Below are 127,500 nucleotides of genomic sequence, written 5' to 3'. Positions count from 1 at the left end.
ATCAGGCTGGTCCTTAAATTCACTTCTCCCCCCCCCCCCCTCTCCACACTTCTCCATCATCATCATCATCCCTCCAGGGGTAACGTGGGCTTGTCAGCCGTGTGCGCCTACAACATGACGGCGGTGGAAGAAGTCTTCTCCAAGGGGAAGTACATGCAGAAGGCCACAGTGGAGCAGTCCCACACCAAGTGGGTCCGGTTCAACGGCATCACCCCGTCTCCACGTCCTGGAGCAGTAAGTCCTCTGCACACCGCTCCAATAACTAGGACCGGGCTCAGTTTGGTGTGAATGTGCAAATACCATGAATATGATTTATATTTATAATACAGACGTAAAATAAAATCAATGCAAGGGGGAAAACCGATCTGTTTATTCCACTTCTTGCTTTAGTCTTTTAGTCTGTGGAAAATCTTTACAAGAATGAATTATTCAATGTCTTCCTTCCTCCTCCTCCAGTGTATTAACAACCTCATGCGGCGGCAGAACATCAGCAGCTCCCTCAACCTGCCAGACAAGACCCTCCAGTTCGTGAAGGACCACCCCCTGCTGGAGGACCCCGTCCTGCCCATCGGCAACGGGCCGCGCCTCATCACCAAAGACGTCAACTACACTCAGATCGTTGTGGAGAGGGTCCGTGCACTGGACAGGAACATCTATGACGTCATCTTCACTGGAACGGGTACGAACACATCAGTTATCAATACACACTCTTATATCGGTTATCAATACACACTCTGATATCAGTTATCAATACACACTCTTATATCAGTTATCAATGCACACTCTTATATCAGTTATCAATACACACTCTTATATCAGTTATCAATGCACACTCTTATATCGGTTATCAATACACACTCTGATATCAGTTATCAATACACACTCTTATATCAGTTATCAATGCACACTCTTATATCGGTTATCAATACACACTCTTATATCAGTTATCAATACACACTCTTATATCAGTTATCAATAATACACACTCTTATATCGGTTATCAATACACACTTATATCAGTTATCAATACACACTCTTATATCAGTTATCAATACACACTCTTATATCAGTTATCAATACACACTCTTATATCAGTTATCAATACACACTCTTATATCGGTTATCAATACACACTCTTATATCAGTTATCAATACACACTCTTATATCGGTTATCAATACACACTCTTATATCGGTTATCAATACACACTCTTATATCAGTTATCAATGCACACTCTTATATCGGTTATCAATACACACTCTTATATCGGTTATCAATACACACTTATATCAGTTATCAATACACACTCTTATATCAGTTATCAATACACACTCTTATATCAGTTATCAATACACACTCTTATATCAGTTATCAATACACACTCTTATATCGGTTATCAATACACACTCATATCAGTTATCAATACACACTCTTATATCGGTTATCAATACACACTCTTATATCGGTTATCAATACACACTCTTATATCAGTTATCAATGCACACTCTTATATCGGTTATCAATACACACTCTTATATCGGTTATCAATACACACTCTTATATCAGTTATCAATACACACTCTTATATCAGTTATCAATACACACTCTTATATCGGTTATCAATACACACTCTTATATCGGTTATCAATACACACTCTTATATCGGTTATCAATACACACTCTTATATCAGTTATCAATACACACTCTTATATCAGTTATCAATACACACTCTTATATCAGTTATCAATACACACTCTTATATCAGTTATCAATACACACTCTTATATCAGTTAACAATACACACTCTTATATCAGTTAACAATACACACTCTTATATCAGTTATCAATACACACTCTTATATCAGTTATCAATACACACACTCATATCGGTTATCAATACACACTCTTATATCAGTTAACAATACACACTCTTATATCGGTTATCAATACACACTCTTATATCAGTTATCAATACACACTCTTATATCGGTTATCAATGCACACTCTTATATCGGTTATCAATACACACTCTTATATCAGTTATCAATACACACTCTTATATCAGTTATCAATACTCTGATCAACCAGCTGATCTGAGTCACTCGGTGTGTAACTGATGTGTTTCCTTGTGTTTTCTGTTTGTCATTCATTATTCATCTATACCATTAAATAGCTCTGCGTTAAGAACAAAGCCTCCTGCATCACAACGATTATGTGATGGTTTTTCAGGAAGTAGACAATATATAAGAGGATTGTAAGTATTCGATTATTCCATGTAAATCACAATTCCACTCAAAGGAGGGGCCAAACAAAACACAGGTTATGTTTAAAGGTTTCAGACTTTGAAAAGTGCACTTTTTAAAAGCCTTGGCTCAACACCAAAAGTTAAATGAGATAAATCTGTATTCATCCCTAGGAAGGGAGATAATGTCGTTGCAGCAGTCGTGCATAATGCAGACAATGTACAGAGCTAAAGCAAAGTCACTGCAGACTGTGTACAAAGTTTATTTTCAACACATGAGTGTAAATATGATTTGAGATGTTTGTAAGTTTACGGTACAAAAGGCTAAAAAAGGGATTAAAAGAAGATGTATTTCTGTTGTACGGGTCCAATTATGGAATAATGTTGAAATGGATGTAAGAATGGTGAACTCCTTTTTGGTTTTCAAGGGAATTATTTATAAAACAATTCTTGAGTTATAAATGTAATTAAAAACGTATTAATATGGAAGATGTATGTGGTAGTATATATAAATATATTTTGTTTTTTATTTGGTTTATTGTTTTGTTTTTTTGTTTTTATTTACTTCTTTATTTTATATTAATTCTCTGATTTATTTAGATTTTAATTTAGGATAGGAATTTATAAGCATTTTTTGCTTCTACCTATACCTTTTCAGTCTTTCTCTTTTGTATATTATATAGGATAATATTGTATTGTATTTGATTTGATTGACTGAATAAAATACAAACAAACAAACAAACATATGAATATAGAAAGTACAATAAATATATAATAAGAGGAGTATAAAAAACTAAATTATGAATGTAATAAACGATAGAAACTGTCCCCAAAAAGATCACAAACGAGCCTGCAGGAGAGCAGGAGACGCGCCGAGTGAGAGCCGAGGTTCTGTTTACCGCGCCAATAACGGCCGAGCACAGCTGGAGAACAGTCTGGAAACGAGGAAGCACACCAGTCTGAATATCTGATGCCAGAGTCAGAATCAGTCGGCACATCCTTTAGTGTAAATGCTTCTGCCTCAGCTGAATGATTTACATGTGACCGTTCTCATCTTCAGATAAGGGCATCCTGCACAAGTCGGTGGTGTACGGAGGAGAAGTGCACATCGTGGAGGAGATCCAGCTCCTCAAGAACTCCGAGTCCATCAAGAACCTGCTGCTGTCCCCGGAGGTCCGTGGCGACGCGTTCAAATCCACCGCGTGTCTCTCAGTACCACCTTTGCAGGGAGACATTTGTGAAGTGCTTTCTCGATGTTTGTGTAGTTTAGGGTTCATACGTGTTGAGTTTAGTTTATGAAGGATCCCCATTCGTCTCCACCGGAGTGGAGACTATTCTTCCTGGGGTCCAGGCAAAAAACATTACAATACAAATACATAAAATGCAGTACAGCATGATCAATTATCACAAAAACACTTAGACTTAGAAAACAACATTTACATTAAAAGTAAAATAATAATATCTAAAATAATAACCTAATCTACTATAATTTCCTTTCTGATTATTGCTGCCGTAAGTTTCCTTTTGAAATGATATTTATGTGTGAGCATGTGAAAGTAGCGCTGAAGCTCTGAGTGCATTTCTTTAGTCGTGACCGACCTCGTGCGTCCTCAGACACGGTCCCTGTACGCCGGTTCTGACTCGGCCGTGGTCCAGTCGCCCACGGCCTTCTGCGGCCGGTATCTGTCCTGCTTTGGCTGCGTCCTGGCTCGGGACCCGTACTGTGCCTGGGACCCTCACGCTGCCGCCTGCCTCAATATCTTCGATGCTCCCAGCCAAAGGCTCAGGTAATCCTCTCTTCTCTAGACGCACGCGTTATTGCACCAGATAAGGAAAGCAGCCAAGAGGCGTCTTCACTGAACCTCTATCCAGAGTCACCATCTCAGGCCCAATAGTTCTTTCTTTTCAGAGATTGTGCATATTCAATTCAATTCAGTTCTCAATTCAGTTTATTTCTAAAGCCCAATTTCACAAATTACAAATTTGTCTCGGAGTGCTTTACAATCTGAACACATAGACATCCCTGACCTTTGACCTTACATCGGATCAGGAACAACTCCCAAATAACCCTTCAGGGGGAAAAAAGGGAAGAAACCTTCAGGAGAGAACAGAGGAGGATCCCTCTCCAGGATGGACAGGACAATAGATGTCATGTGACTATATGAACAATAGATGTCATGTGACCAGAAGGACAGATTAGAGTTAAAACACATTCAATGAATATGACAGTGTATGAATAGTTGGTAGTTGGCATATTCCACGATGGAGACCTCCACGATCCATCAGATGGAGGTAGAGAGGAGTGGGCGGAGTCTCAACAGTGGGCGGAGTCTCAACAGGGCATATGTTAGATTGCTGTGAAAATAATGGTTGTTTGTTTTTCCAGGAAGCTAATCCAGAGCCTGAGTGGTGACGCCGACCAGTGCCCCGCAGGTAGGGTGCAACATGCTCACGTACGACAAAGTGGAAATCAAATGAAGCCACATTGTGTGACCACTGGACCCAGAAGTCACGACTTTCTTGTTTCCGTCTCTCAGATGTCAGTCTGTCTCTGAAGGACTACCGGCGTGTGTCCGTGAAACCGGGCAGCTCCGCCGAGCTGCCGTGCCTGGGCCACTCCAACCTGGCGCAGGTGATGTGGAAAGCCAACGGCTCCGCCCTCACCGAGGCGTCTCGCTTCCACCTGGTGGGCGAGAACCGCCTCCTCATCTACAGCGTGGCGCCGGAGGACCAGGGTCACTACGAGTGCTGGTCCGTGGAATGGGCCCCGGCGGCCGGGAAGAACTTCAGCCGCCTGCTGGCCGGATACGTCCTCACGCTGGACGTCCCGCAGGCGGGCCACGCCCCCGCCGGCCGGGAGGCGGCGAGCACTGGCGCAGCTGAAGGGAACGGTAAGACGGCGGCGGCCCTCGACCCGCCCGGCGCCACGACCCGGTTCACCCCCCCGCCCCACTCCTCACTAACACCGCCGCCCGGCAGCACCGTCTCGGTCCAGCGGCTTCCCCCGAGCTCCGACGCCCCGCGCCCCGACGGCCGGGACCCGGCGGCCGAGTATCTGCAGCACAACAACGGCGCCGCCCTCCTCTTCCTCTTCCTCCTGTTCTTCCTCCTCTTTCTGGCCGGGCTGGCCTACAACTGCTACATGCGGTACCTCCCGGCGCCCTGCCTGCGGCTGCGAGCGGCGCTGCTGGGCGGCCACAAGAGCGCCCAGCGGCCCGAGTACCGGGCCTGCGAGGCGGGGCCGGCGGAGTCGCCCGCCACCGATAAGATCCACATGGCGGAGCCGCCCGCGCAGAACGGCGGCCGCGCCGCGCAGAACGTCCGGGCACTGCGCGACACCGGGTACGAGACGGAGCCGGAGTGCGGCAACGGCCAGAACCCGTCCGGCCCGTCCGGAGGCGACAGCCCGTCCCAGGAGAAACCCTTCGACGTGGACTGCGAGTCTCAGCCCATCCAGTTCGCCGACGCCGACGAGCCGTAATGCTAGCCGCCGGCGCTTCTCTCGGCACGGCTCGCCGCTCTCTGGAAGTCCGTTCCGGGTTCAGAATCACACGACGTCTCATCATCACGAGGTGTCCGGCATCCCGTGAGACGCGCCTCCCGTCGGGTCTCGGGTTTCTGCCGGTCGCGTGCAGACCGCATTCACAGGAGCTGCACGCCCGCCGAGATTAGTGCAGCAAGAAAAGCTACTTCTTAAATTCCAAATTGGAAACATTGTTTACCAAATTGGTAAGTTGCCGGGATGGTTTTCCAAATTGGAGTTTTTTTGTTCAGTCTGGGTGGGGATAGTCTCTTGAAGCTTTTGCATCTTTTTTCTAGGCTCACGGGTCTCTGCTTCAACATTAGAGTCACTTCTCAGGGAAGATTCGCTCGGCACGTTAGAGCCCATCTTTGGGGGGGGGGGGGGGGGGGGGGGCTCACTCGGTGAAGTGAACCAATGTCGGGTTTGAAGGTCGAGGAAAAAAAGAAGAAGAAGAAGAAAAAAAAACTACGTGGACGACTTGCATGATAGGATAACGCTTGAAGAAATGAAAACCACTGTGTCGTGTCGAGTCGTCTGTGACGGACGACGTCGAGTTTCCGTATTTAATTTAATTTCCTTCCTGTGAAGCCGACGTTCCTCCGCGGCGGCCCGGTGGATTAACCTCTGCTCGTCATTCCCCCCGGTGGTCTGTCAATAACATAAATATGTCCGACACGACGGGATGCTTCATCATGTCAAACATCAGTTTATACAAACAAATATTTTTGTATTATTATTTTTCGTTACGCCTTCAGTTTTAGAAACATTGTTCAGATAATTATGATTTAAGACGAGTCGTATCTGTGGTCATAACATTGTGTCTATTGTGTACGTAGTTGTGATCATTCTCATTTTATATTTTATTTATTACAGCAAGTTTCTTCTTCTTCCAAACCCCAGAGCGTCGTGTTGCATGCCGCCCTCCTTCATCCTGCTGTCCTCACCGCTCTCTTCTCCCATCGCTCCCTCACAGTCTCCTCTCCTGTCGACACTTCATCCTCCCTGTCCTCTGGAAGTAGCACTCCTTCTGCCCTCCCTTCCTCCTCCTCTTCCTCCTCTTCGTCCACCTCCACCAAGCCCCACATTGTGGAGGCCCGGGAGGCAGAGGTGAGACTGTTGCCTCCCCTGCTGAAGGACCAGGCCTGGGGGGTTCATGCCCAGGAGGCCTTCCTGCTCCTCTGCCTGGCGTTGGGTGAGTGGTGACGTTGACCCGGACTGGAAACCCACTCCTCTCACTTTTTAACACTCCTCATTTCACTCTTTCTCTTTTTCTTCCTGCACGTTGCATGTTACCATTTCCCAAACATAAACTCACCGTGTGTGTGTGTGTGTGTGTGTGTGTGTGTGTGTGTGTTTTTGGATCTGTTTCTAACGAGCCTGTCCTTTGCTTCAAGGCGTAGTGGAGAACGTGCTCCTCTCCAATTTAGGTGTCTGGTGAGATGCCTGAGTGAATGTAAAAAAAAAAGACAAAATACAAAATTAAACTGTCAACCTCTCAGTGGTCTGTTTGTCCCACGATTCTCAATAATATGTGAATGAAAGGTAGAGTTTTGTTTATAGTATTATGTCACAACAATCTGACATAAAATCTGTAAAATTCAGAAAAGATAGTTGTTTTTTTAATCCACGGTGTTATAGGAGACTTTAATATCTCAGTAGTTTATCTGGAATATTTCTCTGCCTGTAAACAAGTGTAAATATAGTTGTGTGTGTATATATAGAAAAATACCATCTGAAGATGTACATACATTTAGGGGACGTTTTGGGACTATTTCTCATGATAGGGAAACTAAATAAATCTTGTCAAATGTTTTCAACACTGACTTGCTTTATTACATTTTTGATGAAAGTAATCATTCTTAAAATAACAAATGTGGTCTCATTACTGACAATAAGCTGCAGAAAAGTTACCATCCTGTTGCATATACTGAAAATATAAAACTCAAAAATATCAGTGATTCAGTTCTATGAATTCTGTGTAAATTATATCCAGCTCTGGCAAATCTGGCTTTATCAGTTCAAGATGCACTGAATACAAGTCATGATAAGAGATCAGGGAAACTTTTACACTGTGTGCGTCCGTGTGTGCATATATATATATTTATTTATATATATATTTATTTATAATATATATATATATATTATATATAATATTATATATATAATATTATGTAATATATATATATTATATATGATATACAATATTATATATATATATATAATATATATGATTTCATTCACACCTATAAACTTGACAGTTTATAGCCACAAATGAACCTACCAAAGGCATTTCCTCCCGTACAGTGTGGCGTGTCAGTGCCTCGACCGTTGGGGGGGGGGGGGGGGGGGAGGATCAAAATGAAGTCCTATGTGTCCCTCAGGTCCCAGTGATGTGCACATTCACTGGCTAATGAATGGACACAGCCTGGACACCCCCATAATGGAGTCCCGCCGGCCGGTGGGCCAGAGGGAGGTTCTCGTGAGCAGCTGGCTCCGAGAGGGGCCGCTGGTCAAGGACGCCCGGTACCAATGTGTCGCTGAGGCCAGCGCGGGAAACGACATGTCCGAGGTGGACCTGCGCCTCACTATCGGAGGTATCTGGACCTGAAGCTTGTGTGGCTGTGAGAATGTCCAGTGTGTCGACCTTTTAATAAGTATTTACAGCATTCAGACCGCTTACATGTGAGCTGCATTGAGAGTAATCCATGCAGAGAGGCGATGGAGTGCCTGGGATTGGCGTCAGCAATGCCACCGTTTCCATAAAAGACGTTGTTAATATTTGACAGATGAGGAGAGCGTTCCATCCAGGGATTTGAGCCAGTGGAGAGGTGCTCTCACCGAGCACCAGCAACTGCTCAAGAGATGGGAGGAGGCCTGGGTAGGTGTGTGTGGTCATGTGACGGCCCTGATGGGTCCTGTGGTCGTCCCGGTTGCAGCATGTGGACCGGCTGAAATCCGCCCTGCATGTTTAGCTTTAGCCGGGTAGTTTGAGCTCTGCTATTTTTTTTTTTTTTCAGCACTGAGAAAAGTGCAAAGTCCAGATTTATTGGGGCAAAGAATTAGGAACACAAAGCTAAAGCCAGCTCATTGATATACCATGAAATAAAAATTATACTTTTCTTTTTCTTGAAAGAGGCTTTTGTCAGAGTTTGAAAAAACGGCAGCGCACTTATTTTACAATTACGAGCCATTCCTGCATTTTATTTTGGGGTTAACTACTTTCAGCCATCACATTTAACTTCATTATATTTTAACACATGATTTCACAACCCCACTCTGCTAATTGTGTTCGCTGTAACAAAACACTTTGTTCCCAAAGGGTTCTTTAAAATATACATGCACACATCTTGTGACATTTGTACCAAACTTACCGAATTTCTCATTTAGATGCAAGTCATTAAATCTATTCCTAGCACTGCGTCTCCATTATTACCGTCGCATTGAAAATGCGGAAGGTTATGTTTTGATCGCCGTGTATTTATTTATTTATTTGTATGCGTGTTACTCTCATAACACAAAAAGTATTAAACCGAATCGCATGAGATTCGGTGGGATGATTGGTTATTATCCGGGGACCATTTGATTAGATTTTGGGATTGATCGGGTCAAGGTCAAGGCCATGAAAAGGTCAAAATCTTCTTTTTACCAATTTGTATCCAATTGGCATGCAACTAATGCCAAAATGTTCGTAATTCAATGCCCATTCTTGTGATATGCGAAGGTATGCGCTCTACCGAGTGCCCGTTCTAGTTAAGGGAATGTTTCATAGCTGTAATGAAGTTTCCAAACAGTGAACTTTAAACTGAATTGAATGACTGATGGAACTGGAGCGGTGGTCGGTAACTCAGAGGCCCACAGCCAGGCGTAATGAACACCTGTTCACATCTGGACAATGTTGTACATCCTCCTCCTCCTCCTCTTCCTCCTGTACAACGGTGTGTTTCCCTCCACAGGAAAGCTGTGACGGCCACTGAGCTCTGCGGAGACGTCCCGAGCTTCACTTGTGCCGGCTGACCGCGGTCCTGGCCCGGCCCGGGTGGACCACGCCTCGGACCACGCCGTGTCGCCTCCTACGGAGGAGTTTGATGGAGCATTCCTGCACCGGCCTGCAGCGGGGGTGGGGGGCGGGGCGACGAGTCCAAAGCCGACGAGTAGACGAAGGCCGTCGGGCCGAGGATGCGCGTGCTGCCTTTTCACCGAATACGACATTTATTTCTCTTTTGTGTTGATACGCGTGAGCATCCTGAACGCGCTGCTCGTTTCCACCTGATGCAGGTGAAGCTGCGCGGTCCTTCACGACCACGTGTTTGACATTTCCACTTGAGGTTCTACTGTGTGTTGTGTTTCCTTCCAGAGAGTCAAAGACGTGTGATGCAGGAATGGAGACGTTTCTTTACACAGGGTAAGGCTCTTTTAACCTCCTGTTACATTTGGGGTCAACTTGACCCCATTCAATGTTAACAGGTCTCAAATATTTATGATTGACATGTTTTTTGCTTCATATTTCATGACTTTTTCGAATTCACACAAAGTTGTTTTGGGTCATATTGAGGTCACTATAACATGCACTTTCATAATCTTCAACAAACTTCAGGGCCCAAACATATAGCTATACTATAGCTGTAGTAGTGTGAAAACCACTGATGGTTCACACATGATTTCTGGTCACATGACATCTATTGTTCATATCGTCACATGACATCTATTGTTCTGTCCATCCTGGAGAGGGATCCTCCTCTTGCTCTCCTGAAGGTTTCATCCCTTTTTTCCCCTGAAGGGTTATTTGTGAGTTTTCCTGCTCCGATGTGAGGTCAAAGGTCAAAGGTCAGGGATGTCTATGTGTTCAGATTGTAAAGCACTGAGCCTAATTTGTGAAATTGGGCGATACAAATAAACTGAATTGAATGATGTGGGGGAGGGGAAATATGGTTCCCATGAAGATATGGATAGTTCACATAACATGGGCAACATGTACAAACATGTACTTTTTTTATTTAAAGGACTATTTAGTTAGTCAACAAACACATAAAGTCGCCTCCCTGCCACCTAAACTTGGGAACTTATTTGAATTATAATAATGTTCTGGAGTCAAATTGACCTCGAGGGTCGATGTTGGTACATGTGAAGGTAACCGGAGGGTTGAAGCACAGCATCTCTGACGTGTGACAGGAGGCTCTCATCAGATGACGAGCATCCAGAAGGCCGTCCTTCACGTTGGTTCTTACAGTTTGTACCTTACTGCAGTTGTTGTTCACAATAAAAATGACTTCCCGTTGCTGACATTGATTTGAACAACATTGCATCACGTTTGACTGAAGCTTGTTCACACACTTCCTATATGACCGATTACATCTTCATAGACATGATTCATGTTTATAAACGAGTTATAACTCCTGCGGGATGGACTGGAGTGGCACGGTGTGCACGTCAGCCTCTTCCTCTTCTTCTGAATTATTAACCGACCGACCGCCGTGCACTTCTCCACGGAAGCCAGTTGTGACATCTCATACGGTTAGAATAAAACCCTTAACTGAAAACACATTTTCTCTCGACATGTCGGTTGGAGATCTTCCCTGATGTTTATACCTCACTGATTTATAAGCAAAAAGGCATTTAATATTGTTTTATTGATAAACTAGGGATGATCAGAAAAATGTTTCGCCCTTAAAAGTTTGGTACAAGACACGTGATGTATAACAACAACAACAATTGAGAAATAAATGTTGGTCGGCAAAGGTTTCTGTAGCTCTGTGACGCTTTTCTATTGGTCATGGCGCTGTGGAGCGCAACTGGAGTCATAGCGCCCTCCTGTGGCCGAGTAAAGAAGCACAGGCAAAACAGGAAGACAACATCCTGTTAATTATAAGCATGGTCTGATGCTAGTTACCTTCGCATTGAAAATGCGGAAGGTTATGTTTTGATCGCCGTGTATTTATTTATTTGTATGCGTGTTATTCTCATAACAAAAAAAGTTTTAAACCGAATCGCATAAAATTTGGTGGGATGATTGGTTATTATCCGGAGACCATTTGATTAGATTTTGGGATCTATGGGGTCAAAGGTCAAGGTCATGGAAAGGTCAAAACCTTCTTTTTACCATAGCACGGTCAATTTCTATCCAATTGGAATGCAACTAATGCCAAAATGTTCATAATTCAATGCCCAATCTTGTGATATGCGAAGGTATGCGCTCTACCGAGTGCCCGTTCTAGTTTAAAGATGTCTCTAATCTCTCCACAATAACGGTAACAAAAGCCAGTTCTCACAAAAAAAGCAGCTCGAGCGTTTTTTGAAGTTACTAATCTTCAAACATGTTAATTCTGACGTGAACTGACACGACTTCCTACTGAATGTATGAAATCATTATTGTGAACCTGGAACTAAAGAAAACTCTTAACATCAAACCCAGAACAGAAATATAAAATATTGTGAAGATTATTTAGTTGACAATTAAACCGACTGGGTCCAAGATCTTATTATTTAAAAGTATTAAAAGTACTAAACTCACGTGAGGAATCCTCAGGATGCGTGACAGAGAGATCACGTGAGTGCTTGTGACATTTCCAGTGGGGTCAGAGGTCAGAGCAGCAGGGACCTCAGTCAGCTGCTGAAACCTTTCCTCACGGACACATGAGAATCTGCTCTTTCCAATTTTGCTCACTTCTCTTCTTTCAGTAACTTTTCCACTTTTCCCAGTTCATACTCCTTCTTCCATTCTTTCTTTTTTTCTCGCCAAGAATACTAAAGAACATTATGAAAGTAGTTACTAAGTGAAAAGCACGATAGCTCATTTGTTCAATGTGGAAAAACCGTAGCCGCAAAAAAAGATAAAATGGGGTGATTTAACTGGTCGGAAATGAGGCTTACATTAATGACGAATTCTTGTTGCTGTGTCTTATGCAGAAAAACTATAACAATGTTTATGGACAGAATGACCATTAAGTTCTCGTTCACAAATAAAGTGTTATTTAAGTTTCTAGCCTCTATCAGTGGCAACCGAGGGATGCGTTGGATAGCTTTAAAGACTTGTTCCAGGGATTGGAGACTGTTCATCATTTAAATATACTGCTTATCCTCATGCTGAGGTCTGCAGCCACTAAACAGCAGTAAATATACAGTAAATATATAATATATATACAGGACTGTCTCAGAAAATTAGAATATTGTGATAAAGTTCTTTATTTTCTGTAATGCAATTAAAAAAACAAAAATGTCATGCATTCTGGATTCATTACAAATCAACTGAAATATTGCAAGCCTTTTATTTTTTTAAATATTGCTGATTATGGCTTACAGCTTAAGAAAACTCTAAAATCCTATCTCATAACATTTTAATATTTCCTCAGACCAAGTAAAAAAAAGATTTATAACAGCTGAGTGTTTGTCAAGGCTCAGGAAACCCTTGCAGGTGTTTCGAGTTAATTAGACAATTCAAGTGATTTGTTTAATACCCTACTAGTATACTTTTTCATGATATTCTAATATTTAGAGATAGGATATTTGAGTTTTCTTAAGCTGTAAGCCATAATCAGCAATATTAAAAGAATAAAAGGCTTGCAATATTTCAGTTGATTTGTAATGAATCCAGAATGCATGACATTTTTGTTTTTTAAATTGCATTACAGAAAATAAAGAACTTCATCACAATATTCTAATTTTCTGAGACAGTCCTGTATATATACAGAAAATATATATACTAAATATACAGCCACTGCAGTAGACCGCTGGAGATCCTGGCAAACTCTGCACTTTACTTTGTTTTCCCCCTGTATATTTAGTATTTAGGATTTAGTTTTGTGTTTTATATTTATTTTCATTGACGCTCTGATTTAAGGTTTAAGGTTTAAGGTTTAAGGTTTTTTATTTGCCATCTGTGCCTAGACCAGCAGTCCAGACACATCGGAATTATTTTTGCAGGGTTCTCCGAGTCAAGAGGTACAAAACAACACACTATAATAACAGTAACAGTAACAATAATAGAAATATGAAACATATCTCAAAAAAAAACACCGTACAAACAACACTGTACATAGTGTGGTAATGTGTATGTATGCAATATTTACAGTATAAACAGTAATAAGTATGTAAGTAGGCTAGTGCTGTACCTGGCTTGTAAAAGGAAAGAAGGAGGGGACAGTGATATGGGGATATTGCACATGTTCAGATGTTGGGGGAAGGTTGTGTGGGGCTATTGCACTGATTGTAGTGTTGCACATTTTTCACAGTTTCAAGGAGTGCCTCTTTCTCAGTAGCTGTGTTGTGCCATCAGTCTGACTGTGGCAGGGAAGAAGCTGTTGAAGAAGCGTGTCCTGTGGGTGACGATGCTGTCCGCTCTGCTGTGTCTCAGGTTGTACGTGCAGTGTTTGTGTCTGAGCAGAGAGTGAGCTGGATGAAGTGAGTCTCCAATGATTCCCTCTGCTCTTTTCCGGCAGCGCTGCACATACATAGAGTCCATGGACGGAAGTTGTGTCCCTGTGATCCTCTCCGCGGTCCTTATGACTCTTTGCAGAGCCTTCCTCTCTGCCTGTGTGGTGTTTCCATACCACACAGTGATGCCTCGGTGAGGATGCTCTCGATCAGTCCTCTATAGGCCTGGGTGAGAGGCGATGGTTCAGACCAGCTTTCCTGAGCATCCTGATGAAATAAAGCCTTTTCTGGGCCTTTTCACTGTGGCTGTGGTGTGAGGAGTCCAGCTCAGGTCAGATGTCACCTGCATTCCCAGGAATCTGTACCGTCAGCCCTCTCCACCTCAGTCCCTTTGATGATGAGAGGCTGTAGAGGGGGAGGGTTCTTCCTGAAGTCCAGTATTATTTCCTTGGTCTTGTTTGTGTTGAGGATGAGGTCGTTCTCCTCTCCATAGACCAGGATGTTGTTCACCAGGGTCCTGTAGCCCGACTCATCCCGCTCCCTTGATGAGCCCCAGGACGGTGGTGTCATCGGCGTATTTGATGAGGATGGTGTTGTCCTGGGTGGAGGTGCAGTCATGGGTGTACAGGGTGAATAGTTTGGGGCTCAGGCAGCAGCCCTGTGGGGATCCTGTGCTGACTGTGAGCTCGGTGGACACCCGTCCTCCCATTTTCACCACCTGGGGTCTTTCTGTCAGAAAGTCCAGAATCCAGTTGCAGGTTGGAGTTGGGACGCCGAGGTCTGTCAGCTTCTTGATTAGTTTTCCGGCGGATGGTATTAAAGGCAGAACTATAGTCCAGGAAAAGCATTCTGGCATATGTTCTGCGGCTTTCCAGGTGTTGCAGAGTGTGGTGTAGAGCTATTGCTACCGCGCCATCCACTGATCGGTTGGGGCGGTATGCAAACTGGAGGGGGTCGACATTGTCCGGGACCGTGTGGTTGATGTGGGCGAGGACCAGTTTTTCTAGGCACTTCATGGCGACTGGTGTGAGTGCCACTGGCCTGAAGTCATTTAAGGTGGGTGTGTCTGGTTTTTTGGGGACTGGTATGATGATGGAGGATTTAAAGATACGGGGAACTACAGCCTGAGATAGTGACAGGTTAAAGATGTCAGCATACACTCCGGCTAGTTGTTCCCCACAGACCTTTAGGACTTTGGGGGGAACTCCATCAGGTCCCACAGCCTTGTAGGGGTTTACCCTCTTCAGGGCCTTCAGGACCTGTGTGAGTCACCTGAAAGGCAAAGTCCATGGGGTCACAGGGGGCTTTTGAGGGTGTGTCCGTATTCAGCCTGTCGAACCTGGCATAAAAGTAGTTGAGGCTGTCTGGAAGGGTGGGATCACGGGGGTCTGTGGTTGTTGTGGTTTTCTTGTAGTTAGTGACAGACTGGATCCCCTGCCACATCCTGCGCGTGTTGTGGTTGAGATAGTAGCCTTCAAGTTTTTCAAGTTTTTCCACCGCTGCTGTGATTTTTGAAATTTCCCCACTGTGGGACAAATAAAGGAATATCATATCACAACTAGAACGGGCACTCGGTAGAGCGCATACCTTCGCATATCACAAGATTGGGCATTGAATTATGAACATGTTGGCATTAGTTGCATGCCAATTGGATACAAATTGGAAAAAATAAGATTATGACCTTTCCATGACCTTGACCTTTGACCCGATCAATCCCAAAATCTAATCAAATGGTCCCCGGATAATAACCAATCATCGCACCAAATTTCATGCGATTCGGTTTAAAACTTTCTTTGTTATGCGAGTAACACGCATACAAATAAATAAATGAATAAATAAATAAATACACGGCGATTAAAACATAACCTTCCGCATTTTCAATGCAAAGGTAATAAGAGTCGTCCAGGTATTGACAAGGTGGCTCAGTCATTCTGGAAAATGAGGTTCAGATGGCCCTAAATAAAATATCTAATTCTGAATATATTGTCCAGGACAAATGCATGAGATGCTGTAATTATGTACGTCACCTTTTAACTTGACAATATGCGATTAAGTCTATTGTCATCTGCACCAGATGCGAATGTCTTTTCGTGAATGTTACGTCTCCTCAAACATTACAATTTAAATCATGAAGCTCTTCATTGCTGTCGGTGAATAATGGATTTTTTGATCAAAACAAAAAAGGCTGGTTTTACCAGCTTGTGTCCGCCCTTCCTGTAACATTGGTTATTTTGCTTCGAGCTAGTCTGAAAATAACTCTCGCTTTTTTGAATGTTTTCGGTATAGTAACCTGGCAACAGTCGTGGAGACGTGTCTGCTGCCTCCCACTGGATGCTCTTTCCCCCTGGCTCCTCTTTCCCATTCACTCTTAATGTATGTCTGATTGCAATGAAAATTGGATCAGAACATTAAGTTATTAATCACCGGAAACAGTTATTCTCACACATATTACATCTGGGTAATTATCAGGACGAGTTGTATACATTTTGTGAATGTTCTACGTCGATATGAATCCTGTCGGTCGAGCAGCAGCGGATGTTGTCGATATTCTCGCCTTTTCTTTTCATCCGAGCCGCTCCTGTTTCTCTCCACAGTGGCAGGGAGGCGGCGGGGGGCTTCAGCCATGTCTCCATCGTAATGTGGAGCAGGCGAGCCGTGCATCCGCACCCCTTTCAGGGGTATTAACAGGACTGCAGGACATATACAACACCCGCCTCACCCGCAAAGCGACCTCGATTGTGAGGGACCCCTGCCACCCCTCACACGGTCTCTTCAGCCTCCTGCCCTCTGGGAGGAGATACCGGAGCCTCCGGGCTCACACCGCCAGGCTGTCCAACAGCTTCATCCACCAGGCGGTCAGGAAGCTGAACTCTCTCCCCATCCTCCCACTCCGTCCTCTCTCAGACTCACATGTCTGAATGCTGCTAGCACAATTTATGTTGTCTATATGTTTACATGTTTCTTACTATTTTTGCACTTTATGTTGTCTATGCACTTTATGTTGTCTATATGTTCACAAGTTTTTTACTATTTTTGCACTCTATGTTGTCTATATGTTGCACAATTCACTTTATGTTGGACAGAAGAGAAACGCAATTTCGATCTTCTGTATGTTTGCACATATGGAAAATTGACAAATAAAACTGACTTTGACTTTGACTTTGACTGTTCATTTAGATCATAGTGGGGGAGGATCATACAGTTTTAGGTTTATCATGCTTATGAATAACCGTGTTTTCAAATGATGATAAACTAAGACTGACCTGCAGCTCGTAGCTCTCCTGCAAAGGGGCGATGCAACAATGCTAACGTGCTGATGTTTTGCAGTTATAATTTGTACCCATTTAATTTATCTGCTTATTACCCCGAAATATAAAGTAAAGCTGAGGCGAATGTCGTTGGTTTTGAAGGCATTCCTCATTGTTTTTGTAAGTATTTGGTCATAAACTAAACATCTGAAACATTTAATAGGATTCCTTCTAGTTATTGTCGAGATATTTAAAAGACACAGTGGTTGACCTGCTGGTGGCGCTAGACCAAAGTCAGTAGGATTCAACCTGACCTCTCCATGAGTCCCCCCCCCCCCCCTTACTCTTAAGTGAACTACATTGTCAAATAATTATTCCTACATTTCAGATGACTTCTTATATCGAGTCAGGGATTATCGATTGTATCTCGCTGATAATCATTAACTCCATATGTGAGGTTATGTGGCAGGATCAATGGAAACTACTTGACAGAATTAATAGTTGCTCTAATTAATTTGTTGGGCATTGCAATATTAAAAAAATGTATTGTGGAAATAAGGGTTAGAGTTAGGATTAGGATTAGGGTTACGGTTAGTGGGTTAGTGTTAGGGGGTTAGGGTCAGGGTTAGAGGGTTAGGTTTAGAGGGTTAGGGTCAGGGTTAGAGGGTTAGGATTAGAGGGTCAGGGTTAGAGGGATAGGGTTAGAGGGTTAAGGTCAGGGTTAGAGGGTTAGGATTAGAGGGTTAGGGTCAGGGTTAGAGGGATAGGGTTAGGGTTAGAGGGTTAGGGTCAGGGTTAGAGGGATAGGGTTAGGATTAGAGGGTTAGGGTCAGGGTTAGAGGGTTAGGGTCAGGGTTAGAGGGTCAGGGTTAGAGGGTTAAGGTTAGAGGGTTAGAGGGTCAGGGTTAGAGGGTTAGGATTAGAGGGTTAGGGTCAGGATTAGAGGGTTAGGATTAGAGGGTTAGGGTCAGGGTTAGAGGGTTAGGGTCAGGGTTAGAGGATTAGAGGGTCAGGGTTAGAGGGTCAGGGTTAGAGGGTTGGGGTTAGAGGGTTGGGGTCAGGGTTAGAGGGTCAGGGTTAGAGGGTCAGGGTTAGAGGATATTTGTTCGTTTTTTCTTCGTCCCCGTAGTGGCGGACCGAAGTAATGCACGGGCACAAGAGCTGCGAATTATCCAGGAGTTCCGGGTCCCAAAAACAATCCATTCCGAGGAATCTAGAGGGCCTCATTCAGGCCAAATGGCGTTATCGTTCCCAACCTCTGTATCCATTCTCTCTCGGCTCTCAACCTCTGGGGCCCGGACCAGCCCATCCGGGACTCCAGACCCGAGATCTCCAGGTTTTCCCTCCCATGATCCCAAAAGTGGGTATACAGGGCCTGGGATCTCCGGTTTATTGCATACAAATGTTGGTTGAGACGGAGATGGAGTGAATTCTTTGTCTGGCCAACATATATTTTTTTACAAACCGCACAGCGAATGGCGTATACCAGATTCGCCGACTCTAAGTGAAAGAGTTGGCGAATCGGGGCCCCGAGACCCGCATGTGGGTTGAACAAGCATTTAGCAATCCGGAAGTGGGGGTTCCTGGTCGCTGGTCTTCCACTCTGGAGTGAGGCATTGACCAAAAGGTCCTTCAGATTCGTATTCCTACGGAACGCCATGATTGTTTTAAAATTTTTTAGTGGCTCAATGGCCTGACAAAGCCCCTGAAAATGCCCTCGTATAACCCTGCCCATGCTCAACGAGGCTGGTGTGAACGTTGTCACGAAGGGGACCAGGGAGGGATCCGATTGCGCTCCACCAGGTGGTCGGCCCAGTCCCTCTAGGCTCTGAACTTCCGTCCTGATGGAGCGCAAGAAGGTCCTGCTGTATCCCCTTGTCCTCAGTACTCTGAAGAGGATCTTGGTGGCCGTCTGCACATCCTCGATCCTCGTGCAGATTCTACTGAATCTCAGCAACTGGGACTTCACTATACCTCTGTAGGTGTGCCTCGGGTGATAACTTGTCTTGTGGAGCAGGGCGTGGGTATCCGTGGGTTTGAAAAATACCCTGGTGGCCAAGCCTTCCCTTCCCGGGTCCGTACCTTCCATAAATACTTTAAAAACCTCAGTATCTAAAAATTCAATTTGCTCTGGCTGCAGGTTGTCCTTTAACGAGATACCCGGATGATGCTCGTTCAGGATCCGGACAAACTGGCGAAACTCTGTCGCCGAGTGAGTCCAGACTCCGAACACATCATCCAGGTATCTCAGATAGACAAGTGGTTTCTTGGGGCAACCGGGCAGCACCGTAAGCTCCCAATTGGCCATATAGATGTTGGCGTAAGAGGGAGCAAACCTCTTGCCCATCGCAGTGCCATGTATTTGTAAATAAATCTTGGAGTCAAACTCAAAATCGTTACAGGTGACTCCCAACTCCAGAAGAGTCAGCAACGCCTCATCTGGTCTGGTAGGGTCCGGATTGGCCTCAAAAGCCCGTCTCACAGCCCGGAGTCCGAGGCCTGTTTCTATGTTGGTGTATAGTGCGTCCACATCCAGGGAGAAGAGCAGAGCATCGGCAGGTAAGTGTACATTTTTGATCTTACTAATAAAATCATACGTATCCTTCAGGTAACTCGGATGTTGGGTGGACAAGGGGTTCAGGTAGTGCTCCAGGTACTCCGCAATTTGGTAGGACTCGCTCCCACAATCCGAGACTATAGGGCGACCGGGGGGGATCTGATGTGGGATGGTCCACGTCCCCGGATCCTTGTGTATTTTGGGGAGGAGATAAAACCTACGGACCCGTGGGGAGTCCGAACCCGACAGATACGCCCTCTGTTTGGCCGAGATATATTTGGTGTTGTACAAATTTCTGACCACCTCTCTAATCTTAGCTTGTGTCTCGAGCTGTATCGATTTTGGCAGAGGGACGTAGTGACGGGTATTCTGGAGTTGCCTCAGTGCCTCTGTAGAATACTGGGCCTTGTCCTGGATCACCACCTTGGACCCCTTGTCCGCTGGTTTTAGGACCAGGTCCGAGTTACCCCTGAACCCCGCCAACGCCCCGCGTTCACCCGCCGTCAAGTTGTCCACACCCATCCCCCTCCTCGGGATCCTCCCCAAGGCCCGGAGGTTCCCCTCTATTGCCTCCTTCACTGGGCCCGCCAACCGGTCCCAATTGGGTTCCCAGTTGGAGGGCTCAGTGAACAGCCGCGACCCAGAGCCCCCAGAGAAGCCAAAGCAATTGAGTAGCTTTAGCCTCCGATGATAATTGGAGACATCCCGTCTGAGCTCAGCCGAGTCCGATCCCCGTGGAGTCGGGATAAAAAAGAGTCCCTTCTCCAGCAAAGTAAGCTCGGGACCGGAGAGAGTGTATGTCAGGGACAAGTTAAGGTCTTGAAATGTCACCTCTGGAAGAATTCTTCTTGACATAGAATCCGCGTAGGTCGTGTTAAATGCCTGCATTGTGGTCGTTGGTGCCTGTAGTTGCAGAAACCTGCCTCAGAACCTGCTGGCTGGGCACTTGTTGGTCCCACTTCAGTGTCTTGTAGAAGTCGGGTGCAGTGCGGAGCGGCATAGTGTGGTGGTTCGCATTTTATAAAAGTGTTGGGTCACAGACTTTTATTATAAGTCTCTTAAAAATATCAACAAAAACATAACAAACATTAGCATACAGGATGTCATTCTAATAATGAAATCAAATAGGATGCTAATTATATATTTAAAAAAGACAAATATTGCCCTTATACATCTACCAGATTTGTCAATTCAAAATACATTTATCGTTCTAGTACATTTGTACTATCTGCCCTCTACATATAAACAATACATTGTTAATTAAATGTGTAGGTGGTAACTGGTAATTGTTCACATGAATGTGGAAAAAAAGCTGTTAATTGTGACAATCAAAATAACGGGGGTGGCCTTTTTCGTTCAAACGTCTTTTTTCTTGCTATTGTTCAGTTTTCTTTCATTGTTAACAGAACACTGGCCTATTGAATCATGCTAAAAACGCATATCTGATGATGTACATAACATCTTCAAAGGGCAGTCATGAGAAAAGGAAATGCACACCTGCGTCTGGAATGGTCTCTTCCACTATTCTGCTCGCCTCCCCTGAATGAGTCACCCAGCCTGCTCCTCATTGGATAAGACCATCCCATCCCAAGGGATTGCCTTGCAGAGGCAGAAAGGCCTCGCTTCCATTCACAGAAACATTGGTATGCCAGCCGGCTATTTCATTCACATAAAAGACTAAATATTGCATGCTTCTTGTCCTCTGCTCTCCTCCTCTGTCTCTTCGCCTCCTCTTTTGATCCGCGGGCTCCTTTTCTTCCATCTTCTGTGTTTGCCTGGAGAGAAGGCGAGAAGGCAGACGTGCTTTCTTTTTTTCCCTTTTTTTTTCTTTCTATATTTGCCAGGCAGGAAAGAGAGATGTTGGGAGGGACTGCAGTGCGAAATCTGCAGCCGAGTGAGAGCGGAAGCTGCTTGTGAATGAGTGTCGGTGTTCGGGCTTCGCTCGATGCTCCTGAGGACGTTTGACATGAATGGTGTCTGGCTGCTGCTTCCCGCGACCAGGGAGACAAAGATGCTTCGCTGCTGCCGGTTTCAAGGAGACTCGTGGGTCTTTTTTCTCTGTTCTCCGTTTGCTCGTTTCATTCACTCATCTGCCTGAGAAACATGTCGTTCGCAGTGTGTTTTTTTCCAGTTGTGTCATTCATGTAATTCAACCTGGACCAATTGCCTGGTATTTCAGACGAGCTGCGAGATTGAATCTGCTTCCTTGTTGTGACATTTTTTGTATTCCTTTGTTGCAGAAAGCTGAATCAGTGCTTCACATTAGATGGTTTAAAAACTAATTTAATGGGGGAAAAAATGCTTTGTTCATTTTTGCATTAATGCTTGATTATTAATATTTTGGGCAGAAACAATACATATTTTAAGAAGTAATGGTTTTTTGAAAGTACATAACTGAGGAGTGATGTCTGCCCATATTCTACAGCTATTATAAATGAACATGGACATTATATTAATGATGTTGCGTATTTCCGGTCACGCTAACATTTTACTGTATTGTTGCTTGCAGTGACTTACGGTATAAATATCTATTTTCCATTAATATTGCAAAAATGAAATCTTTATGAAACATTTAAATAGAGACAGATAAGACAAATCTCTTATATTTTGTTAAAATATTCTTGCAGGATTGTGGCAACCATTTAAATGGATGCTAGTTTTCATGAGTAATTCAATTTCTGGAAAACGTTTATTGTGTGCATCATCCTTTTATTTAAACTTTTATCAGTTTATTTTAATCGGATATTGAATGCGTATAAACTTGAATTCAAGCCGATCGCTCTCAATGATGATGTTGCTGAGTTAATAAATCACGCTTCCTCTCATTCTTAATTTCCTTTTCTCAGGAAGACAAATGAGAAGGAAAGAATTAAAGAGAATACATATCAGGCTGGGGAATAAAAAAATTGATTGATTCTAGTGTGCTGTAAGTGGGAGGTTTTCTTTCCCTCCGACAGGAAGTGATTTGCAGTGTTCAGCAAGCCTTTTGTTGAGAAGGTTTCCTCTGATCAGTGAGTCATGCTTTAGCTCTGAGCCGGCAGGCAGCAGTCAGCGCAGAGTGTTTGCTCTTCCTTCGCAGTATCCGTGATCATCGACAACATCGACCTTTCTCTGTTATACTTTTGGGATTTTTGAGGCTGGAAATCAGCAGCAGCATCACCGCTGGAAACCAAACCAGCTGCACCACAACACCAGCAGTCTGGTAGAGACCTTTTTCCTCCCCATCCTCTCCTCCCTCAATGCTGTGTTTTCATGGATTGTGTCTGTCTATTTCTATCTGACGGATTGGATTGCAGCTCTGGATTTGACTGAGAGTAGATTGGACTTTGGCGACAGCAGCAGCAGCTCAACACGACCGCCACTGTCACCTCAATAGAGAGAATTACAGTCAGGTGGCCTGTGATTGCCGAAAGGCGTTTGCTGCTGCGATGTTCCAGGAGAGGGTAATCAGCGCGGCTCAGCCACGTCTGCCAGCACACTTGTGAAAGAGGCCGGCTGTGCGTGTCGGTTGGTGGAGAGAGGGGCGAGCGCGAGAGAGAGAAGGGTATGCTTCACCGTACCAAATACAACCGCTTCAGGAACGAGTCCGTGACATCCGTCGATGAGCTTCTCCACGGCCTGTCCATGAACCCCAAGGTCTCGGCCCCCCCGCAGTCCGCAGCCGACACGTCTTACACCCCGCCGACTGAGCTCCAGCCCTCCGCCGCCGCCGCCGCCGCTTCCAGCACCCCCACCGGCCACGGCTCCGACCACCCGGACGATGGAGGCACCACCCTCTGTACCCTCATCAACAAGGTGTCCGGCCTGAAATTCAGCAACTCGGGCAGCCTGCTGGGCATCAAGGGCCTGCCCTCGGCCGTCAAGGACCTGGCCGCGTCGAAGCTGCAGGGGGGCGGGGGCTCGGGCCCCGGCGCGGCGCCGGCAGCAGCCTCCGGTGCGGGCGGCTCTCTGTGCGGCTCGGCCTCTCACTCGACCCCCGAGCCGGCCGCCGGCACGAGCAAGAAGAGCAGGCCGGACGAGCCGCCGCCCGGCGGAGAGGACTGCAGTCCAGGTGGAGGTGGAGGACCGGAGACCAAACCCTCCAGAGGATGGCGACACTCCAGCGAGAAGATCTCCGGTCCAGGGGTGACATACATCGTGAAGGTTGGTCATCTCGTTTTTTGCATTTTTGTCCTCGCCTTCTTTTCCATTCTGTCTTTTCTTTCAATGACTCGAGCTCCGCCACATGCAAGGGGGTTTATCGTCTTATGAGAGATGAGGTTTTATTGGCACGGAGCGACGTGCCCTTGAGTGGGCGTCTGTAGGTTGGCTTCACCAGAAGGTGCAGCAGCAGCATCCACAAAGTAGACGCTGAATAATTCAGTCAACACAGAGGGTGAACGTTGGGGGAAAGTGTGATGGCAAAACAAGAACAGCGTCATTCTGAGAAGACTGCACACATTTAAATTCATACAGTTCGTCTTATATACGCGGAGCCACGGCGTTATGCTTTTGTAACCGTGGTGACGTGTTATTCTGTACATTGTGCATCCCTCTGAGCTCTGTGGCTGCAGACAGTGAGATGGTGGGACTGGAGAATCACGCACCACGCGGTGCGTCTCTCACGTTGTTGTTTCTCCGCCGTCACGCATCTTTACAAGCGGCGCACAAGTTGGCGCACAAGCACGAGAGCTGTGGATGTCATCATGCCGGCAGTGAGTCACGAGCACGAGGAGCGGCGATGCCGAGCCCTGCAGGCTCTTCAAGGTGGAAAGTGAATGAGAACACGGAACAAACCATTTTCACTGAAACAATAACTTGGCAGTAGAATGTGCATCTTTTAAAAAAAAAATATTAACGCTGCACGGAAAAGAAAAAGTAGAATGTGGTTTCGAAGAGCTGGATGAGCGAACTGGAGAGGATTGCTCGGTGAGGTGTGATATTCCAAAATCAGGGTTCACAGTGTGCTCTCCGTCACATGACTCCGACCACGACTCGCCCGAACCGAGCCGGCGGTGTCTGTGACCGGTGGGACATTCCATTCCCTGCATGAGTCTGGGGTCATTTTCTCGATTTTACAAAAAAAATTAAATCCACCTTTAACCCTCCTGTTACCTTCGGGTCAATTTGACCCCATTCAATGTTTAACCCTCCTGTTACCTTTATATTTACTGACATATTTTACCCTCGGGGTCAATTTGACCCCAGCAATTAAAACCTCCAGAGAATTATTAGAAATAATATTGTTTCCCAAGTTTAAGTGTGAGGTACTTTATGTTTGTTTGTTGATACCTAAATTAGCCCTTTAAATATACATAAAAAGTTGATATTTCTTATATGTTTGACACAGTGAAAAACAGCCTGGGGTCAAATTGACCCCAAAGAACACCGACATTAAACATTGAATGGGGTCAAATTGACCCTAAAGGTAACAGGAGGGTTAAAAGGCTTTTGCATATAACACATAGGCTACCCATGTGTTATACATCAAAAATTCCAGAACAATCTCAGCTCTCTATATAATGAGGCACAATTGTCCTCAGGTACAAGTGGGGAAAAAAAAGTATGGCCCTAAAGCTGAAAATGCAAATTCGATTTTTAAAAATTCTTCATATCTCTTCTGAAAACACACTTTTACTCATGTGGACCAACTGTTTTGGTGTTTGAAATTGGTTTACCAAAAGGTCATAGGTTCACAAAAGCAGTGAAATATCTGAATACAATGCTGGATACATGTAAATAAATGTCAAAAACCAAAATCGGCGGCGCTGATTCGCCCAGACGATGCCGCTGGAAGCATCCACACCGGGAGGGGGGCGGGGCCGGTCGCTGGCCCCCTGCGGTCGGAGGTCCTGTGCGTATTGAGTTCCTCGTGGTGTTTTTGCTCACAGCACTTTTAATTAGCGTCATGCGGTCACTCGTCACGCACCATTACTCTAAAGGGACATTGATTGGCAGTGGTCACTCTATGCTAACGATGGTCTGTCAGCAAAAACAAGAAGCTGGAAATAATAACGCCCTTCTTCTTTTTGCTTGCGTTTCTTTGTATATTGTAATTATTTATTTCACGTGTGTTACTTGTCCTTATTCTGTGCATTTTTTAAAAATTACAACATGTATTAATACTCATTCGCCTTTAGCCTGGCGGTGTCTCTGGATAAGTGCTTTGTCCTCCTGACCCGACGTATCCGGTTTCGACTGCACACAACTGATAGTTTAATTCAGCAACTGTGCACATTATGGACCAAATACACGTTGTGTTACATCTTTTCACCTGAGTGCAACTTCATGATAAGCGAGACACTTTAAAAATGAATACATGAGCATAACATTAAAACTCCAGTATGCAAAACCTCTTGCCTAATATAAATGCCTATGTTGCAGGTTGTTGTTTGTTATAAAGACTGAGCATGTTAAAGGACCAGTATTGTTAACTGGGATCAGCGATGGCCTCTTCAAAGCTGGCTAAACATTGATATTCATAAATAATTAGTATTTGTTTGTTGAAGAGCATGAGAGAAACACATCTTCACGTCGTGCTCAGAACGTCTCTAACGATGTTAGAATGGTGAGATGTTGATGGCCGGAGAGTCGGGGCGTCTGTGGACACACAGATTATGAATGTGATAACGATAGAAACTCGTCAGCAGTAAATGTTCTCGGTGTTCGTCAGAGGAGGTGTTGGAGGGTGACGAAGTGGCTGGAAGGTGGAGTCATGGGATGGGAGGACGACCGTCACCTCATGTGACATATGAACACCCTGATGCACTTTCAAAAGCACTTTGCATGAACTTTGTGTCATTCTTTGCCTTTGGGCCTTTGCTGCCACATGGAATACAGGTTTAAGTCAATTTAGGAAGATTGGATGAAAGGATCATAAATGAAGTCGTAAATTAATATCCAGTCACACCCCTTATAGCCATTCATTACATTACATTACATGTCATTTAGCAGACGCTTTTATCCAAAGCGACTTACAATAAGTGCATTTCAACCTAGAGTACAAACTAAGAACAACAAGAATACAGGAAGTAACATTTCCTCAACATAGTCGAACTACAAAAGTACCATAAGTAAGTGCTATCTAAGTGCCACTGAAGTGCTAATCTGTGTTTTAATCCAGATATAGTCGGAAAAGGTGTGTTTTCAGTCTCCGACGGAAGATGTAGAGACTTTCTGCTGTCCTGATGTCAGTGGGGAGCTCGTTCCACCACTGAGGAGCCAGGACAGCAAACAGTCTGGATGTAGAGTGATTAGCTCGAGGTGCAGGAGTCACAAGTCGATTGGCTGTTGCCGAGCGGAGCGAACGTGTCGGGGTGTACGGTGTGACCATATCCCGGATGTAGACGGGGCCCGATCCGTCTAGAGCACGGTACGCCAGGACCAGTGTTTTGAAGCGGATGCGAGCAGCCACCGGTAACCAGTGGAGAGAGCGGAGGAGCGGAGTGGTGTGGGTGAATTTCGGGAGGCTGAAGACCAGTCGAGCTGCTGCATTCTGGATGAGCTGCAGGGGTCGGATGGCCTTAGCAGGTAGACCAGCCAGGAGGGAGTTGCAGTAGTCGAGGCGTGAAATGACCAGAGCCTGGATCAGAACCTGCGCCGCCTTCTGAGTAAGAAGAGGACGTATTCTCCTGATGTTGTGCAGCATGTACCTACAGGAACGTCGTCGCAGCGATGTTGGCCGTCAGGAGAGTTGACTGTCGAGTGTCACCCCGAGGTTCCTGGCAGTCCGGGTAGGGGCCAACACAGAGCTGTTGAAGGTGATAGTCAGGTCGTGGGTGGGGAGCCTTTCCTGGAAGGAATAGTAGCTCAGTCTTGTCAGGGTTGATCTTCAGGTGGTGAGCAGACATCCACTGAGAGATGTCAGTCAGACAGGCAGAGATTCGTGCCGCCACCTGTGTTTCGGACGGTGGAAACGAGAAGATCAGTTGGGTGTCATCAGCATAGCTATGGTAGGAGAAGCCATGCGACGAATGACAGAGCCGAGAGAATTTGTGTACAGAGAGAAGAGGAGGGACCCAGGACGGAGCCTTGAGGAACCCCAGTAGTGAGAGGACAAGGATCAGACACAGATCCTCTCCAAGTTACCCGGTAGGTGCGGTCTTTAAGGTAGGAAGAGAAAGAGCGAGTGCAGTGCCTGAGATCCCCAGGTCCTGAAGAGAAGAGATCAGGATCTGGTGGTTCACGGTGTCAAATGCTGCAGAAAGGTCGAGAAGGATAAGGACAGAGGAGAGAGGCTGCTCTAGCAGTGTGAAGCTGCTCAGAGACAGCAAGGAGGGCCGTCTCTGTCGAGTGGCCGGCCTTGAATCCAGACTGGTGAGGGTCAAGAAGGTTGTTACTGTGGAGATAGGAGGACACTTGGCTCAAGATAGCTCGCTCCAGAGTTTTGGAGAGAAAAGGAAGAAGAGAGACCGGTCTGTAGTTGCTGACTTCAGACGGGTCGAGCGTGGGTTTCTTCAGGAGAGGGTTGACTCTCGCCTCCTTCAGAGAGTTAGGGAAACAGCCAGTTGAGAGGGAGCTGTTAATAAGATGGGTGAGGAAGGTCAGAAGGTCAGGAGCAATAGCCTGGAGAATGGGAGACGGACGGGGTCAAGCGCGCAGGTGGTCGGTCGGGCGGAGGTCACCAAGCTAAGAACTTGATTGGGAGACAAGGGGGTGAAAGAGGAAAGAGGGGATGAAGAAGTTAGTGTTGGTGAGGTGATAGAAGATGGATTTGTAAAGGAGGAGCGTATGTCGTCTATCTTGTTTGTAAAGTAGTCGACAAAGTGGCTCGGCAAAAGGATGGAAGGAGGAGAGGACAGGGGGGATCAAGGAGGTTGGAAAAGATAGAGAAGAGTTTTTTGGAGTTAGAGAAGGAAGACTGAATTTTGGTCAGGTAGAACGAGCTTTTGGCTGCAGAGATAGAGGAAGAGAAGGAGGAGAGGAGAGATTGATAGAAGAGCAAGTCTTCCGCTTGATTCGATTTGCGCCATTTTCTTTCCGCCGCTCGCAGGGTGGCTCTCTCGGCGCGCACCGAGTCCGACAACCACGGAGCCGGAGAGGATTTCCGAACCGGTCGTGTCTTAAAAGGACAAAGAGAATCAAGAGATGAAGACAGGGAAGAGAGGAGAGTGTCTGCGGCAGAGTTAGGATGCATGAGTGAGAAGCAGTCAGTTGAGGGGAGAGCAGATAGGACAGAGGAGGCCAGAGAGGAGGGGCAGAGGGTGCGAATGTTGCGGCGTACAGGTGCAGAGTCTGTAGATATGGGTGGGTTGTCAGTACCAGAGAGCGAGAGAGAGTAAGAGATGAAGAAGTGGTCAGAGACATGGAGAGGAGTCACAGTGAGGTTAGAGGTAGAGCAGTTTCTTGTGAAAATGTAGTCAAGGTGGTTGCCGGCTTTGTGAGTAGGAGGGGAGGGACTGAGTGAGAGGTTAAAGGAAGACAGTAAGAGTAAGAGATCACATGACTTCTCTGTCTGGATGTTAAAGTCACCCAGAAGGATGAGCGGGGGGCCGTGTTCCGAAGTTCGATAGGAGGACGTCTAGCTCGTCCAAGAAATCTCCCAAAGAACCAGGGGACGGTAGAGAACAACAATGTGAAGTTGAACCGGATGAGTAACGGTCACCGCATGAAACTCAAAAGTCAGTGGGATAAAGAGTGGAAGCGGGTAGGGACAGAAACACCATGTGGGTGAGATGAGTAAACCTGTACCTCCACCCGACCAGAGGGTCTGGGTGTGTGGCTAAAGGAGAAGGCAGAGGAGAGAGCAGCCGGGTAGACGTGTTGTCTGCTGTGATCCAGGTCTCAGTGAGAGCCAGGAAGTCAAGCGACTGCTCCACAGCAAAGCCAGAGATGAAGTCGGCCTTGCGGTTGGCTGACTGACAGTTCCAGAGGCCTCCTGTGACCAGGTGCTGGGTGTGAGTAGACGGGTAGGAAGGATAACAGAGGAGGGTTCCGGTACATGAATGAGCGAGTCCTATAGTAACTACAGTAGAGATACGCACAGGTATGGAAAAGACACACATATTAAAAAATGGGAAATACTCAGCCACCCCGAAGACTCCAACGGAAGACTCCTATGTCTTTGTCCTCCGAGTCTCGACTCCAACGGAAGACTCCTATGTCTTTGTCCTCCGAGTCTCGACTCCAACGGAAGACTCCTATGTCTTTGTCCTCCAGTCTCGACTCCAACGGAAGACTCCTATGTCTTTGTCCTCCCGAGTCTCGACTCCAACGGAAGACTCCTATGTCTTTGTCCTCCGAGTCTCGACTCCAACGGAAGACTCCTATGTCTTTGTCCTCCGAGTCTCGACTCCAACGGAAGACTCCTATGTCTTTGTCCTCCGAGTCTCGACTCCAACGGAAGACTCCTATGTCTTTGTCCTCCGAGTCTCGACTCCAACGGAAGACTCCTATGTCTTTGTCCTCCGAGTCCTCCGAGTCTCGACTCCAACGGAAGACTCCTATGTCTTTGTCCTCCGAGTCTCGACTCCAACGGAAGACTCCTATGTCTTTGTCCTCCGAGTCTTCGTCCGATGAGTCACGCTGACGCTAGAGCTGACGCGAAAAACCCCACCCGGTTATGAGCCCAAGTTAGTGCCAATTACCTCCAGCCGCGTTGACACCGCCCCTTGGCTTTTGGTATTCAAATGACACTCAATAGAAACCAGGTGACGATCGCTCGTCCAATCAGTGAAGATTCAGGTGTTGGAACACAGGACACACCTCTCTACCAAAACAACTCCTTAAAACAGGACAGACTAACAATCTAGCAGCTTTAGACAACAAATACAACAGTAACTTTAGCAGATAAAACTAGTTTAAAGAAGATACTTAGCAGGATCCAAGTAGTCAGTAGTCTCGCCTCACAGGTAGAAAATGCACTCATGAGATTGGTGTAATGTTTATGACTTGTGTTCGTGACGCTGTGATGTCAATGTGGCTCTTTAGTGCAGGAAACATTCCATGTTTCTTTTTCTGCCGTTGAATTGGCGGTATTTGGTTTTCCAAGTCACCGTGTGGAGTTTCATTAAAATAAAACTAATCAAAATGCATTGTGTGTGATCGTTAGTCCTACAAATCATGTACCTTGCTCATAAAACATCGTAAAAGTCCCTCCCCTCTGGTAGGAGGCTGCAGTCCATCAGGACAAAGACCTCCATCTTCTTCTTCTTCTTCTTCTTCTTCTTCTTCTTCTTCTTCTTCTTCTTCCTGGAGGCCTCCTCCACACACATGTCACTTTAACATGCACTTTAACTTAAACACACACGTCTCTTGAAACACACACCTAAACACTTTAACGTTATTTGTTTATCTTTATCTTATTTGTTTATCTTTATTTATCTTATCTTATACTTAAGTTAATACACACTTTGCACTGTCGCATTGATTGTTGTTTGTCATGTCAAATGTTGCACCTTTCGGCAAAAAAAATCCTCGTTTGTGTAAACATTCCTGGCAATAAACGGATTCTGATTCTGAAAAAAGGGATTCTATTCCAAAGAACAATTTGAATCCTTCATAGTTTACATCACTGTCTGCTAGTTTGCGTCCTGCTCCTTCTCGAGTATCTTTGGTGCCTCACTGCCAACGACAGGCAACAGGAAGCTGTGCACACCTTTGGGCAGGTGTGTCCTGCACGAGATGCAACGACGCTTATGGAGCTGCTCCACAGCGCCCCCAGTGGTCAATAACAACCAGTACCGTGAATCGGTTGAGTCACATTTGATCCTTTCTGGATTGAGTGCCTCATTTGTAGATATTGAGTTAATGTTGTTGTGATGTTGTATCAAGTGAAGGACTGCGGGTATTTGGATTATATGAGTTCAGATGTTGTGCTTGTTGTTATGTGCTTGTTTTAATTGTTACTTTTTCTTTCTTTCTTCTTTCCAGTATCTGGGCTGTATAGAAGTCCTTCGGTCGATGAGATCCTTGGATTTCACCACAAGATCACAAATTACTAGGTAAGGCCACACTTTTATATTCTGACTTTTCATGATTCACTTGATTTCAAAAGAAAGTAAAACAAATCCCATTAAATCGTTTATTATGCCATTACAGGCCGATTATTGTTGATACTTAAACCTAACACACATACGTCTGGTGTGTAGTTGTTCAAATATATATTATATATTTATATTTATATAATATAATTGGTAACTATCTACAATTATTTATTATATTTATTTATGATATAAAAGGTTTTATTTTAATTTCCAAGTGACACTTTTTATTTTCTTCTTTAGATTTACTTAAAAAACACACATATTTCGACCTAGAAATCACTCAGAATTGTTTTTGTGATGTTTTTTACCAGAATAAAATAAAATCATAAAACCCTAGATATACTAATACAATATATTATTTTTGCTCACATCTGTTTTTAACTTATCGACTAAACTCTAAACCTACTTTATAAGAATAGGACATTATAGGTGTGCCATGTTGTGAATGAACTTAGTGAATACTATTTTAGTCATTACTAATTATGCTCCTGGATGTGTGTCGGTTTATAACGTGTGTACTAAGCAGATACACAATGATTTTAGTGATTAAGAGATCACAGTAGATGAACACAATAGCTGAATTTATTTTTAGCAAAACTTTTATCTACTGTGCTTTCAGTATAAGTCGCTCAGTGAGAATCTGTCATGTGACCAAATGTTTAAGTGGTACAAATTAATTACATTTAGTATTAAAAACTACTCTAAATAAACCACTGCTCTCGGTCGTTCTTTCGCAGATATAAACTTATAATTACGAGCAGAACATTAGTTCTCAGTATGAATACGGTTCAATCTGCCATAATAAAAAGTATTTTAATATTTGATGTATCTTGAGCAGGGGCCACGTCAGCATCATGGCCGCCCTCTTAAAGGGCCGGAAACACTTTAAGCTCCTCGAACATCTTGTTAAATAACTCTCTTTGCTTTTGATTATTGTTTATTTGAGTGTAGATGTATTGCACATAAGAAAATGTCTCTAATATTACAACATACATCCATTTTATTTGAAACCTTCAAAATAAAAGCACGGGAAATGTTTCTTTCATTTCTTTAAGAAAAGGTGATCACGTGTCTTTCAAGCCGTCAGGGGCCACATGAAATGATGCCGCGGGCCGGATTTGGCCTGCGGGCCTTGTGTTTGACACCTGTGCTCTAGAGCATATTTCTATATTTGTGTTTCTGTTTGCCTCTCATACATAGAGAGACAGACAAACACACAGAACATTGTACGTCTCATGATATTGCTATTATTAGATTTTGCCTTCCTGAAAGCACCTTTACTGTCGTGGAGATTTAGAAAGAATACGGAAATGAACGTTTCATGAAAGTCATGAAACCAAATTCACTTCCTTTTAGGGGGGATTTGATTTGACTGCATCAAAGCAGCTCTATTTTTAGCAACGATTGAATCCATATTTTGTTGTATTTTACATGAAAATGATAAAACGGTTCACTTCCCATCCGTCGCGCCGTACACCAGAGACAGTTGCATGGCTTTGAGAGGTGCTCTGCGTTTGTAATATTCCTCACGGCACCATATGAAATACTCTTCACTGGATATTGACTCTTGACTCGGGTCTCTTGTGGAGTTCAGCCTCACTATAAATACAATTATTTCTCTTTTAGGTAAATGTATTCATTTACAGATTTACAGCCATTTTCCATTTATCAATTATCAACTCGCATCTTCTCATTTAATGGACAATAAACCAAAATAATCCAAACAGATGACAGCAACATGTCATGTGTTCGCGACATTAAAACAATAAAGCAATGCTTTTATTAAATAAAAGAACAAGGCAGTGAATGGCAAGCACAACAATATATAATAACTTACATTTACTCTATATTTATTTTTATAATTATTAAACAGTCGCTTAATTAACAAACCACACTAATAATAGCCATAATAATAAGTGATATTATTATTATAAAAAATACAAACACATTAATTATTCAATTATCACATTACAATTAGAAACCACTAAAAGGAAGAAAAAAAACCCATCTCATGTATCTTAAATAAAATCTCCATTTAAATTGGCTAAAACCAGCTGGACTTTGTGATGATTGCTAATTCGCTAACTTTGGCTTTATCTACACAATAAAATTGTTCTTGGCAAAGTAGTAATTGTATTAAAACAACAACAACAACACATAACAGTCATTCTGTGGCTGTTTATGGTCACCATCTTGGCTTCCCCCTCCTCTCGTCCTCCCTCTAGGGAAGCCGTCAGCCTGGTGTGTGAGGCTGTTCCAGGGACCAAAGGAGCTCTGCGGAAGAGAAAGGTACATGGAGGGAGGGAGGAGGGAGGAGGGAGGGAGGAGGGAGGGAACACGGCAGAAGTGATGCCCACACCGAGAGAGCTGAGAAAATGAATGTTAGTGAAAGGTACAGTGGAGAGGAGAGAAAAGAGGAAACAGCATTATATATTCATTTACCCGTCCAACATCTATATATAGCATCGCCTCTGTAAGTTTCTCTCATCCTTCCTTCGTGCAAAAAGAGGGAGAAAATGGAGACAGATGGAAAGAGGAAGAAATGATGAGAGAGAAATAGATTGTACTTAGAGGAGAGAGAGCGAGAGAGCGAGGTATGGGACTGCATGTGCGTGGGCGTAGCTCCGGCCCACGATGCATTGCACACAGTGCTTAGTGACTCATGGAGTGCACAATGTCTGTGATCAGGAGGCTGAGCCGAGTGTGAGTGTGTGTGTGTGTGTGTGTGTGCGCGGTGTGTGTCTGCGCTGTGTGTCTTGATGTGGGGTGTGAAATGAACCATTACTCTATTCTCTAGAGCTTGTTCAAATGTCAGAGGAGAGTCTCCAACACGGCGAGGACCGGTTTCCCTCTCAGAATCGACGTGGCCGGAAGACGCCGTGGCGTCGCTGCGGGGCGGATCACGTGACATCGGCTTCACGCCGGCCGCTTCTCACGGGGTTCACGTCGTTTTAATCTGGCGCCTTTGGCTCGTCTCTTAATCCAAAAATCACCACTAGCAGCGGTGTTGGATATCTAAAACTATTATGAGGTGAAATGTGCATTGCCCATGCTGTAATAAATAAAAATATTGAACAATAATGTTTCCTCTGGATAGAATTGTTAGTGGTGAAATGATCAAACTTATTTAAAAAAATTGTTTGACATTTTATAAGTCCTTTTGACTTCACGTCTCATCGGGTCATCCCGACATTCATCCACTGCAGACACAGTCAGGGTTACGTGTTTTGCTCAAGGACTCATCGACTAGGGATTGAACCGCCGATCCCCTCGATTGGCAGACGGACCCGCTGACCTCTGACCTCTGACCTCTGACCTCTGACCCAGTCACAGTGTTTCCCCCAGTCTCCATTCTTCATGCTTAACTCCACCGGCCTGCTGGCCACAGCTTCATATTCACGGAGCGACACTTTGATCTGAACTCTCAGCATAAAGCAAGGAACACTTGTTGAATCTTTCCTTTCTGACATGTGTGAAAAACACATCTTTAGACTATATCTGGATTAAAACACAGATTAGCACTTCAGTGGCTCTTAAATTGCTCTTATTGTGGTACTTTTGTAGTTCGACTATGTTGAGGAAATGTTACTTCCTGTATTCTTGTTGATCTCAGTTTGTACTCCAGGTTGATGCACTTATTGTAAGTCGCTTTGGATAAAAGCGTCTGCTAAATGACATGTGATGTCATATAATGGATACCGTGTAAGTGATGAAGAAGTGACTTTGTTGTCTCGCTCGTCTTCCTCTGCTCCTCTCAGCCACCTTCAAAAGCTCTGTCCAGTATCTTGGGGAAGAGCAACCTGCAGTTTACTGGCATGTCCATCAACCTGAATATCTCCACCAGTAGCCTCAACCTGATGACGCCCGACTGCAAACAGGTCAGTGTGCCCCCTTCTGGAAACATCCCCTGAGCCACGAGATACTCAACAGATGCTGCTGCGCTGGATTCAGGAAGAGATACTGAAGCGCCGTTGTGTTGGGGGGTCTGCACGAACCTCCTAGCAACCGTATATCCTCTGTGTGTGTGTGGGGGAGGGGTCACACAGGGTCAAGAATGAGAAGGCCATGAGTTGCGTTTGAAAGCTAAGCACGGCGACCTTGTGGATTACGATATTTACCACACGAGCGTCTCCAAGGTCAAGATTAGAATGAATCTCCAAAGCAAAAAAAAGAAAGAAATATAAGAAGCCATTAGTTTCTATATTCAGAATGATGCAATGGCAGACGTGTTTTTAAGCGGAAGCTGGAGTGTTTGAAAAAAATAGAATTAAGGATGTTTGTTCAAGGAGGTTTATGTAATACAAGAACAGTTAGAGAAGGAAGACGAGCACACGGCCTCTCCAGAGGAGGTTGGCAACCTGACTTTAACCCTCCTGTGACCTTTGGGGTCAATTTGACCCCATTCAATGTTTAACGTCTCTAAAAAAATGATTGACATCATTTTTTTTGCTTCATATTTCATGACTTTTCCTAATTTATTGGGGACAACTGGGAAAACATCAAATTCACATGATGATATGTTTTAAATGTCCAGGACACATCATCGGTGTTCTTCAGGGTCAATTTGACCCCAGGCTGTTTTTCACTGTGTAAAACATATAAGAAATAGAACGGGCACTCGGTAGAGCGCATACCTTCGCATATCACAAGATTGGGCATTGAATTATGAACATTTTGGCATTAGTTACATGCCAATTGGACAAAAATGTATCGTGCTATGGTAAAAAAAGAGTTTGACCTTTCCTTGACCTTTGACCCGATTGATCCCAAAATCTAATCAAATGGTCCCCGGATAATAACCAATCATCCCACCAAATTTCATGCGATTCAAGAACATTTTGACCTGTTCATGACCTTTGACCTTGACCTTTGACCCGATCGATCCCAAAATCTAATCAACTGGTCCCCGGATAATAAACAATCATCCCACCAAATTTCATGCGATTCAGTTCAATACTTTTTGAGTTCTGCGAAAGATTTTGACCTGTTCATGACCTTTGACCTTTGACCCGATCGATCGCAAAATCTCATCAACTGGTCCCCGGATAATAAACAATCATCCCACCAAATTTCATGCGATTCGGTTCAATACTTTTTGAGTTTTGCGAATAACACGCATACAAATAAATAAATAAATAAATACACGGCGATCAAAACATTACCTTCCGCATTTTCAATGCGAAGGTAAATATCAACTTTATTAGTTATTTAAAGGTCTATTTAGGTCGTCAACAAACAAACATAAAGTACCTGACACTTAAACTTGGGAAACAATATTAATTCTAATAATTTTCTGGAGGTTTTAATTGCTGGGGTCAAAAAGGGTAAAAGAGGTGAGTCCATGTGAAGGTAACAGGAGGGTTAAAGAAATACATTCTAGAGATACTAGTTGTTGATGTGGTGGTGTCAGTGGTCAGTGTGCTTTGCTTTCCACGCTTGTGTCTTTCTTGATACTGCCAGCAGATGGTGCCAAATTAGAAAATAATACATATACTTAATAATCCTACACATGTCAGACGCCGGAATAACATTTCAGATATCTTGAGAATCAGTTCCTTATATTAGAGTCACAGCTGCATTCAGACTAAACAAGTGCCGACCTGCTCGTCTGACCCCTGGATACTTCCAATATGCTCAGATAGCAGGCAGTTATCTCATTTAATTATTGGGGAAAGGCAAAGAAATGAACACGATTCTGATATAAATGTTACACCATGTGTGCAGAATGCATGCGTGTGCATTTCTATGCCTGTGTGTATAAAGAGGTTTTTAAAAACTCACCTGTGCTGCGTAAATGTTTACAGATCATAGCGAACCATCACATGCAGTCCATCTCCTTCGCGTCAGGGGGAGACCCTGTAAGTATCTTCATGGCCCGTGTCATATTACATCTTGTGATAACTCAAAACTACTTCATAACAAAAATATTTTATAACCAGAAACCCAAAAGATAAAAGTTGGCTATAATGCGTCTTTTTTGTGTGGTTTCTTTTTAGGACACCACCGATTATGTTGCCTATGTAGCAAAGGACCCGGTGAACAGGAGAGGTAGGTGTGCTCATGTTATATGATCGACTGTAGAGCGCCTCACGCACCATGCTGACTCCAGTGTGTTGGCCCCGCCCTCCTCAGCATGTCACATCCTGGAGTGTTCTGACGGGCTGGCCCAGGAAGTCATCAGCACCATCGGCCAGGCCTTCGACCTCCGCTTCCAGCAGTACCTGCAGTGTCCACTGGGAAAACTGACCTCCACACATGACAGGTGGGACACCCGCAACATGTACATATTCAATGACACACACACACACACATTTGCAGCTTTGAGTTCCATGATCAAACCACGTTTTTTCCCTCCAGGGTATTAAACATGGAGGAGTTGCCATGGACGGAGGAAGAGGAGGAGTCAGCAGAACATCCGTACTACAACAACATCCCGGGCAAGATGCCCCCCCCTGGAGGCTTTATAGACACCCGGCTGACCAATCACAATGCAGCGCCTGACGGGTCCCAGGTACAACCCAGCTTCTGTGGATTCATTTGTTTGTTTTGTTTGTGTATTTTATTGAGTCAATCAAATCAAATACAATATTATTACCTTCGCATTGAAAATGCGGACGGTTATGTTTTGATAAGTCAAAAAGTATTAAACCGAATCGCATGAAATTTGGTGGGATGATTGGTTATTATCCGGGGACCATTTGATTAGATTTTGGGATCGATCAGGTCAAAGGTCAAGGTCATGAAAAGGTCAAAACCTTCTTTTTACCATAGCGCGGTCAATTTTTATCCAATTAGCATGCAACTAATGCCAAAATGTTCATAATTCAATGCCCAATGTTGTGATATGCGAAAGTATGCGCTCTACCGAGTGCCCGTTCTAGTTCTATATAATATACAAAAGAGAAAGACTGAAAAGGTATAGGTAGAAGCAAAAAATGCTTATAATTTCCTATCCTAAAGGAACTTGAGCAGAGTAACTTTAGTAGGTGGAGGAGTCTCAATCTCAATAACGATGAATGTTTGAATGAATGTTTTTAATGAACTGTCTGCCTGTGTGTCCGTGTGTCGTCAGACGGGCCCATCTTCAGTAGATCAGACATATTACCAAGGGCGGCACTGTGGGGAAAACTGGGGAGATGAAAGAAAGTCTACATTCATACAACAGGGTGAGAAAAACCAACAAGTTTCCCACTACTGGAATACGTGAGACGCGTTGCATCATCTCAACCCTCTGGCTGTGACCGTTCCTCCAACATGTCGACCGTAGGATCGTTTGACATCAACAGCCTCCCCGAGAGTAAAGGTCCGGCACCGAAAACAGGAGAGCTGCCCGCGTATGTGAACACTCAGCAGATCGACGCCCAGGTGCTGGCGGCGCTGCAGGCCGAGGCGGACCATGTGACCAAGGGCATGGCAGCCAGAGAGAGCCCCCAGAAGGACCTGTTTGACATGAGTGAGTCTCGGTTTCTTCACGCGGGTCCGTGCCGCGGGATGACGTCCTCGTCAGAGTCGGTAATGATAGAGGACTCGTGGCCTTTTGTTTCTCGGTGACGTCAGCGTGGCGTTAATAACACCATATCAGTGTTAATGTCAGGGCTGTATTGTCTCCTGCTTTCAACTTGCACCTTCGCTTTGCTATTATTATACATAAAAGACTTGTTTCATAAAGTTGTGTTTAACTATGTATGAAGAGTTTCTGTATGAAGACTGAGTGCAGGAATCATCATCCACCTGCTGTAGTTTATATATATATATATATATATATATATATTGCGCAATACAATGAAAAATTAAGTTATTTGATTTGTAAAGTTAAGAATAAGTAATTTATTGCAGTACTTTTAATTAGGTTATTAAAAAAATAACATACATTTTCATTGCATTGCGCAATATATATATATATTTATATATATTTATATCTTGCGCAATACAATGAAAAATTAAGTTATTTGATTTGTAAAGTTATTGAATAAGTAATTTATTGCAGTACTTTTAATTGGGTTATTAAAAAAATAACTTAAATCTTCATTGTATTGCGCAATATATATATAGATATAAATATATATTTATATCTATATATATATTTATATATTGCGCAATACAATGAAAAATTAAGTTATTTGATTTGTAAAGTTATTGAATAAGTAATTTATTGCAGTACTTTTAATTGGGTTATTAAAAAAAAAACTTAAATCTTCATTGTATTGCGCAATATATATATTTATATATAAATATATATTTATATCTATATATATATTTATATATTGTGCAAAACAATGACAAATTAAGTTACCCAACACCACAGCAGGGGTTTTACTCTCTTTATTCCATCTGGTAGAGAAGTAGAAGGTTTATTTAATGGGATGCAGTTCCTTAAAAAACAATGTTGGAGCGGAAAATGAAATCCTTTATGTTCATATATCCATATTTAGTGACGACCGGTCGACTTCTTCTCTGCCTTTTTCTCGTGTGTTACCGCCACCTGTTGATCAATGAAATAGTGTGAACAGAAATAGATGTGGAATAGATTATCCAATCACCACAGCACCAATAATCCAGTTAGAAATTAAGACAAACTAAGCACTGATAATAATAATAATAATAACTTTATTTATATAGCACCTTTAAAAACAATGTTTAAAAGTGCTCCACAGAGAGTCAAAGCAAAACAAGTGGAATAGCAAGAAAACAATATTACATTTAAAAGTATATATTAAAATTCAAATTAAAACTGATGACCTTGTGTTTCAGACATCTTCATGTTTTTAACTAAAACACATCTTTAGACTATATCTGGATTAAAACACAGATTATCACTCCAGTGGCTCTTAAATAGCTCTTATTATGGTACTTTAGTAGTTCGACTATGTTGAGGAAATGTTACTTTCTGTATTCTTGTTGTTCTGAGTTTGTACTCTAGGTTGATGCACTTATTGTAAGTCTCTGTGGATAAAAGCGTCTGCTAAATGACGTGTGATGTCATGTAAAATGTAATATTTCAGTAGCTGACCTCCTGGATTAGCGCCGTTCATAGACAGCCGAAGGATGTCGAGTGAAACCTTCCTCTGTTAATCCCTTCCTCTGCCCTCGACGACCCCAGAGCCCTTCGAGGACGCCATTCAGCGCCGGTCCCACCCGCCGCCCCAGGGCCCGGCCCCGCCCCCGGTCTCCGGCCTCCACAAGGCGGCGTCCGTGGACAGCTCCAGCCCTCTTCTTCTGGTGCGCTCGGTGGCCCTCCGGGCGCAGGAGGAGCTGGAGGGCCGGACGTGGTACCACGGCAAGATGAGCCGCCGGGACGCCGAGCAGCTGCTGAGGGAAGACGGGGACTTCCTGGTTCGTAAGAGCACCACCAACCCGGGGTCCTACGTCCTGACGGGCATGCACAACGGACTCGCCAAACACCTGCTGCTGGTGGACCCCGAAGGCACGGTAAGACGGGGTCAAAGGTCGCCTCGGGTCAGGGAGATGTACTGTCGAGGGAACGAGAGAAAGAGAAACTCAACGTTGGTGCAATGAGGCCATAACTGACGTTTAACATCTGTCTCTTCTTCAAAAGGTACGGACAAAAGATCACATATTTGACAGCATTAGCCATCTTATCGGCCATCACCGTGACAACAGTCTCCCGATTGTGTCAGCTGGGAGTGAACTGTGTCTCCTTCAGCCTGTTGGAAGGAAACAATGATGCCTTCACTGCCCGGTGGGAAATGGGAAGCTCTGAACAGTCCTTCCCACCGTCCTGAAACGCGAAGAGGAGATACTCGGAGGCTCTTCGCGCCGACGGCCCGCGGTTATTTACTGGAGAAACCGGAAGATACGAGATTTGTTAAAGATGAAAAAAAAACACAAATATTTATAGAAGTGTTATTATTTTGTTGCGATGACTGAAATGCTGTATTTTTGAGAAGACAGAGGTGCATTTGGACATAATATCTTAATTTGGTGTTTTAAAAGATTTGAAAAAATAAAGACAATTGTTCTTCTAGTTTAGATGAAGTGCAAAACAAACCTCAAAGAGGAGTTGACAAGAGTATTTTAGAATACACATCTGAAATTTTAGTTTTGTCTGTCAAGCACAACCACATTTCTACAGGAACCGTTGGCGAGGAGGTCGAGGAAACTACAACAAATACCGTTTGTAGTTAATCACTTCCGAGGGGATCTCTTTTAATCCCACCACGAATGTGACGGCTCTCTCAGAGTCACGATATGAAATCTGCTGTTATTGGGGAAACTAAATGTGTTTTGCTTTGCAGTTTCACAAAGTGTCGGGGGGGAAACACACATCCTTCATCGTGCTGTCGACGGCTTTAAAGAAACCTTTTTTACCGAGTATTTCCTCGCGTCACTGCAGTCGCATGACTTCAAATCAACCGTTCTCGTGGACATTGTTCGTCGACCTTGATGCCCCTTTATTTGGAAGAGGTGCTCGTGTTTGCTCACACTGTAACATATATTTATGCTTTTTAACCAGTGGTTATTTCCGAATTGTTCGTTTTCTCTAGATTCTTCTTTACGGTGTGTAGTAAATGATTAGTTGTGGGGCTTGAGTCATGCAAATGGTTATTCTCACATTCCTTATTAGCATTTTATGCTTCTTCTTTTATTTTCATTTTTTAAAAACTTTTAAGTTATGATTCGAGCGATCACAAATGAATAGCACAATCAGAAAGTCCGATCGGTCCGGTCGTCTGCGTCAGTTGTACCACGATGAACTATCAATGTGTTGAGTTGTGATTAACACTTTTTTACTTAAGATCAATTAGACAAACAGTGTGCACCTGATGTACAGAATGTCATGTTTAATATTGGATCACCTTCACTTATCGATGTTAAACAAAAGTATATGTTTTTCTCCGCGTGCTGATTTCTCGTGGCAACACGACTGCGTTGCCACTAGGTGTCCTCACAGGAACACGTGCTTACTCCTGCCAGCACCACTCCCTTCACTTCTCTTGTGTTTGTACTTATGAGGAGCAAAGGAAGCGGGCTTTGTGTTACTTTAAGTATGGTACACAGGGGAATACACGACAACGGGTCAGAGTTCATTTGCTTTTTGCAGTCCACTGTACACACTCATTCCTCAGAGCAGTTTACTGTCACCAGTGTTCTACTTTGTTTGTAGAGTTGGAATCAGAACATTTGAAATGGCTGATAGAAATAGACATACTTTTGAAACGCTCTCCTCCTGACCGTCGTCGGGACTCTGATGGATACCAAATGAATGGGGCATTGTATTCGATATGCACCGGACCACTTCGACTGAACCCACATCAGCATGTGTTCAATGGGTTTGACAAGACAGATGCAATGTAATATAACGTGCCTGTATTTTGCTGCAAGAGGGTACAGTTCATGCATCTCACAACAACACATGTTTTAGCGAGGATTTGGGATCGTCATGGAAACGTCCACCACCAGCTTCGTTTTGGTTTCAGCCGACGAGACTTTCCTTGATTCCTCGTGTCCCTTTGAGCACGAGGCGAGGTGTGAAGAAAAGGGCACGGAGAATCGTTAAGTTCGCTTTATGAACCGTAATTCACCGTTTACTTTTAGTCCGATTATTTGTGATATGATTTGATCAAATCGCATATCTTGGGAGAAGATGTGCTAAATAAATTTTAAAAACACAACGCTAATCTCAAGAATGCTGTTGAGATTAGTCTTTACTTCTGAAGAGCAAATTTATAGAATCACCTGGGCAAAATGTGCAAAGTTTAAACACACACACACATATATATACATATATATATAGTTATATATATATATATATATATATATATGTATATATTTATATATATATATGTAAATATATATGTATATATTTATATATATGTATATATTTATATTTATGTATATATATATATTATATATGTATATATTTATATTTATATATATATATATATATAACTGGATCAACTCCATACTTGAATCCCTCTGATAACGAGATGATTCGCTGTGTGGCATGAAGAAATGATACAACCAAACATGCTGGGACACAAAGAGAACACGGCTTCTTTCTAGATTTCTGTTGATGAAATGTGCCTTTTATTTGTACAAATGGTATTCTTCTTTCTCTTTTCTTTCTCTCTTTAAAGTGCAAAAGCTGATCTTCGATGGGGCATGCCTGTTCACTAGAGGTTGTGTTTTGCCCTGCTGCGTGTTGCTGCTTGAGACCGTTTTCTCTCTCTATCCCTCCCTCCCTCCCTCCCTCTCTACTATATATTATAAATGTATCATTTCCAGATTCTCAATACAAATCTTTGTCGCAGGAAATCACAAAGAAATTCACTATTTTGGAACAGGTATAGTTACAAAAAAGAGGCGAAAAAAAGGAAATAAAAACAAAAAAGTCCAAATGATGTTTACAGATTTACTCTTTTGGTTCTATGGGTTTATCACTATTCTGTACGACTGTTGGCAATAAAACTGTGAATGTGTAGAATCTCAGTTGTTGCATTTGCTGGAATAATCAATATTTCATATATTTAAGTCAGTGTCATCACAGTTATTAAACAAAGTTTTCTCACTGACTTATCGAGATATTTTGCCACGCAGATGTTTTTTAAGAATATGATGTTTTTGGCGTTGAAACGAAAAAACAAGATATAAACAATTATTGTTCTGGATAATCCACAGAACACACGGTCCCACGTTTGAATTGAGATTCATTTTCTAAAAAACAGTTCTCGGACAGGTTTTTTGGGGCATTATTAACCTGGATGCTGTGTCAGGAAAAAATATATTGCTGTTGAATATCTTGAAGTTATATTTCAAAGCTGTGAGTAACACAAACAAAAATCCTTTCACCTTTATTATCCTGATGCAGCTGCAGAAACCCCATGGACACCTCTAAACCTGGACATGCACTGACATACCTGCACGGCCAGATACCACGACAACACCAGCGAGACAATAACACATATTTGTTTGTAATTTGTGCCAATGGAGTTATTTTCTCAAAGGAATGAGGAAGACACATCAAGGACATAACTGCACTACTGGAAACATGAGGTTTATTGTTTGAAGCTAATATGTGTGTATCACAGAGATAGCTGCTTCCTATTCACATGCTGCATCCACAGGCCTCCTCCTCCAGCGCACCGGCCTCACGCGTCGACAGTTCATTGTGTTCACTTCTGTAAGTCTGATAACACACAACAACTTCCTAAAATGAGGATTGAAGAGATTCCGTACTTATCATGCAGCATGTTATGAGAATATCACGTCACATATTAACTGCTGTTATTAACCAGCAGATGGAGCCCCGGCATCACTTCAATCTGCTGATGTTGAACAAACAGCATCCATTAACCCTCCTGTTACCTTAGGGTCAATTTGACCCCATTCAATGTGTAATGTTGGTGTTCCTTGGGGTCAATTTCATATTTCATGACTTTTCCTAATTTTTTGGGGACAACTGGGAACACATATTCTTCTTTGGGGTCAATTTGACCCCATTCAATGTGTCATGTCGGTGTTCCTTGGGGTCAATTTCATATTTCATGACTTTTCCTAATTTTTTGGGGACAACTGTGAATACATATTCTTCTTTGGGGTCAATTTGACCCCAGGCTGTTTTTCACTGTCAAACATATAAGAAATATCAACTTTTTATATATATTTAAAGGGCTATTTAGGTAGTCAACAAACAAACATAAAGTACCTCACACTTAAACTTGGGAAACAATATTAATTCTAATAATTTTCTGGAGGTTTTAATTGCTGGGGTCAAATTGACCCCGAGGGTAAAAGATGTCAGTAAATATAAAGGTAACAGGAGGGTTCAACATTGAATGGGGTCAAGTTGACCCAAAGGTAACAGGAGGGTTAAGGATGGTGAATATGGATGTTCTTTCATCATGAATAATATAATTCATCTCTTTACATATCATATACATTGTATAATGCAGCTGTCACTACAGCAATTGCACGGAGTAAATACATCATTACAGAAGGGACTGCATAGAATAATAAATAACTTCCATTGTTTGTTATAACAGTAATAGTGTCTACATTCTTCATTACATTATTTTGCAGAACTATAATTGCACTTTAATTCATGACAGGTGATTTTTTGGGGTCTTTTCCTATATTGTCATCGTCACAACCACAGAGGTACGTATTCTTCTGTGAAGGTGGAGCGCACCGTCACTCTGCATGATGTCCTCCAGACGACCTCTGTAGCTTTGTGACGATGCATTTATCTCCTGGAATACAACTCTGCTTCACACGATTGATCTTCTTGTCTTTACCCTTCGATTCATTCGCAGGTACGCGCACAGTGATGACATACACTACCGTTCAAAAGTTTGGGGTCACTTAGAAATGTCTTTATTTCTCAAAGAAAAGCACTGTTTTTTCAATAAAGATAACATTAATCAAAAATACACACTATACATTGTTAATGTGGTAAATGACGATTCTAGGTGGAAACGTCTGGTTTCTAATGAAATATCTCCAGAGGTGTATAGAGGCCCATTTCCATCAACTATCACTCCAGTGTTCTAATGGTACATTGTGTTTGCTCATCGCCTTAGAAGACTAATATCTGATTAGAAAACCCTTGTGCAATTATGCTAGCACAGCTGAAAACAGTTATGCTGGTGATATAAGCGATACAACTGGCCTTCCTTTGAGCTTGAAGTTTGAAGAACAAAATTAATACTTCAAATATTAATCATTATTTCTAACCTTGTCAATGTCTTGACTATATTTTCTATTCAATTTTCAATTCATTTGATAAATAAAAGTGAGTTTTCATGGAAGACCCAAAATTGTCTGGATGACCCCAAACTTTTGAACGGTAGTGTACGTCCTTCACTAAGAGGTGATATCGATTGTGTCGTCGAACATACTGGCCTAATATATGGATCCGTCCAACGGCCGGATCCATATATTAGGCCAGTATGTTCGACGACACAATCGATATCACCTCTTAGTGAAGGACGTATCTCATTGTAATCCGCTTCCAGACTTCAGGTGATGCAGATAAATCAATAACAAGCGGAGGAACCGCTGCCCTGCAGCCAAGAAATCCTTCATCCTGAATCACAACTTAAGCGCCCGTGAGCTCCCCGCCAGGACCGGCCTCAACTTCCTGCCGTTCAGTCCTTCCCGTCACTCTCCCCGACGGCTCGGCCCGCCCCTCCCGCCACCACCGAGACCTCGCCGTGCGCCGTGTCCGTCTCCGTCTCCCGCCCTTTCTCCGGCTCCGCCCGCCCGCCGCCCCCCCGCTGGTTCTGGTCGGGGTTGTTCTGGCTGCTCCACGACTTGCTCCGGCTGGGCTCCAGGGGCCGCTTGTTGCCGCCGCCGCCGCCCTTTGCCGCCGCCGCCCCCGACAGGCAGACGCCGCACACCAGGCCCAGGAAGGCGCCTCTCATCTCGCGGCTGGCCAGCGTGTAGATGACCGGGTTCATGGCCGAGTTGAGCACCGCCACGCCGATGAACCAGTCCGCCTTGTACAGGATGGGGCAGCGCTGCTCGCAGGCCACGTCCACCAGGAGCAGGATGAAGAGGGGCGTCCAGCAGGTGATGAAGACTCCGACCACGATGATGACGGTGCGCAGGAGGGACATCGCATGCTCGGAGTTTCTGTTCTTGCTCACTTTCTGGCTGCTGGACTTCACCAGGATGTAGATGCGGGCGTAAAGGACCGATATGGCCAGGAGCAGAACCATGAACACCGTGATGCAAAAAGCCACGTATGTCTTGGTGTAGAGAGGGAGGATCGTGGAGCAGTCGGGGAGGTTGTCCAGGCAGTTCCAGCCCAGAATAGGCAAAGCCCCGAGAGATACAGCAATCAGCCAGCAGGTCCCGATCAGCAGGAACACGCGGTAGTTCTTATTGGCATCGTAAGGCCTCATCTTGATCATCGTCAGGTGTCGCTCGATCGCAATCGCCAGGAGGCTGAAGATGGAGGCGCCGAGTGCCACGAACATGCTCCCCTCTCGGACGAACCAGAGCGCGGGGGACAGCTGCAGCGTCTTCTCGCCCGACAGCAGCAGGTTGACCAGGTAGGCGACTCCGGCCAGCATGTCGCACAGCGCCAGGTTTCCGATGAAGAAGTACATGCGGTTGTGGAACTTGTGGTTCCTCCAGATGGCCACCAGCACGGTGAGGTTCTCCAGCACGATGAAGCCGCAGATGATGAGGAACACGACGGTCTTGGGGTCCGCGGCGCCGGAGCTCGTGCCGACGGTCGCGCGGTGGTCCAGCTTGCCCGTGTAGTTGTAGTGGAGGTATATCTGAGGGTTGATCATCTTCAAAGCTCCGGCTGCTGACACTGGATGTCAGAAGTGAGCGAGGGAGTCCAGTGTCAGCAGATCCACAGCGTTGGACTGCAGCGGGGGAGGTGAGGGGGGTCAGAAAGCAGCCAGTTGTATGGTTCAAAGATATTCTATGTATCCGACTAGTCAGTAAACATCTGATCAAAGTTAACAGAATAATCACGTTCTCTTTCTTTTACGTTGGTTTATTTAATAAAGGGCAGTGCACATTCATAAAAGCATTTCTGTAAATGTGCCAGGGTTATAGCCAAGAGGCTGTTTTTCATCGGAGGCAGATGTCATAAAACAAACCTAAAAACACAAGATTACGTATAAAGTACGGACAAAGCGAACAACAGAAGGGAGAACTGTGTTAAAATTGAGAGAATAAAAACATCCATGTCAGAAACACAGAACATAGAGGCAGAGTAAATGAAATATAACAGCAGACAGCCAAACAACAACAAGACATGCATGCAGGTCGAGTGAATAGTCGACCAGCAAAGTCGAGACATACAGAGACCTGACAACAGACAGACAACAACAACAACAACAGACAGAGGGGAGGTCCAACAAGGACAGGTAGGAGCCGTTACGGTCTCGTGCTGACGGACCTGGGGACTATACACCATTTGTTTGAGTTTTAAATGAATTGCATGTTTGGAAATCTCTGATGATCCTGGAATGGAGTTCCAGTCTCTTGCGGCTCCAGAGACGTCAGACTCAGTGAAAACTCTTTTCCTCAGAGGGACAGTTCAATCCCCTCTGCTGCAGCTCTCGTGTCCCGTTTGAGAGGAGGAGAGGTCAAGCATGCATAATGTTGGACATCTTCATTTCCCGTGGAAAGAGGTCTCAGAACACTTTGACAAGCATGCAGCCTAAACCTTAACACACATGATGCTGTTTGTTTATCTGTAATCTTGGACCATTTCCCAAACTGCCATAAGGACTCATTTAAAAACACAAAGTCCTCTCCATCTCTTCTGTCTGGACAGTACACATTGTATACACACTCTGTAGGCATCACGCATACTCCTTTAAAGACAGACTCCACTCACCGGGGGATGCTCGCGGTCACGGTTCAGTTGAAAGTGAAACGCGCACCGAGAGACGCGCGCGTCATGGCTGAGCGGCCGGTTCTCCGTGTCACGCGGATTAAAAGTTGCTCTTTAATCCCGTCTCCCTCGGCTCGAGGGCAGAGAGCGGCTCCTCGATCATCTTCCGCTGATCTCCGAACTCCGGACTCGCTGTCTGGAAGTCACTCCCCTCCTTCTCCCTCCTTCAGCCCGGGCAGGCAGCGCAGGGGCGGGTGGAGGGTGGAGGGTGGAGGGTAAAGCAAGGAGATATATCTCACAGTCATGTTTGTAACATATGTTGCACTAACATGTCTAAAACATGGTAACACATAAATAAAAATACGTTTTATAATCCTTAAAGCAGAATTTCCATACTCATTTAATTAAAATTTTGCTGAATATGTATTTTTTGGTAGGCCTGGACATTAGAAACCAATGTTTTTGTCAGGAATTGGTTCATTTATTGATTTTTGTTGTTGCTTTGCTTAAAAGGCTTTTAAGTTTGTGAATGAGAAGATCTAAAATCTTGATTGTTTCATTCAAAATTGAAATAATTAGCAAACTATCTTAACTGTTTTCAAGATGGAAATATAAAGAATACACAGATGCAAGAGAATAATGAATCAACATCATAATGTTTTATTCGTATTATAATAATAATAATAATTATTATTATTTTGAGAAAACAGATGGAGAGAGTATAAAACAAAATGTTCAGGCAAATCTCAACAATGCAACCGAAGCCTCGTCCCTACATGATGCACCACATGCAGCTTAGAGTCTCTGGAAGTATAAGAAAAGTTTTACGACTGTTTTTATGGACCTGCCAAAAAAAAAAAGGTGAAAGAGCGAGCGTTCAAGAAACTGTACGAGTTTAGCTTCAGATGCCTGCGGCCCGTCCTTTGTTCATGGTCCTCCTGTGTGACCTCATATCCAGGAAGGATGGGCAGGGCTGGCAGCAAGGAGAGGGACTCTGAGTCCGAGAGGCAGAAACACAGAGGATGACTCTCTGAAATAGATGTGACGGGGTGGAAATTACACTGCAGAGATCTTGAAGACTAAAAAACGAAATATCAAATTGCTCAAACTATGACTAAAATAATAAACTAGAGCTCTGACTATGACTCAAACGCTCGGAATCTTATTGCTTTACTTTCAGTGCCACGAATTTAGCTGCTTGCACTTTTCCAAAAAGCACATATTGTCCTGTGTCGCAGACCAAAACCATTAAATAGATTTCTTCCATCGTCTGTGGTTATTAACCCAGATGAATGTTGTGTGTGGTATCATAAACAGCCGTGGTCTGGCATCGGTCCACTATCATTGTTATAGTCACAATTCTCAGTTCTTTCCTGCAAGTTACACGCCGTGCCAGCGGCAATGGGAAATTCTCAGGAGAAAAAGCCAAATAGCTACTCATGGACCCGCAGCAGATCTGGGACCGATCACAGAGCGGGTCGACGCGAAGGCAGCTGGATTAACAGACCGGCAACATGGTCGGAAAAACCTTGGGTTGTTCAGAAAACTAGTGATGTGGGGCTCGCATCTGCATTTACATCAACTTTGAGCCAAATATGAAACCATCTGCACGTACAAACCCATAATATGCGGTCAGAGTGAGTCCATGTCTATGGGTATTCATAGCCTACTGAAGAGGAGCATGGGTGGAGGGTTTTCACTTTTGAAGGACCACCCTCACGACTTTGTAAGCAACCACTTCTTTGGTTTGAGTGAGGCTGAATTTTCCTGTCATCTTTGTCTGCAGGACAGTAATTAAAGCCGTCTATGGCTGCCGCTTCGCAGCATCGGGAGCTGGACTTCTCCACTGAATCAGCAATGCACCATATGTGTGACTTCCTGCTATTATAATGCTATATTATTTAAGTATAAACCGACAAGCTGCAACCCCTCATTTGAAAGTATACTGTAGGATGAAGCTGTTTAAACAGCTGGTGAAACCATTACTCAGGGAAAGTTTCCACTGCTCCACTGAGCAACGTTACCCTGTGACAGTGTCGGGAGAAGGATTCACTCTCTATGAAATAAAAAACTCAAACACACGTTTTATCAGCAAACATGCACTTAAAGAACTAATTATGCAGCAGCATGTCCCCTGTGAGTAGTATATTAATATACACTACCGTTCAAAAGTTTGGGGTCACTTAGAAATGTCTTTATTCTTCAAAGAAAAGCACTGTTTTTTCAATAAAGATAACATTAATCAAAAATACACTCTCTACATTGTTAATGTGGTAAATGACTATTCTAGGTGGAAACGTCTGGTTTCTAATGAAATATCTCCAGAGGTGTATAGAGGCCCATTTCCATCAACTATCACTCCAGTGTTCTAATGGTACATTGTGTTTGCTAATCGCCTTAGAAGACTAATGTCTGATTAGAAAACCCTTGTGCAATTATGTTAGCACAGCTGAAAACAGTTATGCTGGTGATATAAGCTATACAACTGGCCTTCCTTTGAGCTTGACGTTTGAAGAACAAAATTAATACTTCAAATATTAATCATTATTTCTAACCTTGTCAACGTCTTGACTATATTTTCTATTCAATTTTCAATTCATTTGATAAATAAAAGTGAGTTTTCATGGAAGACACGAAATTGTCTGGATGACCCCAAACTTTTGAACGGTAGTGTATAATACACCTTTTTATTGTTGGTATTCATCTATTACGATATGATCAGCAGTTTAATATTGCAGCTGGTCAAAGTGGAGCTATAACGACTACTTCTCTATACGGTTGGATATTTTAATGCATCATATTTTATAGGGCGATCGTGTGTTTAGTTTGCCATAAAAATAACCAATATGTACAGATGTCAAGTAAAGATAGTAAAAAGTACAATATTTATCTGAAATGCATTGAGGAGATGCAATTCAAGCATAAGTACTTACATGGTACTTAGTTACTTTGCATTGCTGCACATTGTTTGCTGTTGAATAAAATTAAATACAACAGAGTCTGAATATGAGCGATTTGACATGCATATATTTTTTACTTAAAGATCGTTGTACCGGATCTGCTTACGGTCTGTCGATATGTATATGTAAAAAGCATTTAACTAACTTCCCTATACTCAGGAGAAGAGCACATCAGAAAATATATTATTAATCATAATGCAATATAAAAGCAGTACTTACAAATGAGTACATTTATAAAGTAGTCTAACATCCATAATTTATTATAATGCAGTTTATATGACTGGTAGCATTGTAACCAATGCATAGGACGTATGGTTAAATGAAAATGTCCGGAAAGGGCTCGAGTGTAAGCACATCACGAAATGTGTTGTTCAGTCGGGGCCTCGTTGGAGCGCTCGGCCCTTCAAAGGAGCGAGCTGCTGGGGTCGAGGCCGTGGCCAATGGGCACATCCACGTGCAATTACATGAAACCCTGCCTTTAATTTCACCCTCGCCATGTTGAGGCACAACACACCGCGAGGGTCTGGGCTACGAATCTGAGGCGGACAGTCCCCGCCTGCCCTGCGGCTTTGTGGCGGCAGTATTTCTAGGCAACCGAGGTCTCTTGCATGCAACTCGACGGAGCGAGGCCTCGGAGACGTCGCTCTGCGGCCGTGGCACGGTTTGGTCTCGGATCGGCCAACAACAGAAGGCCACGCAAACAGAAATAGGTCTTCTAGTTCGGTCCCTTCTTTTTGCTGCTGGGGTATTTAGTGATGGGACTTCTAGCATCCGTACATTATCTGTAACTGGAGACGACCCCAACGGACATTTGGCGATGGCAGAATACAGAATACAGAGTCAATTAAGAGTCAGCAATCATCATTGGCATGGGGTTTTCCTTTCTGTGTTGTTATAATATAGGTGTGAATGTTAATGTCATTAAGACAGTGTTACGGCCTCTCGGTTGTCTAGAGGTGCACAGGCCGCAACATACAAATAATACGGGATGCAGCTAAGGGGGAAACAAAGGAGGCAAACACGAAAGTGAAATACTTAAGCAAATAAGGAATATTTACTCTACTCCTGGTAGAGTTACGGTTTAAAGGGTAGCATAACACAGAAGCAAAAGAAAAAGGCGTCAGGGTCTCCAAGGCCAACAAGACAAAACCCCCATGCTAACGAGAAAACAAAAGATCCCACTGACCTACCTGTTGAGACTCCGCCCACTGTTGAGACTCCGCCCACTCCTCCTCTTCCTCCATCTGCCTGATGGATCGTGGAGGTCTCCATCGTGGAATATGCCGACTACCAACTCTTCATACACTCTGTCATATTCATTGAATGTGTTTTAACTCTAAATCTGTCCTTCTGGTCACATGACATCTATTGTTCATATAGTCACATGACATCTATTGTTCTGTCCATCCTGGAGAGGGATCCTCCTCTGTTGGGTTCTTCTCTTTTTCCCCCTGAAGGGTTGTTTGGGAGTTGTTCCTGATCCGATGTGAGGTCAAAGGTCAGGGATGTCTATGTGTTCAGATTGTAAAGCACTCAAGAGACAAATTTGTAATTTGTGAAATTGGGCTTTACAAATAAACTGAATTGAATTGAATCTTCTTTTTACCATAGCGCGGTCAATTTTTGTCCAATTGGCATGCAACTAATGCCAAAATGTTCATAATTCAATGCCCAATCTTGTGATATGCGAAGGTATGCGCTCTACCGAGTGCCCATTCTAGTTACAAAGTGGTTTTGTTCTTGGTACACTCTGTCGTATGTGCTCCTTTCAGCCCAGTCATTCGGTGTTTAGACTCTTTTTTTAAAGAAACCTTCCCTTGTATTTTGAGTAAGAACTTATAGGGAAGTGGTATGCAGCACTGTCACATCCTGTGTGCTTCCTGTTTTATTTTGAAGTCCTGTCTCTTGTGTCCTCTGTTTCCCTGCACTTCCTGTCCCTGTGATCGTCTGCCCTGTCCCTGATTGTTCATTCCCTTCACCTGCCCTCAGAAACTCCTCCGCCTTGATTGCAAGCCCCGCCCTCATTGTTTCCACCTGTGTCTCGTTGCCCTGTGCATTCAGGGTGACTTCTCCTCGCTCTGGACCAGATCCCTCCTGTACCTCCCGTGTTCCAGCCCGAGTTCCTCGTCCTCGTGCGACTTTTCTAAGTGAAGACTTTGTTTTACTTCACCTACCTCGACTCCTGTGTTTTCCTCTGCTCCTGAGTCTGCCACTGCCCTCAGAAACTGTGCAAACGTGAAAAACGTGTGCAACAAACAAACCTTGTCTTTCTATAAATGTCGGGTACTGTCAGAGCTTTCTGAGGAATTGGTCCGTTCAGTGTCTCTCAGCAGTTCTTCGCATTGTAAATGCAGCTGCTGGTATTTATTTTAACACCGTCTCGACCTAATGTGGAGATAAAAAGGTTTGCCCTGGTGGGTTGTCAGTCGGGCTACTATGCCATACCTGCGTTAGCTCGGGAGCAAACCCGTTTTCTTTTAGTCGAATGCAATTGCATCGGACTTCCAGACAGTTAATGTGAGTCCATTTCTCAGAAGGTTGGGTCCATTAGGTCTGCAGTCCACTCAGCGGGTTGTATTGATGTCCAGTAGTCATTGGTCATTGCCTGACTTATGGCTGAATGGATGGCTATTACATCATCGTTAACCATGGAGGAGTCCGGGCTCCATGGAGCCGAGGGCAACGTTCACACACAACCCATGTCCCGAAACTAATCTTGTCTTTTTCCTTAATACTACATCACTTAAACTAAACACAATGTATAATACACAAATAAACATGTGAGAAGTGTTTTTAAAAAGCTGCAAAGGTAAATTCTATTTTTATATTTCTCTTTAATTCTTTTAAAAAGTGTAACCAACGGACAAACTATCTTTTTAACCTGAAAAAATGAGAAAGTCTGTTAGTAAACACGTATATTTAAACTACATTACAACGGTGGAACTTTAAACAGTTCCCTATTTCGTATAACAAAAGCTTTTAAATCAATAACTTCTCATGCAGCCAAGCTAAATTAATATTTCAAGAGTTCGGCTTTCACATTGCAGGTGAGCAAATACTTGGAAGCCACATCAATCTTGGGAGTTGTTCCTGATGTGAGGTCCTGGGACAGGGATGTTGTATGTTCAGATCGTAAAGCACTCTGAGGCACATTTGTAATTCGTGACCAAACAAACTGAATTGAATAAATATGTTTACTTGACTTAAAAAAACATTTAAATGTTTCCTTCATGACTGCAGTTCATTTTTCATTAATTTATTGAGTGCTGTAACCATAAAGCATATTTAAAATGAGTTATGTCTGAAATTTACCAAAGAAAGCCTCGTTCATCGCCCTCATATTGCTCATCTTCTCGTGCAGACAACATTAGTTACATGTAATAACATTATCTAAAGTAGGTTTCGTTGTTGGATCAATGTCCTGTGTGCATGTCCTCGGGATGCTGAAGTGTTGGAACACCATGGTAGGTGTTGCTGTTCAACATTATGCAAGATTGTTCTGCATCATATTCAGAACAATAAGTATTTTTCCTTTAAGATCATATGGTGTGATTTAGGCTGACTCTTCTCAAGTGAAAAACACATCTTTGCCATCTGCTTGCTTCCTGTTGGTGGAATCAATACGACTGCTCTTGAGCTGATAAGACATTACTAAGATGCGTAGTAAGTGTACAGGAAACCATTAAAGACGCTCTGATTAAATGTAGGTGTACATTAGTCTGGACTACAAACTCCTGCATGATGCCAGAGCAAGCCAGGTGCGTGTATGCCAGCTTGAGTACCAGTTGAGTTCAAACCCAGGAGAACAAGAGAGAAATGGGTCACCAAAAAAATGACATCGCCACCACGAGAAAGGATTTTTTAACTTGTTCAATCAATCAAGGTGAGACTTACACAGGATGATGTCAGATACACAAGCATTACGACCAACATACACCCTGTTATCTGACAATGAGGTCTTTCCTTATTCTTTTGAAAAGCTTATTTTAGCCATGAGGATGGGCCTAGTTCCCTAGTTCCCTAGTTCCCTAGTTCCCTTACAGAGAACAATACTTCACGCAGTATTGTCACGCAATGTTCAAGATCTGTGTGCAAAGACAGAAAACACACATGAAACACAGAATACACAGCAGCAAATAGGCAATGCTCAGTGGCAAAAAACAACACAATATTTTACAAGTGTGTGTGTGTGTGTGTGTGTGTGTGTGTGTGTGTGTGTGTGTGTGTGTGTGTGTGTGTGTGTGTGTGTGCCTTGTGTGGGGTCTGTGTGGGTCTGAGGGGTCCTGGTGAGGTCGGAGTTCATGCTGAAAAAAGAAATCTGAGGCTCTCTCTCTTCTCGGCGTGACTACGCTAGCCTGCCTGACTGCGCCGTGGTGACCACAGGTGAAATCCTGGCAGTGTTGGGGTGCTCTTCATCCCCTGCCAGCTCTGGTTCCAACCTCCTGGTACAAGTCCCAGCAGGGGGGCAGTGTTCAATATAGGTTCAATCTGCACGCACTACTCCAGCAGAGCTTCCTCTGCCTGAGCGAGCAGTCCTGGAACCCCTGCAGCCAAGCCTGTCAGACAGATGCTTCCCGTCAGGAAGAAGGAGAAGAAATCCTCTGAGGACTACTCAGCTGCCTGAGGTGGTAGAGGCGGTAGTCTTGCCTGCCTGCCTTTCTGTCTGTGGTGTGTCTGTTGATTGTGTCTCTCACTTAAGGGACCATGTGGACTCCCAGGTATGGATACCCCCCCTCCACAGTAGTCCGTAACCTCCCAGTGGTGGTGGTGTCCTCTGTCTGTGTGAGTACGCCTCCTGTTGTCCACAATCAGCTTTTTCCACAATCAGCATGAGAGTTGAGGTCCTGCACCTGGCACCAGAGGACAGATCAACCCACAGGTCCAGGTAGGCCTTCCTGTCGGAGATCAGGGCCCCACCCCTGTGTCATCATCAAACTTGATGATGGTGTTGATGGTGTTGAGCTGAACACAGTCATGTGTGAGTACAGGAGCAGTACAGGCTGGGGGTAGGGCCTGGGGGGGTGGGTGTTCAGGGGGGGATTTGAGGGTGTGGGTGCCCACCACCACACCACCTGCCTGTGGGCTGGGAAGTGTGGCCTGGCGGTCAGGACACACAGGGTCCTCCCAGTCCCAGCTTATCAGCCAGTCTGCCAGGACTATGGTGTTGAGGTGTTGAAGAAAAATGAAACAACAATCACATAGCCCCCCCCATAGCCCCCTCTGGCTGAGAGTGTAGAGTGTGGTGTGTGGAGACAGCATCATATCATCTGTCTGTGTGAAGATTTCAGCAAACTACTGTGGTCCATGGAGGAGGGAGAAGGAGGAGTAGATGTAGTCTTTATCAGCCTCTCAAAGCATTTCATGACCACCGAGGTGAGGGCCACCGGTCGGTAGTCATTCATACATGCTGGAGAAGCATTCTTGGGCACTCTTGGGCACAATGTGGCCTCTTCACTTCATTGTTAAAAATACTATGAAAGCATAATCAGTCCTCATGGAGACATTCACTTTATTGAGACGTTTCCTTGAGAATGAATGTGTGCGGAGGGATTTGTCGTGATTCAGTCGCACATTTACTGGACACTTAACCTCACAGGTGAAAATGCTTTGGACCGTAAAACCTCACAGCTGTACTTCCCTTTCCCCAAACTGTATACATATTTCATTAGAGGCCATATGGCTGGAGCCTTCCTGACTCTGGCCGTCTCAGAGCACACTCACACACACACTCACACTCACACACTCTCACACACACTCACGCACACACTTTAAATCATTCAATGATAAAGAGAGATGCAATTTCTGTGGTGAGCTTCTCGTAATTTGTGATGGGAGGGAACGGGCTTGTAGAGCAGCGCTATCTGTAATGTTTTAGTATCACATCAAGGACTTTGCTGTGAAGCCAAAAAGACACAAGAAACAAGAAGTTTAAATGATTACATTACTTCTTAGTAATGTCTTTAACATGTGAAGACATGTGGAAACTGTTTAAAAGTCGCTGTATTTGTTGTTTGTCTCTATACCTGTCAATACTAAACTGAACTAGAATGGGGACTGGGTAGAGCGCATACCTTCGCATATCACAAGATTGAGCATTGAATTGTGAACATGTTGGCATTAGTTGCATGCCAATTGGATAAAAATTGACCGCGCTATGGTAAAAAGAAGATGTTGACCTTTTCATGACCTTGACCTTGACCTTTGACCCGATTGATCCCAAAATCTAATCATATGGTCCCCGGATAATATCCTATCATCCTACCAAATTTCATGCGATTCAGTTGAATACTTTTTGTGTTATGCGAATAACACGCATACAAATAAATAAATAAATATATAAATAAATAAATACACGGCGATCAAAACATAACCTTCCGCATTTTCAATGCGAAGGTAATAATTGTTTGTATCTAAAAGCCCACTTCATGTATCCTCGCATGTAGCAGGTGTTTCCCTCAGGAGGTGGTGGAGACCAAAACAGAGCTAAAAGGAGAGTGAATAAGTGCCCAGTGGCAATTCACTTTTTAACCCTCCTGTGACCTTTGGGGTCAATTTGACCCCATTCAATTTTTAACGTCTCTAGAAAAATGATCGACATAATTTTTTTTGCTTCATATTTCATGACTTTTCCTAATTTATTGGGGAAAACTGGGAAACCATCAAATTCACATGATGATATGTTTTCAATGTCCTGGACACAACTCGTATGCATCGGTGTTCTTTGAGGGTCAATTTGACCCCAGGCTGTTTTTCACTGTGTAAAACATATAATAAATAGAATGGGCACTCGGTAGAGCGCATACCTTCGCATATCACAAGATTGGGCATTGAATTATGAACATTTTGGCATTAGTTGCATGCCAATTGGATAAAAAATTTCCGCGCTACACTCAAAGAAATGACTCATTGGATGAACTCAATTAAATTGTTGGCAGGTTTTCCATCCAATAATTATATGCAACTCCGACTCAAATTAAGCACATCAGTCCAATAATATGTAATTAAGTTAGTCCAACTCAATTGTATCAAATACATCTAAAATAAAATAACGATATTCATTAAATAAAATTAATTTGTGTTTGTCCAACTCAAAATATAAACTAACTAACTAAATATGCAAACTCCACACAGAAGGAACGCCACGACTGGGAATTGAACCCACAGACCTCTGGCTGTGAGGCGACAGTGCTAGCCACTACACCACCATACAGCCCTGAAAGTGTCTTCACCTTGTAAACAACTGATTTTCAGCTGGCGCATGCGCAAAGGGTAGTCCTCAATGAAACACATTTATTTTGAGTTGATATGCACACCATCTAACCTAAATAAATCTAATAAATGAAATAATTCATACATTTTGTGTTCCACCCATTAAATATAAATATCTATTTTTGTAATTGATTTATTTAAATGTATCAAACAATATTTAAATGTGTCACCTCGAAGAAGGGCTTGAATCGTTTTTGTGAGTGTAACCTAAATAAATCTAATAAATGAAAGTATTCATACATTTTGTGTTACACACATTCAAAATAAATATCTTCGTTTTGTAATTGATTTATTTAAATGTATCAAACAATATTTAAATGTGTCACCTCTAAGAAGGGCTTGAATCGTTTTTTTGAGTGTATGGTAAAAAGAAGATGTTGACCTTTTCATGACCTTGACCATGACCTTTGACCCGATCGATCCCAAAATCTAATCAAATGGTCCCCGGATAATAACCAATCATCCCACCAAATTTCATGCGATTCGGTTTAATACATTTTTAGTTATGCGAGTAACACGCATACACATAAATAAATAAATAAATAAATACATGGCGATCAAAACATAACCTTCCGCATTTTCAATGCGAAGGTAAATATCAACTTTTTTACAAACATTGGTTTTGGTTGTGTATTTTTTTATTATTTAAAGGGCTATTTAGGTCGTCAACAAACAAACATAAAGTACCTGACACTTACACTTGGGAAACAATATTAATTCTAATGATTTTCTGGAGGTTTAATGGGTAAACGATGTTAGTAAATCTGAAGGGTTTTAATAAATCCACACCAATAAATTCTTTGAATTCTAATAATACTCTGATAGTTTTCCATCAGCATTTACATATTTGGAGCACTGACATCAGAAAGCTACTTTCTAGTTATGTCATGGATTTCGTTCCTCTTTTAGATGTCGTGACAGACGGACGTTGCTCCTCCAAGCCCTTTGTTCTTAAGGTGTTTCCTCGTCGGCCCTCAGGAGCCCCACAGAGAGCATCAGACTTTGTTATAGCTGCATTGTCACAGCTTCCTCAGAGGATATCCATTAGTGACATGGTGTGTGTCCTAGCATAATGCAAACACACACACACACACACACACACCCACAGCCAGACCAAGCAATAACGTGTGTGTGTACCAACATGGGCCTGAGAGGGTCATCAGGGTGGTGACGACAGGGAGAGGAACCCAGACTGGACTGCAGGTTAATGGGTCAGGAAGTCACACCTCAGGAGGGTTGGGGGGGAAGTCATGTGCACGCCAACGCACACAAACACACACACACACACACACACACACACACACACACACACACACACACATGCACACACACACATTTTACAATTTCTCTTGTGGGTGTAAATTGTCCACATCTAACTGTCTGGCTGTGACTCAAAGTCCGGTTGCTGCGATCTCTTACTGACGAGCACCAGACAGCTCACAGAAAGGTGATATTTTGAAAGATTGGATTGACATTTTATTTGTGGTAATGCACAAGCAAATGACGTGAAGAGAAAATCTGCAATCTTGTCATCATGATGCAAGCTGGAGGACTCAAAATGTCCAAAGATAAATCGTCTGACATGTTTTATGAGGTTGAAGACTCCACATATGTACACATGGGATGGGAGATGTAGTTTGGTGACCGGAAGTTGTAACATGGTCGAGTAGTCCAGTGATTCTGAACCATGGGACATTATAAGTTATCAATCGAAGACACCAGAGATATGACTGTTATCAATGAGAGGCTCCGGTACAATATCACTTCCCACCACTTGGTGGCGGTAATGCGCCAGTCAGTTGTTTTACAAGCTCCAATAAGCAGAAGAAGACAGTCAGCCAGCCTGCAGCGAAAGTTATCCAGAAGTATTTCAAATCAAGAAATTAAGACGAAAGTGGTGCCAACCCTGCTTTAGTTATAATAATTCATATTGGGACGAACAATGTATATTATATTACTTCTTTTAAATCACTTAAAACCCATTTTTATAGAACAGCTTTTAAGTGATCTAGTCTTTTTATGCAGAACGTTGGTTCCCCTAATTTAGTTTCTCTGTTTTTAATTTATTTTTAATTTATTTTTAATTTTTATTTTTAATTTTAATTTTAATATATACTTTTAAATGTAATATTGGTTTCTTGCTATTCCACTTGTTTTGCTTTGACTCTCCGTGGAACACTTTGTAAACATTGTTTTTAAAGGTGCTATATAAATAAAGTTATTATTATTATTATTATTATTATTATTATTATTATTATAATGTCTATAAAATCTTTCTTCTTGGCTCCAACAGTTCTTCAACAGTCGTCAGGTGCTTGTAAGAACAGGAGTGCATGTTTTCATCCCTCGTGTTCGTACTGACAATGTAATGATCCCTTCCTCATGTCCTGTAAATGATGTGACTGGGGACAGAAGACAACGCTCTCATTTTGTGTCAAATATTCAAAAGTCATTTGAGGGGTACGTGAGCCGTGTGGGCATCTTTCTACTTACAGGGTTCGTACGGTCATGGAAAACCTGGAAAAGTCATGGAATTTTAAAATGGTCATTTCCAGACCTGGAAAAGTCATGGAAAAAACTTAAATCATAAAAGTTTAGGAAATGTCATGGAAATGTGTTATGATCACATGTTCATTTACGCCGAGTTTGAAATAATTAATGTTTTTTTAAAGATAGACTCAAAATATTAGCCGGCGTACGCTCTCAATACACATTTTCTAAATTTTTCATGTTTATACCTAGATTTCAGTTTGGTGATGGAAATTTGGTTTAAAGTCCTGGAAATCCATTGGTCAAAATGTGTAAGAACCCTGTCCTTAAAACAAATGAATTTGGCTTTGAGTTTAGGATGCATCCGGAATTTATGGAAGCCCATTCCCACAAGTTATAGAAAAATAAAATGAAAATGTAGCTGTGGAAAAAAAATAAAAAATTCAATATCATGAGATAAAAAGTTCTCATGCAAACGACATGTTATAAATGTTAGATGTTAGATATACAATCTTTTAATCAGTCCAACATTATGTAGCTAAATAAATAATAACATTGCTGTTAATGCAGCCGTTGCATGTGTTTTCCACAGGGGGCTAACGTTACATCAGACTCAACATAGCTCTGTAATCAAGATTAGCTAAGTGTCATCACAGCTGTCATATCCCACTCATGGAACAAAGTGCTACAGGATATTGAAAAGTAATGCAGATGTTTTAACATTGTGCACTTAGTTGTCCTCTGTTGTTTTGTGGTGGAAAATGTGTTCGTCAAATACAATTTAGAGAATGAAAAACAACAGTGAGTCTCAGGCATTAAGGATCCATGCAGCTAAACTGCTGGATGTCACATTTAATAAAAAACATTTAAAAATGTGACACAGGGCTCGAAATGTTCATAATTCAGATCTTATTCATTTTTTATGAGATTTTTAAAATTTGATATACAGGTTCACTGTTTCAAACACATCATTTTTTAATTTTAGATTTTACTCTGACATTAGGTTCACACAGATATGGAAATCGTTGAACACACACTCTACAAGGCAGACTTGAACCTTCTCCAGGTCCACAGGGTGCAAACAGGCTCCGCCTCCATGCATCTGAGTCTGCTGCAGTCTGGAGGGACGTCCATGAGGTGATCGTGAGTTGTGGACTTGACGGACTCTGGTTGTTCCAAGTCAATACAACCTGATTAACTTCTTCCTAGGAGGAAAACCATATCCAGTCATAAAGAGTATATGACAACGATGCCATGACAGAGAGTTCTTGAACTATGCAAACGCCTCTGAATTTCAGCCGTATCCTCCTGGGAATCGAGGGGAAATAGTGTCTTCCAAATTCTTATTTTTTAGATTTCCTACCTATTTAAAGTTAAATAAACATCTTACAATTTAAACATTTTGAAAATTATTTAAATTTTAAATTTTACAGCATGTCCACTGTAGACCTCACAAACAGCCCAGAATATAGTAAAAGGAAAAAAGTTATACAAAAGTAAATAGGTAATAAAAGTAAACAAATAATTAAAAAGTAAACAAGGAATAAAAAAGTAATGAAAAGTAAAAAAGTAATGAAAAAGTAATAAAGTAATAAAAAAGTAATGAAAAAGTAAAAATGTAATACATGTAAAAAAGTAATGAAAAAGTAAAAAAAGTAATAAAAGTAAAAAAGTAGTAAAAAAGTAATAAAAGTAATGAAAAAGTAATGAAAAAGTAAAAATGTAATGAAAAAGTAAAAATGTAATAAAAGTAATTTTAAAAAAGTAAATATAAATAATAATCAAAAAGTAACAAAAAGTGATAAAAAAGTAATCAAAAATCAAAAAGTAATGAAGTCAAAACGTAATGAAAAATTTAAAAACAATGAAGTCAAAAATGTAATGAAAAAGTAAAAATAAATAAAAAATAAAAAAGTAACAAAAACTAAATAAGTAATAAAAAGTACAAACAGTTAAAAAAGTAATGAAAAAGTAATGAAAAGTAAAAAAAGTAATAAAAAAGTAATTTTTAAAATAAAAAGTAGTAAAAAAGTAATAAAAGAAATAAAGTAAAACAAAAGTTACATACTCAACTTCAGATTGTTGCATTTAGGTGAAAATCATTTGATGAGTTGACTGCTTTTTCTGTTTTTACATCTGCACTAGCGTTGTGTTAATCTGTCTGGTGTTGTTTTTATTATATATATTTAAAGATGAGGTGTTTACACAAGACACATACTAATATAGCGTGGCGTCATAATGAGGTCATCAGGTTGTTCCTAAGGCCCAGGTAGAAGATGCACGGCTGCCACTGCCTTCATAAACCCTGAGTGAAGGAATAAGAGAAGCCAACAGGAAGCAGCTGCAGACCGTCTCTGCCCCACATGAGAGGATGTGGTTCGTTCTGAATGTGAGTCTTAAAAAAAACGTTCACCACAGGCCCTTTATTTTAAGTCCTCAGCTGATTTTATAGACTTGCAGCAGAATTTTTAAACACATGTTTTCGTGAATCGTTTTAATGCTCCTCATGAAATATGAATGACCTTGGAAATCTGAAGTCAATTTCATCCTTGTCAAACTTAAGTCTATAGCGCCACCTAGAGGGAAGAAGTCATATCACGATAAAAAGTCAGTGATATTTAATTACTTTAATGAGTTACTGAGTGGGAACTCTTTTAAAATAGTAAAAATGTCAACAGCAGTGTTTTCTAATGTGCTTTTTTGTCACTTCAACATCAGCGTTAGACATTTTGTCAGATGAACATGATTTGGGATATTCTTTTAATATTAGGAAATATAAACAAGACCAGTCACAGTACCACTTATTCTCCACTAGAGGTCAGGCCAAAGAAACAGACCAGTATAAAGCACTGCCAATGAAATTAGCACAAACAAGAGTGTTGTAACACAATGTTAGGAAAACACTCTCAACTTGCTTTATGGTCACTTGCTGAGAGTGAATTGGATAATTGGCAATATTTGTATTATCCTTATGTGTCCAGGTGTCCGTATCTCATCCTCGAACATGTTATGTGCACTCTCCACAGTTTATCATTATATTCAGGACAAATGTGTGTTTCATATCTACTGTTTTTGGCCTCAGCAGGGATGTCAGCCAGTGTGCGACCTCACATCACAGTGAATACATCATAATATTCACCTCTCAGCCTCCAGCTGTGGAGCTCGCTCCTTGTGTGGGAGTGAACTACAACACAGTGGCAGGTAGTGGACACACTTCACTTCACTTTTTAACATCCACGTTGTTGTGTAACTTCTTCGTCTCCTACAGTCTTAACTCTTAAGATGATATATATATATATATATATATGTACATATATGTGTATATATATACATCTATATATATATAGATGTACTTATATATATATATAATATATATATATACACTACTGTTCAAAAGTTTGGGATCACCCAGACAATTGCGTGTCTTCCATGAAAAATCACACTTTTATTTATCAAATGAATATAAAATATAGTCAAGACATTGACAAGGTTAGAAATAATGATTAATATTTGAAGTATTAATTTTGTTCTTCAAACTTCAAGCTCAAAGGAAGGCCAGTTGTATAGCTTATATCACCAGCATAACTGTTTTCAGCTGTGCTAACATAATTGCACAAGGGTTTTCTAATCAGATATTAGTCTTCTAAGGCAATGATCAAACACAATGTACCATTAGAACACTGGAGTGATAGTTGATGGAAATGGGCCTCTATACACCTCTGGAGATATTTCATTAGAAACCAGACGTTTCCACCTAGAATAGTCATTTACCACATTAACAATGTATAGAGGGTATTTCTGATTAATTTAATGTTATCTTTATTGAAAAAACAGTGCTTTTCTTTGAAAAATAAAGTCATTTCTAAGTGATCCCAAACTTTTGAACGGTAGTGTATGTACATATATATATATTATATATATATATGTACATATATGTGTGTATATACAGGACTGTCTCAGAAAATTAGAATATTGTGACTCAGACCAAAGTAAAAAAAAGATTTATAACAGCTGAGTGTTTGTCAAGGCTCAGGAAACCCTGCATGTTTGTTCGAGTTAAAATTACACATCAAGTGATTTGTTTACCCCCATTAGTATTTTTTTTTTTGATATTCTAATATTAAGATAGGATATTTTTGTTTTTTTTTAAGCTGGCCATAATCACAATATTAAAAAGATAAAAAGGCTTGCAAATATTTCATTGATTTGTAATGAATCCAGAAATGCATGACATTTTTGTTTTAATTGCATTGCAGAAAATAAAGAACTTCATCACAATATTCTAATTTTCTGAGACAGTCCTGTATATAGATGTACATATATGTGTGTATATATACATATCCAAGACTCTCAGATTGATGCGAGTCATGGTAAATTATGTTCCATGAAAATAAAGTAAATAGTGTTCCTTACCTTTTTCATTTTGCAGATGTAGCATCGTTTATGGGAAACGTTTCAGACAAGAATCGACACGTCAAACAAATCAATGGGTTACGTTTGACCCAATTTGGTTTAATGTGGCGCCGACTCAATGCTGGGTTAACATGACCCCATACCCATGGGGAGGAAACCAGTTAGAACCAGTTAGAACCAGCACAATGTCTGTTGGTGTTATTGTCATATTACTGTTATTTACCCAAACTGAAGTATGGAATAGTTGCAAACTGGTGATTTGTAATCTTATTATCTAATATATTTTATCCCCTTGTTAAGTATGGAGGACTTGAAATGACTAAAGTATAAATAAATAAATAAATGCATGAATAAATATAGGAATAAATAAATAAATGCTTAAATAAATGTTTAAATAAATAAATAAATACAGGAATAAATAAATAAATGCTTAAATAAATGTATAAATTAATACAAGAATAAATGTATAAATAAATAAATGAATACATGTATAAATAAATACAGGAATGAATAAATATAAGTTATAACTCAACAGGACATCATTAAATAAATGTATTTCTACATTTCTGTATTTCTTCATTTATTTATGTCTCTATTTATGTGTCCACACATATTTCTTCATTTATTTATGTCTCTATTTGTGTGTCCACACGTATTTCTTCATTTACTTATGCGTGACATTTACGTGTCATTATATTCAAATGAGCTGGGGAGATTTATTTTTACTTGAGTCATTTTAAGTCCTCCATAGTTAAGATCCTCACTAGCAATAGATTATCTTGCTCTTGGGCCTAACATCGCAACTTAATACCTTAAAACCAAGACTTCACCTTGAGCAATGCCTTAGAGAAGTAAAAGCGACCAAAATATACCGAAAAATGTCTTCACTGTCAATGTCGAATCTCAAATTGGTCCTCAAAATACACACAAACATGCACACGCACACAACGCGGTCATTTTACGCAAACAAAATACTCCCAAAGAAGAGCAAAGTTCAACATTTAGTGTCTTTATAAAACAGATTTGCAAAATATAGCCAAGGCTCATTCATTTAAATATGCATAAATAGCAAGAAAATACTTTCCCATTTCAATTCAAATAATTTTTTAAACTTCTTTATACACAAATCAGAGATGGACATTATATGAAAAACGGGGCTTAAACCCTCTTGATTTGTTGCAGCAGAGAAAACACAAGCATACCGTATAGCTGAAGCGACAGAAAATATGCATATCCTCTGAAGACACATATTCATAAACATTAAAACAAAATCGTATTCAAGTCTGTGAAATATCAAAGTACACATCTTTGGATGGGTGCCTTTTTAAGATCAATATATATATATTTTGTACATCAGCAACGTAACCGTAATTAACAACACCATGGCCAAAAAGTGTGTGTCTATGTACAATAGTGCAGACGAGGAGCTTAAATCAGAACAAGGCAGTGAAAGGCTAATAACAAATGTCCTTATTTATTAGACTTCAAGTGGGTTCCCTTTGTTTTGGAATATCATGAAATAACAATGTCAGGATTAAACATACTTACAGGACATGTGCCAGACTACACCCTGCTCTAATAAACAATTTAATGTTTTATTTATATTTAAAGCATTGGTCCTTTTCTAACACTTAAAACACAACTTTTCAAAATAAAACTCACTGTGATTGGTATATATAAACCTATTTAAATCGTATTTTATAAATTTATCTCTACTTCTCTTCCCATTCGTTGTGAGACTGCAATGTTATAAAAAAAAACGTTTCTACAAATTAATGTTTGACTATTTTTGCCTATGTAATCTTTTATTTTACATTTATCACAATCAATAATTCAGCATTGTAATAATTTCAAAAGATCTTATATTTGACTGCATACCAACACTTTTCAGTATAAAAGCCTCATCGCATCTTGCTTATTCATTTTTAGAATTAATAGCATTTTAGACAACCTTGTGGATGAATAATGCAAATATTATTGATAACAGCATTTTGATATGTTTTCCTCATTCGCAGCGTCAAACTGTTTCCCTCCTCTTAAGTGCTCGAAATATTTGTAAACAATTTTTGAACATGACATCTTTGAAATGATTTAATTAGACTGTCTGACCATGAAAAAAAAAAATATATATATACAAGTCTGTTTTTCGACTCAGCAGGCTTCAAAAGATTCACTGTCGCTTTTTAAAAAAGGTGCCTTTCGCCTCCGGGACCCGAAACAGACCCGGAGGTTCAAGAGACTTTCTTTCTTGTCTTTTTGTGTGTTTTCCTCCCACAGACCACAGCTCACTTGGCCGCCTCGGGGATGGGCGGAGCGCGCTCCAGTCTCATGGTCCAGGGGTCAGAGGTCGCAGCGTAGAACGGAGAGTGGCTGAGCGCCTCTTCTCCGGCCAAGGCGAAGGCAAACACCCCCCTCTGCCTCCCTGCTCCGGCCTTCTCCTCCTCTGCTCGCCGGTCCTCCTTCAGGCCCGGACCCCTGTCGCCGAGCATCTCTCCAAGTCCGTGACTCTTGACTCTCTGGTACGCCGGGCTGAACCCGCTCTCCTCAAAGCGGCTGGGGGCGGCGGTCGGGGGGCACAGGAAGCCGCCGGTGGGCGTGGAGCGCCAAGCGGCCGGTTTCCTGCCTCTCCTGGGGCGCGAGATGCGGCAGCTCTGCCTCTTGATGTGCCGATGGAGGTGGTCGGAGCGCGTGAAGCTCTTGTAGCAGTGCTCGCACTGGTACGGCCGGACGCCCGTGTGGATACGCAGGTGGTTCTTCAGGTCGTAGTTGTGGACGAACTTGGAGTTGCAGTGGAGGCAGATGTAGGGCCGCTCGCCCGTGTGCTTCCTCATGTGGATCTTCAGCTTGTCTTGTCTGGGAAAAGAACAAAACCGCATGTTTTTACACGTTGTGTTAACATGAAGGAAAGGGGAACACGGACATTGCAATATTGCTTCTCTTTGCGTTTTTAGATCTTCTCGTGCACATACAAGTGAGTTTTAAAAACAGATGATTTGTCTCAACTGACAACATTTAAAGGTGGAAAATATGGCAAAGCGGGCGGATGTTGGTGAGTGACATCACGAACGCGAAGAAACCAGCGGAAGGGGCTTTCCACTTTGAGCTCTTTGATATTCAGATTTGGTGAAAACACATTAACCTCAGTCAAAAGAGCACGGGCTACTTTCCCGTGAACAACCCGGTGCTTTGAAGTCAAAACGCAGGAGGATCTCCAGAGGATGTCTGTGCGGCCCGTTAACACGACGACGCTCTCCACATACCTGGTGAACCGGACTTCACAGATAGTGCACATGTAGGGTTTCTCCCCCGTGTGCGTCCTCATGTGTCGCGGCAGTTTCCCGGCCCCTTGGATGACCTTGTTGCAGATCGGACACTGCTGCGACGCTTTGGGCTTCATCTTCCTCTCCTCCTCCAGCTGCCAGGGAGGGAACAGCGCCCCCAGGTGGGACGCGGAGCTCAGGAAGCTCAGGTACGACCGGAAGTCGGCCTCGTCCTTTATGGGACCCAGAGCGCGAGCTTCCGACTGCAGCGACCCGGCGTTGGCGGCGCCGCCGCCGCCGAGGCCCGAGCTCACGAACTCCTTCAGGAAGTCGCCGTGGAGCAGACTGAGCGGGATTTCCTCTTTCACCTCCTCCTTTACGATCCCTCTTTTGGCCGCCAGATCGAGGGGCCTCGAGGCGTCGAGCGGAGCGGGGAAGACGCGGGGCGGCCTGGTTTGCTGCGGAGCCCCGACGTGGGGATGCTGGTGGTGGGCGGGGGTCAGGAGCTTGGGGAAGGTCGGGAACTCGGCGGCCCACATGGAGGGGTAGAAGCCGGGCAGGAGGGGAGAGAAGCTGACCCTCCGGTCCAGTGCGGACATCCGGGGGTAGAGGCTCTCCTGGAGGAGCGACTCGATGGAGAAATCCTTCAACGTCCGACTCTCCGGACTCTCCTGCAACACAACACGGCATCATCCGCGTGAGAACTTTAAACGTGTTTCTTCTTTTTTTGGGCATTGAATTATGAACATGTTGGCGTTAGTTGCATGCAAATTGGATAAAGATTGACCGTGCTATGGTAAAAAGAAGATTTTGACTTTTCCATGACCTTGACCTTGAACTTTGACCCGATTGATCCCAAAATATAATCAAATGGTCCCCGGATAATAACCAATCATCCCACCACATTTCATGCGATTCGGTTTAAAACTTTTTGTGTTATGCGAGTAACACGCATACAAATAAATAAATAAATGAATAAATAAATAAATAAATAAATAAATACACAGCGATCAAAACATAACCTTCCGCATTTTCAATGCGAAGGTAATTAACAGAATTTTTCAAAGTATTCACCTGTTTGCCTCTCGCGGCGTCCGGAGACGGAGACGCCGGTCGGCGCCGGTCAAACTGCTGGCGGTACTCGGAGGTGCCGGGCGGCGGCGAGCCCCCCGCCCCCGGCGGCGTCCGCTCGCCCCTGCTCTCCGACGTCCGCAGCGACCCCTCGCTGACGTCGTCCTCCTCGTCCTCCCGCTCGTACTTCCTCGAGCCCTCGTCCTCCTCTTCCTCCTCCTCTTCCTCCTCCTCCTCCTCTTCCTCCTCGTCGTCCTCCGCTCTCCTCCCGCCGCCGCCGCTGTCCATGATCTCCAGGCAGACGTTGACGATGCAGGGGATCTCCAGCATCCGCGCCGCGTTCAGGATCTCCTTGACGTTGGACGCCGTCACGGTCAGCGTGGACGTGTAGGCGAACTCCAAGATGGCGGTGAGGGGATCCGGGGCCACGAAGTCCAGTTGGTACACCGTCGCCGCGTGGTGGCGGTGGTCGCCGCCGTCGGCCGCGGCCGCCGTGAAGAGCTTCTTGAAGTACTGGCTGCAGGCGGCCAGCACCGAGCGGTGGGTCCGGTACTCCTGGTCCCGGACGACGAGCACGACGTCGCAGAGCAGCCCGGCGCGCCGCTGCTCGTTGAGGCCGCAGAGGACGTCGCTGCTGTGGTTGGGGAAGGGGATCCCGATCAGGTCCTCCTCCCTGTGGTGCACCATCCTCCTCTCGGTTGTTACCTGGACAGAAGGCAGCGACAAGGAGCGTTCAGAGGGTCAAACCGAAGGAGAAGGCGTTCTCTCGGAGCCTCCATTCATCCTCACTATTTTAACTGGACTGATCGTCTCGTCTTTAGTGCCGTGCCATGTTATAAATCTCGGGGAGTCGTTCAGAAGCCTGAAGGTCATGTACCAACAACAGTTTTGAAGGTTTTTAGAGAATCCTCCAAGAATTTTTAGTCCGACTGGATACAAGAATGAATATTTAATCAAACTTTCTTGTTTTCTCATACATTTCCATAGTTTCCACAGTATTTCCTTATTTAAATTGGTTTTAAACCCAATTTTGTACACCCCAAAAAACATGACGGCGCTATCCATATGACAGATAGTATGATTAAGCCTTGTAATATTTGTTCATGCTGTCTTCGAAAAGAGGCTTTGACCTCAGTCAGATATGAATAAATCAGGAGAAATGTCACAAGGGTAGCATCTCTGTGTAAAGATATATAACTAAAGAAAGTTCTTATTGCGCATCCAAGTGTTTATTTGTCTAAAAATACCCGGAGAACGATACAGCGATTCCTCTTAACATCATCTTTGATTTCCTGTTGCCAGTTGATGATCGGTCACAGTCAATATCACGTTAGAAATCCACATCGACGAGTCAGGATCATGAACATTTAGTCGTCACAGCGAGGAAGCAGCACTCGATGTTATCGCTGTGATTGTCTTGAGCAGGAAGTGCCAGCAGCACAGCGATGATGGCAAATAAAGCAAATAACTAGAACGGGCACTCGGTAGAGCGCATACCTTCACATATCACAAGATTGGGCATTGAATTATGAACATTTTGGCATTAGTTGCATGCCAATTGGATAAATGGTAAAAAGAAGATTTTGACCTTTTCATGACCTTGACCGTGACCTTTGACCCGATCGATCCCAAAATCTAATCAAATGGTCCCCGGATAATAACCAATCATCCCACCAAATTTCATGCGATTCGGTTTAATACTTTTTGACTTATACGAATAACACGCACATACAAATAAATACACGGCGATCAAAACATAACCTTCCGCATTTTCAATGCGAAGGTAATAAAGCACTTCATTATTCTAAAACACTGATTTAAAGAGTGCAATAGGAGAGCCACGTTCTCTACATCTCATAGAGAAAGGATGTTCTGAAAGTGTTGATATCTGAGTGTGGATGGAGGCCTCTAAGCAAAGCCGGTATTGTTAACAACACAATGAGTGACAGTCTCTCTTTATTAAAAGATACCGTCGGCTCGTGTGTGTGCCATCTGTGCAGCGAAGGCGACACGCGGTAAATACAGCGCGTCTCATCTTCAGCACGCATCGCCGTCTTGTGATATTTATTCTCGAATGTGCCGTCACGATTTCGTGTTTTCGCCCGCGTGAGTCGGGGAGGCCCGTCGCCTCCACGCCGCGCTAAACGGAGCGGACGATGTTGTTGTCTCCGCTCGACGCTCGATGAGAAGCGCGTGAGAAAACTCTGCGATAAAGCGCGCGGCGCTCGTCCCTCTCGTCTCCACCGGCGCGAAGCAAGCCGATACCCGCATGTGAACAACGCCTTCGTGCTCTTGGGATGTGGTGAGAGGCGAAGAGAACACCGAAAGAGGTCAGATGGTACTCTAGATACCGTATCCTGTCGACACGCTGACTCCTGCAGTCTCTCCTCTCGCGTTTGATTCACATCTCTGTGACCGAGCGCTCGGCACATCTCCGTCCACTTTCTGTTCAAAGCCGCCGTTCCTCAGCTGCCTGAGCGACCTGTTGGTTCACTCAACACTTTACTCAGCACTTTACTTTGTTTTCCCCCTGTATATTTAGTATTAATATTAGTATTTAGTTTTTATTTTTTACATTTTTTAATAATTATTTTTATTGATGCTCTGATGTGCACCGCTGCCGTGATTTTTTAAATGTCCCCACTGTGGGACGAATAAAGGAACATCATATCATATCATATCACATCACATCATATCATATCATATCACATCACATCATATCACATCATATCACATCATATCACATCACATCACATCACATCATATCACATCATATCATATCATATCACATCACATCATATCACATCATATCACATCATATCACATCATATCACATCACATCATATCACATCATATCATATCACATCATATCATATCATATCACATCACATCATATCATATCATATCACATCACATCATATCATATCATATCACATCATATCACATCATATCACATCACATCATATCATATCATATCACATCACAAGGGATCTAAGGGGACGAAAATATATATATTTCAGAAAATCCCGTAGTTCACCTGCAGGTATACAACTTGGATACCAATCTTACATGTAGTTTATTCTTGTCCATCTTGTTGCTAGGTAACTGTTGCTATGTTCATGCCATTGATACAGTGCGGTCATAATTGAAATGTCTCCAGAGGGGGGGGGGGGTATAAGATACAGGCCCACAGACCGACTGCAGAGAGCGATACTCAAACTCCTCCGATGGGAACACTGGAACAAAAGAGCGGCAAAGGAAAGTGGCCGGCTGATGAAATCATATGTTTGGAAGAAATAAATAATGAATAATGAACCGAGAAGGGAATTCTATCCGTATCGATGTTTCAGACAAACCCCACAGAGTTGTGCAACTCCTGTGCGATGAGCTCGGCTCACGACGCGGCTCACCGATCTATTAGATTTCACACAGCAACATCCATACAAGTCACAGCCTGGGTAGAAGGAGAACGGATCGCCAGTGAGAGAGCAGCGGAGAGATCGGATGGCTCTGAAAGTTCCCCAACAGGTCGCACACACAGCGGCCGAGGGGCCCCTCCCTGCAGCGGCCTGCCAAGGCAAACAATAGAGGAGCTCGGAACAACAGCGAGAGGATGGGAAGGAGTCTGAGTGGGAGGCCTCGGCCAACCCGCCGTCACTCCTTCGCCCTCCGTGCATCCCACCCACTCCTGGAGCGACGAGGCACGTGCTGCCGGCGCCGGTTGTTCGCCCGGTGACCACGCCCCTCGGTTCCCACTGCGAGCGCCGGCCCCTAATTACAACGTGGACAGGATCTGAGGAGGATGTGCCACGTGGACAGGGAGGGGAGGAGGGCACCGCGTTCCCACCGCAAGGTCCTGGAGCGACATGTCATCAGCCAAACAGCCGTAACCCTTCACTCCCCCTGCCAACCCCACCCAACCCCAACCCACCCCACCCAACCCCACCCAACCCCACCCCGTCCACCAGACCCAGCAGCAGGGTGGGGTCGCCTTGGGAACGGGCCCTGAGGATTACGGTTCAAGTCCTCCGGCTCCGGGTCAAGTCGGGGAAGGACGACTTCTTTCTGATTAAACCCACTCAGCGTCCGCCTGTAACAACCTGCCAACATTAGGGGGCGAGATTGTTTTATAAATAAAGAGTCTGGATTATATGTTGTCGCAGACTTCAGCTGTGGCCCCTACCGCCGTTCATCACACCTGCTTCACAGAATTAAATTAACTTTACAGGAATTTCAGGAAAACTACTCATCCCCCGGTATCAGCTCGGTTGTCGACGTGACCTCTGACGGAGAGGCTCGCCGTCCCGTCTCGTCTCCCCGGCTTCCCGCCACCTCTCCTCTCGCGCCGCACTGAGTCACCAACACTTTCAACTCAGCACTCCCACCCCAAACTATGTGTCAACTCCTTTCCGCGTCGTCTTTCTCCCAAGAACTTCATCTGCTTTCCGGGATCTGACCACCACCACCACCACCACCACCTCTCTCTCCCACCTCCTAATTATTCTCCTCCTCCTCCTCCTCCTCCTCCTCCTCCTCCTCCTCCTCCTCCTCCTCCTCCTCCTCCTCCTCCTCTCTCTGCCCCTGCTGCAGCTGTATCATCATTATGCCTCGAGTAGAACGGTTAACTCGTCCCCAGCCCTGACCGCTCAGGCCACAAATCAGCAGCTAATGTCCATCTCAACCCGTGTCAGGGCCAGACACTCATTTGGCCTGTGAGCTGCAGGTCTAGTTTATCCCTGTCAGACCAGCGTCCACCTGACCCACCTGCTAAATCACCAGCAGCCAAAGTGTGTCACCAGCAGCCCAGAGCAAACACCTGCTGCAGCAGTCACAGATGGACAATAACGCATCGTATTGACAGGCAGAATCCAGCCCTTATTAGGAGAAGACATTGATTTGACCTCCAGTGTTCGCGAGTCTATTAGCACCTGGACAACCGTGCACCTGACACCTCCTTGGTTGGAGTTTTAAATGACAATTGTCTGGAGCCTATCGGCTGCTAGGGGGAGTTTTTAAACTCTTAATTGCTGTCAACACGACGCTCGTTACACAAACTGGGTTGTGTGGTTATCTTCACGATAATGATGAGATGTCACGGACACATTTGAGCATTTATCCGCACAGGTTTGGTTTAAAAGTTGAGGATCGCTTGAAACTTATTAATGGAAAGTTTCCACAGAGTTTGGTGCACATTTATTCCATATTTACACTGTTATAAAACAAATGTTAGAATTTATTGTGCTGTCATACATATTATAAATGTAAGTGCGGCATTACTTTTATTAGATATTAACAATGTGCCTGTAAGTTCAATACATTACTAATGTGTGGTACTTTAAATAACAGAGATTCTTGTAAAACATGCGTGTCGCGATAAATAAATTATTAGATTGAATTTGTCACTGCTATTACTAATAATCTACAATTTATGCCTTTCATTAATAATAAAGTTGCGATTATTATCAGTGTAGTAAAATGAAATATTTGGAGAAAAACACTGAATCTGGTCTCAAGAGATGTGGAGGCCGGTTTAATGGCTCTGCTCCTTAAAGAGCCGGCATGTCATCTCTGGAGCCCTCAGGGGCCCCTCAGCTATACACACCATTATTTCTCTCACCCCCAAAGTAAACAAAAGTTTATGGCTGATGAATATCGGTGATTTAAGAATGTTGCTTCTAGACTTTCTGCTGTCTAGAAGACAGATATCTATTGTTTTTGCATGACCGTGGGTTTTTCTACACATGTTTGAATAAAGAGCCCTGTCACGTCTTTGGGAATATAAAATATAATAATATAAATCAAAAATATATTTTCTAACTCAGGGATAAAATTGAAGTTTTATAATCAAGCCGTTTATTTCAAGCCTCGTTGAACATGTAAATAAAAGTGAGTGAACAAAAGTAATACGCCTTCATTCAAACTTACTGTAGCTAATGAGATATTATCAAATTAATTTATTATGATCTATAATTAATGTTTTGTCTTGCTGAGTATACTAACCTACCCTACTCTTTTAAAGGGACTTAATCAATATTACAGTATTTGACACAATGTAAAAAGCAGAACCCTTAATAAACATTTTTACATGCAGCTTAATTTCTTGTATTTTTTTTCCCCCTCTTAACTAAATTATATACATTTCTTACAATTGTCGTGCTCATAAATTCAATGAGCAATACAAACAAATCCTAATACGTGAATGACAATCAAAAACTGGTTAACAAGTTGGATGATGCTCCTGGTGATTGTGTAACGATGAGGAAAGAGGTCCATAAGCTGGCGAACAACAGTCGGTTGTAAACAGTAATTTACAGCTCAGTCTCAAATCCATAACATGTTTGGAAGTTGTCCCCTCTCACAGACATGCCCTCTACCTGTGTGAATTACCTGAGTATTTACTCGGATTTAAAGGAGAATATCGCATAGATATGGAACATCTAAAAGTGCAGTGTATAATTACTGTTGGAGACAAAACACATACTTACGCTCACTTAAACTACTACGTCTGACATACCCGTGACGGGCAGTGATGCTATAAACGCTCATGCTATTTCCAGAGTTTTACAGCACAATATTTACACGACAGCCCAAATGATGACATGAGTCATTAAGTGACTTTATGGACCTGTGTGCACCTCGTCAGGCCTTTATGATCTGGAGCGACAACACTCTTTACAGATGGGACACTGAGTGCTGCACGTGTGCTCACACGCTGCCTCTGAAACAGTGGGACACACACTTGTTTGCCTATACGCACGGACACACACCCATGTGCATACGCCAACACTCTGGCTTCCACGTGAATTCACACATGTCTTGATACGTTTGCCAGCATTCCACAGCTTTCAGCACCCATCACCTACCGTGCCTTCAGTTTCTCGATTCCCCTCACGTGTCTTTGTATTTCCAGACTACTCAGAGGCTCTGTTGCTCCTCGCTTGACCTCTCAGCATTGCCCTTTTAAAAAAAAAATATTCAATCACAGCTGCCTCTCTCTTTGCCAGTCCGTCAAACAGTCAGCCGGGCGGTCGGTTCACTCACGGGGTCCCCACGCCGGCCACGGATGCCCATTCACAAAAATACATTGAGAAAAACACCCAAGGAGGAATATCCAATTGAGAGAAGCTCAAGCGGCGCAAACAGAGGAGAGCAGAGTGTGATTCTCGGGTCTGTCTGTGGAGCAGAGTGGCGGCAGCGAGGAGTCGAGAGCCAGGCGCACTGTGGTGTGTGGCTCGTGGAGGACGAGCGAGAGAGAGAGAGGGAGGGAGGGAGGGAGGGAGGGAGGGCAGCAGCACTGCGCTGTGGAGATGTCGCACCACTAGTTTTTATAGCAGGGTGGGTAGCTGGAAGATAATAATACCCCGTCCTCCTCCACAACACAAGTTTAAGCGCACTGTGTAATAAGCCCATGGCGCAGACACCCTCTGATTTAGGTCAGACGAAATGAATTTTTAGTTGTGTTAGAGTGGATTTTTTTGGTATCAAGGGTGAAGAAACTCGAAAGGGGTTGTTTAGGGAGACTGAGGGAGGGTGGAAAATAAAAAGAGGAAAGGAGAAAGAGAGGGAAAAGTCAGTAAACTATTTGTGCACCTCTTGTGGTTATTCTCAAGCGGAGATGAAGCGATGCAGAGGACTCAGAGAGTCACTCAGAGGCAGCTGCAACTTAAAGCCAGTTAGTTTTCAGTTGTACACCTGTTTAAAAGAGAGTCCTCCTATGCTCACTTTCCTTTATAAACAACCCAATAAGTATCAGGCTCTTTGAGACATGTGCGCATGTGTTTAGACTATGAAGGGTTAAAGACCACAAGGTGCAGCCCCCATAAACACTCAGTCACAGCAGACTAATTACTGAAGAAGCATGGACAGGCTTTAGCCTGTGGCCCCCTGCGGTCACAACCCTGTAAAACCGTCTGGCTCGGTGAATGGTGTTCCCTTCGAGGGGAAAGATTACGTAAAAACAGAATTGAACCACAAACGCTGACAAATACCACCACCTGTCTGCAGACCTACTTTCTCTGGCGTGGAAACGATGTTTTCTTTAACCGAGGTTTCAAAAACCGGGTTGAAGAGAGCAGAAGGCCGCAACGTCAGATTCCGGTTTTGAGTCAGAAAGTCGCCGAAGGAGGGTAACAGTTGGCGAGCGCACCGCCAGCACCTCGAGAGGAGGAGGAGGAGGAGGAGGCGTTTATGCAGAAAGGTGTAGGAATAATCCATTCTGTGTGGACTTGGGTTCAGGAGAGGGAGTCTGTCGAGCAGGTGACTGGGGAAATATTACGAGAAGATGTGGAGAGAGCTCGCCGTAACAACAAATGAATGGAGAGCATATGGCTAACAATACGACTTCCTCATGTCATGTGTGTGTAGGTGTGTTTGTGTGTTTTGTGACAACACAGCAAGAACGAGAGAAAGTTCCTTTGTTTCCTTTGTCTTCCACAGACGGACCAAATATTATGACATATAGCACATTCACAGGATCTGAAACAGCCACTGGGTTTTCTTGAATGACATCATTAAACATGCGCCTTTGAATTAGTGATCTTAAATATTTTTTTATTAAGTTTACAATAAATAAATACATAATAATAATAAATTAAATTAAATTAAATTAAATTAAAAAATGATTATTATTATTATTACTTAACCCTCCTGTTAGCTTCACATGTACTCACATATTTGACCCTTGGGGTCAATTTGACCCCAGCAATTAAAACCTCCAGAAAATTATTAGAATTTATATTGTTTACCAAGTTTAAGTGTGAGGTACTTTATGTTTGTTTGTTGACTACCTAAATAGCCCTTTAAATAAATAAAAAAGTTGATATTTCTTATATGTTTGACACGGTGACAAACAGCCTGGGGTCAAATTGACCCCAAAGAAGAATATGTGTTCCCAGTTGTCCCCAAACAATTAGGAAAAGTCATGAAATATGAAGCAAAAAAAAAGTCAATTTCTTTTTTGTTGAGACGTTAAACATTGAACGGGGTCAAATTGACCCCAAAGGTAACAGGAGGGTTAAAGCAGAAAGGCTTTACCGCCCGGGCATAATAAGTATCCATATATAAGTCGTCTCTGCTCTTCCATCTGAGAAGTGACGGCCCAGCCTCACGACTCACTCCTGTCGCTATGCCTGGTTTTAATGGGTGAGTTGAATGAAAACGTTCCCCCCGTCGAGTTGTCATGAAGGAGGAAATTAGCTATGAAGAATAAAACATTGCTTTTGTCCAAGGCTGTAAACATGTTATCATTTTGTCAGGCATCTTAACATCGAGGTTGATGGAGATCAACGGTGGTCAATTACGGCGAGAGCCTCATAAAGCCATTAAAAAGAAAACTGCAGTTTTTGCCACTTCCTTATTGGCTTCATTTTTCAGACCCGGAGGTTGTGGCTCTGGTTTATTTTACGCTTCAGGAAGTCTACGTTTGGTCCGACAGACCTAAACACAAAACCGTGGTACGGATGCTAAACTAAATTTGATTATCTAACATACAATTAAGAAGCAAATCTTTGCATCTTCTCCTCCATAAAAGGTAGAAAACGCAGTCAGTCCTTGTTATCTTCGTCGCTACTCGGCCTTCAAATCTACAAAAATACTTCCAAGTGAATCATCTGAACGAGCTCCTCTCTGACATCAGGACGGCAGGACGTCTCTACAGCTTCCGCCGGGAACTAAAAACACATCTTTTCCGACTATATCTGGATTAAAACACAGATTAGCACTCCAGTGGCTCTTAAATAGCTCTATTATGGTACTTTTATAGTTTGACTATGTTGAGGAAATGTTACTTCCTGTATTCTTGTTGTTCTCAGTTTGTCCTCTCGGTTGATGCACTTATTGTAAAAGCGTCTGCTAAATGACGTGTGATGTAATAATGAATCATAACCGACCATCAGACAGGGGAAGCAGTCACATTGAGTGGAGTTAACTCCCCCAACAAGGAGGCATCCCAGTGGACATCAGACTGCTATGCCCACTTCCCTTTGGGCGAAAACATAAAGCACTGAAGCAGACCGCAGCCCTGGTGGTTTACACTGTTCTGTACGGGGTGAAAGCTGAGGCCGGCTCACATCGGCATCTCGTATATATAAACAGGGTTCGCCACTAACTGCTAGCAGGCCGGCCAGACGGCCAGAACAACAACACTCGCCATCGCGTAAGACGGGCTATCTATTCTAAACACGCCGCCGCTGTAAGTGCTACCTGTGTGGACCGCTTTGCTCTAAACTCTGCAGACATGGAGGATACACTCGTTTGCCTCGCAGCTCTCATGTGTTTCAGCAGGGCGACCAGACGTCCTCTTTCCCCCGGACGTGTCCTCTTTTTGAGACCTAAAAAATGCGTCCGGCAGGGATTCCAAAACAACTGCCGCTCCCATAACGCACTACGCGATGTGCGTAGTGCACCAAGTCCTGAGGGGGCGCCACAAAATAGGCAACAAAAAAAATCCTCATAGTTACAATAATTATAATGCCGATATTATTTCAGTCTAGAACTAGAACGGGCACTCGGTAGAGCGCATACCTTCACATATCACAAGATTGAGCTTTGAATTATGAACATGTTGGCATTAGTTGCATGCCAATTGGATAAAAAGAAGATTTTGACCTTTTCATGACCTTGAACTTGACCTTTGACCCGATCGATCCGAAAATCGAATCAAATGGTCCCCGGATAATAACCAATCATCCCACCAAATTTCATGCGATTCGGTTTAATATTTTTTGTGTTATGCGCGTAACCCGCATACAAATAAATAAATAAATAAATACACGGCGATCAAAACATAACTTTCCGCATTTTCAATGCGAAGGTAAATAGTAGGCACCTTTTAGGCATGTATATCACAAAACAGGCAGAACAAGAGAGATGTTTAATCGCTCAGCCCCCCTCCTCGAGACGAAGTGTCCTCTTTTTCACAAACTCAAATCTGGTCACCCTAGTTTCAGGCCAACACACAGCTACCCAGCGCGGCAGACGCATCGCGAGCGTGGAATCGATTCTGTTACCGGGTCAAAGAACGGGGGGAAATGATCCCGGCGCTTCTGCGTTTCTGTATTTACGTCGGTGTGTAATCACGGGGCCGGGCGACGTTTCCTCTCCGCCCTCCGGCCTCCGCAGTGTGAGGCTCCACCGAGGTGAGAGAGGACCGAGGGGCCGGGCGAGAGTCATCTGTTGTGTCTGTGCGTCTGTCTGGCGGCTCGGCATACCTGTTTACCGCCACCTGCTGCGCCCAGCACGGCGCATGTACCGGGCCACCAGATTGGCACTTTGCAGGGGGGCGGGTGGGGGCGGGTGGGGGTGTGAAGCGTCATTACACCAGGTTGATATCATGGTGACTTTGATGCTGTACAATATCATACACAGAAATGACTCTGACTTATTTGAAGCAGCAACACAGCCACACACCGTGGAGCACCGTGTCTCACTCGCAGGCTCGTTACCTTCGCATTGAAAATGTTTTGATCGCCGTGTATATATTTATTTATTCATTTATTTATTTATTTATTTGTATGCGTGTTACTTGCATAACACAAAAAGTATTAAACCGAATTGCATGAAATGTGATAGGATGATTGGTTATTATCCGGGGACCATTTGATTCGATTTTGGGATCGATCGGGTCAAAGGTCAAGATCAAGGTCATGAAAAGGTCAAACTCTTCTTTTTACCATAGCGCGGTCAATTTCTATCCAATTGGCATGCAACTAATGCCAACATGTTCATAATTCAATGCTCAATCATGTGATATGCGAAGGTATGCGCTCTACCGAGTGCCCGTTCTAGTTGTTATTATGAATTTGGTTCCTTGAACGTTAAGACCTGCACTCGGACAGAACGCTGGTTAATATTATTATATTCACATTATTTGTCATAAAATATCTTGGATTTAAAAAAAAGCTGTTTCCCTTCTCTACTTACATATGGGGATTTGACATGTCAAATCTGTTATTTTGTTCCAGGAACATGAAGGTTTGTTAACACTCGGGTGGCAGCGCCACCTAGTGGCCGGAGTAATGACGACTCGTCTGTCGTTTGCAAAGTCAACGCGAAAAAGTCGGCGTAGGCAGGAGAGGGGTCGGGTAAAAATGGAAAAACACAATGTCTTTGATTATAAACTAAAGGAAACACACGTATTAATATTATGTCCATTTAAACCAGTAGATCCCCATAAAGGCTACACACTGGAGCTATAACCTCAATAACAACGCCATTTTAACACAAATAATCTTTCCGTGAATCATTTTTTGTGTCGTTTTTCGACAGTTGTTATTACATTTCAGATGAGTTGTTGGTAATTCTGCCCCACAGGTTCACCCAATGTCTCCTGGAAGGCATTCATGTTGTTCCATTAGCTGGAAGTGGCAGTAAACAACTGGTTTAAAATCACGTGGCAATGTGTAGATGGCGAAATAACGTGGAAAAAACGACCCCGGCTCACGGTTATCAGAGCTTCCCTGAATTAATAACTGCAGACACAGATAAGACGACTCAGTTCCTTCACCAGGTGTGGCCTGGTGTGGGAGAGAAGCAGGAAAGGGAGGCAATCATCCCCCGACTGTCCAGAGATAGAGCATCGCAGCCTCCCAGGGCTCCACCCCCTGTCTCCAGTCCAAGGACAGACACACACACACACACACACACACACACACACACACACACACACACACACACACACACACACACACACACACACACACTCACACACACACACTCACACACACACACACACACACACACACACACACACACACTCACACACACACACTCACACACAGACACCCACACACACTCACACTCACACACACACACACACACTCACACACAGAGACGCAATGTTGCTTAAACACAAAGGGAGGCAGGCGTGTGTGAAACCCGCCGTCCGCTCAATCACAGACACACACACCTGTGTGCCGGGTCATTAGGACTCACCTTGGGGGGGGGGGGGGGGGACTGACCTGTCCGTATGCGCTTCAACTTCCTCCTGTTTTGTCTTCTTTCCAAACACCCTCATCAGTATCGGACGCTCTGCCAGAAGGGAGGTTAACCACACGAGCTCGTGGAGTCAGAGTTTCACAGGTGGCCGCGATGAACTCACCGCGTAGCGGAGCGTGAATGTACGTGATCATGTAATCATTCTTTATATTTTAGGCCAATTTTACAATGTGGACATTTATTTCGGACAAAAATTACGAGTAGTCGAACTTACAAGAATCCACTTTCACGTCGCTGCTTCAGAATGTCAGTATTGTGTTGCGTTTGTTTGATTTGCTTGGTGTGTGTGTGTGTGTGTGTGTGTGTTGGGAGGGTCGCAGGGCGAATGAGGACAACTCCTTGTGGTGATAACGAGAAGGAGGCCAGCCTTGGCGGGACAGCCTCTGTCTGCCCTCAGGTGTGTGTGTGTGTGTGTGTGTGTCAGCAGGAGAGCCCTCGGGCACTCTGGCACCTCCTAATTAAAACCAGTCAGGCTGCAGGGCAGGGGAGACGGATGCCTGTCATGGCGCACACACACACACACACACACACACACACACACACACACACACACACACACACACACACACACAGAACCCCTGCCCCCCCACCCCACACACACACACACCCTTTAACATGCACAGCGTGGTGGACCACATTGGACCACATGCACACAACACAAGTGTGATGCGTCGGTCAGCTGTCTGTGGACCCCCCCCCTCAGGTGTCACGCAGGTGACTCGTCCGTCTGACCCACGAGACAAAAGAGAAGCCGTAAAAATCCACTCAGCAGGAACATATTCCACATTAATAAAGCTGCCGACCCGAGACAAAGAAGACTTTGACATGCGCCATTGTTTTGTTACCCGACTGGTGTGTGTTTGACTTTCACGAGGGCATCGGTTACCATCGGTTACCATCGGCTACCATCAGCTACCATCGGTTATCATCGGTTACCATCGGCTACCATCGGCTACCATCGGTTACCATCAGTTACCATCGGTTACAATCGGCTACCATCGGTTACCATCGGTTACCATCGGCTACCATCGGTTACCATCAGTTACCATCGGTTACCATCGGCTACCATCGGTTACCATCGATTACCATCGGTTATCATCGGTTACCATCGGCTACCATCGGTTACCATCAGTTACCATCGGTTACCATCGGCTACCATCGGTTATCATCGGTTACCATCGGCTACCATCGGCTACCATCGGTTACCATCAGTTACCATCGGTTACCATCGGCTACCATCGGTTACCATCGGTTACCATCGGTTACCATCGGCTACTTAGCCTATTCGTCAATGAGCTTGTACCTGAAGCCTGATGGAGTTCGTTCAACACGTTCACCAGTGACACACACACTCTCACATGCCTCACACACACACACACACACACACACACACACACACACACATGCCTCACACACACACACACACACACACACACACACACACACACACACACACACACACACACACACACACACACACACATGCCTCACACACACACACACACACATGCCTCACACACACACACACACACATGCCTCACACACACACACATGCCTCACACACACACACACACACACACATGCCTCACACACACACACACACACACACACATGCCTCACACACACACACACACACATCCTCACACACACACACACACTTGCCTCACACACACACACACACACACACACACTCTCACATGCCTCACACACACACACACACACACACACACACACACATGCCTCACACACACACACATGCCTCACACACACACACACACACACACACACACATGCCTCACACACACACACACACACTCTCACATGCCTCACACACACACACACATGCCTCACACACACACACACACATGCCTCACACACACACACACACACACACACACACACACATGCCTCACACACACACACATGCCTCACACACACACATGCCTCACACACACACACACACACACATGCCTCACACACACACTCTGACATGCAGTCGTGACCCATCGTGGCGTCCAGATTGACACGCCTCTCTTCCTCCCAAGCTCAGAACGAGGCATAACTGTGCTGAATGTCCCCCCCCCCCCCCCCCCCACACACACACACATAGAGAGCACCGTGGTCCTATCCGGTGTGTGTGTGTGGATCCGGGCCCGCTGCTCTCCTTCCTCTCCCGGTGATGAGGTGGCGTCAGAAGGCCAGCGAGCCGAACCCACACACTCGTGTCTCTACAACCACCTCCAAGCCCCGCCTCCTCTCTCGCTGCCTCTCACTCAGGTGGGCGGAGCCACTTCTTCAACCCAGATCTTTCTTTCAGACATTATGAAATCGTGCTCTTTTTATTTCCTGCCTTCCGTCCGGCGCCCCGACGCTGAGTGACGTTCAGCTGTTTCCTGCTGACCTGCTGCACGAAGGAGGCCGAGAGTTCAGAGAGTCTCGTTGTCGCTCGTCACCCGGCTGGTGGGTTGCCCGTGGTTACGGAGGCCTATGTTCTATTATAGAGGTAACATTCAGGAAACGCCCACAATGTGTGTTCAATGTGTGTGTGTTCAATGTGTGTGTAGTCAATGTGTGTGTGTTCAATGTGTGTGTGTGTGTTCAATGTGTGTGTGTTCAATGTGTGTGTGTGTGTTCAATGTGTGTGTGTTCAATGTGTGTGTTCAATGTGTGTGTGTTCAATGTGTGTGTGTGTGTTCAATGTGTGTGTGTTCAATGCGTGTGTGTTCAATGTGTGTGTGTGTTCAATGTGTGTGTGTTCAATGTGTGTGTGTTCAATGTGTGTGTGTGTGTTCAATGTGTGTGTGTTCAATGTGTGTGTGTGTGTTCAATGTGTGTGTGTTCAATGTGTGTGTGTTCAATGTGTGTGTGTTCAATGTGTGTGTTCAATGTGTGTGTGTTCAATGTGTGTGTGTTCAATGTGTGTGTTCAATGTGTGTGTTCAACGTGTGTGTGTTCAATGTGTGTGTGTGTGTTCAATGTGTGTGTTCAATGTGTGTGTTCAATGTGTGTGTGTGTTCAATGTGTGTGTGTTCAATGTGTGTGTGTTCAATGTGTGTGTGTTCAATGTGTGTGTTCAATGTGTGTGTGTTCAATGTGTGTGTGTTCAATGTGTGTGTTCAATGTGTGTGTGTGTTCAATGTGTGTGTGTTCAATGTGTGTGTTCAATGTGTGTGTTCAACGTGTGTGTGTTCAATGTGTGTGTTCAACGTGTGTGTTCAATGTGTGTGTGTTGGGCTGTCAGATGTAGACGTGTGTGACCACTAGTTGATTTCGACCCTCTGGGGAAACAAAGCTCGTCATCGTCAGATCGCCGTCAGACGTCAGTCAGATCGTCGATCAGATCGCTCGTATCGCCGATCGTGACGCTCGACGTCAGACGCTCGTATCGCTCGTATCGCTCGTATAGCTCGTGACGTCAGCTCAGACGTCAGATCGTCATTATCGTCAGACGCTTCAGTCGTATCGCTCGTCAGATAGCTCGTATCGTGACGTCAGACGCTCAGATAGCTCGTACGTCAGATAGTCAGATAGCTCGTATCGCCGTATATCGCCAGACGCTCGTATCGCTCATCGCTCGCTCGTATCGCTCAGATCGCTCAGACGTCAGACGTCAGATAGCTCGTCAGATCAGCTCGTCAGACGTCATTATCGCTCGTCAGATATCAGACGTCAGATAGCTCGTATCGCTCGACAAGGAATTCATATTAAATAAAAAGATCAAAGTAATTCATGAATTCATCGAGTCTCTGCAGCTGCTGTTGAAATGAAGTTGATTTAAATGCACATTAACAACAATACAAACACATTTATGACATTTGCTGTCGTTTCTCCTCTCTGCCGCTGGTTTTGGGGCGAGCTGCTCCTCCTCGGGGGTGAACGAACATCATCACCCACTTCATTCAGACGAGAAGCAGCAGACAGAGGGAGGAGAACGGAGGAGAACGGAGGAGAACGGAGGAGAACGGCGGGGACGGAGAAGTTGTAAGCGGAAAGAAAGTCTCCGGCATGAAAAGCAGAGCGGCTGCGATCGAGCCGACCTCTGGGACTACGAGTGCCGGCCTCCCCGTCTGCTCCGGCGTCGGAGCCGAGCGCCGAGGAAAAGTCCACCGAGCCCACGGAAGGAGCTCCTTTGGCTCGGACCGGGCCTCCCACCCACGGCAGCCTCCTCAGGCCTCCTCCCTTCCTCTATTCATCTGACTCACCCAGCCCAAATACACACACACAACCTGGGTCCTGTACGGAGGAGGGCGGACACACACGCACACGCACACACACACGCACACACACGCACAAACAGCTACTCGGCCATTGTGTACATACTGTTGGAGCTATTTAATTATTTATTTATTTGTATGTGTGCGTGTTTGTTATTCGCATAACTCAAAAAGTATTAAACCGAATCGCATGAAATTTGGTGGGATGATTGGTTATTATCCGGGGACCATTTGATTAGATTTTGGGATCGATTGGGTCAAAGGTCAAGGTCAAGGTCATGAAAAGGTCAACATCTTCTTTTTACCATAGCGCGGTCAATTTGTATCCAATTGGCATGCAACTAATGCCAAAATGTTCACATGACATCAAGCTCCCCACACTCTCATGCCAAGGACCAAAAAAGGGGCTGCGGCGAAGGTATGCGCTCTACCGAGTGCTCGTCCTAGTTTAGATTATATTTTGATATGTTAGTTGTTTCTTATGATAGTTGTAGTTTAGTTTAATATATTTAGTTTTAGGTTCACTGATTGGGTAACACTGGGCACCTGTGGTTATACGTAGAGGTGGGTAGGCACAGGACCAGCAAGCACCTGGGTGGCCGATGTTTTTTTACCACAGCACAGAGAGGAAGCGTCAACATTTTGTTTGTTCTTTTTTTGGGGGGTTTAAGAAATAAATTATCAGAATAATAACAGGCGGAAATGGACATTACTTTCTTTTGCATGCGTCAACACCAAAACCCACGGTGCATCAGTGGCGGTTTGATTTATAGTTTTGTTTGATTTCACACATACAAACTCATCAACCTGAGCTGATTGGATGCGATTTTGGCATCGATGAGATCTTAGCGGTTTGAAAACCCTGATTTGGGACACGTATGACGAGAGGACATCTGTGCCAGAGGAGCTGAAGTCAGATCGTGCATCCCCGTGTGAACGCTGTCACGCGGGGATGCCCACACGCCTCAGGTGGGAAGAAGGCGTGCGGACTCATTGGCTCTGTGGGCCTCATGATGAACGCGTTGCAACGCTCCGAAGTCACGAAGCTACGTCCTCATTCGTTCCACACGTTCCCCCTCGTTACTCTCTAGATTTCTCAATCGAGTACTTCAGCACACGTTCACCCCACAGCGTGCGCTTTATCCAAATAACTTCCGTTTATTTGATGTTGAATATTGTCTCTTCACATGATGTATACCACAGGTGAGATTGTGCAAACGTGAATGAAATGAGCCTCAGGTGATGTTGAACATACAGAGGGCCTCAACCGGGTGGGCGGTAATGTCTGGAGGCCTCGTCCCCGTCTAACTGCCTCTGGAGCTTCTGCCTCTGTGTGTTTCACTCATGATGACGGCTGATAAGCACATCTGTTCCATACCTGCTGCTTCTATCAGTCGCTGTTGTGACTTGAAGGAGTGTAATTTACCTTTAGAGTTTATTTTATTGAATTATCCATCATGTGTGACTCGATGAACCAACTCCTGAGTAATGTGGTTCACTTGCTGAGAAGTTTTTACAGTTTTTTGCTGATAGGATTTGTGAATAACTGCACTTAGTTGGTATCAAAGTTGTGTAACCATCAGCCGTTTCTCTGAAGTGGACCACTAAAGTCCCAAGGGAATGACATTCTCACCAACAGGAACATGTACACTACCGTTCAAAAGTTTGGGGTCATCCAGACAATTTCGTGTCTTCCATGAAAACTCACTTTTATTTATCAAATGAATTGAAAATTGAATAGAAAATATAGTCAAGACATTGACAAGGTTAGAAATAATGATTCATATTTGAAGTATTAATTGTGTTCTTCAAACTTCAAGCTCAAAGGAAGGCCAGTTGTATCGCTTACATCACCACCATAACTGTTTTCAGCTGTGCTAACATAATTGCACGGGTTTTCTAATCAGACATTAGTCTTCTAAGGCGATAACACAATGTACCATTAGAACACTGGAGTGATCGTTGATGGAAATGGGCCTCTATACACCTCTGGAGATATTTCATTAGAAACCAGACGTTTCCACCTAGAATAGTCATTTACCACATTAACAATGTATAGAGTGTATTTTTGATTAATGTTATCTTTATTGAAAAAACAGTGCTTTACTTTGAAAAATAAAGACATTTCTAAGTGACCCCAAACTTTTAAACGGTAGTGTAGGTCGCTCGACATGGAGCGAATTCTGATAATTCTACTAGTGTTGGCTCTGATGGGATGGGGAGGAGTGGAGGTGGCTGGGCAGTGGTGAGTGACTTTGGCATGGGCGCGTGAGTGACTTGGTGGTGGAGCGTGGCCAAGACCAGAGAGATGGTGAGTGGACTTCAGGAGGACACGTGGCGTACACACCTGGTGGTGTCCTGGGTGCCTGGGTGTCTGAGTGTGAGTAGTGTGGAGCCTGAACTGGCAGACCCAAGCTGAACTGGAAGGCCAACAAAGCGGATGAACTGGAAGGCCAACAGATCGGCTGATGAGAAAGATGAAGCTCCAGCTGATAGCGTTTTTTTCAAGATGCATGGGTGGTGTCGGTAGTTTTGTAGCCAGTGTGTCTCTAGCAATTGGGCTCGGAGGGTGTGCTTCGCACAAGCGCTGCCAACCCGTCAAAGGCTGTAACAGAAGCTGCTCCCAGCTGCACCTCCAAGCGGAGTGCCTGCTGGACAGGTGGGAAGGTGAGACGTTGAATGGCTGATGGTCCTGGGAAACAACCACAACCCCCACCACCCCACCACTACCTACTTTCTCCAGGCGGGAGCGTCTCCTCACGCTCCGTCACGCGGACAAGGAGATAGAGGAGAACATTCCGCCGGCGGCCGGCTGGCTCTGACACTCTACAACACACCGCCCCCCTCACTAACCCTTCTTATATTTGTGTTTTTATTTTTATTTTATTCTTGTGTGTTGCTGCTACTGGCTCGACAAATTTCCCCTTGGGGATTAATAAAGTATATATCTATCTATCTATCTATCTATCTATCTATCTATCTAATCATTCAATTCCAGTATCTCAGCTTCAGCGATGCGACGCCTCTATCTGATATCGATCGGCCAGTATGACAGATCACCACCCTTTAATTATACTCCTAAAGGTCAACCGTTGCTCATGCTCGCCCGTGAGGGGGAGGAGGTCACAGACAGGAAGAGGGAAATCATCTCGAATGTCGCACCTCGGCCCCCACATGTGTGACAGACGCTGAATCGTATGAATGTTGTCGTCTGAGAATGAAGGTGAACGTCTGGGTGGGTTCACAGAAGGCAGATGTCACCCCGTTTTGTCAGAATAAGAGATGTGACACGGTCCCGTGTCGACTTACAGCCACTCGGGCTTCTTCCTGGTGGCAGAATTGTGCAGATGACAAGGAAAAAAATCAGAGAAATACACGATCGATCCATCATGTGGTTGTACAAGCTGCTGGTCCAGCCGGGTCCTTCCTCCTCAGTGCCTGCTGTTACGTGAAAGGGGAGGCTTTCCTTGGGTGCACATCTGTTGCAAGACACACACACACACACACGCACGAGGAAGTGTGTGTGCACTATGGAGAATACCTGGACATCCCTTCTTTTTTTAAACTGCGTGTCCGATGCTAAGAAGTTTGAGACGTGGGTAAACACGGGTACGCGGTGGAACCTGATTCCAGGTCAGCCATCCTTTAGTCTGACTCTGGCAGGCTTTGAAACGTTGCCACAACACACAGAAAGTAAGAACCTCTCGTTACTCTTCCGGGATATGTGAAGTGGAAGTGGAAGGAAAACAGAGGCGAGAGGAGAGGGAAAGAGACAGTAAGATGTGACTGACCTTTTCAGAAGAGAAGTCTGGGTTTCAGTTCCTCTCTGGCGCACCCGGCCGCTGTCAGGAAGCTCAGCCCCGTCCCGGCACCGGCAGACTTATGAAAGTGAGAGCGGGCGAGATAGAGACGCACATTTGCTCTGAAGGTGCGTCAATGATTCGTAGGAGTGAAAAGGTGCCTTCCCATGAAGCGGTTATCTAAGAAACACAACAAAAACTGCTACGCCCACCAACCTCAGCCAACACCCCTCCCTCCCTCCACACCAAAAGTATTTGGCAGCGTTCCCTCCGAGTCCACCTGCGCTCAGGGGAGGGGAGTGACGCGCACTCCCGCTCGCTGGGCCGAGCCTGAAAAAGCTGCTCGTGAGCTCGGACCGGGTCGTAGGGTTACGGCCGGGGAGAGGCGGAGCCGAGCCTCGGGGATGGGGGACATCGGGGTTCTGCTGGTAAGCCCACCGGGAGCGACTGCTCATAACACGGTCAAACGGGCGGACGCTCAGCTGGACGACTGCACGGAGATGTTTAATCCGGAGGAAGACATTGGGGAAGAGGGTTAGTTGTAGTCGAATGCAGGGTTGGACCCGTGGGTGGGTCTTTTGCCTGTGTGCCAAACAGGAGCTCGAGGGGTTCGTATCAGGTATCGAACAAAAGACACATCAGGGGAGAAATGAAAAGAGACAAAGAAAGGTTGTGCGATAGAGTCGGTGACAGTATCTGAGTGTGTTTAGGCGTGGGCTTCAGAGTACCGGCACGCACCGGGCGAGACGCGAGAACCATTGTGCTGCTGTGAAGCCCTTCAGGCAGAGTAATGGGAATATAATGAGAGGGTGTAATCAGTGATGTAAAAGCTTCTTAAAGTGTCACACCAGGTGATACGAGGGTCCAATGAGTCTCAACCACGCTCCAGAGGAAAGGTTGTGCTTTTTGGATTCAGTCTGTTGTCGTTGCACAGAGTTCAGGTACACATGCAACGAAATATATTCTCTGCATTTAACCCCTCCTTAGTCTTTAAGGAGCAGTGGGCTGCAGTGATGCACCTGGGGGTTCAGTGCCTTGCTCATGGACACTTCGACTTGCAACTAATGGGGAGAGCGGGGATCGAACCGGCGACCTTGGGGTTGCAGGACGACACCCTCACCCCACTGAGCTGCAGCCGCACATTTGTGACATTTGGCTAATGAAGTGAAAAATAACAGTGAACAAATCTATAAGATCTTAAGGCATTAACACTTTAGGACTCGAATAAATCATGAATTTTGATATTTCCATGAGTTTCTTCTCATGGGATAGTTCAGTCATCGGGAAAGTTTACCACTCTGATAATTACTCAGGGCAGAGCAGCAGAGAAAATGTAGACTTTTTAGAATTTTAACATTCTCGCGAAATTAAATAAAAAGTACATTTTGTGACGCGTTCTCTCCGGCATTCAAAAATATTATCTCCATCACTGATTTTTAATTTTCTCTATGAGTGGGTCTGCTAACCTGGTGTGTGAGTGTGTGTGTGTGTGTGTGTGTGTGTGTGTGTGTGCGCATGTGTGTATTGTGTTTTTTCTTGAACATGACTCCCCCTTTTGAATACAAAAAAGCAAAATGCTGACAGTAGAGCAACAACTCTAAGCTACGCCCACATGCTTCTGTTGCTTTCCTGCCGCCACCTGTGAAGTGGGCGTGACCATCCAACCCACCAGATCTGTCACATGGACCTGTTTCTGCTGGCGGGCCATGTTTTAGCTGATGGATTCTGTTTTATGGATAGCTTTGTGGTGATATTTCATTCCATCCTCCGCTCTTCTCTCCCCACACAGTGATACATGTTTTTAAAAAGCAGCAGATGTAGTTATATGATTAGTTGGTGGTCATTCAGTTGTTTTGACAGATATGCTAACGGTAAACTGATTCTGCTTATATTCATATAACGATATAATCCATAACTTTCTGTTCTGTTCTTTGGTCCAAAAAGTTTTTTCTTTATATCTTAGAACAACGAACTCTCGCTTCAACCCAAAGGGTTGTAATTTTAAATAGCACAAGTCGTTGTTGCTAAGATATCCGTTAAATTCCATAAATACCAGTATAAATGTGATGCTAAATAAGTCGACAGAAAGGAGAGAAAAACAGAAAAAGTTGCTCCATCCAGCTCACGAAAAACTAGAGGCAGTAGCGTGGGTCAGAGGTGTGTAGGTGTGTGTGGGAGTTGTCAGTTCACAACAACATCTCCAACATCAGCTGCAGCTCTCTCTGGTTCCAAAGGTTCAGACACATGTGGCCCGACGCCTCTGTCCACCTTCCTTTCTAGCGAAGGTGATATAAACCTAACAACCCTCCAGAGTTGCAGTCAGTGTCCGTCTTTCAGGCTTTGTGTCCTGCCTGATTTTGGACTCTCAAGTTCCTCTTGACATTACAGGAATGGCCAATCCCATGTATTAACTCTACCCCTACCTCGTTTTAGGATATGATATATGATATGATATGATATACCTTTATTCGTCCCACAGTGGGGGAATTTCCAAAACAAAATGTAAAAAATTTAAAAAATGTCCAACATTTCCAGAATTTCCAAAATTTTAATTTTATTTCCAAAATGTCCAACATTTTAATTTCTTTTTAAAAATGTAAAAAAAAATCCAAAATTACCAAAATTTCAAAAACTTCCAAAATTATACACACATAACTTTTCCCTTCTCTGATGGGGGTCGGGGTCAGTGTGTAACAGAGAAAGTGTGACGATCGCAGGGGTGCCTAAATGTAAACATGTATTGTTTTCCAGAAAGCCACATAACCAAATATTAATAACCCTTTCCGGGATCTTCACAGAAAAAAAAGTCAGGAAATAAATAACAATATCTATGAAATAAATAATAACCAAATACGCCTCTATGGGTTCTTCACAGAAAAAAGTCTAGGATCTGCGTGGCCAGACTGAAAAAATCATAATCATAATGCGTCTCTGGTATTGTTCAGGGGGCCGGGCCAAATGTGGAGGCGGGCCTTAATTTGGGGACCACTGCTTTAGGGGCTCACACACCATGACTCATCAGCTATAAGCATGTCACCTGTGACAACATAGAACCAGTTTAACAGACGTGGGAGTGGAAGAGGAGGCCGACGTTACTCCAAAGAAAGAAGTGCAGACAGAGAAAGGGAAGGCGAGGACGAATAACACTTAAAGAGCTCAACTGAAGAACACGCCTTGACATTAGTCCGGTTGGACCGACTCACCTCGACCAACAGTTGTGCCAAAGAAAACAAGGACATTTTGGGAGAAAGGGATCGTCGTGCATAAATGAGGCAACACACACCAAAGAAAAAGCATTGAAAATGCGGAAGATTATGTTTTGATCGCCGTGTATTCATTTATTTATTTATTTATGTGTATGCGTCTTACTCGCATAACTCAAAAAGTATTAAACCGAATTGCATGACATGTGGTGGGATGATTGGTTATTATCCGGGGACCATTTGATTAGATTTTGGGATCGATCGGCTCAAAGGTCGAGGTCAAGGTCATGAAAAGGTCAAAATCTTCTTTTTACCATAGCACGGTCAATTTGTATCCAATTGGCATGCAACTAATGCCAAAATGTTCATAATTCAATGCCCAATCTTGTGATATGCGAAGGTATGCGCTCTACCGAGGGACCGTTCTAGTTTCTTATTGCAATATTTACAACTTTATATTTTTCGCCCGATAGTGCCAATTTCAAACCTTTGTGCTTAAATCCTTAAATGTTCCTTTTTAACTATAAGCGAACTCGATTGGACACGTCAACTCGCCATGTGTTCCAGCGTATTCCAGCTGTGAAGGTCGTACTGCAGTTGTCGTACCTTTGTTGAACAGGTGTTCTGTCACCATGGAGACTGCCTGGGCATCTGCATCACCACCGGAACAACCGGGTTTTCTATCTGATACTTCATCATTCCTCCTTCTACCTTTGGGTCGAAGGAGGAAGAGGGCGTTACCGGCAGCCGTGGGAATATGAATATGAACCGGGGTCTCTGGAAATCAGACACTTTGTCAGTGTGCAGTGGCTGAAGGAACTCACACCTGCACTGAGCACTACTGGAACTCAGGCGGCCATTGTTCCTGCTTTAATCACTACTGTTGACATGAAGTTAGGGAGGGAGGCGCTTTGCAATCTGATCTTGTTGCAACAAGACAATCCCCCTTTTGCTGCCACAGGAATCTGGAAACAGTTAAAGCTGGCCAAGACTGGCGCTTCCTCTTTATGATGTTTTGATAGGATGACACTATATTAGGGATTATCTCTGTCCTGGATTGACCCGTGCAACTGAAGGAAACATATATATATATATATTTTTACATTTCTATATCTAATACACTACCGTTCAAAAGTTTGGGGTCACTTAGAAATGTCTTTATTTTTCAAAGAAAAACACTGTTTTTTCAATAAAGATAACATTAATCAAAAATACCCTCTATACATTGTTAATGTGGTAAATGACTATTCTAGGTGGAAACGTCTGGTTTCTAATGAAATATCTCCAGAGGTGTATAGAGGCCCATTTCCATCAACGATCACTCCAGTGTTCTGATGGTACATTGTGTTTGCTAATCGCCTTAGAAGACTAATATCTGATTAGAAAACCCTTGAGAGATCTTAATGTCAGATGATTTTCCCAGCTGCTCCTGAACGCATCATCTCACTCTTCCGGTAAGCTTTGGTTGCCAGCTCAACAGCGAGCATGACTTCTTCTTCTCCCTCCGCTCCCTCTTGCTCAGTGTGTCTCATGTATAGTTATCCCCTGCCTTAATGATAACGATACATGCAACAAGTGTAGTTTATTTGCTAGGTTGGAGGCAGGTCTAAGTGGGTTAGATGCCTCCCCGCTATCGAAGCTCAGACAACCAGTTTTCCTGCTCAGCGACACACCCCGTGAGGACACACCCTGGTTATCGGGAGCTCTATAGTCAGGTGAAAAAAAATAAGCCACGGGGACCAGAGTCGGTGCTCCGGGGGGGCCAGAGCGGGGCGTGGAGTCTTGTTTGCTGCTGGCTAAGGATAAGCGGAGATACAGTCAGATTGTAATACCGGGGGTAATGGCGCGAGCCGCCGCTCGGAACTCACTAAAATTAATGTGGAATCGGTGTGCTTATGCCAAGACGTTGTCGGACACCGTAATTTTCTCTGGCCCTCTCCCAAATTTGCAGACAGACGTATTGTATAGCCGAATGTCGTCTTTCAACCGCTGGCTGTCGAGGTGGTGCCCAGCGAATAATGGGGCTACGTAGACAACTGGAAGACTTTCTGGGGAAAACCTGATCTGATGAGGAGCGGCATTCATCCCACGTTGCGAATATGACCAAGTTGATCACCGGACTTAATCTATGACAACCCAGGGTTCAGATCAGGAACCGGGAGCAGAGTTGTAGTTTAACACCCTTCTCTGCTCTTCCATTCGAGCAGTTACCCACCCTTGACTTTAGAGTAGAGACTGTGTCTGTCCCACGGCCACTTCAATTAAATAAATCAAAAGCAGAGAGAGAGAGTACACAATAACCTTATACAAGTTAACACAATTATTTCAGCAGTGCAACAAAATAGGTCTATTAAATGTGGTCTCCTAAATATTCGATCTCTGTCATCTAAAGCTGTGTTACTGAATGATTTAATATCAGATAATCACATTGATTTATGTTGCCTAACTGAAACCTGGCTGAGCCATGAAGAATATGTCTGCCTGAATGAATCGACTCCTCCAAGTCATATTAATACTCACATTCCTCGAGGCACCGGTCGAGGAGGTGGAGTAGCAGCCATCTTTGAATCGAGCCTATTAATTAATCCTCAACCAAAATTACACTACACCTCATTTGAAAGCCTTGTTCTTAGTCTTTCACATCCAACCTGGAAAACACTACAGCCAATTCGATTTGTGATTCTGTACCGCCACCAGGTCCATATTCAGAGTTTATATCTGAATTCTCAGAATTTATATCAAGTTTGGTTCTTAAAACCGATAAAGTTATTATTGTTGGAGATTTTAATATCCATGTGGATGTTGATAATGATTGCCTTAGTGCTGCATTCATCTCCTTGTTGGACTCGATTGGCTTCTGTCAGAGAGTACAGAAACCCACTCACAGCTTTGGCCACAGCTTGATCTTGTTCTTACTTATGGCGTTGACATTGAGCATTTGAACGTCTTCCCACAGAATCCTCTTCTGTCAGACCACAACCTCATAACTTTTGAATTTATACTACCGGAGTGTACTCCGTTAGTCAAAAGTTTCTACACTAGATGTCTAACTGATAGTGCTGTAGCTAAATTTAAATAAGCGATTCCTTCTGTATTTGATTCGATACCACGTCTCAATATAACAGAGGACTCCTGGTCTAACTTTAGTCCGTCCCAGATTGATCATCTTGTTGACAGTGCCATAGGCTCTCTGAGAATGACACTGGACTCGATAGCCGCTCTGAAGAAGAAGACAGTGAGGAAGAGGAGGTTTGCTCCTGGTATAACCCTCAGACCCGCAAACTGAAGCAAGCGTAAAAGCTTGAAGAGCATATGGCGTTCAACTAATCTCAAGAATCCCGCTTAGTTTGGCGAGATAGTCTTAAAACATATAAGAAGGCCCTCCGTAATGCCAGAGCAGCCTATTACTCATCAATAATAGAAAAATAAAACAACCCCAGGTTTCTCTTCAGCACTGTAGCCAGGCTGACAGAGAGTCACAGCTCTGTGGAGCCGAGCATTCCTATAAACCTTAGTGGTAATGACTTTATGAACTTCTTTAATGAAAAGATTTTAACTATTAGGACAAGATTAATAATCTCTTGCCCATAACCAGTGCCAATCTGTCCTCAAGTGGAATGGCCTTGGAAACCGCTGTATGCCCTGGTGTATATTTGAGGATTTTCTCCTATCAACCGTGACCAATTATTTTCAACGGTTTCTACTTGAACACGTCTACCTGTCTCTTGGACCCCATCCCGACGAGGCTGCTTAAAGACGTTTTGCCTTTAATTGGCGGCTCTCTATTAGATATTATCAATGTGTCTCTGCTAACAGGCCACGTACCACACTCCTTCAAGGTGGCTGTTATTAAACCTCTCCTGAAGAAGCCCACTCTGGATCCAGAGGTATTGGCTAACTACAGACCGATCTCTAACCTCCCTTCCTCTCCAAGATCCTTGAGAAAGTGGTCGAAATCAGTTGTGCGACTTTCACATCATAATAGTTTATTTGAGAAATTTCAATCAGGATTTAGAAAACACCACAGCACCGAGACGGCACTGGTGAAAATTACAAATGACCTCTTAATGGCAGCAGATAAAGGACTCCTCTCTGTCCTGGTCTTGTTAGACCTTAGTGCTGCATTCGACACCATTGACCATGACATCCTGTTACAGAGACTGGAGCAGTCGATTGGCATTTCAGGCACGGCACTAATTTGGTTTAAATCCTATTTATCAGATCGATCTCAGTTTGTATTTGTAAACGATGACGCCGATAACCACCAATGTTAATCACGGAGTTCCACAAGGTTCTGTGCTTGGACCAATTTTATTTACCTTATACATGCTTCCTTTGGGCAATATTATCAGGAAACACTCCATAAACTTTCATTGTTATGCAGATGACACTCAACTATATTTATCGATAAAACCAGAGGAGAGCAACCAACTCTGTAAAATTCAAGCATGTCTTAAAGACATAAAACATGGATGACCTGCAACTTCTTGATGTTAAACTCAGACAAAACCAAGTAATTTTAATCGGCCCTGAGCACCTCAGAGATCAATTATCTGGTGATGTGGATTCTGTAGACGGCATTGCCCTGGCATCCAACACCACTGTAAAGAATCTTGGCGTTATCTTTGATCGACTTGTCCTTTAACTCCCACGTAAAGCAAATCTCAAGGACTGCATTCTTTCATCTACGTAATATTTCAAAAATCAGGCACATCTTGTCTCAAAAGATGCAGAAAAATTGGTTCACGCGCGTTCGTTACTCGAGACTGGATTACTGCAACTCCTTATTAGCAGGCTGCTCTAATAAATCTCTTAGGTCCCTCCAGTTGATCCAGAATGCTGCAGCTCGTGTTCTCACTAAAACTAAGAAAAGAGATCACATCACTCCTGCACTAGCTGCTCTGCACTGGCTCCCAGTAAAATCAAGAATCACTTTTAAAATTCTTCTTAACCTACAAAGCCTTGATTGGTGATGCTCCATCATATCTTAAGGAGCTTGTCGTACCATATTGCCCCACTAGAGAGCTACGCTCACTAAATGCGGGACTACTTGTAGTTCCTAGAGTCTTAAAAGTAGAATGGGAGCCAGAGCCTTTAGTTATCAAGCTCCTCTTTATGGAACCAGCTTCCAATTTCAGTCCGGAGGCAGACACAGTCACCTCGTTTAAGAGTAGACTTAAGACCTTCCTCTTTGACAGAGCTTATAGTTAGGGCTGAATCAGGTTTGCCCTGGTCCAGCCCCTTGATATGCTGCTATAGGCTTATAGCTGCCGGGGACGTTTTAGGATGCACTGAGTACCTATCTCCTCTTTTTCTCTCCTTAAGGATGAATTTTCATCTCTCAATCACACGTTACTAACTCTGCTTTCTTCCCGGAAGTCCTTTTGACTTTACGTCTCATGGGGTCATCGGACCCTATGAGACGGCATAGATCCTATCTGCCTGATGGATCGTCTGGGTCGTGGAATTCCTGCTCATGACTACGCCACTGTCCTGTTGAGACTCGCCTCCTCCCCACCGCCATCTGCCTGATGGAGCGTGGAGGTCTCCATCGAATATGCCTACTATGAACTATTCATACACTCTGTCATATTCATTGAATGTATTTTAACTCTAAATCTGTCCTTCTGTACACATTACATCTATTGCATCTGTCCATCCTAGGAGAGGGATCCTCCTCTGTTGCTCTCCTCCAGGTTTCTTCCTTTTTCCCCTGAAGGGTTATTTGGGAGTTTTTCCTGGTCCGATGTGAGGTTTTGGGGCAGGGATGTCTATGTGTACAGATTGTAAAGCACTCCGAGACAAATTTGTAATTTGTGAAATTGGGCTATACAAATAAACTGAATTGAAACTGAATTGAATTGTGCAATTATGTTAGCACAGCTGAAAACAGTTATGCTGGTGATATAAGCTGTACAACTGGCCTTCCTTTGAGCTTGAAGTTTGAAGAACAAAATTAATACTTCAAATATGAATCATCATTTCTAACCTTATCAATGTCTTGACTATATTTTCTATTCAATTTTCAATTCATCTGATAAATAAAAGTGAGTTTTCATGGAAGACACGAAATTGTGTGGATGACCCCAAACTTCTGAACGGTAGTGTATGTGTGTGCAGGTCCGAGCTTCTCTTGTCTCTGCACCATTATTGAGCTTCCTAGTAAACCTGGAGATAGATAGTGTTCATGTTCATCTTACAGGGACTGTATTTGCTCTCCTAACAGATGTTTAATTTCTGACAGGGTCTAAAACAAACATCCTTAGAACAACGACTCTATCAATAAATGGACACAAGAGATTATATCAGCCTCAATGCCACATTTATCCACTCGCTTTATACGCGAGAGAGGGCCAGCCTCGCTCCGACCACAGACCTTTATACTGATCTCACCTACATACCTGTAAAGGTTCAGGACTGCATCTTGCACAGTTGTCCACACACAGACATATAAACACCTGTCAGAATACTGAAAGGCCCTGTTGTGGCCGTTCAGTTGCTGTCTCCATTTTGCCAAGATGACACACACATTCTCACAAGGTGAAAGCAATACCAGCTGCACGCTGTCATGGCTGGTAAGAACTAAATGAAATGCTGGATGTGGTTGCATTGTTTCCCGACTTGTGGACTGAGAGTTCTTCCTCTGTCTCCGGTTACCTTTTTTTGGACTAATTTATAGAATCTGACACTATGACTGCACACCCAATGTATTAAATGCAGATATTTCACAATATAATACAGTATTCACAGCAGGCTTACTTATTATTTATTTTTTTAAGATTTATTTTTATTAACACTATTTTTTTACAGGATATTTATGGTGAAATAGCAAGCATTTACAGTTTGTTATACTGAAAGTCTTATTTTACAAAAAGAAAATACACACATGTATAACCTTATAAAAACACCACACAAGGATGATGGTTTTTTAACATCAGAAGATAAAAACAAGGAGAAAAGAAAACAAGACAAAACCAAACAAAAATATTTCACACACTTAAATAAAATAAATAAAATAAATAAAATAAAATAAATAAAATAAATAAAATAAATAAAATGAATAAAATGAATAAAATAAATAAAATAAATGAAATAAATAAAACAAATAAAATAAATAAATAAAATAAATAAAATAAATAAAATAAATAAATAAATAAAATAAATAAATAAAATAAATAAAATAAAAATACATTTAAAAAGGCTTACTTTGATAAAGAAGCTTAGGCATTGATACATGAAATAATTTACATTCATTCTGATTTCAGGTACAAATTATGTCATTTCAGGAACGTCCTGCCCCTTTAAAGAAGACTTCACACCTTTGCACACCGGACCAATAAACGGCACAAACGTTACAAATATTGCGTCCAAACTATTCTGCCAGCGATGCGAATTGACGACAGTTATAGAACAAATTTAATAAAATGTTTGAATAGATTCACGTAGGCAGAGGAGCGTCCACCAGGAGCCCATTGGCCCAGGGGAGCGTCTGGCAGGCAGTCTGAGGTCAATCGTTGTGCAGCCTAAGCTATGTGAGCTTAAGCTGTATCGAGTTTCCTTTTAGTGGAACGATCTGAATGAATTTGAGCTCCCTCAGGTAAACAGTTCCAGCGTACATCTCCAGGGGTTCTATTGTGGAAGGTAAGAACACAGGGAGTGGATCCCGTCAGCGCTGTCTTTGTCTGTGTTGAAAGGAGAAATTCAATTTCCAGTCTTGGTTTGGGACTCCGGAGCGTCGGTGTTGTTGCACACGGCAGTGTACCATTTAAATATGCTCTTTACCCAAAATGTGATTAAAAGACCACACAGCTGTGTGCAGCTGACACCAGCACCGTGACATCGTCATTGTGAGCACGGGAACCAGCACGGTTACACATATCTTACGTATTTGGTCCCTGCAGGAATAACACAGTATATTTATCTTAAATGAAGTGTTGCCATAAAGCGGCCTCATTAGAGGGCTTTCTGTCTGTGTTTCATTGCATGTGCTGTCCGGTGCATTGTCAGTCTCAATGATTCCGCTCGTGTTAAACTGTAAGAAGTAAACATCTCTTTCGTGAACAAGTTGGAGAAAGCCGGAGAAAGATAATGACGGAAAGGAAGCGGAGAGGGGCGGAGCTCGTGTGAACCAGTCTTGCCACTTCAGGGCGTGACTCCGGTGCTTTTGTGAGAAACGTCGGCACGACCCATCTCTCTCCCCCCACCCCCCCCCACACACACACACACACTCGTCTTTCAACATAACAGTCCCACGTCCCCTCCCACCTCTCTTCCTCTCCGTCTCTCCATCCCCTCCCTCTCTTCCAGCCAGCCCGCCCACAAAGCCCCGCCCACAATGAGAGGAATATGATCTAACCACACTCCCAGAGATATGACCTCAGCGGCCACCCCCTCTGCACACACATGCACACACAAACATACACTCCCACCTCCCCCTCTGTCATACCCATACACCCCCCCCTCCCCCCCCCCCCCAGCGTTCCTATCCCTTGCTCCCGCGATCTCCTCCTCGTCCTCCACTCCCTACGAATACTGCTGCCAGGCCGTAATGTTTTGCTCAGCCTCTCCTACACAGATTTCACACAGTTTCCCTCTCGCTCAGCATACAGCAGCATCCCACACACCCTGGGCCCAGCTGACCCACCGAGAGAGGAGGTGGGAGAGCTTTGGGTGGGCAATAACGCCATCGCTGAGGGACGGGCAGCGCGGCTGCTCCACTGAAGAGATGACCGGCCGAGGCTTTTAATAATAACACACTTTGTTAGCCAGTTAGTTTGGATGTTTGGGGTTTGTGCTCAACAAATAGCGTTTCCCACAAGAGATTTCAAATCACCACAACATACAGAATATGTCACAACTCAGAGTTTCTGTCTTGTTTTGTGTCTTATTTTGAAGGCCTTGTGTCGTCTGTCTCCCTGTGATTGGCTGCCCTGGTCCTGATTGTTTCCTCCTGTGTGATCGCTGGCCCCGCCCTCATTGTGTCCACCTGTGTCTCGTTCCCCGTTGTCCAATCACCTCCGCCTGCCTGTGTATGTAAACCCTGTTCGCCTCATTCCCAGTGTGGCGTCGTACCTGTGGTACCTGTGGTACCTGTGGTACCTGTGGTACCTGTGGTACCTGTGGTACCTGTGGTACCTGTGGTACCTGTGGTACCTGTGGTACCTGTGGTACCTGTGGTACCTGTGGTACCTGTCTAGTTGGAAGTTATGTCGGCCTCCATTTCGCTGCTGTGGAAATGTAAACCGAGAAGTGGAAGTTTGGACCGGCTCGTGGCGCTATGTGAGGCGTCACAGGGTCGCCCGTTTCTACGTGATTTGAACTGAAGACCCTCATTTTGGCTTTAAATGTCTGGATATTTTCAATTCAATTCAGTTCAGTTTATTTGTATAGCCCAATTTCACAAATTACAAATTTGTCTCGGAGTGCTTTACAATCTGTACACATAGACATCCCTGCCCCAAAACCTCACATCGGACCAGGAAAAACTCCCAAATAACCCTTCAGGGGGAAAAAAAAGGGAAGAAACCTGCAGGAGAGCAACAGAGGAGGATCCCTCTCCAGGATGGACAGATGCAATAGATGTAATGTGTACAGAAGGACAGATTTAGAGTTAAAATACATTCAATGAATATGACAGAGTGTATGAATAGTTCATAGTAGGCATATTCCACGATGGAGACCTCCACGATCCATCAGGCAGATGGCGGTGGGGAGGAGGAGTGGGCGGAGTCTCAACAGTGGGCGGAGTCTCAACAGGACAGTGGCGTAGTCAGGAGCAGGAATTCCACGACCCAGACCTCGATGATCCATCAGGCAGATAGGATCTATGCCGTCTCATAGGGTCCGATGACCCCATGAGACGTGAAGTCAAAAGGACTCCGGGGAGAAAGCAGAGTGAGTAACATGTGATTGAGAGATGAAAATTCATCCTTAAGGAGAGAAAAAAAGAGGAGATAGGTACTCAGTGCATCCTAAAACGTCCCCCGGCAGCTATAAGCCAATATCAGCATATCAAGGGGCTGGACCAGGTGAACCTGATTCAGCCCTAACTATAAGCTCTGTCAAAGAGGAAGGTCTTAAGTCTACTCTTAAACGAGGTGACTGTGTCTGCCTCCCGGACTGAAGGTGGAAGCTGGTTCCATAAAAGAGGAGCTTGATATCCGGTCTGCCGTCTGCGTTTGAGTCCAGTCCTGCATTTCCCGAGTCGTTGCAGTTGCAATATTTGTTGGGAATCAAATGTTTCCATTTATAGCGGCACAGCAGAACAACACACTTTGTCCAGTTTCAACACTTCAACAAAATGCATGAACATTTTCATTTCATGCAGCATGTTGTGCTGGTTCGTCAGAGCTCAGTTTCCAACTCACAGATATCTAATTAACCATCGGCCAGAAACTAAAGCAAAGTGTGGATGCATTCAAATGATTTATTTAGACTCCAAAAAATATGAATTTCTGCTCTTCAAACAAAAGTTCACGTGTTGACCTTAGATCCACAGACCAGCCAAATTGGGCGGCGGATTTTATAAATGAATTATTCAAAAGGCAGAGCATACCAAACCGAAAACTAATTTCATTATTTTTATTTGTTATCTACAAGTTAATCTTTTCATAAATCACATTTATTTATGGGTTTTTCCTCCAAACTCTCCATCATGTAGTTTGGGATTATTGTTTTGCACATTTTTGGTTATTACTGTTTAACCCTCCTGTTAGCTTCACATTTACTCACATATTTTACCCTCGGGGTCAATTTGACCCCAGCAATTAAAACCTCCAGAAAATTATTAGAATTAATATTGTTTCCCAAGTTTAAGTGTGAGGTACTTTTTGTTTGTTTGTTGACTACCTAAATAGCCCTTTATATATATAAAAAAGTTGATATTTCTTATATGTTTGACAGTGAAAAACAGCCTGGGGTCAAATTGACCCCAAAGAACACCGACGTTAAACATTGAATGGGGTCAAATTGACCCTAAAGGTAACAGGAGGGTTAAAAGGGTCAGACGTTCTTCAACTAAGATACTCTAGTCGTCCACTCTATAGGCCGACCTCACAGTCCCAGGGGAAAGAAACAAAAAAAGAGAGAAAGAAAGACAGACTTTCGGATCCAGCCATGCTTCGTGAGTACTTGTTTACCCAGATTGAGCCAGACACATGAGGGACAACATAAAAGTATATTCAGTGAATGATAATAATCCCCCTGGTCTATCAACATCCACATAATCATGATGGCCAGAGGAGAGAGGAGAGGGCGCTGGTCAGGAGAGGATTGTGGGTTTTGAAGTTCAGAGAAGCTAAAATAGCCATTCCACTGGAGGAGCATGTGACTCCAGGGACCAGAGGAGCTGGAGGATGATGGAACCGCTCTGACACACATCGCTGTCTCCAGGCTGTCATCTCAGCGGGGAATCAGAGGCTCTGGTCAGAAACGAGCGGGCGCTTATCGGCCACAAGAGCACAGAGTTACAGGTGTGGAGTCACGCTCTGCGGAAGGACAGGACATGTTCTATTGAAACACCTTCATGGTAGTTTGAGTCAGGAAGACACGCCGCTTGTTATCGGGGGATGGATGCAGCGCTTATGTTCCGGTTGACTGAGGACGAAAAACATTGTTCTACATTTGTTGTCGTTCAAAATGTTTGCTTAACCCTCCTGTTACCTTTGGGGTCAATTTGACCAAATTCAATGTTTAACGTCTCTAAATAAATGATTGACATCATTTTTTTTGCTTCATATTTCATGACTTTTCCTAATTTATTGGGGACAACTGGGAAAACATAAAATTCACATGATGATATGTTTTCAATGTCCTGTAAACAACTTGTACGCATCGGTCAATTTGACCCCAGGCTGTTTTTCACTGTGTAAAAAATATAAGAAATATCAACTTTATTATTTATTTAAAAGGCTATTTAGGTAGTCAACAAACAAACATAAAGTACCTCACACTTAAACTTGTGAAACAATATTAATTCTAATAATGTTCTGGAGTTTTTAATTGCTGGGGTCAAATTGACCCCGAGGGTAAAAGGTGTTAGTGAATTTGAAGGTGACAGGAGAAAGACTCGATGCAGTCCGGCCCCTGTGGGTATAATGCATCATGCATAATTGATTGTAAGTCTGTGCTGTCACTCACAATGGGAGCCGGTGTTGACTGTGTGACTGGTCTAAGTGCTGCGATAAACAGGACCAACACTTGAGAAAGAGGTGAGTGTGCGTGTGCAACATGGGAGTGTTGTTTGACTTGTGTGCACACCTGCAGGTGTGTGTGCGTCCGTGTGTGTGTGTGTGTGCGTCCGTGTGTGTGTGTGTGTGTGCGTCCGTGTGTGTGTGTGTGTGTGTGTGTGCTGGAGCCCCCTCGCTGGGCGGAGGTAACATCACATGCTCGCTTCACTCTTTTTTTCTCTCTCCTTCTTTCTTTTTTTTGGGATAAAATATATATAGCTTGAAGTAAAAAGCTCTCATAACTACTGTGTTGTTCTCGGGTTGCCAGGTCAACCTGCCCACTCTAAAACACTGGAATGGGATGGGTTGAGCAGAGGGGAGGGGGAGAGCATGGCAGGTAGGAGGTCTAAGGGTGTGTGTGTGTGGGGGGGGGGGGGGGGGGGGGTCAGATAGGAAGAGGGAGGAGAGGGATGAGGAGATGAGGATGAAGTAAGAGGAGGTATAAAAGGGGAAAAGACACTCGGGCAGAGGGAGCAAATTAAAAGAGGAGACAATTGATGCATTATGGAGAATGATCGTGATGAGGAGGAGACACGGGGCGATGAAGGTCGGGGTGGCAGATGACGATGAGCTTCGGCTCCACTTCCCCCTGTCGGGCGGCGCTGTCCTGGCGTACCCTCCGTCCACTTACTTGACAGTGTATGTGCACGTGTGTGTGTGTGTGTGTGTGCAGTTGGCCCGTCCCGCCAGATGCCCGTGTGCAGCGCTCAATCCAGCGAAGGCGAAGCCTAATTACAGACGCATGGCTACAGATTTAGCCGGCGTGCTAACCATAACGGAGGAGGAGGCAGCAGGGAGGGGAAGTCACGGCCGGACGAGAGGTTCACGAGAGCGGACCGCAGGGGGGGGGGGGCTCTATTTCAGGATCAACGAGAAGCAAACCTACGATCGGCTGCACACAGCGTTGACCCTGGTGGTCGGGAACCAACACGGCCACCGCTGCAGTCAGAGCACACCGGGCCCCGCCGGGGCGACGCAGAACCATCGATGCCCTACGGGACGGCGCCTTTCAGACGCGCCTTGTAAACGCCACGCGGCGCGTTTTTTCTTGCGTTTTTCAGGCGCGGTTAAAAGTTAAAACATTCTCAACTTTAAGCACGAGGCGCGGAGCCAATCGGATCAAGCAAGAGGCCCAAGGCGGCCAATCGGATCAATCAGGAGGTCCAAGGCGCCCAATCGGATCAAGCAGGAGGTCCAAGGCGCCCAATCGGATCAAGCAGGAGGTCCAAGGCGCCCAATCGGATCAATCAGGAGGTCCAAGGCAGCCAATCGGTTCAAGCAGGAGGCTTTCCTTCCTGTTTTCCCGACGAGAACCTCATCTTAGCGGTATTTAATTACGAAGATCTTTATAATCCTGACTCTAAACACGACTCAAACCGAGTCCCGCTCGGTCCGAAGTGCGACTGAAAGCCGCGCCGTCGAGACACACTTCGCGGAATAGACGGTGGTGTTCGCCGCACTCTTTCCTTTCTTTTTTTTTTCATATCGTGAACCCAAAATCAACGGTCGGTTGCTCACGCAGCTCCGCTCCGCCGGCGCGTTTTTGCCAAGGCGTTGTTGGGAGTCGTGCCGGTGTGATGAGCCCTCGCTGCTCATTACAGGGACGGATTCCTCTCGTCTCGCAGACACCGAGCCAGACGGAACGTTTTCCAAGTTGTCTCAAGCAATCCATGCATGTGTGTGTGTGTGTATGTGCAAGTAAGCCTGTGTGTATGTGAATGCGTCCATGTGTGTGTGTGTGTGTGTGTGTGTGTGTGACGGACAGTTTGTGAAACCAGGAAGGGTTGGCAGTTAAACTCTGAGCTCACCCACGACTCTACCACTTCCACCCACAGTGTCCTCTATACAGCTGCTCTCACTGAGCCAAGCTCACACTTCATCCTCATCCCTCTCTCCTTTTCTCTTTGTGCTTCTCTCCATCACTCCCTCCCTCCTCCCATCCATCCATCCCTGTCTTTTTTTAATTTACTCCCTTCTCTACATCTAATCTTTCCTTCTCCTTCCCTCCATCTGCCTGTATTTTTCTCGCGTGCTACCCTCTGCCCACCTCTTTCAGTGTGTTCCTTTTTATGCAATCTCTCTTTGGCGAGTCTTTTGCTTCCTATTTCAAACTTCTGGACTTTTGACGCAGCCTTTCACTGTGCACCGTCTCAGCACAGGAAGAAGTATTTTCACAACTATTTGAGAGTCTTCTTATGTCTAATTCAACATGTCATCTTATATCGGGACTATAGCAGCGCTGAAAGGGGTTAAAGTATCTGTAAGAGCCAAATGCATGATTTCATTTGTTATAATAATTTAGTTTAAAAAGATTTAAAAAGGTAACTGAAGATAAATCTTTTTCATTATGATTTGAAAGAATGTTTAGGTTAACATATATAATTTAGTCTTGTATTTAAAAGCTCGAATGTCACTGAACCCCGGGTCAAAACATCACGTCCGGTCAAGTCACTAAACAAGTATTTTCACAATAAAAGTCCTGTCTTGTTATTGTCTGCAAGTCACTTCACGGGTTCCAACCGGCTCCGACAATCTGAAATACTAAACTAACATTCACTCCATGCACGTACATAACATTACTTCTTGCCATTGACATACACTTCCGTTCAAAAGTTTGGGGTCATCCAGACAATTCAAGAGATTCAAGATTCAAGATGATTCAAGATGTTTTATTTGTCACATACACACACAGGGTGTGCAGTGAAATGAAAGTGGCAATGCTCAGCAGGAATGTGCAAGGGCAACAAGTACACACTATTTACAATAAAAAACAACACAATATTTACAGTAAGTGTGTGTGTGTGTGTGTGTGTGTGCCTAAGAGGGGCAGTTGTGTGGGTCTATGTGGGGGTCCTGGTGAGGTCGGAGTTCACAATCCTGATGGCCTGAGGAAAGAAACTCCGTCTCAGTCTCTCTGTTCTTGCAGCGTGACTACGGAGGCGCCTGCCTGACCGCAGCAGCTGAAACAGTCTGTTGTTGGGGTGGTGAGGATCCTTCATGATCCTGCCGGCTCTGGTTCTGCACCTCCTGGTGTACAAGTCCTGCAGGGTGGGAGTGTAGTTCAATAGTGCGTTCAGCCGAACGCACTACTCTCTGCAGAGCCTTCCTGTCCTGAGCGGAGCAGTTGCCAAACCAGGCTGTGATGCTTCCTGTCAGGACGCTCTCTACAGCTCCAGAGTAGAAGGACTGAAGGATCCTCTGGGAAACTTTAAATTTCCTCAGCTGCCTGAGGTGGTAGAGGCGCTGCCTTGCCTTTCTCACCAGAGTGTCTGTGTTGTTGACCATGTCAGATCCTCGGTGATGTGGACTCCCAGGTATTTATACCCGCTCACCCTCTCCACAGTAGTCCCGTTAATCCCCATTGGTGAGTACGTCCTCTGTTGTTGTACCCTCCTAAAGTCCACAATCAGCTCCTTAGTTTTGGTGACATTCATGATGAGGCTGTTGTCCTGGCACCAGAGTGACAGATCAGCAACTTCCTCCAGGTAGGCCTTCTCGTCGTTGTCGGAGATCAGGCCCACCACCACTGTGTCATCCGCAAACTTGATGATGGTGTTGGAGCTGAACCTGGCCACACAGTCATGTGTGTACAGGGAGTACAGTAGGGGGCTGAGGACGCAACCCTGGGGGGATCCTGTGTTCAGGGTGAGGGATTTGGAGGTGTGTCTGCCCACCCTGACCACCTGTGGCCTGGCGGTCAGGAAGTCCAGGATCCAAGCACACAGGGGGGTGTTCAGTCCCAGCTCAATCAGCTTGCCGGCCAGTCTGTGAGTCTTCCATGAAAACTCACTTTTATTAATCAAATGAATTGAAAATTGAATAGAAAATATAGTCAAGACATTGACAAGGTTAGAAATAATGATTAATATTTGAAGTATTAATTGTGTTCTTCAAACTTCAAGCTCAAAGGAAGGCCAGTTGTATAGCTTATATCACCAGCATAACTGTTTTCAGCTGTGCTAACATAATTGCACAAGGGTTTTCTAATCAGACATTAGTCTTCTAAGGCGATTAGCAAACACAATGTACCATCAGAACACTGGAGTGATCGTTGATGGAAATGGGCCTCTATACACCTCTGGAGATATTTCATTAGAAACCAGACGTTTCCACCTAGAATAGTCATTTACCACATTAACAATGTATTGAGTGTATTTTTGATTAATGTTATCTTTATTGAAAAAACAGTGCTTTTCTTTGAAAAATAAAGACATTTCTAAGTGACCCCAAACTTTTGAACGGTAGTGTATACATCGAGTAAACATTACCCCTATGCTTCACAACACATTAACAACAATATCAATATTCTCCCTACTATTTCCTATTACAATATCTTTCTATATGTATTAATTTAAAGCATAAGACTCCCTCTGTACATGTGCAATATCAAAATAAACTATTACAACCTAACACGTGTCAATTGATAGTTTCGAAGACTGATCTCAAAATGGTGGTCCAGAAGACCCAGAACTATCCGGAGTGCCACGGCAGTATCTTCAAGACAAGAAAAGAAAAAAATCATATTTCGCGTCCCCTCTTATGTTCATTCAATTACGGTTTAAATGATCCATCAGACATTTGTACCAAAAGATGACTCAGCGATGAGAGGAGGACCTGCTCCCGCTCCGCTCCTCAGACCCAGAAGTCACGGCTTCCATTGAAGGAAAGAGGAACTTGCTGTTGGAGTTTTCTCTGACTCCCCGAACTCGATCTGCTGACGCAGCTTCAACGCTTCCATCTGCTGTGTAATAAATGTCCATGAAGTGGTGGCGAGTCCTCCTGAAGCTGCCAAACTAAATTGACAAAATTGGCTCTTTTTTTAGATATAATAGAGACGAGACAATTGTGGGGATAGTGGTGGATACCAATTTTGTTGTGTGCCCTTAAAGCAATTTTCGTCATTTAAAAATAGTCTTCGTTCCTCTTCAACCTGCACACACACACACACACACACACACAGACACACACAGACACACACAGACATACACACACATGTGTATGTTTTGCATCTATAATTGTTTGCAGAATAAATGTTGATATTAATCAGACTTTTCTGAGCAAGGAGGAAGTTGTCGCCGTGTATCTGTTCTGTTACCACATTACACCGATGATATGCGTACTTCACAGTGGTGGAAGAAGTAGTTATATAAGTCAAAGTAACAGTCCAGCATTAACACAATATACAGGACTGTCTCAGAAAATTAGAATATTGTGATAAAGTTCTTTATTTTCTGTAATGCAATTAAAAAAACAAAAATGTCATGCATTCTGGATTCATTACAAATCAACTGAAATATTGCAAGCCTTTTATTCTTTTAATATTGCTGATTATGGCTTACAGCTTAAGAAAACTCAAATATCCTATCTCTAAATATTAGAATATCATGAAAAAGTATACTAGTAGGTATTATAAAACAAATCACTTGAATCGTCTAATTAACTCGAAACACCTGGAAACACATTTTCAAATGTTTGATTTTGTTTTGCTGTTATAAATATTTTTTTTTACTTGGTCTGAGGAAATATTCAAATTTTATGAGATAGGATTTTAGAGTTTTCTTAAGCTGTAAGCCATAATCAGCAATATTAAAAGAATAAAAGGCTTGCAATATTTCAGTTGATTTGTAATGAATCCAGAATGCATGACATTTTTGTTTTTTTAATTGCATTACAGAAAATAAAGAACTTTATCACAATATTCTAATTTTCTGAGACAGTCCTGTATATACTCTAGAAAAAAGTACTAAAATTACAGAAATAAAATCAGCAAAATGTACGAAACTATCAAAAGTAAAAGTCCTGGTTATGAACCCTCTGAGTCTGATAATCACACCTCGGATGTCTTCTTACTCCTCAAGCATAAAGCAGCAGGACATTGAAATACTTAAACAACGGAGAAGTAAGTAAGTAACTCAAAAGTGTACTTAATAACAGTTACTGACTTAATTAATTAATAGCTTTCTCCTCTGTTACTTTACATACAAGCCTATTACTGAAAAGATAAGTAATAGAATTTAAAACTTTGTCTAATAAAATATTTAAATTGTTTGTATACGGCAGGTATATATATATATATATATATGTATACTGTATACATTATATATATATATACATTGGTATATTTATTTATATATAAACCCATAACTTTCAGACATTGAAGATACGTTTTAACCCCAAACCTCACCTTGAAGAGCAACGCCCACCACTGGTTTGAGCTCTACCTATCAGCAGTGCATTGTAGGAAATGAGGAGCGGGTGGGTGTGTGACCCCGACGACCTCTCAGCAACTTGCTCAGGGCCCCGCCGCGCACCGTCAACATCTCCCTGCGCTCATCTCCAGCTCAATCGATTGCCCTCATTTTCACACACACAGAAGGAAGTTGCAAGACGTGTGTGAACTGGGGGAGGCGGAAAGGAAACTGCATCGCAGATGGTTGTTGTGCTTCTCGAACACTCAACAGTTTACTCACCTCCTGGGCTCGTTATCAGTTTTACACGATGATTTCATAAAGAGTGGGGATGTGAGATTATGTCTCGTTAGAGTGCATCGTGTGAAACCTCGTGAATTACAAGATTGATGTTGACAGAGATGCACGTTTAAATCATGCATTTACCGTTCATTGTATTTCTTTGTAGCTTAACATATGTTGAGAAAACATGCATCAAGTACAATTAACCCTCCTGTCACCTTTCGGGTCAATTTGACCCCATTCAATGTTTAACGTCGGTGTTCTTTGGAGTCAATTTGACCCCAGGCTGTTTTTCACTGTGTCAAACATATAAGAAATATCAACTTTTTTATATATTTAAAGGGCTATTTAGGTAGTCAACAAACAAACATAAAGTACCTCACACTTAAACTTGGGAAACAATATTAATTCTAATAATTTTCTGGAGGTTTTAATTGCTGGGGTCAAATTGACCCAGAGGGTAAAATATGTTAGTAAATGTGAAGGTAACAGAACATTTCTGGTTCTACAAAGAACCTTTAAATCCAGGGTTGTTGAAAGAAACATTTCCTTAAAGACATTGACAAGGTTAGAAATAATTATTTTGTTCTTCTTGTGGCTCAAATGAAGGCCAGTTTCATAGCTTCTCTCCCCAGCATAACTGTTTTCAGCTGCGCTAACATAAAAAGGGTTTTCTAGGGTTTTCTACCCCCCTATTAGTCTTCTAAGGCGATAACACAATGTACCATTAGAACACTGGAGCTGGGCCTCTTCACACCTGTGTAGGGATTAAATTAAAAACCAGAGAATAGACGCGCATAATCGTCGAGATGCTCGAAGATGTCAGCCGGCGACGGCAGGCGTCATGTGCTGACAGTCAGGTGTAGAGCTCAGCAGTTGGACAGATGGAGCTGGTATTTCACTCTTGCTCATCACTAAACTCGCTGTCAGCAGGGAGGCTCCATGTTTACAGAGAGGATCAACAAGCAGAGCCGAGTTCAGGAAGCCTCAGTATTACAGCCTTAGAACTGACCTTTGATTTTACCCTGAACCTTAAATACACTCAACGTGTGAGTGAACAGGAAATGCTGAGCAAATATGGAAAACACTTTGCGTCATCTGTAAAACATCTTCATTACCTTCGCATTGAAAATGCGAAGGTAATGTTTTGATCGCCGTGTATTTATTTAATTATTTATTTATTTGTATGCGTGTTACTCGCATAACTCAAAAAGTATTAAACCGAATCGCATGAAATTTGGTGGGATGATTGGTTATTATCCGGGGACCATTTGATTAGATTTTGGGATCGATCGGGTCAAAGGTCAAGGTCATGAAAAGGTCAACATCTTCTTTTTACCAATTCTTATCCAATTGGCATGCAACTCATGCCAAAATGTTCATAATTCAATGCCCAATCTTGTGGTATGCGAAGGTATGCGCTATACCGAGTGCCCGTTCTAGTTTTTCCTGTTTTGATTGCGGCAATTTGGGTGATGTTGGACCCCGAGATGGCTGATAACTCAGAACACACACACACACGTAGATACTAAATGCTCAGATATGTCAGCCATGAGTCACAGGGGACGGACGAGATTCAGCAGGTGCGATGTCTCTCGGGCTCAAGAAAATAAGTTCCCACTTGTCTGTCTATTCCATCAAACAGGAAAACTGTCTTTTTCGAAACATTTAAATTAATTTAAACTATGATTCCAACCTGATCCTGATCCTGAACTCGTAGTGTACCTGATCCTGAACCTGATCCTGAACCTGAACCTGAACCTGATCCTTAACCTGATCCTGAACCTGAACCTGATCCTTAACCTGATCCTTAACCTGATCCTGAACCTGAACCTGATCCTGATCCTGAACCTGATCCTGAACTCGTAGTGTACCTGAACCTGAACCTGATCCTGAACCTGATCCTGATCCTGAACCTGATCCTGAACTCGTAGTGTACCTGAACCTGAACCTGATCCTGATCCTGATCCTGATCCTGAACCTGAACCTGAACCTGAACCTGATCCTGATCCTGAACCTGATCCTGATCTCGTGGTGTACCTGAACCACATTCCTGTCCAGCTGTCGTCCTCCCTTCCTTCTGTCAGGACTTGCTGCTCCTGAGCTTCCGTGTTTCCTTTCTGTCAATCGATCACTGAAGTCTTCCTGTCTGCCTGGACGATCCTCATTTAGGTCCTTCCCTTGTTCCCTTGAGGAAACAAGCCATTCATAGACTGCATATCCTTAGTGACTATAACCAACAGCACATACCGTGCATTTGCTATTCAAAGGTGTGACTGCCTTGGCTCCATCGCACGGTGTCAGACAAGGCTGCAGGAAAGGAAACGGCATGTTCTCCTCTTCTTTCAGCCAGTTCCCTGAGTGACAGGTGAGAGAGTTTCCCTCAGGTGGTCAGAAATTAACTTGAAATCCAACAGAACAATGGTGGCATGCTGAGTCTGTTCTCCTGTAAGTGCTGGATCCTGCTGGGAAGCACACAATGTAAAAGGTTTATAGAGCATTGTAATAAAATATGAATTACCATTTGTTTAAATGTGTCAAATCCACCAGTTTCAATGTGTATTTCACATGATGTGGACCAGTTCGTCCATAAATCCTCCTGTACATGTCTCCGCTCTGGTCGTAGCTGCTGTCATCTCTCACTTCCCTGGGCATCAGCCTCTGGCCGACGGCACAAAAGGACCATTAAATACCACAAACACACCAACCGGCATCAACATGCTCACACGAGAACTCACATTTTGGGATACAATATACTACTGGATATAGATTTTAGCGAATCAGATTATGCTATTGGTTAAATACAAAAAATAGAAGGAATATAATGTGTTTTTTAGATAATAAAAGATATCAAATGTGATCTACCTCTTCTTTTTATCTTTCATTACCTTCGCATTGAAAATGCGGAAGGTTATGTTTTGATCGCCGTGTATATATTTATTTGTATGTGTGTTACTCGCATAACTCAAAAGGTATTAAACCGAATCGCATTAAATTTGGTGGGATGATTGGTTATTATCCGGGGACCATTTGATTAGATTTTGGGATCGATCGGGTCAAAGGTCAAGGTCAAGGCCATGAAAAGGTCAAAATCTTCTTTTTACCATAGTGCGGTCAATTTCTATCCAATTGGCATGCAACTAATGCCAATATGTTCATAATTCAATGCCCAATCTTGTGATATGCGAAGTTATGCGCTCTACCGAGTGCCCGTTCTAGTTATTTCTGTATTTTTTGTTAATTGTTCAAGTTAACTAATGCTTCGTTTTTTTTTTTTTTTTTAAAGGGATCTAATTTGTAATATCCTGGGGCTGTGGGGGGGGGGGGGGGGGGGTTTCGTAGATTTGAAGCGATTTGATGCAACTTATTTTTAAAGCCTCACTTTTCCGGGGTCAGTTTTTTAAGACGGTATAAGGTTGTGAGTGAATAAGCCTGGATTTTAATTCCGAGTTATTTTTGTAAGCAGTCTAGTATCTTCACTTTTAATAAGTAAACCTTGTGGTGGATTCTTTGAGTAATGTACCCGAAAGCCCCCCATTGGAAGGTGTGGCTGTTCATCTCATCTGAGACCACCGATCAGTGCAGTTGATGTGGAGCAATTATTGTAGTTTAAAGCGTACAGAACACAGAGGCCGGGTTAACCGGTATTGCATCTCTATCCGGCACAAGTTGCTGAAGCTTTCGGCAGGAAATCCAATGACCACCTGCAGAGTTTTCATAAAAACCAAGATAGCGTTTCTCTTTTTCCGAGAAGATCAGAAAACCCAGTGTGAGTTTTGCTATCTGTTGTTTTTTAAGTTTCTGGGGCCGTCGTGAGGTGGGCCTTTCCCTTTTGTGTCTGGTTCACGAATGGAAGAGATGAGAAGGATCGGTACACGATGACCCCTTTAGATTAGAAAAGAGGCAGTCTGCATTGTGTGTGTGTGTGCGTGTGCTTTTGTGTACTTTCCTCATTTCTCGATCGTGTATTTCAAAGCCAAACTGAAGCTGTTTGTTTTTTACTGTGTTTCCTTGAAAAGTCTAATCATCAAAAGAAGATATTTAAAGAATTATTTTACAAAAAATCTTTGAACACATAACATTTCATACAACTTCGTACAATCAATCTCTGTGAAATGTGTGTACATTGTGCAACACCTGCGACACACACATGTCCATCCCACTGTCCGCGCAGGCCCACGTGGAGTCAGTGATTGAACTCTGGGACAAATTAGTAATTTGTGAAAATGGGCTATACAAATAAATAAACTGAAAAAATGAGAATATCTGATCTGGCAGTGGGACATTTTACTGGTTGCCATGGTGCACATGGAACTAAGATGTGATCGGGTTATCTCCATGGTAACACATAAGCGCTTCCCCACAGTGTCCAAGATGAAACCTGTGTGTGTGTGTGTGTGTGTCCTTTTGCAGGTGTATCCAATCAGCAGAAACTCTCACACGCTCTCACCAGCTCCCCTTTGTTCTTTCCATGTCCTCACCCCCCCCCCCCCTCCCGATGTCTTTCCTGCCCGCCTGAGAAGCATGAGGCGCGGCCCGGTGGCGTTGACCTCGGCCCTCGAACCCCCAGGAGACACTGACCAGTGCTCCGCTTCCAGTTATCTCTCCGCCCGGATAAGAATAGCATCTCAACCTCACGTCCTCCGCCTATCAGCGGTCGCTTCCTCTCACTTAGCAACGGCCCTCCGGTTGGAGAGCGGGAACATCGGCTTCGTGAAAAGGATTCAGTGAAAATCAAACAGGAACAGGAATTGTTTGTTTGTGTTTGTTTGTTTGTATTTTATTCAGTCAATCAAATCAAATACAATATTATCCTATATAATATACAAAAGAGAAAGACTGAAAAGGTAAAGGTAGAAGCAAAAAATGCTTATAAATTCCTATCCTCAATTGAATATAAAGAAGAAAATAAAACAACAACAAAACAACAATAAACAAAATAAAAAACATAATATATTTATATAGACTACCACATACATCTTCCATATTAATACGTTTTTAATTACATTTATAACTCTCAAGAATTGTTTTATAAATAATTCCCTTGAAAACCAAAAAGGAGTTCACCATTCTTACATCCATTTCAACATTATTCCATAATTGGACTCCTACAACAGATGACATCATGTGCCGCGATAAACTTACTTTTCTCTAATCTTTCTCTTTGTCTTGTTTGTGAAATATTGAATATTTTCATTTCATCGAAACAATGAGACTGGCATAGCTAACAGAAATCCTAATCTTGAAACATTTATAGTGAACAGTGTTGTATTTTGGGACGTGTACAGATTGTAAAGCTCGCTGAGGCAAATTTGTGATTTGTGATATTGGGTTATATAAAATAAACTGAATTGAATTCAACTGAATTTGATACGGTTATCATGCCTTTTTTAAATGTGAAATCTGAAAAGTAACTATCACTGTCAGATAAATGTAGCGGATTTAAAAGTACGACATTTCCCTCTGACGTGGTGGAGAGTTACTAAACAGTCCAAAAAAAGTAATAATTCTAAAGTAGAAGAAGCGAACAATTTTTTCGACAGTTTTCGAGTGAATCCGCTTCGTAACGTTTCACCACCGAGTTTAATCACGTTCAGCACTGTGGGCTGAGATCACCCCCAAGTTAGAGTCCAGCTGATGGACTATATTTAACAGGCATGGAGAGGAGACGGATGTTTTAAAGTAATGTGGAAAAGAACCAGAGAAAATGATTTAATAATGTGGCCGGGGGCGTATTTCAAATCAGATTTCAGAAAATGGTGTAATCTTCCGTTTGTCTCTCAGGATATGACGACAGTGTAACACCTTTCCTTTGTCTGTCCCTCCCTAAACAAGATGCGAGCTCCATAATTGGCCGACTGGTTGTTCTCCAGGTGCTGGCCCATCTAATGGGCTCCGGGAAGCAGAACTGAGATTATACTGTCGAAGAGAAAGAAATGGTTGTTGGCGCGCCGAGCAGGGGGCACCGAAATGTTGGCTAAGCGCCCGAGTCGTCAGACGGAGGGTACATTCGTGATGTGCAACAACAGATTCAGCTGCTTGTCTCCAGATATTCTTAGCACAAAGTGACAGAATCCCGCCTGGCGCCGTGAGACGACGGCGTCCGCCAAGAGCCGGTGGTCGTGTTGTTGTATGAAAGCCTCAGGTGGTGAGGAGACAGCAGTGTGCGCCTGCAGGGAGGAGGAGGAGGAGGAGGAGGGATGTCTGGAGTGTCATCATCAAGTCACCTTCACCTCCCAGGCCAGCAGTGTTTAGTAGGAAACTCGACCAATTAACAAAATAAAGATTACAAAAAACAGAGATAACTAGAACGGGCACTCGGTAGAGCGCATACCTTCGCATATCACAAGATTGGGCATTGAATTATGAACATTTTGGCATTAGTTGCATGCCAATTGGATAAAAATTGACCGCGCTATCGTAAAAAGAAGATTTTGACCTTTTCATGACCTTGATCTTGACCTTTGACCCGATGGATCCCAAAATCTAATCAAATGGTCCCCGGATAATAACCAATCATCCCACCAGATTTCATGCGATTCGGTTTAATACTTTTTGAGTTATGTGAGGAACACGCATACAAATAAATAAATACACGGCGATCAAAACATAACATTCCGCATTTTCAATGCAAAGGTAATAACACCGCAAGTTTTTTCTGCATTCATTAACAATTTTTTAAAAGTAAAGTATTATAAAAAATAAAACAAATGTTATCGATATAGAACAAACTACTAGGATGCTATCCGGATGTTTTTAACCTCTCTCTGTTTTATATTTTAATTATTCTGTTTTTTGGAAACAAAATAAGACACACAAGAAAGATTCACACTTCATTGAAGGACAGGACTGAATCCTAAGTGTCCTCTCACGTGTTCATCCCTTCCCTAATGCAGACATGCTTTGATTCTGTACTCTTCACTTAGAGGGTTAACAGCAGATTAACTTTTTTTCCACAAAAGTTTTTGCGGCAGCTTTTTAACTCTTTGATAACTTGCTGTTATCCCTTAAATAAGGGACGGGGTAAATAATCGCTGGTTTCCATATAAGAAAACAGCTACTGAGACATAAGTAACGATTTGAAACTGAACAATTGAAACTAAAGACCCCTTAAAATCATTAATCGTGTGCCTCACACCCCACACTCTCCTAAATCTGAATGTAAATCTGTTCATGCATTCACTTCATATTACATATCATACGTCACATTCTGCATTGCAAATGGCGGTGCAGGTAATGAAGCTTATGCAGTGTGAAAAGGCCAATTACTCGAGTGTGTGGTGGCTGGGACTAGAGTGTGCTCGGGCTCCCTCCAGGCTAGAGACAGAACCTAGTAAACACCTCATCAGCTGATGACACACACACACACACACACACAGTGCTGAAGATCCTCGTAGCATGACAACGATGAGACACACAGAACCCGCGCTGCAATGAGGAGCGCACATGTACAGGACTGTCTCAGAAAATTAGAATATTGTGATGAAGTTCTTTATTTTCTGTAATGCAATTAAAAAAACAAAAATGTCATGCATTCTGGATTCATTACAAATCAACTGAAATATTGCAAGCCTTTTATTCTTTTAATATTGCTGATTATGGCTTACAGCTTAAGAAAACTCAAATATCCTATCTCTAAATATTAGAATATCATGAAAAAGTATACTAGTAGGGTATTAAACAAATCACTTGAATTGTCTAATTAACTCGAAACACCTGCAAGGGTTTCCTGAGCCTTGACAAACACTCAGCTGTTATAAATCTTTTTTTTACTTGGTCTGAGGAAATATTAAAATTTTATGAGATAGGATATTGGAGTTTTCTTAAGCTGTAAGCCATAATCAGCAATATTAAAAGAATAAAAGGCTTGCAATATTTCAGTTGATTTGTAATGAATCCAGAATGCATGACATTTTTGTTTTTTTAATTGCATTACAGAAAATAAAGAACTTTATCACAATATTCTAATTTTCTGAGACAGTCCTGTATGTTTAGGCATGTGCGTGGAAACAAACGCATCAGAGATGTGTTCAAGAACATGCGTTGAAACCCTGATGACACGCATCCGCATCTTCACAACAGTGACCGTGCCAGTGGACGAGTTGGGAGGAGAGGGAAGAAGAGGCGGAGAGAGGAATGAGCCAACGCTCTTCTTCTTTGTGTCTTCTAATACTTTAAATGTTTTCCGCCCATATCGGAGAAAAGAAATATCCCGAACGGGGACGCGTTGGGTCTTGTTCTCACGAGGATGCACGATGACATCTATCGCTGAGAAAAGCAAAGGATGGCCGAGATGAGAGGAGGCGAAGGAGACGTGAACAGGGGGCAGACGGCGGAGGAGAAGAACAGGAGAGCCGAGCAGCGGGAGGCAGAGGGCCGCGGAGGGGGAGGTGAAAATGAAAGCGCGCGGGCAGCGTCTTGCACCTCGACCCCTCCCCCCCCATGCCCTTGGTGGTGTTGGTGTGTGTGTATAGGTGTGTGTGTGTGGGGGGGGGGGTCTCAGGGGCATTGGACATGCACAGGTGAGTCACAGGTGTTAGCCGCTGTCACGCGGCACCGCATACTTCAGGAGTGTCATCGCTCGTGATTTTTCGCGTGGCCCAAAACGCGTGAGTTTACTCGCTCGACCGTTCACCGTTTCTCGAGGGGCGGGGCTTATCTCTGTGTCTCGTCTCCGTAAAGACCGTTATCATTTCCTTCATCCACCACGGAATAACTACCCACTAGTTCTGCTTTATACTTGTCGAGGACGTCCCACACACGTCGGAACATCTAACGCCCTCGTGTTTGGGTTGATGACGTCACCCGTAGGCTCACACAGCTCGGTCACTTTCACTGTTACGTCTGAAAGACTTCCGCTTCCAGCGCTACGACAGCGGAACATCTAAACGCGTGTTATAGTGTTCATAACATTATAATATATAATATATGTTATTGTGTTCATAACATTATAATATATAATATATGTTATTGTGTTCATAACATTATAATTTATAATATATGTTATTGTGTTCATAACATTATAATATATAATATATGTTATAGTATTCATAACATTATAATATATAATATATGTTATTGTGTTCATAACATTATAATATATAATATATGTTATTGTGTTCATAACATTATAATATATAATATATGTTAGTGTTCATAACATTATAATATATAATATATGTTATTGTGTTCATAACATTATAATATATAATATATGTTATAGTGTTCATAACATTATAATATATAATATATGTTATTGTGTTCATAACATTATAATATATGTTATTGTGTTCATAACATTATAATATATAATATATGTTATTGTGTTCATAACATTATAATATATAATATATGTTAGTGTTCATAACATTATAATATATAATATATGTTATTGTGTTCATAACATTATAATATATAATATATGTTATTGTGTTCATAACATTATAATATATAATATATGTTAGTGTTCATAACATTATAATATATGTTATTGTGTTCATAACATTATAATATATAATATATGTTATTGTGTTCATAACATTATAATATATAATATATGGTATAGTGTTCATAACATTATAATATATAATATATGTTATTGTGTTCATAACATTATAATATATAATATATGTTATTGTGTTCATAACATTATAATATATAATATATGTTATTGTGTTCATAACATTATAATATATAATATATGTTATTGTGTTCATAACATTATTGTCCGTCTTGTTCTGGTTCCACAGCGATGACGCGCAGAGCAACTCAAGAGCTGATTGGCCCGAGTTGCGCGATGACCTCCTCAAAGTTTAAATATTTCAACTAGGGGCAAAAATTGTGCCGTTGTAAACGCGTCGCCCACATCGCGTCGCCCCAAACGCCCCAAACGCGCCGCCCGGGAAAATATCGCGTCCATCACAGCCACACGCGTCTGTACGTTGACTTTTCATGGGATTCGGTCGCGCGAAAAAATGGCTTCGCTTTTGGTGTGAACGCAGCTTTAGAAGAAGAAAAAAGAAGCTGTTGTTGTACGTAAGATAAAAATAATATCTGTATGTTTATTTGCTGCAGCTACGCCAACATGTTAGGCCCTGCTCAGATTAAAGGCCTCAGAAGTGTAGAGGACCCACATTTTAAATGATTCAGGATGTTTCAGGACCACCAGTTGCTAGTTAGTCGGAACAGCTGACTGCAGGTTTGCATTTTCTGAGTCTTGAACCAAATTAGTATTGGACACATTTGAAATGTTGACATGACGAGGGCACAAGTTGAGAAGTCGAGGAACGACATTTTATGACATCGAAATAAAATAAACGGTGACATTTTAAGACGCGTATCAGAAAGGTATAACTACACGTGATCATTTGTGTGTGAACAACTTGGTTGTGTGTCTTATCACATTCGACCCTTCTGATGTGTCGCAGTGGCAGTTTAGACTCCTATGTTCGTACGAACCTCGTTCATAAAGATGTACAAGACGTGTCGTATAATGAGGCCCATAATCACAAAACACTAAATATGCTACGCTTGTTTGTTGAAGTACAAAATTACCCATTTTACTAAATATATATCATATATTTTCTAAATGAGTGAGAACGTTTTTGTTGATCTGTGACGAAAAAAATACATACACTACCGTTCAAAAGTTTGGGGTCACTTAGAAATGTCTTAATTTTTCAAAGAAAAGCACAGTTTTTTCAATTAAGATAACATTAATCAAAAATACACACTATACATTGTTAATGTGGTAAATGACTATTCTAGGTGGAAACGTCTGGTTTCTAATGAAATATCTCCAGAGGTGTAGAGAGGCCCATTTCCATCAACTATCACTCCAGTGTTCTAATGGTACATTGTGTTTGATAATCGCCTTAGAAGACTAATGTCTGATTAGAAAACCCGTGCAATTATGTTAGCACAGCTGAAAACAGTTATGCTGGTGATATGAGCTATACAACTGGCCTTCCTTTGAGCTTGAAGTTTGAAGAACAAAATTAATACTTCAAATATTAATCATTATTTCTAACCTTGTCAATGTCTTGACTACATTTTCTATTCAATTTTCAATTCATTTGATAAATAAAAGTGAGTTTTCATGGAAGACATGAAATTGTCTGGATGACCCCAAACTTTTGAACGGTAGTGTACATTTCAATAAAATCCTTTATGGGTATGAAATGTCAAACAAGTGTTATGGAGGCTGAAAGTGAAACCATGTAAATCGTGTGAGAAAAAAAGAACATTACATGTGATGAAACGTTGCATGCCTCCTCTCCGCGTGTGTGTGTGTGTGTGTGTGTGTGTGTGTGTGTGTGTGCTTGATTCTACATGGTGTTTGCTTCATTCACATCCTATCTTGACCTATGTGACTCAGCATGGGTTTTTGTGGTCATATAATCAAAATGCCCTCGCACATAAACCATAATCATCTCCCTTTCCAGCTCTCAACATTAAAGGCCACTCATTTCCTTCTACTGTGTAATAATAGGGAACGTCCAATTCATGCCGTACAACGGCTTGTAACTTTGTACAAATCACATACCCGTTAAAAAGCTGGCACTTTCCGGCTGGTGTTTATTTCGATTGCTCAGAACGTTGCAAAAAAAAACGCCCCGAAAAATGAACGAAATAATAAATAAATAGAAAAAGTCGACCGTAATTCTTAAAAGGTCGTCCGTGAATTCGGTCGGTGAGTCGGCGTGGACGTCGAGCGGAAGTGCGGGAGAAAAAGAGATGAAAACAGAGCGGGTCGAGGTCGGTGTTGGAGAGTGACGGGGCGATCAGAGAGAGGGAAAGATCTCTGCCTCAGCAGAGGAGAGGAGGGAGGGAAGAGCTCGGACCTCGCTGCACACACACACACACACACACACTCACACACACACACACACACACACACACACACACACATGCACACACACACACGCGTTTCCATGCAAACAACTTGGCCATGCCGGGCGGTTAGGTGGGAGGATGTGAGGGAGAGGGCTACACCCTGGTGTAGCTTTGTTGTGTGACACACAGACAGCCCACCCCAGCATTCCCAGCCCAGCATTCCCACCCCAGCATTCCCACCCCTATATTTGGCCTTGAATACAATTGCAGGTTTGAGAGCGTCAAATGGGACTGCAGGCCGGCGGACCGGGCCGAGGACGAGGGCAGAAAGGGGAGCGTCTGTTGGGCAGCGATGGGACGGATGAGGGAGATTCTGTCAACTCGTTTTCATGTCATTCATTTGGTCGTGAAGGAGAAGTTGATGAAGGTCCTTTATGTGTGGAGTTTGAGTGAGCGATAGTCACCGGTATCAACAGCGTGTCTGTTTGTGTTCATCATTCTGGTGCATGCTGGGAAAAGGACGCAGATGCCTGTGACTTGAAAAAGTAGAAGTCTGCAGAGAAGAAGAATGCAGATTTTTCGAAAAAATGCACATTTTCACGCGACGTCCCCTGGTTTCCCAGATGTGATTGTTTTCCCAGATGTTTTCCCAGATGTGATTGGGTACATTGTTTATCTTTAATTTAGCTTTCTGAATTCGACAGCCACTTGATTGGCGTGAAAATATATGTTTCTGTTTTTGAACAAATTGAACAAATGCAGTTTTCCAACAGCATTTGAGAAACCTCCATAACTAATTCAGTGATAATTATTGAAAATGCTCAACTTGAAACTACTTTTTTGAAATTTAAAAATAGAGGAACTAAAACCACATGAAATAAGAAAAATAAAAAAGTAATGAAATAGTTGAGGCAACACTGATCGTCCCTGTTTAAGATGCACAACAAGGATTTATGTCCTTTTCTTTATTTTTCTACACTTGTGTTACATGTTTTACCCATATGAGTGCAATATGTGACTGTGTGTGTATGTGTGTGTGGGGGGGGGGGGCGTATGTGTGTGTGTGTGTGTGTGTGTGTGTGTGTGTGTGTGTGTGTGTGTGTGTGTGTGAGGGTAATTATACAGTATGGACTGGTGGCGGGACCGTAAATCAACTGTAGAATGACTTGGATTGCCGGCAGCACTCCTCGCCCTAACCGGTCATCAGGGAGGGATACACTCTCAGAATAAATACTGTGTGTGTGTGTGTTGTTCTCCGTGCGTCCACGTCTATATCCGTCTGTACGCATACATTGAATCGACTGTGTTTTCCCGTGTTGTCAGTACGAGGCGGTGCACCCATGTGTGCGTCATGCTTTGTGTGTATATCCGAGTGTGTGTACGCGCCCATGCATACGGGCGTGTCTGTGCGTGAGTGTATTTGTGTGTTGGTTGTGTGTCAGCAGAGCTCCAAACAGGTCATGAAACAGGGACTCTCGCCTGCTGCCTTCCCACCGCGGCGGCCGCTCTGCCTGCAGCCGCACGGCTCTTAAAAACAGAGACGGAAATATTCAACCTCAACGCATCGCTCAGACGGTACGGCCCACCCTACAGAAGTGTCATTGTGACAGGGTCCTTTGTTTGTTTGTTTGTTTGTGTGTGTGTGTGGAGGGGTGGGGGGGGAAATGGGTTTACAAATGGCAAAAAAAAACTTATTTTCAAGTTTCAAGTCATCCGTCCACCGGTGGAAGATCTTTAACTCAAGTGGAAGATGCAAATCCACAAAACTCTGTGTGAAAGTCCTGCATCCACAGTCATCATCAGCACCATGTCTTAAAGTCAAAGTAGATAGATAGATAGATAGATAGATACTTTATTAATCCCCAAGGGGAAATTTGTCGTAGCAGTAGCAGCACCAATAAACTAAACACACAAGAATAAAAAAAAATATATATAAAACAAAATATAAAAAACAGGGATGAAAGATATAGATATATACAAGAAGTATACAAAGTAAAATATAAAAGTAATAAGTATGCAGAATCATAACCCCCATAGGTTTGATATTATCATAAAATTGATGTTGGGTTAA

The 127,500-nt window shown here is 43.5% G+C and overlaps 4 protein-coding genes and 1 long non-coding RNA gene across 17 annotated transcripts in view; 2 read left to right on the top strand and 3 right to left on the bottom strand.

Annotated features, from left to right (window-relative positions):
- The window catches only part of sema4d (sema domain, immunoglobulin domain (Ig), transmembrane domain (TM) and short cytoplasmic domain, (semaphorin) 4D), a 43,978-nt gene extending 32,473 nt beyond the window's left edge, over positions 1-11,505 (top strand). For 7 of the 11 annotated variants that reach the window (XM_056432766.1, XM_056432771.1, XM_056432768.1 and 4 more), the window contains 7 exons: positions 78-234; positions 457-679; positions 3,304-3,416; positions 3,858-4,030; positions 4,630-4,676; positions 4,781-5,972; positions 6,740-6,813. In XM_056432766.1, coding sequence (XP_056288741.1) covers positions 78-234; positions 457-679; positions 3,304-3,416; positions 3,858-4,030; positions 4,630-4,676; positions 4,781-5,724 — 1,657 coding nt within the window. In that variant the 3' untranslated portion in view covers positions 5,725-5,972; positions 6,740-6,813. Of the gene's footprint in view, positions 1-77; positions 235-456; positions 680-3,303; positions 3,417-3,857; positions 4,031-4,629; positions 4,677-4,780; positions 5,973-6,739; positions 7,584-8,147; positions 8,361-8,552; positions 8,649-9,719 lie in introns of those variants that run through there. The other 4 variants (XM_056432774.1, XM_056432775.1, XM_056432777.1 and 1 more) reach the window with 4 other exon arrangements.
- Positions 11,506-23,143: 11,638 nt separating this feature from the next.
- shc3 (SHC (Src homology 2 domain containing) transforming protein 3) lies at positions 23,144-43,603 on the top strand. Its single transcript, XM_056432868.1, has 12 exons — positions 23,144-24,081; positions 31,789-31,859; positions 34,127-34,190; positions 35,660-35,779; positions 37,706-37,759; positions 37,898-37,949; positions 38,034-38,163; positions 38,259-38,412; positions 38,974-39,067; positions 39,169-39,354; positions 41,002-41,330; positions 41,458-43,603. Exons 1-12 carry the CDS (start codon positions 23,485-23,487, stop codon positions 41,584-41,586), a joined length of 1,980 nt encoding a protein of 659 aa, XP_056288843.1. The 5' UTR covers positions 23,144-23,484; the 3' UTR covers positions 41,587-43,603.
- Positions 40,209-41,088, bottom strand: LOC130205468 (uncharacterized). The gene is made up of 2 exons (XR_008833923.1): positions 40,912-41,088; positions 40,209-40,383 (listed from the first exon to the last, which is right to left on the bottom strand). It is a non-coding gene; the product is annotated as an uncharacterized LOC130205468 (long non-coding RNA).
- Positions 41,283-49,386, bottom strand: LOC130205467 (sphingosine 1-phosphate receptor 3). Of its 2 annotated transcripts, none has more exons than XR_008833922.1 (2): positions 49,228-49,386; positions 41,283-41,371 (listed from the first exon to the last, which is right to left on the bottom strand). XR_008833922.1 is itself a non-coding variant. In XM_056432869.1 (2 exons), exon 2 carries the CDS (start codon positions 48,161-48,163, stop codon positions 47,009-47,011), a length of 1,155 nt encoding a protein of 384 aa, XP_056288844.1. In that variant the 5' UTR covers positions 48,164-48,241; positions 49,228-49,386; the 3' UTR covers positions 46,832-47,008. The 2 variants fall into 2 exon arrangements, 1 of the variants encoding a protein (XP_056288844.1); XM_056432869.1 differs by lacking the exon at positions 41,283-41,371 and adding an exon at positions 46,832-48,241.
- Positions 49,387-67,345: 17,959 nt separating this feature from the next.
- Positions 67,346-91,881, bottom strand: LOC130205563 (zinc finger and BTB domain-containing protein 7C). Of its 2 annotated transcripts, XM_056433019.1 has the most exons (5): positions 91,686-91,881; positions 77,551-77,644; positions 70,691-71,392; positions 69,617-70,287; positions 67,346-69,209 (listed from the first exon to the last, which is right to left on the bottom strand). In XM_056433019.1, the coding sequence occupies exons 3-5, from the start codon at positions 71,372-71,374 to the stop codon at positions 68,642-68,644; spliced, it is 1,923 nt and encodes a 640-aa protein (XP_056288994.1). In that variant the 5' UTR covers positions 71,375-71,392; positions 77,551-77,644; positions 91,686-91,881; the 3' UTR covers positions 67,346-68,641. The 2 variants fall into 2 exon arrangements, with proteins under 2 accessions (XP_056288994.1, XP_056288993.1); XM_056433018.1 differs by lacking the exon at positions 77,551-77,644 and having other exon boundaries at positions 91,686-91,880.
- Positions 91,882-127,500: the final 35,619 nt, after the last annotated feature.

This window comes from Pseudoliparis swirei, chromosome 15 (assembly GCF_029220125.1).
Source record: "Pseudoliparis swirei isolate HS2019 ecotype Mariana Trench chromosome 15, NWPU_hadal_v1, whole genome shotgun sequence".
NCBI classification, from domain to species: domain Eukaryota; kingdom Metazoa; phylum Chordata; class Actinopteri; order Perciformes; family Liparidae; genus Pseudoliparis; species Pseudoliparis swirei.
This window is presented reverse-complemented; position numbering and strand designations above follow the sequence as displayed.

Bases quoted from the DNA above. Each gene is read 5' to 3' on its own strand.
- shc3 (XM_056432868.1), top strand. From the start codon at position 23,485: ATGCTTCACCGTACCAAATACAACCGCTTCAGGAACGAGTCCGTGACA. The intron at 38,413-38,973 runs GTACAACCCAGC...GTGTGTCGTCAG, and splicing joins CAGCGCCTGACGGGTCCCAG to ACGGGCCCATCTTCAGTAGA. The intron at 39,068-39,168 runs GTGAGAAAAACC...TGTCGACCGTAG, and splicing joins GTCTACATTCATACAACAGG to GATCGTTTGACATCAACAGC.
- LOC130205467 (XM_056432869.1), bottom strand. From the start codon at position 48,163: ATGATCAACCCTCAGATATACCTCCACTACAACTACACGGGCAAGCTG.
- LOC130205563 (XM_056433019.1), bottom strand. From the start codon at position 71,374: ATGGTGCACCACAGGGAGGAGGACCTGATCGGGATCCCCTTCCCCAAC. The intron at 70,288-70,690 runs GTGAATACTTTG...GTTGTGTTGCAG, and splicing joins ACGCCGCGAGAGGCAAACAG to GAGAGTCCGGAGAGTCGGAC. The intron at 69,210-69,616 runs GTATGTGGAGAG...TTCTTTTCCCAG, and splicing joins TGTGAAGTCCGGTTCACCAG to ACAAGACAAGCTGAAGATCC.